The 144,179-nt window shown below is 37.0% G+C and overlaps 1 protein-coding gene across 1 annotated transcript; it reads left to right on the top strand.

The window, feature by feature from the left end:
* Positions 1-57,428: 57,428 nt before the first annotated feature.
* On the top strand, positions 57,429-143,617 carry A1CF (APOBEC1 complementation factor). The gene is made up of 12 exons (XM_004607505.2): positions 57,429-57,482; positions 80,616-80,759; positions 98,669-98,803; positions 100,382-100,512; positions 107,124-107,362; positions 114,093-114,257; positions 129,295-129,392; positions 132,044-132,317; positions 134,226-134,431; positions 137,205-137,341; positions 138,013-138,164; positions 143,466-143,617. Exons 2-12 carry the CDS (start codon positions 80,661-80,663, stop codon positions 143,615-143,617), a joined length of 1,788 nt encoding a protein of 595 aa, XP_004607562.1. The 5' UTR covers positions 57,429-57,482; positions 80,616-80,660.
* The last annotated feature ends 562 nt before the right edge of the window (positions 143,618-144,179 follow it).

The raw sequence follows: 144,179 nt of genomic DNA, 5'->3' as shown, positions 1-144,179 counted from the left end.
ATCACTAATAATTTTCTATGGAAGACTTGCAGCCATCCATTATAAGGAATTAAGTTAAAGTTAATGAAAAATAAGTGAGAGTCTTTGTTATTTGGTATGCAATGGCAATGCTTTCACAACTTGAAATCTAGTTTTACCAAAGGAGGGAAAAATGTGAAAAAGAAGACCACCACCTCAACAATTAATAACGGCTCTATCACTATACTACATACTTCAGAGTCATCTCCTAGGTACAAATTCCCACATGCTACTGCTTGTTATTGATTGCTATTGCAACTTCCCTTAGCAGTCTTTATAGTTGTGGGGTTACATAAAATTAAATAATTTGGGGACTACAGAATGGAATATCTTCCAATACTTTGAAGTAAAATTTTAACACGCAAAAAAAGGAATGACTTGGGGGCAGAGCAATAATACAGCCTAGCATGGAGCCAACCAAGTTCAATCCACAGCACCCCATGTAATCCGCTGAGCACTGCCAGGAGTGAGCCCTGAGCTCAGGGTCAGGAGTAAGCCCTGAGTACCACCAGCTGTGCTCCATCACCACCAACAACATAGACACAAAAAAGAGAGGGGAAACACTTAAAACAGTCTCAAATGTAGGAAGATATTTTGTAGCTTTAGGAATTATAAATCAAAGAAATTAGAGACCCAGAGCTAATAACTCTCCTTCTTTATTTAACTATAAGGTAAAGATATTGGCAGTCAGGCTAATTGGTTCAACACCATGTTCGCTATTGCTAAAATGAAAAAAAGAAAAGTGCTGTACATTTATCTGTCTTGGTCAAGATGAACTCCTGCTATTTGGTGGGTTATTGGACCTGTTCAGTGGAGGTGACATATTACTAGTCAAAACAACCAGAGACAATGCTGCCTAGAAGATGCTGTTAGTATCTACATGGTTTTAACATACACAGCCCAGTTATCTTGAAACACTAATTTCTGATTGAATTAAAACTAAACAAGCAAATGATGAAGATGTTACTTAAACTAAATTGGGATCTTTCCTGGTTCAAATTTCTTTGAACTTAAAACAGCATATCCAACATCATGGTGTACAACAGGTAAGGTGACCAAATTTCCCATATATCCAGCATGCAGGAAAACTTCCAGGACTGAAACCAAAACAATCCCAGATGAGCCAAGAGTTCACACTAACTGCTTACCATTTGTTGTGGAAAAAATTCACAGTAGTGTGGTACAAAGGTCTGCTTCCTGGGAAGCCTAATCCTCTAAGCATGGTCCAATGGCAAAGAACAGGTCAGGAAAAACCCACAGTTAAAATCTAGGAGGACAGACAGAGAGAAAACTACTTAAGTTCCTGATGATTAACCTGATTTCTGATTTCTGTGACACATAGGACGAGATGTAATGCTAAATTTTGTTATATAAATATAACTGTGTAACCATTTCCCTTTCTTTCATTTTAGTTTTAATTGTGGCAGGTTGGTTCCAGTTACTCAGAACTAAAATAGCCTTGATTAATAGAATATTGATCACCAGTAAGATCAGAATACTTTTAAAAATTTAAATCTCATGCCCTACTATTGGTGGCTCAGTAGTATTGTATTTGAATGCCAGAGGGAGAATTATTAATAGTTTCTGGAGCAGGAGCAAAGTTTATCCATTAATGTTTCAGAAAGCAAAGCACTAATGGAAAAGAGCCACCTGGTTTCCAATTTTCTTTGTTAATGAGCACATATCATTCTCAGGCCAACACTGATGAGTTCAGATCCCCCAAGATGCCAGGAAAGTTCTAATATAAGAACTATCTTGCTCTGCTTTGAAATAAAAATGAAGATAAAGTTTTAGCTGACAGGACTGAAAAAGAATCGGAAACAAAAAGAGCATGAAAGCATATATTTTTATAGAGCTATTTCCTATTTCCAAGTCAGGAGATAGTTAAAAGAAGTCAATTTATAAAAATATTCATCTGTCTGAGCTCTGAATTACTTCATGCCCACAAAAGATGAGAACATTCTCATTCTAGTTCTTATTCCCTGACTTGGACTGGTTGGTCACCTGCTTCTGACACTTCTATAGAGTATGAAATGAAAGAAACAAGGTGGGGTGGAGGGGGGGTGGGCAGGATGGAGAGAGGGAGGGAGATGTGCCTTCCCTAGAATAATACAATAATAAAAGCACAAAGTTGCTTGTATTTTGGGGTCGGATTCAGGACTTCCTCCTGGTTCTATGCTTAGGGATCCTTCTTGCAGTTGTGCAGACCATGTGAAGTGTTAGTGATTGAACCCAGCTCAGCGCATGAACAGCACTATCTCTCTGGCACAACACTTTATAGATAATAATAAACTATGACTCTCACCACTTTTCAATACCATCTATTTCATACCACCATCACCTCTCAATTTTATAGCAATTATCCTTATCCAGTCCCACTACTTTTTTTTTGTTTGTTTCTCTAAAGGCAAATGTCCATAAAACAGCTGTACTGTGATCTTTAAACCCATAAATCACGTTGTGCCACTCCCATGGTTAAGAAGTTCTTGATTTTTCATCATAATAAGAACAAAATCCAAATAAAATCCAATTTGTGTTTACAAATTTCTCTGTCCTTTGGCTCTGCCCTCTTTCCCACCTTCTAACACTTCCCCTTCATTCACTCTAAACTCATTATTCGTTTAGGGTTTTGCATGAGTTTTTCCTTTTGCCTGATATGTCCTATCCCAAAAGTTGAATGTGATCTCAGCTCAGCTGTCACCTCCTCAATGCAAACATTTCTGCCATCACATATAAAATAGCTTCTGTGTTTTCCCTTTCTATGATATAAAGGGTTTTTTTCTCATTAACAACTGTATCCCCAGTTCCTGGCACATAGTAAACAAGTGAATAAGTGGATAGAAGGATAAATGAAGAAATAAAATAGACCTAAATGTGAGTTCCAACTCTCCCACCCCCAGATTATAATACCTGGGACAAGTAAACCCATTTTTTGGATCCTAATTTTGTTGATCCAAAATGAGTATATCATTAGAAGGATTAACATTTTTTTAAGAAAAAGAGCACATCCTACCCAAAGCGTTATACATACTCGATAAAAAAATCAATCTCAATGACATTATCCGAGAATATAGAAGAAAGGTTACTGAAATTTACTAGAAGCCACAAAGTTCCCAGTTAGCCATAGAAGTTTTGAGACAAAGGAGAACGGAAGTACTGTGCTTCTCTACTTCATTCAGTGCTACAAAGCTACAGAAATCTGAACAGTATGGTACTAGGATTCAATTCAGATATAGACAAATGGAATTGACTTAAGAGTCAAGAATTAAATTCTGACATAGATGGAAGTGATTTTATGATACAGAAGCCAAAAGCAAAAAATGGAGGAAGAAAATTTGCTTCAATAAATGGTATCAAGAAAACTGAATATCCACATGCAAAAGAATGAGAATGGATCATTCTCTTAGATATTGTTCAAAACTTAATTTTGAATGGTTTAAACTCCTGGATTAGAGACATTTTACTTACATTTTACAAAAACAAAATACAATGAAGAAAACAAAAAGAACTCCATTATATTGGCTCCCAAGATATTTGGGGATTTAACTCAAACACCCAGGGAAATAAAGGCAAAAGTGAACCCAACAAGTTTGCATCAAACAACAATGCTTTTGCACAGCAAAGGAAGCATTCATTAGAACAAAAAGATCTTGATGGATGGGAGAAAATATTTGAACACCATACATTTGACAAACGCCTACTATGCACTATGTTAAAATGGAAACTCCCAAATTTTCACAAGAAAACGAACTGAATAAAAAAAAATTATGGCTGGAGTGATATCATGGTGGGTAGGGCATTTGCCTTACACACAACTGACCCGGATATGATTCCCAGCATCCCATATGGTCCCCTGAGCACCGCTAGGAGTAATTCCTGAGTGCAGAGCCACGAGTAATCCCTGTGCATCACCGGGAATGACCCCAAAAACAACCAAAAACATGTGTATAACAGCTGAGCTACTATGCGATGCATTCATTCATGAATCTACCCAAAAGATGAAATTTTACTATTTATTCAATTAGAGTTCTCTGTCCCTATGCATTTTTTTAAATACAAATAATACCAGAAGAAAATAGTGGTAAAGTCATCTTCATGATAACAAAAATACTATTTTTCAAATAAGTTTCCTGTATAAATACATGGCTTATATCAGACATATAGAAGGTACAAACTGAGGATGCCAACAAGCGGCTTCATAGAGATCTAGGGAGCGTGTTTAGTCCAAAATTATGGTCTAAAATCAGAGTCATGACTAAATTATAATAGATGAAGTAACAGGATCTTGAATAGAAATGACTAAAGAGACTTGCCTTAAGCGTGAACATCACTAAAGATTGACAAGTGTGTTGCTACTAGAGCAATGGGTAATCCTGGTGGAAAATTTCTTAGTGGGTGAGTCATAAACAAGTTATAAACTGTGCTACTGGCTAGAGAAATGGTTGTATTAAATTAAACTAGTTATAGTGATATGCTTATTCAGAAAGACCTTAAGACTTCTTAAGAACTTAGCTAATAAGATTGCTCACGATTAGGTTTCAGTCACATAATGTCCAACACCCATTCCTCCATCAGTGTACGTTTCCCACCACCAATGTTCCCAGTTTTCCTCCCCCATCTTCCCTCTCACCTCTATAGGAGGCACTTTTCTTCTCTCTCTCTCTCTCTCTCTCTCTGCCTCTCTCTCTCTCATGTAACTATGTTTCTCATTGTAATTCAATAGAAAATAAATAAATACATATACATTTTAAAAAGAATTTAGCTAACATAGCTCCAATCCTGCTGTGATTCAACTTGTCTTCTAAACCTCCCATTGTTATTTTACTCCTAGAAGTGAACAGAGGGGTGGGGGTGTCAGGGAAACACAATCAACTGCTCTTTTATTCTTTCCACCATCCCTTGCACAAGTGTACATGAAGGGTACTGAAGCAAGTTTATTTAAACTACTCATAACTCCATCATAGCTTTCTAAACTGGTCTGACCCTCTGATATTGGTATCCTCTCTTCTCTCATATTTTCATTGGCTCTAAAATATCTTACCGGTTCTGTCTTTGACCCTGTTTAGGAGCTTAAAATTTACTGGGCTCTTGTATGACAGAGAATTTAGAAGCAGGGAAAAGTCCCTGGCAACCTTCCAGAACCTTTCAGGGTGTGTAACTGTAGGGGATTTCAAAGACGATCCTTTTATTCATTTAATCTTCTTTAGTGACATGTTTCCTGTCCCCACTCCCATCGGGTACCCCAAACACAGAAAAGATTTTGAAGTTGAGAGCCATTTTGAAAGCAAAATTATATTATTTTATAAAATATACTCTTTTTATTGCTAAGATATATTTTAAAAGTCTGTCATATCTAAGAATATGCAATTGTCAACAGTGGGATAGATTCCTGAACAAATTGGATTACTTGAGATATTGTAGCTTTCTTGTATTCTCTTATGCAACTATTTGTGTAGTTTTGCACCTACATTTCTAAACTAAATAAATTTTGTTTCAATAAACAAATAAAACTGATATTTAGATAAGTATAACCTTCATTTTCAAAAGAAAGCAGTTTTTATTTTTGTACATGCATCCCTGAATTTCAGCCCAAATTGTCTTCTTTCTTTCAGAAATCTGTGCTGTTACTGTTTCTTAGATAAATAATTCTAAATCAGGGTGGAAGGCATGACCTAAAATCCACTCAGTGTCCTCAATTTTGTAGTAGTAATTTTAGAACCATAATTTTAGAACATGATATTCCACTGAAGAACTAATAATACTATTAAAACTTGTTGCTATCTTTTCTAAGCCTAGATCAAAGGTTTCATAAGAATTCCAATGTTTTTTAAAAATTAATGACTATGCAATTTATCGAATAATCAAGATTAATTTTTTGTTCCAAGTAGTTATCTAATCTTCCTGTATACTGTTAGGTGTCAGAGTATGCAGCAAAGTTTTGTTTAATAGAAACAACTTACTTCAATAATTTTTTTAAAGTACACTTTTTCCAAAATAAAGTCCTTGACCTGTGGCTTTTTAAACTTTGCTAACTATGAACAGGAGAAAATATGAGGGAATTCCTATAGTATCATATATTTTAAAATCTTCCAGAGAGCTCATAATGCAGCAATAGCTGTTATAAACCATCCGTCGCTTTCTCTATTTTTAGTTATGTATTTTGTGGGGAGGCTATACCTGGCTGTGATCAGTGTTTCTCCCAGCTCTGTTTAGGAATCACTCCTGGTGGTGCTCAGGGTACTATACGTGGAGCTGGATATTGAGCCAAGGTAAGAGGCATGTGAATCAAGTGATTTAAGCCCTGCACTAACTCTCTGGTACCATCAATTATTTTTTAAAACTATAAAGTGTTTTCTGTTACCTAGCACTTTGTTATCAATGAAGGATAAAAGTTGACCTCATGTCTACTTTTCTTTACTAAGAGAAAAGCTTAAGGTTTACTTATCCTGCTGATGTACCCCCAAGTAGAATGCCATCATTGTTTGCTTCTAGAATCCCTCAGCTTTCCCTTTCCATTTCAGAGACTTGCTCTGTCAGGTGTCTGCTCTAAAACATCACTTTAAAAAATAATTCACCTTTGCCAGAGAGATCACTCAACCAACCCAACAGAAGCACATGCTTTGAATGCAGGAAGTCCAAGTTCAATCTCTCAAGCAGGGTAGAGTTCCCTGAGCACCAAAGCACCGAACCTGAGGTGGTAATAGCAGAGCTAAGTTTGTCACCCAAACAAGCAAAATGCCCTCAGCTTTATGTAAATCAATTCTCAGCAAACTCCTTTCCCTCGCTTTGCTGTCACCCTCAAGTCACATTCTTAAATAGAATTCACTAAAAAGATCACCATTACAGACTATCTACTTACGTTGCCTCTCCAGAAGCAACACTTATAAGGAGGATGCTAGGAAAGTTTAATTAAAGGGATTGGAGAAATACTACATTAGGTAGGACAGTAAGATAGTAGACAGTAGTACACAGTACTACTTTGCACATTGTAGAACAGAATTTTATCCCAGCACCAGAGGAGTAATCCTTAAGCATTTATGATTTACACCAAAACTAAAAAAAAAAACTCCTGCAAAAGTTTATTTTAAGATATTTTGTCCATATGAAAAGTTACGGCTGCCTAATACATGACATGATATTCTTCGATTATATAGGAGCACTATTTAAATCTTGATATGTAAGTATACTTAGTATAAATATACTTTTTAGTTCCAACTTAGTGGTCTACAAAAACTTCTATTTTTACTATTCATAGGTATGAAAAGCTTCAAAAACATTACTCTAAACTGAAAGTTCTTTTTATGGCTGATATTCTTTGCCTGCCTTCCAGATTTTATTTCAACTTGTCCTCATCACACTCACTGTCATTTAGCCCGTTGAGCACAGAAAGTCATATATTTCTGCCTTAGAATTTCCTCGTTTGTGCTCTCTTACCTATAATGTTTGGGTTTTTTTTTCTTGACTCAAACATATTGAAACATTTAAACAATTTTATTCTAGGCACCATGATTTGTAATGTTGATAATGACAGAGTTTTATGCAACAACATTCCAACATAACACCCTCCACCAGTGTTAGACTCTCACTACCATGTCCCATTGTCCCCCTCCCGCTCTTCTATTCCCCCCCCATCCTCCAACAAGTAATTTATGTCCTATAGAGACCAGTCTGATAGACATCTGATAGACAAGTTCTCCCTCTTCGAGAACCTGGCAAGCTACCAAGAATTTACTGCCTACAAGGGGTAGAGCCTGGCAAGCTCCCTGTGGCATATTCATATGCTAATTACAGTAACAATGATGGGTCTCATTCCCCTGACCTTGAAGAGTCTCTAATGCAGTACCATTGGGAAGGATGAGTAAAGAGGCTGCTAAAATCTCAGGGGTAGGATGAATGGAGATGTTACTGGGCCTGCTTGAGCAAATCAATGATCAATGGGATGACAGTGATGACAGTGACAGACAGTGATAAAACCCCTAGTAATGAAGATTTAGGCTATGGTACACTTAGCTACATAATGTCTTACATTTCTTTTTACATTCCTTTTTTTTTTTTTTTTTTTTTTTTTTTTCTTTTTGGGTCACACCCGGCGATGCACAGGGGTCACTCCTGGCTCATGCACTCAGGAATCACCCCTGGCGGTGCTCAGGGGACCATATGGGATGCTGGGATTCGAACCCGGGTTGGCCGCGTGCAAGGCAAACGCCCTACCCGCTGTGCTATCACTCCAGCCCCTTTACATTCCTTTTGATATAAGTAGAAACAAATACAAATTAAGATAAATAAGAGCAGAGTTGCTTGTTCAAGGGTAGAAAGATTGAGTGGCCATTTTTCTTGAAGGGATAGAGGATGCTTCCAAGAAGTGTTCTGGAAATTCAAAGTTCTTTTCTGGTGATATTCGGCCAACCAGGTCAAACATTAAAGCTCAGGAGCCCTGGGGGCTATACCCAGCAGGGTTTGGAAATCTCGCTATCTATTTTTAATGGGAAGTTAGAATGATAAAGGGAATTGCTTTTTCTATTTCTCTACTTCTTTTTCATCCTTCCATTAATTTCTTATCTCTGGTCCTTTCTCGGCCCATCTTCCTCTCTCAACCAATTTCTAATCCACCTATAGATGGCTCAGAGTGGCCAACAGACTCTATGTTTCAACATTTAAGACTTACTACTCATCAACAACTAAGTATGTGTCTTCATTCCTTAACTGAAGTATGAAGGAGAGAAACAGGGAGAATATTTGTAAGTCAGATTCTGATTGCTCCAACTCCTATGTTCAAAACAGGAAAAACAGTTTTCTGGCTAATCCAAACATAGTCAAATATTGGGTCAGGTGTAGGAACTTATGCAAATTATGTGGACCTAGGAGGTATCAAGGCACCAAAGTATATATTACAGGTATAAAATCTTACTATGTCAGAATGCTCATAAAGCCTATAGATAAGTCAAAGGTATTGCTCTGCTAGAGTACATGCATTGCATGTGTGAAACATTTGATTCAATCTGCAGAACAGCAACAAAAAAATTAATAGGAATAGGTAATAAGTTGGAGCTATGTTCTTGGGTTCTACTTACAGATTCTTGTATGTATATTATGATTAGTCCTTCCTCTCCCTTTCCAATCGTTATATATTTTCTTGCTTCAAGTCCATTTAATATTTGTTTGCTTGCCTCCCACATCTTTTATTCTTCTTCATTTTAGGCTTTCAACCATCAGAACTTAGATAGTATTGAAACAAAAAGCAAAATCCACATGGATCCACATGATTGCCCACTTCAATAGCAATCATGGTAAGAGGGTGCTTAGACTCCATCTGCCATGGAACACTGTGAACATAACATTGAGTACTAGAGAGGCAAGTGGGCAAAGAGGATGGAATGTTCATAAATTCCCTTCACAATTGATCCAGAGAGGAAACAAGGGCCTCTACACACTCTTTTCAACTCTCAAGATTGGACTGGCCTTGCTTCATAGCAATGTAATTTGGTTTGTTTTCTATGTGTATTTGCTCTCTTTAAATTTATCTCCTTTTGTCTTTCTCCGACATTCCCTCCTCTCAATATTTTAGCTCTTGTCTTAAGTATTAGAAAACATTTCCAATAAATTGAAAATTTTACATTTGTACATAATATATAATCCAGGCACTATGCCATGAGCAATACAAAAATAATTTTCCCTGATATAAAACTCCTCTATGAAATGCCCTAACATTCTACAAATCCAAACACCCATGATTATATGACAAATCTCATGTAATGAGTACATACCAATTACATAGAAAATTTGGGAAAAAAACTAATAAATTTTAATGTATTTTGTTGCTTAGAAATAACATGTTCGATAAACAGATATTTAAATATGCAGGAGAGAAACAGGGAGAATTTATGTAAGTCAAATTCTGATTGTTTCAACTCATCTGTTCAAGACAAGAAAAAAAATTTCTGATGAATCTAAACAAATTTTCTGATGAATATTGGGTCAAGTGTTAGCACTTATCCCAATTATGTGGGCCTAGGAAGTATTAGGGTACCAGAGTATATACTGTTTATATATATACTGTTTATGTAGAATCTTAATATGTCAGAATGCTCATAAAGTCTATAGATAGGTCAATTATGTTCATTGATAGAGCAATAGAAAACATACAGCAAAAGGAAACATACAACTAACAGAAATATTCAACTCATTCCCTAACTCTACAGTTAGATCTAACATTGACTAATTATGACATTGGACAAATTATTTAAGTCCAATGGGACTTGATTGAGTCAAATGTTGAGTTCTGGTTTAAATGCAAGGCAACACATTTTATTTTCTTCTTCCCTGCTGGAAGAACTTACCTTGTGCTATAGAAACTAACATTGAGATTAACATTCTCACTTCTCTGTAAATTGAGGCTATGAGAGCATCACCATTCTTTTTTTTTTTTTAAATTTAAATTTTATTGAATCACCATGTGGAGGGTTACATAGTTCTCAGGATTATGTCAGTTATACAATACTCAAACACCCTTCCCTTCACCCGTGCCCATATTCCATCACCAACCACCCCATTAAACCTCCCGCCCCCTCCCGCCCCCCCAGTCCCCGCCCTTGTAAGTGATAAGTTTCACTTCGTTTACGCTTTATCTTGGTTACAATCCATGTTTCAACACATAACTCACTATTGTTGTTAGGGTTTCCCCCAAAAAAGAAAAGACAGTCCCACTGTCAAGGAAGCATTTGATGGCTCTCCATTGCTGAGAATGTAGAGATATTAAGTCCCGCTGTTTGTTACATAACTTTTCTATTTTTTTCCCCCCTCGTCCCGCGCCACCGAGATCACGCCTGTTTAGTAATCACCACGCTGCCTAACAAAGGGAAAACAAACCAAAAAAGATGGTTATTTCCCGTCATCAGCCGGCGTGGGGCTCTGGCTTAGTTGATAGCCTGGTAGAATGTCTGCAAGCAGTTTCTGGAATCAAAGGTAATACACTGGTATCGGCCCCGGCTCGAGATTCCACCAGCGTCCCGCTGTTCCAAGTACATAATAATTTATTCCCTTGTATCCCATTCCCACGCCACCAGGTCCGTGTCAGCTTATACAATACTCAAACACCCTTCCCTTATACATAACCATAGACATCATACTATGGTTAACGCCACGCCGCGTTTCTTCCCGAGAAAGAAGGATATTTCTTCTCAGCCGGCGTGGGGATATGGCTTAGTTCAGTCTATAGAGATGGCTACCACTTTGGTAGCCTTCAATATTTCAGCAAAAGACTTACTATTCTTGTTAGGATTTCCCACCAAAGTCCGACCCGTTAAGAAGGAACCATTTCATATTGGTGATGATTAAATGACAATAGGTTGCGCGCCCATGGCAGCGGCCTCACGGCTTTGAATTTCTGTAGAAAGTCCAGGGAAAGTACAGCCAGAAATTACACGTCGCTACAAACTTTAACCCTATCATGGTCCCCCCAAAGTCCAACCCATTTCAAAGGAACCATTTCACATTGCTGATGATTAGATGACATTAGGCTGCCGAGGCCGCGCGGTTTTGGGTTTCTATATAAAGTCCAGGGAAAATTCTGCCTAAAATTCTATCGTTACAATCTTTTACCTTTCAACAAAAAACTCAGTACTATTGTTTGGAGTTTCCCCCCACGGTAAGCCCTGCCAAAAAGGAACATTTACACATTGCTGACAATCAAGAGATATTAGGTTTTGGATTTCTATATGAAGTCCAGGGAAAATTCTTTTGGTAATTGCATCACTCGCTGGCAGCGCCTGGGCCAGAAGCTCCGAGCACACAGTTTGGAGGCATTTTGGGGGCGCCACTCGTGTCCAAAGTGGTTCAGTTGCCTCCGGGGTCGATCTCGCGCGGGGCCGGAAAGCGAGAGCATCACCATTCTTGTCCAATTGAAATTTGTCACTCTGCTTGGAATTTGGGGAAAATTTTTCTTCACTATTAAAAATAAATTTAACTTTTACACACCTTGGAAGCTTCTCTGCCTGAAACTATGGTAAGAATCATGAATTCAAGACATAGAAGAGAGGACCCAGAGTGACAGTATAGGGGGCTTAGACACTTGTCTTGAGCTTACTCTACTTCTCTCCCCAAAACCATAACCGGTGTGTTGGGCACTTCCAGGGATCATATCCATGTATCACCTAGTAAGGAAATAATAAGTGTCCAATGGCAGCAGAAACAGAACTGGTCTTTAGTAGGAATCTTACCATGGAGTTGGAGTTGGAGTTTGGAAATAGAATGGAGAGGGGGTCACTGGGAGAATGGGGATGTAAGAAAGCATTCTGGTTGAGAGTGTGGTGCTGGTGCATGAAATCCTACCATTAATTGTATCGAAAATTGTGGTGCCTAAAATATAACTAATTTTTTTAAAGGAGGGGTAGTACTTTACTACTACACATACAAGGAGCTCCTACTGGATAGAAGATAGATATTGTCACTTTTGTCTGAGTCATCTTATTAAATTTCCTTTACATTTCAGTAGCAATCTATAAGTCTTGGACACTACAAACTGTGGGTCATATTCTTGTTGCTGCTGTAATAAATAAATATAAACCAATTATTTCGAAATAACACAAATTTATTCTTAGAGTTTGGGTCTAGAAAGACAAAAGTAGTCTTAAATCAAAGTATTGGAGCAAGTTTGTTTATTCTAGAGGCCGTAGGGAAGAACACGCTCCCTTGCTCAACCTAGATCCTGGAACCTTTCATTCTTTTGTTCATTGCTCTGCATCAAAAGTGCCTTTCTCCCTCTATTTTCATCAATCCATTCTCTTCTTTACCACTCATGAGTTTTCCTGAGTCCCTTGTGCTAAAATCAGGTCCATTCAAATAATCCACAACATTCTCCACATATAATTTCTAATTTATTCATATTTATAAAATCTATTTTGGAACTCAACACAGACAAGTTAAAGATCAGTAAGCAGTGATCATGTGAATGGCATTACTCTGTTTACCATAAACTGGTTGCGTCAGACATTCCTGGGTAATGAGTCATCCAATTTATAATACTGTACTAGTGCTAACTCCTCCATTTTATAACTATATTTGTAGTATTATGCAAGTCATTAACATTGGAGAAGTCAGATGAAGGGTTTATTCAAACTCTATGTTGCTAAAATTGATCTAAGTCTAATATTAATGAAAACATGAGCTGGAGAGATAGTACAGTGGGGAGGGCACTTGCCTTGAACTGAGGTTTTATCCCCAGAATACCATATGCTATCCCAAGATCTGCCAAAAATGATTCCTGAGCATAGAGTCAAGAGCAAGATCTAAGCAATATTAGTTATGTCCCCAAAAAACAAAAGTAAAAAACAAAGCCCACTATTATACATAAAATTAATGAAAACATAAGAATATGAATAAGAATCACTGTATCACTGTATCACTGTCGTCCCATTGATCATTGATTTGCTCGAGCGGGCTCCAGTAATGTTTCCATTTGTCCTAGCCCTGAGATTTTAGCAACCTCTTTTTACTCGTTCTTCCCAGTGGTGCTACATTGGAGGCTCTTTCAGGGTAAGGGGAATGAGACCCATCATTGTTACTGTATTTGGGGTATAAAATACACGATGGGAAGCTTGCCAGGCTCTGCTGTGCGGGCAGGATGTTCTCAGTACCTTGCCAGTTTCTCCGAGAGGGAGAACTAGGCTATCGGAGGTTGTGTGGCCACAAATGCATGAATAAGAACATAAACAACAACAACAAAAAATATTTATACTTCTTTCCCAAAATGCAAAATCAAGTGCTCCAAAGACAGAGCCTAACAATCTAAAATTTAGACCAACTCATGATCATATTTCAAAGCCCAATTTGAAACCTGCTAACTTGAGAATCTTCAACACTATTCACACTATAGTCTACTATCAGCAACATTACCTGAGGCCCCACAGAAAAGTGAATTCTAAGTCCCACTCAGACCTCTCTTGGGGATAAGGCCCCAAGAATGTGCTTTAACACAATCTCTGGATAACAATTTTTGGTAGGGATTGTACTGAACACTTAAACCATGGAATGCAATGATTAGCTTCTCAAATTACTTCTAGCCTTGAGATAACTGAAAGTCAGTTAAATGAGATACTCAAGGAAAGTAAGCTTTACAAAATACCACATTCAATGGAATTTTTCATTAAATTGTTACTTAATTCTAGTTTTTTTTTTTTTTGTGGTGAGCATACCTGGTGATGCTCAGGGGTCACTTCTGGGCTCTGCACTCAGGAATCATTCCTGGCAGTACTCAGGGGACCATATATGATAACAGGGATTAAACCCAGGTTGACCACATGCAAGGCAAATGCCGCACCCACTGCATATCCCTCCAGCCTGTCATTTCTTTTTTTTCTTTAATTTTATTATATTGAATCACCGTGGAGAAAGAAAAAAAATACAAAGCTTTCAGGTTTAAGTCTCAGTTATACAATGATTGAACCCTCATCCCTTCACCAGTGCACATGTTCCACCACCAAGAACCCCAATATACCCCCTCCCACCCAGCCCCCACCTAAGTAGCTAATGATCTTCATTTTATTCTCTATACTTTGAATACATTCAATATTTCAATAGAGAACTCACTATTATTGTTCGGAATTTCCCCCCAACAATCAGGCCTGCTGAAAAGGCATCATTTAATAATTTCTTTTTATTGCTGAGAATGAAGATTCTATGAGCTCGCACAGCCGTGACAGTGGCTGCGTGGTTTTGGATTTCTGATATTTTAGTTCAGTTCACAGTCTAGATGCATGTCTGTAAGAAGCCGCTCTGGGTGCCAAAATGGGTTAGAAGACCTCTTGGATCATAGTCTGTACGAGCAGCGGGTCTGTTTCTCGAGCAGCAGCTCAGGATCTTATCTGGGCCGAGGGCATGCCGGTACCGCCCCCATCCCCTCATCGCCTATAAGCCAAAGCATTGCAAAGTTCCTACCTCTGAGTGCAAGTCTTAGGGGGTGGCTCTTGCCACGTGGATGATGCCGCCGCCTCCATTTTCCAAGCAGAAAAAAAAGGGTGGAGAGGGAAAATCCCTTCCCGGGCCAGCCTGTCATTTCATTTGAACTTTTCCTTTAAAATTTTTAACATTAAAGATTTTTCCGGGCTGGACCGATAGCACAGCAGTAGGGCATTTGCCTTTCACGCGGCTGACCCATGTTTGATTCCTCCGCCCCTCTCAAAGAGCCCAGCAAGCTACTGAGAGTATCGCGCCCAAATGGCAGAGCCTGGCAAGCTACCCGTGGCGTATTGGATTTGCCAAGGACAGTAACAATAAGTCTCACAATGAGAGACGTTACTAGTGCCTGCTTGAACAAACGATGAGCAACAGGATGACAGTGACAGTGAAAGATTTTCCCAGAATGAAAATATGTTCGTCTGCATGAGTAAATCATTAATATAAGCAAGTTATGTTCATCTGTTAAACTTAAATGAGATATAGGGGTTAGAGAGATGCTACAGAGATAGTGTATTTTCCTTGCATGTGGCCAACCTGAGTTAAACTCCTGGCTCCCCCAAAATGATCCAGGAGTGCAGAGCCAGGAGTAAGCCCTGAGCATCACAGGGCACAGCACAGAAAACCAAAAAAGCAAACACAAAACAAAACTTGAATATGGTAAGTTGTTCTTATCAAGGTCTTGAAGGAATAAGATTTAGAAGAGTCTGATTCATTATAAAAGAATATTCTTATATCATTGCTTCAGTTATATTGCTCCAACTATATATTCAAAATTTCCAAATCAAGTAGTGCTTTCTTCAATGCCTGTGTAAGTATGCTCATAATCCTCAGATACAACTTTGCAATATGACCCAAAAATATGATTATCTTATTTATGAAGGAATAGCCAAGAGGCAAGTTGAAATGTGCTGGGAGAGAGCCTATTTCCATTCCATACCCACAGCTAGAGCGATAGCACAGTGGGTAGGCAGTTTGCCTTGCACACGACTGACCCAGGTTCGATTCCTCCGTCCCTCTTGGAGAGCCCAGCAAGCTACTGAGAGTTTCCCACCCGCAAGGCAGAGCCTGGCAAGCTGCTCGTGGCATATTCAATATGCCAAAAACAGTATTGGACGACAGTGCTACAGTGCTACCCACAGCTGGCATAATGGGACCCAGCACATTAAAAACCACAGAAGAATAAAGGGCATTTGATACTGTAACTCAAAACAAAGTTACAGAGTTTATTCCTGTATTCCTGTATTATTCCAAAGAATATTCCTCCAAATAAAAGTACTCAAGCATATGACAATCAGAACACAACAGAAGGGCTGATCATCCTGTCCATTGTATTTACAGAGTCTGAACGCCTTCAGTCCCACCTCTACCTAAGTCCATCTTAGGTGGAAGAAATGGACGTGATGAACAGCCAAACACAAGTAAAGAGCAGAGGTCCAGGGAGTCAGAGAAGGCCAAACCGAAAAACATTCAAAGAAAAAAAGAACTTAACCCCCACAGTCCACCTCTATTTCCCTCCCTGCCCCTCCCCATATCCTCTCTCCTCACCCCCACCACCCCCACGTAACCTTGAGACATCTGCTGAAAGGGCTGTGTAACCAAGTGGCCACACTCAGAGAGCGTTGGAGGACAAGACAAGAGAACAGTAAGCCTCCTCCCACGTACCACACTGGGGTCATAAATAGAGCCGGAGTTGTGTCTTCCTAGACACTCCTGTGTTTGTGCAGCTCATATAGGGGCATTTCCCCCCGCCTTTGGTGTTATTGTTGCCAGTGTCTGGGGGCTGGCACTCAGGGATCACAATGGCAGTGACACGGATCATGTTACAAAACGTGATCAGAGGCAGTGCGAGGACTTTGGCATGCACTGCAGGTACTCTGCCACTGAGCTACATCCCTGGCTCAGGGGAGCATGCTTAGGAATTCCCTGAGCCCCCACTCGTATCAGCAGGCAAAACTCAAACTGTGAGTGTGCAAGAGGGAAGGGAGTACAGTGAAGGCCTATGGGAGGTTTGATAAGAGGAAAAATTCCACTTCACCTAATCCTAGCAGTGCTAGTGGGAGAGCCCTAACCCTGCTCTTCTCCAATCTCCAAAACTTGACTCTGAGTGTTGTGGGATAACGGTCTCCTTCCCACGCCACGTCTAAATGCTAGGAGCCCTTCGAAGGCATGCTTATTTTAGATCTCCATTTCTCCAACCCATAAAACCTTACTTTGAGAAAACTAATTTATTTTTAAGGGGCAAAAGGAAGGGAAATAAGTCCTAGAAATGACTGTGGACCCTGTTTCATGCTAGTTTGGCAACTTCCATCATAATCACCCACAGCCTGATTTGAATTCATTTTTAAGTGCTTTGTAAACCACTCAAGTGCTTAGCAGCTCTAGCTGAGGAATGGAAGCTAAAAGCCTCCAAGCAGATTGGTTGGGAGGGAGAAGCGCGCTGTATCTGCTATCTGAGCTGTCCTCATTGCTGGCTGCCGTCCAGACTACTTGATTAAATCAAGACCTAAATTTGTCACTGACCTGCTTTTCCATCTCTGGTATAAGCAGTTCACGTAAGTCCAGTGCTGTGGAATTATTTTTGTATTTTTGTATAAGATTTGGTTTAGCTAATTCTTGTTTTTTTGTCTCTGAACTTGGCAAACAGTAGCATGTATTACTGGCCATTGTCAGTGGTGGATAATGAACTTATAGCATGTGGGGAAAAGGGAGCTCTCGAGAGATCCAAAGGAGCTCTGGAGAGATCAAGAGAGAAACCAAGATGCACCCCCTGAAGAACCCAATACACATGCTATTATTCCTGCTAAGGACACAAGACTTTGGGAGATCAGAAAATTAGACAACTTACAAAACATCTTTTAGTTTCCAAAAACCACAATTCTGGGGCTGGAGCGATAGCACAGTGGGTAGGGCATTTGCCTTACATGTGGCTGACACGGTTCGATTCCCAGCATCGCATATGGTCCCCTGAGCACCACCAGGAGTAATTCCTGAGTGCATGAAACAGGAGTAACCCCTGGGCATCACTGGGTGTGACCCCAAAAGCAAAAACAAACAAACAAAAAATTCTGCACTGATATTGATACTGAGACTCAAATTCACCCCAAAGTGAGAAACTTTTTGGACAGGTGTTCAATGACTAGAATTCTGAAAGGAGGATATAGGCATAATTTTTCGCCAAGAAGAATGCATTTCTAGTGGGAAAAAGACATGTAAACATATTTTCAAGACATTTTGGTAAGTGCTGTGATGGATGAAGTCATTATTGGAACAGGAGAAAGTGAAGAATGTCAGGAGAGAAGAGAAGAAAGGAAAGGAAAGGAAAGAAGTTCTAAATTAATACTGCAATATTTTCAAATATCTATGGGCAAATAGTCATTAAGGAACTCTGTTCAAATGTAGTTTCCCAAGGCATTTCTCCTTATTCAGCCTATTTTATTGTTTAAAGGAGCCTAGGTGGAGCCCAGGAATAAGTTTTTTTCAGAAGCATTTCTAGACAATTTTATTTCAAGTGGTCTCAGACCCCATTTTGACAATACTTTACAAATTCTACTCTAATCACAACACCCTGGTGTGTGCTCTCCCTCAGACAGCATCGCAAAGTCTTAAAGCCAACTATGACTGATTCTATTTTTTTCCCCCCAATTCTATAGCTATGATCCACCCAAATGGGACTCTCCTATTCACTTCTATCTCTCCCCTGTGGAAATATGTTCTTGGAAAGAACAGCCTTTGCATATCACTTTAAAGTGAATACTTAAGACTAACATGAATGTGCATTTGAATTTGACCTTTGAAGACAAAGACATTCTTTGTCTTCAAGTAAAGAAACATGAAATATTTCTTAAGGAGGCAGGATGATTTGTAAGATATGCAAGGGAACTGTTTTCAGTGACTAGTTACCAAAAGTGATCTTTTTTCCTTTTCAGGGAAGAGGTACCTAAAGCTCTAGATTCTGCATATTCTCTGGCCTGCTCATTCTAGGAACACTTCCTTTTTTTCACCAGCAGATACACAATGAACAAACCTTCCCTTTTGTGTATTCCAATGCATTTTATGCTTCACTCATGTTTTCAGAATGTAAGATCTATCATATCCACTAAAAGTGCCCCCTGTTTCTCACAAAAGGCAGGGAAAGTCCTTTCCTGAGGCTTCAACCAGAGAAAGGAGGAAACATTGAAGAATTAATGACAGAGGAATGTCCTTAAGTGAACAGCTTTATAAGACACTTTGCACACATCACCAAACACAAAAGGAAAAGCACTTAAAACATAAAATTGGGTACTACTTTTCTTAAATAATCAATTCCTCAATTTCCTGTGGTCCTTTTTTCTGTTTCTCCTCTCCATACCTACCACAGTCCCTGATTCTATGGCATCCTTCTCAATTTCTCTCCCACTCCCAACTTTTGCCTTGGCTCAAACTTGCCAAACACTGTCTAGATCTTCTGTCTCCCCTGTTGGTCCCCAGGAACATTTTCAGAATTCTTCAACTGGCTCTAACTCATCCCACCTGATCTATAATATAAGCACTGATTCTCTGTAGACTAGAATCAACTGAGTCCTCTGTTCAGTGGCTCTCTAAAAGCTACTGCAAAAGTGCTTTTCCAACTATTGAGACCAAATTAATTCTGTGCAACAGCCTCTCTATGAAGGCTGATCTCCATGGTGATCTCTAAAGTGTTTCCATTCAAGGCCTGATTCAAATGTTCTTTATATTGGTTGTTGCTGCTGATTTTTTACTTCAAGAATGTTAGAAAAGCACATGCTAAATATTCAAAGGGTATGAAGTAAACACGCATGTCTCTTTCACCACTGTCCACCCTGTATCCTTTCCCAGAAAGGACTATGCTACTGGTTCAGAGTCACTCACATCTATAATCTTATCTTCTGGTATACATTTGTTCTGCCTTTGAAATTGAATAGTGGTACACTATGCATATTGTCCGGCACTTGGTTTTCTCTCATCTAGATATGTTCTAAAGAATGTTTTTATCAATATAATTATGCACTGTTTGACAATCTTTGGGGGAATTACAAGCCATATATCCAGTGGTTCCAACAAGGCTTTATAAGGTGTAGAGTAATCGTATAAGTTTTCATGGTAATAGTCTAAGACATTTGCATAATGACACATTTTCTATAACTACATAGTCATTATGAGGAGAGGAGTAGTAGACTATCTGGCCCTGGCAGAAAGCTATTGATCAAGCTGCTTAACAGCCATGAACCCAGAGACACACAAGCGAATCTCAGAAACCAGCTGTTTTTGGCAGAAATGTCTCCAGACTTCACATTAGGTTACTGGCGCCTGGCAACCCTAGGTGGGAAAGGGTGTCGTCTCTCCACCTATTCCCTCAGGTAATTCTGAAAGCTTCAAACATGTTGAATTTATCTCTCAAGTTTTTTGTCTTGTCTGTCACTTAGGACAGGGACTTCTACAGTAGATATTTAAAATATTTATTAAATATGCTTAAAACATTTTAGAAATCATGATTATGTATAATTTAATAACATTCTCATTGACTATACAAATAAACCAATCAATTATGCATCACTTTAAATACAATTTGGTTTTGGGTTCCATCCCTGAGTTACAAACTCTTTCATCTTTGCATAATTAATGACCATGTTTCATTTTCATCATTAAAACTATTTAAAATGAGCATATAGTGGTGCCTAAAGTCACCCATAATTATCTACTATTACCTAGCATGCTCTTTTCCTCCTCTTTGATTTAAAATTAGTATAAAGCATTGATATTGCAGTCTCAGTATAACATTAGAAACAAATTTGATTGACAAATACAAAAGCAATCAAAACCTTACTAAAGCTAAAATATCTGCTAGCTATTGTTCTTTTCTTAAAAATATTTTTAATTGAATGCAGAAAAAAGTGGTAACTGTTGATACAATTCTAGGATTAAAATTGATGAGATAACAAAGTTGCAATATTAATTTCAATAGATCTAGAAAGTAAATTTATGTGAACAGTGTTATATCAGACTGCAGGGTTGGGAAGTTCTTGTCTAAGAATTAGGAGGTTGCTTCAGGAGGTGTCCTACAGGCATTTCCAGTCTATGTTCTGAGCCGAAGAGTCCACAGATGCAGGTGGTAGGGAGGACTTCTGGAGCTTCTGAAAATATGGGGGACAAACAACCCCAGCATTCTCTGTTTGGGCACTGGTACCTGAAATTATTCAGAGATTGGTGTCTCTACAGGAAATATCCACGAGGCAGTAGAGCTGCACCCTTGGTGTAGCTGTGGTGTGGATATGGGTGCTGCTGCCAGAGCCTTCTTTTGGCAGGTACTAGGCCCACCTGCCTCCCATGGGCACTCTGGGATTTACAGAAAGTGGGGCCAGCATTTCCATAAGGTTTAGCTGCTTGGCATGCATCTCCTGAGAGATTTAGTTGGGATTTGGTCTGTTCCTTCATTAGTTCAAATAAGGGTTATATGACTTTGCCTTCAGGAAAAGTTGTTTTCTTTACAAAACAGCACTAGATACTAAACTACTCTCCAATTTGTTTGCTGTGTTTGCCAACTGTTCATAAGCATTAAGTTAAGGTGGCTAGAATAGGTATTATGTTATGTAATTTCTCGTTTTAAATAATTTATTAAGTTTAGCAAAGTTGGAATCAGTACGCAGAACATTAGTTTTCTCTGATCTATACAAACAAACATTGGAAGATCCCGAACTCTATTTAAGTCTTATTGTACATTGATCTTAGCTTTCGACTATCATAAGATATTCACTAGCTTCTGACTCAACGAGATCCTAAAATCTTTGATTTTTCTTCTTAAATTAGCCCAAGCGGTTCCCCAGCTTTTAATAACTGTATTACAGTCATCTGGGAAATGTATTAAAAATACAGATCCCTAAATCCTCCTGGTAATGTCTGACTCGATGCACAGAGGCATTTCGACAAGACCCGCTCTCAGGGTGGCTTACAGTACAGTCTCAACATCACCTATGGTCTGTGAAAAATTCCGAACCTTAGCCCCTATGCCAGATCTAGCTTTAAAGAATTAAAATCTTCACTTGTTAACAGGTTCCTAAGAGATTCGATGTAATTTAAGGTCACAGAAGCACTGAGCTTATACCTCTCTTTCTTTTTGTCTGTTTTAGTTTTTTCTCTTAAACTCCATTCTCCTTGTCTATTTAAAGACATTATTCCTTAAATTATCTCCTTAATTTCTTATACCCCTACTGTCCAATATATCAAAGTACATTTCACTACAGTGAATGTGACAAAAAACAAACAAACAAAAAAAACCAGTTACTACCACCATGGAGTTAATGTTACTTTCAGGACAGACAATAAAAATACTAACAAATGAAATATGATGTTTAATGACTGGGTTCAAAAATACACAGAAAAGGATGAAAATGAAGCAAGTATTAACTATTTTTATTTTACAGATGAGGAATCTGAGGTTGGGCAAACAAAAAGAGATAAAGATTGGACAGCTAGTAAACAGCAGAAGTATCTTCAATCAAAAGTATAAGTTCAGAACTTACTGTCTTAACCAATTTGCAAATGTCTCATTAGAAGCCCTAGAACAACTAAAGAACAACTTTCTCTTAGTTCCTTATGAGGACTTTGCTCATATTATCTCAGGATCCCCAACTGCCTTGCTCAGCTAAATGTGAAAGCATGGTTTTAGTCTATAATCCTAGCAGAACTTTTGATGTATTTACATATCTTCTGTTTCTCACACTCTTTTGAACAACATCCAACTGACTATGTTAAAGCCAGAAGACCCAGTCCCCAGTCTAGATAAGGAAAATTAGTAGTACTGATGTTCTGGTCCATAATTTTAAAATTCCTTCAACTTATTTTATTTTGTTTTGCTTTGTTTTTAGTCCTGCTTCACAGAATCAAACTCATGAACTCAGAGCTCAGAACTCTATCAGGAAAGAAACTGAGGATCAAAGGGGAAATGGGTAAGAAGATATCATTATTTTAATGATGGTTGTGGTATAGCAGACTATACTTGGAAGAGGTATAAAATTAGTACCTCTTTTGTCATTCAAAATTCTACAAATGCATATTAAATTTGACACTGATTCATCAATCATGAAAATATAATTCCCCTTTGCCAACAAATGGCTTAGAAAACAAGGCTAATAATCAGCATTGCAGACCTTTTCCCCTCAGTTAGAGGTTAACTGAGAAAGGAGTCCTTGAAGAGCTTTTTGTCTACCAACGTTTTATTTTGTATGTGTATTTGAAGCCTGAAGCAGTCTAAGTAGGCAAGGTTTTTGCTACCCAAAGACACAGAGCTGAGATATTTGATCAAATTCATTTTATCAAACCCATTACACCATTATTTCCCTAAGAAGGGGAAAATATTTTTCCTGTGGCATATGCATTCCTAACATTTATTTAAGTTTCTTATTGAAATAGTCATTTTAGACTTTACGAACATAGATTTTTTATTCTCTCTCCTTTTATAAACAGAATGAATGGAAAATATGTTTAGAAATGTTACAATCAGTCTGGATCTCCAGAAATAAGGATTTCTGTACCTCCTCCTTCTCTGTGTCATTAAGTATTTTTCCCCTGAAAATGATCCACTACTATCTTTCCATTTCAATAAAACACATACTTCAAATGTTGACTTTTAGGTGGATATCAATGACAACCTCATACCCTTTGGCTAGACCATAGTTACTGTAAGATGTATTTTGACACATTTGGGTGTATGCAATGTGCACCTTAGAATTAATTGAAATACAGTATATGTGCCAATCGGTGTCCTTATTGCTGCAGTGGGCCTTAACCATTGACATGTGAACATAGCTATCATGGACTCATAGGGCCTCTTTAAAACTAATTCAAACTGAAGAGGTAAGAGCCCCCCCAAAAAAAGGTCTGAGAAAAAACATTTCCTAAGGCAACATTGATTTATTGCTTGAATGATGAATCATCAGCAAAACTTTATACACTATTAGAAATCAGTTCTTTAGTTTTGTATTGGCTGGTTTTGAGGTCATAGTGGGTTGTGTTTGGGGCCTACTCTCTGCTCTGTTCGTCAGAGTTATTCCCAGTCATGTCGTGGGTACTTTGCAGTGCCAGGAATAGAGAATCCAGAATTGAAAACAGTTCTCTTCCATTCACAGCACAAAATCAGAGCCCACTGAGCTCTCTCGCTGGCCTTAGAAATCAGTTCTTAAAGAGTATGTAAATTGGCTGGCAGTGAGTATTACAGCCACACTATAATTTATTGTTCAGCACATCTAACTTGACCAAATGCTGTTTGATGTTATTTCATAATGTAACAAGGGGCAGTATTACTAGTGTAGAAGAAGATACTGGGGCTAAGATGTTTCCATTGCACTTGGCTGACCCTGGTTCTATCCCTGGCGCTGCACTGTGATTCCTTGAGACCACTAGGAGTGATCCCTGAGCACAGAGCAGGCACAAACCCTGACTGCCCAGCAAGTGTGGACCACTTTCCCTAATAAATAATAAATAAGGAGGCAAAATTCTTAATTTAGAAGGAAAAAAAAGACAATGTCCTAAATAAGTTAATTAAGTGATAGTGTTTAGGGCCATTACAAACAGGATGGGAATATTTTTTCATAGAGTATGAAGGGTAGCAGAGTCTAGAACTTATCTTTTAAATTTAGAACATAGCATAAATATATGCAAGCTAACAATATTTTTAAATAAAAACAGTCTCATCTCAAAACCATTTCTAAATCAGTCAATAAAATTATTCTCAGTACATCTTCCTTTGTTTTATAACATCCCTGCATTAAAATGTACTTAAATAGTGGTTGTGGTATAGCCAGCAGGTCTACCTGTACCTACAGGGCAAGAGCATGGGCAGCCTGATGATCCCTTCAGGTTTTCTGATACCCCCAAATTTCCACTGTGGCTCTGGCTGAACCCCAACAAATCAAGACCAAGTTTCCCAAGAAATTAAAAGGCCAAAAGTTAGGTATGTGGGAGCCATGCCCACAAGCCACCTCCGGCTCAGCTATATAAGCTCATTTATTGGCCCTGCTTCAGAGACCCATAAATAAATCTTGAAAGAGATAAAAAGATGCAGCTAATCTCAGACCTGTGCAAGGCTGAACAGACCACAGTATATTGGAAGTGATGCATGTCAGCCTGGGCCTGCCCAAGCAGAGCCCCTGGCAGCCTCTTGCTTCCACAATCCAAAATCACTGCCATGCCCCTGGCTGGAATTCACCATCTTGGGATAGACCTCACCGAGATATAATCTGATGAAAATTTGGACATTTAGGTTTTGTGACTGAAATCTCCAAGCTTTCTCAGGGTCAGGACAGGCTACTTCTTTCCATCTCCCTGTACTTCTGGAAGTCATGTCCACACCCATAGCTCCCACCCAGTTGAAAAAGCTACTCCAGCCTTACCTTACAGATAAAAATACTGAATGCTTTGGACAAACACAATGACATCTAGTATTTTCATTGCAAACCATAATGCACAAAAGGAGAGAGAGAAAAAGGAGAAAAGTGCCTGTCATAGAGGCAGGCTGGGGGCTAGGTGGTGATGGGAGGACAACTGGAAACATTGGTGGTGGGAAATGTACACTGGTGGTAGGATGGGTGTTGGATGGCTTAAACTCAATCATGAACAGCTTTGTAATGGTCTGCATCGTGGATACTCATAAAACTGTTTTTTTTTGTTTGGTTTTTTTTTTTTTTGGTTTTTGGGTCACACCCGACGATGCACAGGGGTTATTCCTGGCTCTTCACACAGGAATTACCCCTGGTGGTGCTCAGGGGACCATATGGGATGCTGGGATTAGAACCCGGGTTGGCCGCGTGCAAGGCAAACACCCTACCCGCTGTGCTATCGCTCTAGCCCCAAAACTGTTTTTTTTTAATTTTAGAAAGATACCTAAATCCTCAAATAATTTACTCTCCAAAGATAATAATAAAACAATAATGAAAATAAAATTATAGCCATCATGCATTGTATTTCCTGCTATATGACAGGCATTTTATTATGTACTTTTTATTCAAAACCACATTTATTTTCACCATTATTTAATATCATCATTATTGAGTAAACACTGAGACATGGAAATAGAAGCCAACTTGCATGAGGCTCCCAGCTATAAAATGCTAGCACCAAGAATCAACTTCCCTTTGCCTGTGCCCAAATTTAGTCTCTTTTATAACTCACTGCCATGCACAGATCGACAATTTCTAATAAAATAAAATCAGGGGATACTTCTGAATCTTTACATGTCAAAAGGATGCTTTATCCAATTTTCATCAATATTCTAGATTAATTTACACTGATTTAAATGAAGAACTTAATCAAATTCTAAGATTTATCCTGCAAACAAGAATAAGTGAGCAATGTTCAGAACTGCATTGTTTATATATTGAGAAATTAACTGAAAACATAAATATTTCTTGAAATTTATGCAGACATTTTGTTCCATTTTAACAATAGTAAATGGTTATGTGTGAGTAAAGATAGACAATGAGAAGAACAATGACATAGTGATGAGGGACAGATGGACTAGACCTTATAATACTTTTAAAGACTTCACATATTTTTTAAAATTTTATTTTATTGAATCACTGTGAGATAGTTACAAGCTTTCATGTTTGAGTTACAACCATACAATGATCAAACATCCATCCTACCACCAGTGCACATTCCCCACCACTAATCTCCCCAGTATAGCTCCCTATCCCACCCTTCCCCTGCCTCCATGGTAGGCAATTTCCCACATACTCTCTCTCTACTTTTGGGCATTACAGTTTGCAAAACAGATACCGAGAGGCCATCACTTTGGGTCCTTTATCTACTTTCGGCACATATCTCTCATCTAGACCGATCCCTCTAACATCATTTTCTTAGTGATGCCTTCTCTATTCAAGCTTCCTTCTCCCCCCACTCATGAGGCAGGCTTCAAACTATGGAGCAATCTTCCTGGCCCTTGTGTCTACCGTCCTTGGGTGACAGTCTAATGTTATGTTATTTTATACTCCACAAATGAGTGCAATTCTTCTTTGTCCCTCTCTTTCTGACTCATTTCACTTAGCATGATACTCTCCATAGCTATCCACTTATAAACAAATTTCATTCACATATCTTTTGACACATACAAGTAGTCTCAGCTGCCTGTGTCTGTAATACCAGAGACTCTGACTTATTCTTGCTTATTGACTGTGTGATCTTGATTACATCACTTGATTCCTCTGAATTTAATTATTCCATTAAAAATAGGAAGTAACAATGCCTTCCTTTCAGAATTTCTATAAAGTTCATGTTAGTATATATACACATATGCAAATATATATGTATGTATGTATATATAAACATCACATGCCTTACAATGTTTGATACTCTCTTTTCCATTCATTTATGAATTGAGTCACCCAATACATTCCAGGTAAACTTTTAAGTCTTTAGGACACAGTGGTAAACAGACAAAATAAGACACATATCCTGCCCTCATAAAATTTATAATTTAGTGAGGAAAAGTGACAAGTACATGTAAAGAATTAGAAATTCAACAAATACATGTACAGTTACAGCTCTGCAAAATATACCTACACAAGATTGTCTGGAATAAAACCATAAATAATAGTTCTTATAGTCACCTAACTAAGATCTGAAAGATGTTTTTAGATGCTATTAATGGATTTATGTTCTCATAGTCTAGATTAGTTATCCTTTTAACTTTAAAAATAACTGTACCACCATTCCACATCACCAGTATAACTGAAAACCCAGACCCAACAACACCGAAAACATGAGATCTAAGCTGCAACCACTTGTCGAGTCTGTCAAGGTGGCAGTATGGTTGGACGAGAGGCGAATGGAGTGTGAGAACACTAAAGGAGGGAAATTAAGTACTGGTGATGGGATTAGTGGTGAAATAGTGTATGTCTAAAGCTCAACAGTCAATAACTTTGTAAATCATGGGTCTTTACATAAAATCATTTAAAAATAACTCTAGATAGTGTTTCATTACTAGTTTTTATCACGTTTGACTATAACTAAGAATCTCAGTAGCTGTGTGTCTTTTTTCACCCATCATCAGTTATGTAAAGGCTTTTAGGATTAGGAGTCTGTTTTCAAACAATTTTTGTCTTTAATGAGCTAGGTCATTCATCTTAAAAAGCTTTTCCAATATAAGCAATACTAAACTAATACTGTTCGATTCAGACTGCTATTCTCTTTTCATATTTATTCATACTAAGGTCAAAATCAAAGCTTCTTTTGGTATAATATTATCTTTTTACTTTGCTTCATTTAATTTGTTTACACTTTGTTTTAGTCTTTTCTGATTTTATTTAAATATATGAAATTTGGCAAGATATACTTGAAAGCAAACAAGAAATCCAATATAAATTTTATCAAAAACACAAAGCTAATTTAGTGACTATTTTGTAATTATTTAAGATGTTATTTTTATAACATGTTATATATAATATAAGATGTTATATTTTTTATTGTTTAAGCAAGTTTATTAAGCAACTTTTTAATTTTTGATAATAGGCTCCATGTGAACTATGGAGAAAATCTTAACTAAGTCACAAAGTAATTTTTTTGTTTTCCCAAATACCTACTCTTTGTCCCATTGAGTTTAGAGATGTAGGAGACAATGAAACAATGAGACTCTATAAGTAGTTACATATACTTTATAAGTATATAAAGAAAATGAAAAGATTAAGTTGAACTGAGTTCTGAAATAAGGTACTTATTTCACATAGGACTTACAAAATGATGAGACTTTTCTGGCTTATTTGAGATACAAAAGTGTGCCAGTGATACAGGGCTCAAGTACACTTTAAATGAGGAAGAACATTAACAAGCAACTAATTTCCAGGAATATTTTGTTTGAGCAGGACTAGAGGATTAGTATCAATAGAACTTTGAAAACAAATTGGAAGAGTTAAAATTTAACATGTTCATAGGTATTGTGTTTTTATATAATTTTATTCTAATTTAGAATAAAATTTATTTTTGTATATTTTCATTATTTCATACAATTTTACTAGAGTAAAATTTATTTTTTATATTTTATTAAGTAAATTATTATTGCTCAGTAACAAACCAGTATTTGTGTAATATTTATTATTAGTAACATTATTATTATTGTTGGGCTGGAGCAATAGCACAGTAGGTAAGGCGTTTGCCTTGAGAATGACTGACCTGGGTTCGATTTCTCCGTTCCTCTCAGAGAGCCTGGCAAGCTCTCTGAGAGTATCCCGCCCGCAGGGCAGAGCCTGGAAAGCTACCCATGGTGTATTCAATGTCCCAAAAACAGTAATAACAAGTCTCACAATGGAGACACTACTGGTGCCTGCTCGAGCAAATCAATGAACAAAGGACGACAGTGCTATAGCTGCTAACTTCAAGGTTCCCCAAACTAGAATGATTTGAGCAAGAAAAGTAGTTTGGGATTATAAATCAAAACACAGAATAAATATCCATTGGCTATATTAATTTAAATAATAAAAATGAAGGTCCAAATAAATGGACATTTTCTTACCTGTATAAATGAATGAGGAGAGGAGATTTCCCTTTGGAGACCCGCCCAACGTGGAGAAGCCCTCCCCTCACCCCCTGCCCCTGGTCTGGGGCTTCCTCGGAAGCCCCCCACCCTGCCTGCCACGTCTGAGCCATCTCGCCCACCGGCCCTGACCCCTCCCTCTTCCCCAGGTTAGGGGCGTATCCTCATGTCAGGAGGCGTGGTCTCAAAAGTGGGCGTGGCCTCTTTCTGGAGCAGCAGCCGCTTATGCGGCCCCAGTTATTTCTCCCATTCCAGGCATGGTGCTTTGGCCACAATCGATATAATCTATTCCTTTGAAGAATACCCTGGTCATCTTAGTCACTATATGTTAATAGTCAACTAGCCTAGCCTAGCCTAGCCTAATTTCACAAAAACTGTCAGTGAACACATCAAGCTGCACATAAAGTCCTTTGTGAAAAGATCATAGCCCCATGTCTTCAGTTAAGGCCCCTCTCAAGCTAAGGAGAGCGCCTGATAGTAAAACCCATAACAACATGAAGAAACAGCGAAAATCCCCACCACCAGGAGAGATGGAAGGGAGGATCTCAGTAACCTCAGCAGCGACTTCCCAGAAATACAACATCCTTTCGGATAAAGAATTCAGAGAGGAAATCATCAAGATGGTTGATGAACTCAAAGCAACTATGGAACGAACATCCAATAAATTAAGGGAGGATATGGATGCAGCATTGGGATGGTCCACCAAGATTATCCAGGAAGAAATGAGAGCAGAGATTTCAAAGCTACGAACAGAAGTGACACAATTAAAAGAATCAGTGGATGAAATAAAAAAAATCGGTAGGAGCCCTCAAAAGTAGAATGACTACAGCTGAAGACAGAATCAGTGAGCTTGAAGACAACCTGCAGAAAGCATATAGACAACAACAAATAATGGCAAAGGACCTCAAAATGGCTCTGGAGCGAATTAGAGTCCTAGGGGATGACCTCAGGAGAAACAACATAAGAATCATTGGAGTACCAGAAGCACAGGGAACCAATCCCAATGAAAAAAACACAATTAAAGACATCATTGCTAAGAAATTCCCAGAACTAGAGAATGTGGACATCCAGATCCAAGGAGTCTGAAGGGTGCCAGCTACAAGGGACCCAAATAAAAAATCGTCGAGGCATATCATAGTCAGAATGCTGAATGCTGTGGATAGAGACACAATACTGCAAGAAGCAAGATCAAAGAAGGAAATCACATACAAAGGAGCACCCCTTAGATTCACAGCAGACCTATCAGAAGAAATCTTCCAAGCCCGAAGACAATAGTGGGATACAGTGAAAAAACTTAATGAAATGAACGCCTCAACAAGAATACTTTACCCGGCTAAACTCTCATTTAAACTTGAAGGAACCATACACTATTTCATGGAGAAGAAACAGCTCAGGAACTTCATAGACTCAAGACCAAATTTAAAAGACGGACTCAAAGAGCTACTATAAGACAAGGAAAAAACCTACAAGAACAATAAACCCTACAGAAAAATGGCACAAAATCGAATGACAATAATTTCTCTTAATGTTAATGGTCTCAATACACCAATCAAGAGGCACAGAGTGGCAACATGGATTCGGAAACTAAACCCAACTTTCTGCTGCCTGCAAGAAACACATCTGAATAGTCAGAACAAACACAGACTCAAAATCAAAGGATGGAAAACAATCCTGCAAGCCAACAGCTCCCTCAAAAAAGTGGGGTTGGCCATACTAGTATCTGACAACATAAATTTCAGGCTGAAAAAGATCAGAAGGGGCAGCAAAGGTCATTTTCTATTCATCAAGGGATATGTACAGCAGGAAGAAATCACACTATTAAACGTATACACACCTAATGAACGACCAGCTAAATACTTAAAAGAACTCCTAACAGAATTTAAGGAGGACATAACTAGCACCACGATAGTAGTTAGAGACTTCAACACTGCCTTATCACCTCTAGATAGATCGGCAAGAACAACACTCAGCAAGGAAACAATGGCTCTGAAAGAAGAAATGGAGGAGACAGGGCTAATAGACCTATACAGGGCTATATACCCCCAAAAGAAAGAAAACACATTCTTTTCCAGCGCACACGGAACGTTTTCCAAAATAGACCACATTCTGGGTCACAAATTATACCTTAATGGAATCGGGAAGATAGAAATTGTATCAAAGATTTTTTCAGACAATGATGCACTGAAGATGGAAGTTAATCACACACAGATGCGGAGAACCAAATCAAACACTTGGAAATTAAACAACTCACTATTGAACAATGAGTGGGTCACGAAGGAAATCAAGGAAGAGATCAAAAAATACCTTGAAACAAATGAGAATGAAGACACAAGCTACCAGAACCTATGGGACGCAGCTAAAGCTGTGTTAAGGGGAAAATTTATAGCTCTGCAAGCCTTCCTCAGAAAGGAAGAAAGGGCCTATATAGATAGCTTGACTTTGCAGTTCAAGATCTTAGAAGAGGACCAGCAAAAGGAATCCAAACCAGATCGAAGGAAAGAAATAATAAAACTTAGAGCAAAAATTAATGATATGGAAACCCGAAAAATTATCCAAAAGATCAATGAAACAAAGAGCTGGTTCTTCGAGAAAATAAATAAGATTGATAAACCACTAGCAAGACTCACAAAGAAAGAGAGAGAGAAAACCCTAATAAACCGAATCAGAAATGAAAAGGGGGACATCACAACAGAAACCAAGGAGATTCAAAAGATCATCAGAGACTACTTTGAAAGTCTGTATGCCACAAAACAAGAGAACCTAAAAGAAATGGACGAATTCCTTGATTCCTACAATCTTCCAAGACTGAACCAAGAAGACTTGAAATACCTGAATAGGCCCATAAATATTAAAGAAATCGAAACTGTAATCAAAAGTCTTCCCAAAAACAAAAGCCCAGGCCCAGATGGATTCACTGGTGAATTCTTCCAAACATTTAAAGAAGACTTGTTGCCAGTTCATCCTCAAGCTTTTCCAGGAAATTGAAAAGAGAGGATCCCTCCCGAACAATTTCTATGAGGCACATATCTCCATAATACCAAAAGCAAACAAAGACACCACTCACAAAGAAAACTATAGACCAATATCCTTGATGAACACCAATGCGAAGATCCTCAACAAAATATTAGCAAATAGAATCCAACAACTCATCAAAAAGATCATACACCGTGACCAAGTGGAATTCATCCCGGGGATGCAAGGATGGTTTAACATTTGGAAATCAATCAACATAATCCATCATATCAACAAAAATAAAGATAAAAACCATATGATCATATCAATAGATGCAGAGAAAACATTTGACAAGATCCAACATCTATAAAATTAAAAAAAAAGTGAAAAAAAAAAGATCCAACATCTGTTCATGATAAAAACTCTCACCAAAATGGGTTTTGGAGGAACTTTCCTCAAGATAGTCAAAGCCATCTACCACGAACCTATGGCAAGCATTATCATCAATGGGGAAAATCTAAGGGTCTTTCCTCTAAGATCGGGGACAAGACAAGGATGCCCACTCTCGGGAGACTAACACCCAAGAACTGTAGAAATAAGTACCAGGAGGTTGACTCCATGGCTTCGAGGCTGGCCTCACGTTCCGGGGAAAGGTCAACTCAGAGAAGCGATCACCAACTACATTGTAGTAGAAGGCCATGTGGGGGAAGGGAGTTGCGGGCTGAATGAGGGCTAGAGACTGAGCACAGCGGCCACTCAACACCTTTATTGCAAACCACAACAGCTAATTAGAGAGAGAAAACAGAAGGGAATGCCTTGCCACAGTGGCAGGGTGGGGTGGGGGGGAGATGGGATTGGGGAGGGTGGGAGGGACACTGGGTTTACGGGTGGTGGAGAATGGGCACTGGTGAAGGGATGGGTTCCCGAACTTTGTATGAGGGAAGTATAAGCACAAAAGTGTATAAATATGTAACTGTACCCTCACGGTGATTCTCTAATTAAAAATAAATAAATTAAAAAAAAAAGGATGCCCACTCTCACCACTTCTCTTTAATATAGTACTGGAAGTACTTGCGATAGCTATTAGACAAGAAAAAGATATTAAGGGCATTCAGATAGGAAAGGAAGAAATCAAGCTCTCACTATTCACAGACGATATGATACTATATCTAGAGAAGCCTAAAAGCTCTAGTAAGAAACTCTTAGAAAGAATTAACCTGTACAGTAAAGTTGCAGGCTATAAAATCAATACCCAAAAATCCATGGCCTTCCTATATGCAAACAATGAGACAGAGGAAAGGGACATGAAAAAAGCAATCCCATTCACAATTGTGTCCCAGAAAATCAAATACCTTGGAATCAGCTTAACTAAAGAAGTAACGGACCTCTACAAAGAAAACTATAAAATGCTATTCCATGAAATAAAAGAGGACATGAGGAAATGGAAACATATCCCCTCTCTGGATAGGGAGAATCAACATTGTCAAAATGGCAATACTTCCCAAAGTATTTTACAGATTTGACGAGATCCATATAAGGACACCCATGACATTCTTCAAAGAAATGGATCAAGCAATCCTGAAATTCATATGGAACAATAAACGCCCACGGATAACTAAAACAATTCTTGGGAAAAAGATGATGGGAGGCATCACCCTCCCCAACCTTAAACTTTACTACAAAGTGGGAAAATTAAAACAGCATGGTACTGGAACAAAGGCAGAGCCGCAGACCAACAGAACAGGGTGGAATATCCCTACACACAACCCCAAATGTATGATCATCTAATCTTTGATAAGGGGGTAAGAAATATGAAGTGGAGCAAGGAAAGTCTCTTCAACAAATGGTGCTGGCATAACTGGACAACTACATGCAAAAGAATGGACTTAGACCTTGACCTGACACCATGCACAAAAGTCAGATCAAAATGGATTAAAGACCTCAACATCAGACCACAATCCATAAGGTACCTCGAAGACAAGGTCGGCAAAACCCTTCATGATATTGAAGCTAAAGGTATCTTCAAAGATGACACGGAACTAAGCAATCAAGTAGAATCAGAGATAAACAAATGGGACTATATTAAACTAAAAAGCTTCTGAACCACAAAAGACACAGTGACCAGAATACAAAGGCAATCTACAGAATGGGAAAGGATATTCACCCAATCCCATCTGATAAAGGGTTCATAACAAGGGTATATAAAGCACTGGTTGAACTCTACAGGAAGAAAGCATCCAACCCCATCAGAAAATGGGGCAAAGAAATGAACAGAAACTTTTCCAAGGAAGAGATATGAGTGGCCAAAAGGCACATGAAAAAATGCTCTACATCACTAATCATCAGGGAGGTGCAAATCAAAACAACCATGAGATACCACCTCACACCACAGATAATGGCACACATCCAAAAGAACAAAAGCAACCGCTGTTGGAGAGGATGTGGGGAGAAGGGGGCCCTTCTCCACTGCTGGTGGGAATGCTGACTGGTCCAGCCCCTTTGGAAAACAATATGGACAATTCTCCAAAAATTAGAAGTTGAGCTCCCATTTGATCCAGCAATACCACTTTTGGGAATATATCCTGGAGAAACAAAAAAGTATAGTCGAAATGACATCTGTACTTATATGTTCATCGCAGCACTGTTTACAATAGCCAGAATCTGTAAAAAACCAGAGTGCCCGGAACAGATGACTGGTTAAAGAAACTTTGGTACATCTATACAATGGAATACTATGAAGCTGTTAGAAAGGATGAAGTCATGAACTTTGCATATAAGTGGATCAACATGGAAAGTATCATGCTAAGTGAAATGAGCCAGAAAGAGAGGGACAGACATAGAAAGATTGCACTCATCTGTGGAATATAGAACAACAGAGTAGGAGACTAATGCCAAAGAATAGTAGTATATAATACCAGGAGGATGGCTCCATAGTTTGGAAGCTGGCCTCACACGCTGGGGGAAAGACATCCCAGATAGAGAGGGGAACACCAAGTAATATGTGATTGGAGATCCTGTGCGGGAAGGGAGATGCGTGTTGAAAGTAGACTAGAGACTGAACAGAATGACCACTCAATACCCTTATTTGGAACCACAACACCCAAAAGAAAAGAGAGTTATCAAATTGAAATGCCCTGCTACAGAGGCAGGGTGGGGTGGGGGTATGGGACTGGGGTGGGTGGGAGGGATACTGGGTTCATTGGTGGTGGAGAATGGACACTGGTGGAGGGATGGGCTCTTAAACATTGCATATGAGGGAAAAACAACCACGAAAATGTGTGAATCTGTAACTTTACCCTCACTGTGACTCACTAATTAAAAATAAATTTAAAGAAATAAATGAATGAGGAGAAAAAACAAATTCTCCCATACAGAATTTCAAATAAATTTTATAGATACAGCAGTCTAAAGGAAGAAAAATACGGCTCCCCTTTTATTCAGTGTAGCTCTGCATGGTGACTTTTTTTTTCAAATAATGCCATATGAAAAGGGGAAAATAAAAAGTATCTTTATGATATACAAATCTGACAAACATGATTTCAGTCAGGGGATCAAGACTAATATTGATGTCACAAGCCTTGTTACTAGTATATACTAAAGAAATTATATGGTTAAAAAATAGCACTGGTAGGTCTATAATCTTCCTGAAAGCCCTAAACCAGCCAGAGCAAATAAGCTGATAAAAACATCAGCTAAATTCCAGTTAGGGAACATTGTGCAAAATACCCAGTACTTCTCATTGTAGATGAAGAAACTAAAGGTCAAAGATTACAGGACCAGATCTGTCATTGGTTAGACTAAAACATTTCTGGCTTTAGGCTTTTGTTATAAGACTTGGAGTATCTCTCACTTTGTATGACACACAGAACAGAGTTCTAAGGAGATGAATTCTGTAAAGTCTTGTCTTAGCTAAAGTTTCATACGGTGTATGAAGTTTAACAATGGTGAAAATGTTAATTTCCTCTGGCTAAAAAATTTTTTTTAAGACTTCTCCTTCTAGGATAAAGTCAGCAGTCAGATGTTTGAATTCCAAGATATTTAGCAAAATAGAACTTTCTGAATGAAATGTGACTTTAATTGGTGCTTTGTTTAAATGTCTCCTTTGCAGCAATGGAATCCACAATAAGATGAAGCTCGTTTTCCAACTGAGTGACCATAATATGGTGAGGTTATAATGTTTCCTTGTTTTATTTTCAATGGTGCTATACTGTGTGAAGTTAATGGATTAGAATTAACTTGTGTGGACAGGCTAAACTATTTTCAGCAATAAAATCCAGAAATATTTTAGTTCAGCCCAAACAAACACAACCTGAGATGCATTTTATACTATTAGCCATCTTCCTCTCCAATTCCTTCACCCTGGGATTCAAGCAAAATAGTGTCACCCTGGGTTCCAAGAATGCATTTGAATTCTTATTTCAATATAAACTAACTGTATTGTGAGTCCTCAATTTTTTTAATATAACAGTCAAATAGTAATAGAAAGGGACTCTTCTCTTCCCTCTTTATTACCAATTCTTTCTGGAGAGTTAACAAAACAGATTATTGAAATTCATGTTTTACTTCAATAAACTGTAGTACTTGCACATAAAGTAGGCCAGAAAAATAAGCTAATTGCTTTTTAAATACACTACTGAAGGAATGCAGCTTAGTGGTAGAGCCCAAACCGCATGTATAAAGCCAGGGTTCAGTCTCAAGATCTCCTTACTCCCACCACCACCAAAAGAAAGAGAGAGAGAGAAAGAGTGTGGGAGAGAGAGAGAGAGTGAGCACTTTGGAGAGACTAAAATTAAGCATCAAAAACTTAAATCATCTCAACAAGATCTCTCAGCTCCCTTTTTTCCATATACTTTCTAACACTTGTATCTTGTATAATATTTATTCTATTGATATGAGGCAATATCATTTTTCTTTCAATCTACATTTCACAATTAAGTGGTGATAAATATCTTTTCACATACCTATTATCTTCCATCTGTATATATTCCTTGGAGAACTATCTATTCTGATCTGTGTATTTTAAAATTTATATTGTTTGGTGTTTTATTCTTGTATTTTATAAGTTTGAACATATTTTATATTACTCATTGCCAGGCGTATGATATCTTTTTTCATTCAATAAAACATTTTCTCATTTTGAGGCAAACTTTTTTCACTGTGCAGAAACTATGTCATTTGATAAAGTCAGTGTGTTCATTTTGCTTTTAGTTCCCTCACTGTTTTTTCCAGGGCTTAATATCCTCTTCTAAACAGAAAAATTTCCATCTCTGGGCATGTTCCTCTTTTCTGCTTTTACAGTTATAAAAAGAAACAAAGACTCTTCCAAATCTCATATTCTTTCCCCTGCCCCTTCCTATGGGGTGAAGTTTCTGGTTCAATGAACCATATGAAAGTTCACTGTGAATTTTTTGCTTGCATAGAGTCCAGCCAATAACCTTGGTCTTCAGGAGCTCATATTAAAAGAGAGTCACAAAATTTTACTGTGGGAAGGCAAGTTAATATCTAAAGAGTGCCAATATTCATCCATCTAGTGAAGAACAACACTGCCCTTCAAAACTGTGTAGTGTAATTATTCCCAGGAGGAGAACAAATTTAAAGCTTTCCAAGCTTTGACTCAACTTTATTCTAGCATATCAAGTTCCATTTTATTATCTGTCAATCAACTTCTTGGAAAAATTATTACCATTAGTAGTATGTATTTTTTTTTACTTTTAAAATATTAGTATGATTGGGGCCAGATTGAGAGTACAAAGTTCAAGTTTCTTTCCTTACATGCGACCAACCCAGGTTTGAGCTCTGACACTGCATATGGATACCCAAGAACCACCAGGAGTGATCCTTAAATCCCTGAGAACAGAGCCAGAAGTAAACCCTATGCACCACTGCATGCAACCCCCAAATCCCCAATTAAAAATATATAAGTGATTAATATAAATAATAAAATATTAGTATTATAAATAACACAAAAATTCTTATTGGCAGAATTAAAATAATACTGAAGTAACTTTGGTTGGCCAAGATTTTTATAGTCTTCTGTTCTTTTATGATTCTAATTAATACTTGCATGTTCTTAGCATAAGAAATAAATTTTAACAATGTGAGGCGTGAATGATAACTAAACTTACTATGGTGATCATTGATATGTATGCGAATAGCTAATCATTATACCACACACCTGAAACTACTTGTTACATATCAATTATATTTTAAAAGTGTCCCAGAGAAAGCAAATGCAAAATCTCTGGAGAAACTTACCTTCAATATAGTTAGCAAACTTAGTTGCTCCAAACCAAAGCATCTGTTGACTATGAAATTATGAAGTTTCACAATCTAAAATATTAAAAGTACAGGGACACAAATCTTTTAAAGACTATTCACAGAAACAACAGAGAATAATTACATTACTAATTATTTCACATACTGTAATTAGCGATAGCACAGTGGGTAGGCCGTTTGCCTTGCTCGAAACCTACCAGGGTTGGATTCTTCCATTCCTCTCAGAGAGCCCGGCAAGCTACCGAGAGTATCCCTCCCACATGGCAGAGCCTGGCAAGCTACCCGTGGCATATTCGATATGCCAAAAACAGTAACAATTCTCACAATGGAAACGTTACTCACAATGGTGCCCACTTGAGCAAATCAATGAATAACAGGACAACAGTGCTATGACAGTGCTACAGTGCTACTGTAATTATCAGATAAAAGCTAGGAAATAAATGTTAGTGATGAATTATAAAATAACAGATGGAATGAAAATAAAGAAAAATAATGAAACAGCAGAAACAATGTAGGTAATCTTGGGCCTTTTAGAGAGTGTATGTAGTGACTGCATAGAAAATTTCCTGTTATTAGGATTATAGAAAAAATGGAGTGAAAATTCATAACTTTTAAAGATTAATTAATAAAAATGTCATACGGGTAAATAAATACCAGGAGTCTGGGATTAGTATACTGCCAGATTTACCCACACTTAACACTTCCCAGCCTTTTGGTTAAGACCAACTCTATTGGGACTGGAGCACTAGTAAGGTGTGTAGGGCATTTGCCTTGCACGTGGCCAATCATCTGCTTCGCATGTGATACCCTGAGCACTGCCAGGAGTATTCCCTAAGTGCAGAGTCAGGAGTAACCCCTGAGCATTGCTGAGTGCAACCCCAAAACAAAAATAAATAAATAAATAAATAAGATCAAATCTATAATTAATCCACACCTGACCAGGCCTTTTCATCTCATGGAAACTCTATTATCATTATCCCCATTTCCATATAAAAAAATGAATGTCCCAAACATGAAAGCCTGTAACTATCTCACGGTGATTCAATAAAATTTTTAAAAAAAGGAAAAGAAAATGAATGCCAAGAAAGCTTTTTGGATTTGCCTAAATGGGGTCAGAGAGATAGTACAGCATGTAGGGTATTTACCTTGCACATAGATGATACAGATTCCATCTCAACACTTCCCGTGGTCCCTCAAGCCTGCTAGGCATGATCTCTAAACACAGAGCCATTAATAATCCCAGAGCACTTCCCCACAGTGACAAGAAAGGAAAGAAGAAAGGAAGGAAGGGAGAGCAGAAGGAAGGAAGGGGGGGCAGCCTGCAAGATTTGCCGGTTAGGTAGCTAGCCAGCAGTTAGTTGGAATTTTATCTCAAGCAATTAGACAGCAATTAACCAAGCAATTAGCATTGTTTAATACTTTAAAACATTATTTCCCAACAACTCCTAATACTAAACAACACCTAATACTCCCCCCAAAAAAATTCTGTTTTGGCGATTGCAAATCCACTTGAAAGCTAAGGTTCCATTTGTGTAAACCACAGCTGAACTATTATGAATTAGACTCATGGGGTCTGGAGAGGGCTCAGTGGTAGAGGGCCTGCCCTTGAGGCAAGAGACATCAAGTCCCTCAAGTGTTCCCACTATCCCAGGGTGCCCTGGGGCTAACACAGCAACAAAAAGTGTGATCTCCATTGAGCACTATAACGAAGAGTGTATGCACCATAATTCCCCAACCCCGCCCTCATCATAACAAGAAAACCTAGTAAACAAATGAAGCTGGTAAGCAGATGGGTGGAGGAAGTTTAGCAATGAATTTCACATGAATTTCATAAAGTTAAAAACAGATCAAATCTATCTGGACCCATTAAGGAACGATTCTTTAACTAAGAGAGCCCTCACAACAGACTCCAGGCAAAGCGATTTAGAAAGTCCCTACCTTTTAGAGAAGTGGAGCATCATCATCCCACACCCGTCTAGTCTGGGGGTGCAACTGTTTGCCTTATGAGATGCACTCCTTTAAAGGGAGTCACCTGCACTCCAACTTTTGCTATGGAATTCTTTTACTTTATAATATCTTTTCTCCCCCTCTGGACAAACTTATGTTCCCTCTGTACTCTGTTCTCTTCTCTTACTCTTCCCTCATATTCCCTATGTTAAATCCTCACTTCACTATTTCTCAACTCCTGAAGTTCCTTTCTGTGAGGCCGAAGGTGCCTGGGACATCTGGGTGATGTTCAGAACCTTACCAACTACACCAAGGAAGAGTTCCTGCCAGCTTTTGTAAATCCTGACTCCCCCAGACACCCAACCAAGGGAGTCAGTCCTGGATCAAGCAGGAGAGTGATTCTCTCTTTTCTCTCACTCTCCCTCTTTCCTTCTCCCTCACCTTCTCTCTCTCCTTCTCCCTTTCCCGTCCCGCCCCTTCTATCACCCCACTCCTGCACTTGGTGGCTCCCCAGGCACATATTTGTATCACTTGTCATCCCGTTGCTCATCGATTTGCTCGAGCGAATGCCAGTAAAGTCTTCATTCATCTTTGTCACATGCTAGTGTAGCCCAATGGAGTCTGCTTATTCCAGGAACATGAAAAGCATCAAATCATTTATTCAGGATCTTGACGAAGAAGTCCGACCATCTCGTAGGTGAGCAACCAGGTGTTCTTTTGAGGTCCCTTGGAATCCCATCAGTAACGGCTCTAGTACCAGTGGTTGTCTCCAATTCTCATTATGTGTCCGGCCCATCTGATTTTTGACACCCTGGCAAACAAGGCAGCATCCCTGATTCCCGATCTTTGACGGAGATCAGAACTCCAGATTCCTTTCTCACTTGAATGAAATGTGAAACTCCAAGCATAGCTCTTTTGATTTCTCTTTGGGAGACCTGAATAGCATTCTCATCCTGTTTTTGTAAGGCACAGGTCTCTGAGGCAATGTTAGTGCAGGAAGAACGGTGGAGTCAAAAAGATGTGCCCAGAGCCGGAGGTTCTTCGTCCACTTTGTTAAGAGACTTCTTCGATGCTTTTGAAGGTGTTCCACACCGCTCTCTTCCTCCTGTGCAGTTCTGGTGCCAAGTCGTTCATCACACTACCAACATAAACAAATAAAAAGTCTTCTGTTTAAAACATTTGCAATTTCCAGATTTTCCACGTTCAAGAAGGAAAACATTTTCAATATTTTGAAAACATTTTCAAAATTTATTTCAAATAAATTTAAAGGGAAATAGATATCTCACACCAGTGAGAATGGCACATATCAAACATAATGGGAACAATCTGTTTTGGTGGGGATGTAGTGAACATGAAACTCTCACCCACTGCTGGTGGGAATGTTGTCTGGTTCAGCTGTTATGGGAAACAGTATGGAGAGTCCTCAGTAAACTTAAAAATGAGTTACCTTATGATTCAGCAATTCTACTTTTGAGTATCTACCCCCAGGACAAACCCATTCATTCAAAAGGATATACACACCACTATTCATTGCAGCACTCAGTACAATAGCTAAGTTTTGGGACTAATTTAGACATCCAATAACAGATTAGTGGTATGCATATGCAATGGAATACTACACAGCTAAAGGAATGATGAAATCATGCAATTTATTGCACCATGTGTGGGGCCATTAGATATCATATTAAATGAAGTAAGCCAGAAGAAGGAAAAATACAAGATAATATCACTTATACGTACTATTTAGAGTAACTGGATGAGGAAACACAATGGTTTAAAGGTGCCTAGTCACTCTTGGACCCTGCAGTTAAGGAGAAGGAAAGAGAGTGAAGGGGAAAGGCAGAAAAGATAGATGAGAAGCAATGGGGGCAGGGTCAAGGGACTCAAATATATGGGTAGTGGTAAGGAACAATAGAGCTAAAAATACAGAGTCAACACTGAAATTGTGAGACTCAAATTTCAATAACCAGATTTATTTATTTTTTAAATTTTTTAAATTTTTTTTTCTTTTATTAGTTCACCATGTGGAAAGTTACAAAGCTTTCAGGTTTAAGTCTCAGTTATACAATGCTCAAACACCCGTCCCTTCACCAGTGCACATATTCCACCACCAAGAATCATAATATACCTCCCCCCTTCCCCCCACCTCCCCAGCCCCCCACCCCGCATGTGTAACTGGTAAATTTCACTTTACTTTCACTTTACTTTGATTACATTCAATATTTCAATAAAAAAATTCACTATCAATAACCAGATTTAAAAGGTGCCTGTCAAGATGGCAGGCTGGGACTGGGGCAGGAGTGGGTGGAGGGGTGGGGGGTATAAAAAAGAAAACATGGGGCTTTGATGGAGGGAAGTTGACACTGACGGCCATGGTATTGGTGATGGAACAGTATACGTTAAAAATTCAACTATGAATAACTTTATAATTCACAGTGCTTTAATAAAATTTTGAAAAATTTTAAAAATAAATTTAATGAGTAAGTTATCTGATTTTTTAAATGTATATTAGGATAGATTGGAGGTTAGAAATGGCAGAAAATTGAATAACTAACTTTTAATTAAATGTAGCTGTAGCACTGTGGTCCCGTTGTTCATCGATTCACTCAAGTGGGCACCAGTAACGTCCCCATTGTTAAGACCTGTTGTTACTGTTTTTGGCATATTGAATACGCCACAGGTAGCTTTAATTAAATGTATACATTAAATGTATAAATATATATTTTATATGACAAAACTTTAAATGGCAAAAGTATTCTTCTCTCCTAAAAGAGAAGACATTTAGATTGGAGAGAGTACAACAGGTAGGGTGCCTGCTTTGTGTGCAGCTGACCTGGGTTTGGTCTCTAGAAACCCCTATAGTCCTCAAAGCCCCGTCAGAAGTGATTTCTGAGTGCATTAAGGAGTGGTGCAGAGTGATCCCAGAGAGACAGACAGAGACAACAACAGGTAGAAAGAGAGATAAGGTCCTGATTTGATTTCAGGTTATATGATAGTGGGCAAATCTAGTTTTATAAGAAAAAAAATTTCAAAATTCTAGACATTGTAAGATTGTTACCTAAAAATTTCTCATTTTAAACTCAATAATGAAAAAAAATATCTATTAGGGAGCTGGTGGTATAATACAGTATTTAAGGTACATGTCCTGCATCCCCCCTATTCAGTTCAATCCCCAGCATCACATACAGTCCCCTGAATTCTTCCAGCAGTGATCACTGAGCAGAGAGCCAGAGTAAGCCCTGAGCACAACTGGCTGTGACTCCAAAACAAAACAAATATATTCATGAATCATGGGGGAGTGGTAAAATTGTATGTAAAACATTATGCTAATATAAGTGTTTGCTATGTATATGCATGTGTATGTCTTAACTTTGATTCCTCCTACCATTGTCAACAGTGTAAAAAGAAAACAAATAAATAATGGAAATAGGCAAGATCGTTAAAAGAGATTATCTAATAACACTAAAAAAGTTACCTAAAAGAAGAAACATTTATCTATGTTGATATTTTTTAAAAAGGGAGCATTAAACTGTAGCTCTGGTTTATTTACTAGAATCCTTGGAGAATGTACTAAAATACAAGATATGGTATGTTATTGTAATGATACATACTTAAGCCTTAGATTTTTTCTCATTATTTGAGTATTTTATTGTGTATTTCTCCTGCCCCCACACTAGGCAGTCTTCACTGAGGGCCTCTTGGAGGGAAGTGGGTTGAGTTTCCCTCCCCGCCCCAAGCAGAGCCCCGGCAACCAAAAACCTTCAGAACTCAGTCATAGACAAGCTCAAGGCCACTCTCCACATGCCCAGATGAGCCTTATATATGAAGGCACTGGCAGAGGAACCCAGGTATGTGGGACCTGTGGCTGAGATCTCCAAGCCTGCTCGGATCAGGACTGGGCCTCTTCTACCCAGATCTACAGTTGTCCAGTAGCTTGGCAGTCATGCCTACAAACTGCCCCTGGCGCAATGTAATATCATCAATGGCCAAGATCCAGAGACTCTAAAGTAAAGCTCCTGGAAGAGAGCAATGCAGAATCTTGCACAGCAGAGCATGGCAAACTACCCGTGGCATATTCGATATGCCAAAAACAGTCGCAATAATGGGCCTCATTCCCCTGACCCTGAACGCAACAGGGACAAATGGAGACGTTACTGGCATCTGCTCAAGCAAATGCATGAGCAACGGGACGACATGACAGTGACAGTAATACACACACATTAGGGCTGGAGAAGTAATTCAGGGGATTTGGGGTTTGATCCCCAGCACTACAGGAATGATCCCAGAGCACAGAGCCAGAGGTAAGTCCTGTGTGGCTGTGTGTGGCCATCACCAAAGAAATAATTTGCACATTCTCTGCTGCTTGCATCACAACCTGTGATGTAACTGGATTTTTCTGTTACTCCCTCACACTCACTACCACAGAAGTAAGATTCCCCCACCATTGTCTATAAATTTCTTCTCTTTCATCCTCAGTTGGTGAGCTCAGTTTTGTTGAGAGACTTTCAGGGGTTGTTTTTAATTGGTCATTGTCTATTCTCTATTTTTAATGCTCCACATATAAATGAGAGCATCCCAGATTTGTATTACTCTGACTCACTTTTCTTAACATTATACCCTCCAGTTTCATCCAAGTTAGAGTGAACTGCAAGATTTTATTTTTTCTTATAGCCAAGCAGCATTCCATTGTGTATATTTTATACTATTATTGAATATCTGTATTCAATATATTATATAAAATTGTTATGTAGAGGTTCTATTTTAAATTTTCAGAGATGATACTATACTGTCCTTCGTACAGCTGAGGGAGATTACATCCTCATCAACAGTGAATGAGGGTTCTTTTTCACCACATCCCCACTAGCACTAGTTGTTTCCAGTTCTGATATCATATACATCTCATTGTTATTTTAAATTGAATTTCCCTGGTAATCAGAGATGATAAACACTTTTTTCATATGCATATTGGCCTTCTGTTTGTCTTCTCTACAGAATTGTCTGGTAGACTCCAATCCCAAATTTCCAGTGAGGTTGATTTATTGTTTTTTATTTTGTTTTTGTATTGTTTGTTTTTTGGCCCACATCCAGTGGTTCCCACTCCTGGTTCTGGTCTCCGGATTCACTCCTGGAGGTGTTTGGAGAACCAATTGGGGTACCAAGTAATGAAACTGGATCAGCTGTGTGGAAGATAAGTGTCCTGCCCACTGTACTATCTCTCAAGCCTGTGTTGTTGAGTTTTATAAGTACCTTATATAGTTTGAATATTAATCTTTTGTCAGATAAATGTTATGTAAATATGTTATCCCATTTATTTTTTAAAAAAATTTTGTTATAGCTTCTTTCATAGGGCAGAAAATTTTTAGTTTTATGTTTCTATTTGCTTTTACTTTCTCTGCTGATGGAATTGAATCATTGAAGATAGCTCTGAAGTCAATGTCAAGGAATGCTCTGACATGTTTTTCTCAATGAACTTATGGCTTCAGATTTAACAATGAGGACTTTAATTCACTTTGAAATTTTATATATGGTATGAAAAAATTCTTCCGTTTAATTCTTTGCATGTTTTCTACCACTATTTTCCCAAACATGGTAAGCAGTTTTCACAGTACCATTTATTGAAAGACTTCCTTCCACTGCTATATATTCTTGCACCTACATATAAATTAACTGTACATATATATGAGGGTTTACTTCTGGAGTCCATTGTCTGAAAGTCTGCTTTATACCACTGATTGGAAATCCTTTTTTATTTAACTTGTTTTAAAGTCTATTTTAGGTTTAAAAACATTTTTTCAAAGGTATCACACTGTTTTGCTAATAGCTGTATAGTGTAGAGTTTCACTATATCTGTAGAGTGAATGTTAGGAAATATAATTAGTTCCATATTTCTTCATAATTGCTTTGACTATTAGGGTATTTTTATGGTTCTTAACAATTGTTAGTAATATGTTTTAGAGAGTTTGCCTTGCATGCAGCTGACCCAGGTTCGATTCCTCCATCCTTTCAGATAGCCTGATAAGCTACCAAGTGTATCCCAACTGCATGGCAGAGCCTGGCAAGCTACCCGTGGCGTATTAGATATGCCAAAATCCGTAACAAGAAGTCTCACAATGGAGACGTTACTGATGCCCACTTGAGCAAATTGATGAACAACAGGATGACAGTGCTACAGTGCTACAGTTCTATGACCTTAAAGAATACAATAGAAATTTTGATAGGGGTTCTTCAAATCTGTATATTTATTTGGGTAGGATGGCCATTCTAAGATTATTGATTTTTCCATTTCCAAAAAACATGGAATATTTTTCCATTTACCTATATATTCTTCTGTTTTTTTAATAGTGATTTATGGTTTACTAAGTGGGTCTTCCACAACTATTTTGATTTCTAGGTACTTGTTTTTCTTTACATAATTATAAAAGTGATTTAAAATTTTTCTTTATTTTCTACATCACTCATAGAAGCTGTAACAAAGTTTTGAACGTTTATTTTTCATACTCTGACATGAAGAACATTAATTAAACACAGGCTTTGTCATGAAAAGTCATAGGAATTTGAAATATTTGACCCATGCTTAAATAACAGTGTCAGAATAGCAACAAACTATATTGTAGGTTTTAGATATGATCTAGATTTTAGATACATTCTTAAAAACTCATTTAATTCTATAACAATGTTCCACTAAAATATCATTCAAGAGAACCAGAGAAATTTCTTAGAATAAAGTTGTGTGTGTGTATGTATGTATGTATGTGTGTATTAATCTGTTCAACACTAGATGGCTCTACTTACAAAACCAATACTTTTTCAAAGGTATTGCAAGGATATTACATTATGAAGAACATTAATTCTAATGCAAAGAGTCAAATTTTGCCAACATGTTATAGGCATTTAGAATAACATCAGGTTTTAGATTTGAAATGTTATGAATCCCTAAAGGAGCAGATGTGAATCCTGAAGTCATTATTTCATAGATTAAAACAAAATTTACCCTAATAAAGGAACAAGGATTTTGATATGATCTTCTCTGTAGCTACAGTTCCCACGATGTAATTTTGTACTGCCCCATTATTTTCAAAAAGTTCACTTTACTCTAGACAATAAGTGATGGAGATAAAGGAAGTTGGATGTTTTCCTCATTATAAGTGAGAATACACGTTCCACAGAAGGATAGAAACTTGCTCAAGGCTTCCTAGCTCATAAATGATGTGATTAGTATTAAATTCCCCAAGTATCGGCTCCTGGTTCATTGCTTTTTATATAAAATAGGCAAGAAAATGAAAATGAATGAAAAATTTAAATGTTAAATCAGAAATCATAAAGTGCATAGAACACATAAGCAGTAAGTCCTTTAAGATCATTGTGAATTTGGCTCAAACAAGGGAAGCAAACACAAAATTAAACAAATGGGATTACGTCAAACTAAAACATCTTTTTAGAGAAAGAAACCATTATCTAAACAAAAAGTAAGGGGCCAAGTAGATAGCTCAAAGGAATAGATCATATGTGGGAATCTTGGGTTCAATCCCCAGTAGCACATGACCCCGAGCACAGAGCCAGATAGGTCCCTGTACCACACAGACTCTGATCCCCTTGCCGCTGAAAAGGGGGTCTCAAAATGGCTTATCATAATCCATAAGAGATTAATGTCTGAAATACAGTAAGTACTCACACAACTCAATAATAAAAAAAAGCTCCATTTTAATGTGGGTAAAGGACATGAATATTAGTGAATAGATATTTCACCAATAAAAGAAAACAGATGACCAATAGGTACATGTAGAGATGTTTATAATTTATTATTTGAAAAATTAAAACCAAAAATACAATAAGCTATCATTTTAAACATGCTAAAATGACTGGATTATTCAAGAGATAATGTTCAGAAAGGATGTGATAAGCAGAGAACCATCATACACCATTTGTGGCAATGTAAACTGAGACAGTTACTATAGAAAACAATATGCGGATTTCTCAATATAATAAAATGGAAATACCCTGTAATATTAATGCTTCACTTCTAGATATTCTAAATGACACATAGGTATTTACAACATTCACTGCAGCATTATTTACAATCCAACACACAGAAACAACATAACCATTTACAAATGAAAGGATAAAGGTTGCTATATATACACAATGGAATACTACTCGGTTAATAAAAAAATGTATATTTTTTTGCAACAACATGAATGGACCTTGAAAAGATTATGCTAAATGAAATGAGTCAGGACAAGATTTAAAAGCATGTATTTTAACTTATATATAAAAATAAATGTAACAAATGGATGAAACCAACACAAACTCTTTGATATAGAGTATAGCAGAGGGGAAAAGATTTGTAGTTGAGTCAAACAGACAAAGAAAATCAATTGTGTGTTGACAAAAGAAGACTAGAATTTTGAGGATGATCACAGAAAAGAATATTGACATGTCAAATAATAATGCAACATACCGGGGCTGGAGCGATAGCACAGCGGGTAGGGCGTTTGCCTTGCTCGAGGCCGACCCGGGTTCGATCCCCGGCATCCCATATGATCCCCCAAGCACCGCCAGGAGTAATTCCTGAGCGCAAAGCCAGGAGTAACCCCTGAGCATCGCCGGGTGTAACCCAAAAAGAAAAAAAAATAATGCAACATACCAGAAAATATGTCATATTATAAATCAATGTCATCTCAATAAAGGGCAAAAAAAAAGATGCACACAGGGTCACGGAGATAGCTTAAATGGTAGAGTACATGCCTAACATGTGTAATTAATAGCTCTACAGCACTTCCGAGTGTAATCCTGTTATACCCCAAGCTGAGATTCCAGGATATCAAGCATGGCTGAGCCTAGGACCATCTCTGAAAGCCGACTTCCCTTCAAGTTCATTCTGGTACAGTCAGCCTACATGCCCAAGCTTTGCTTAACATTTCAAATATAGTATGACATCATTTATAGCAGGTAACGAAAAACAATATCAAATATTGAATATGCCAAGGGTAGCTTGCCAGGCTCTGCCATGCAGGTGGGATGCTCTCCGTAGCTTGCCGGGCTCTCCAAGAGGGACAGAGGAATTAAACCCGGATCAGCCACGTGCAAGGCAAATGCCCTACCCACTGTGCTATCGCTCCAGCCCAACACTAATATATGTATACAAAATATATCAAGATGTTAACTGCATAATTATGTATAGAAGCATAAAAGTATATGGGAAAAATATATGACCATCAACAGAGGAAAGCAAATATATGCTAAATTTATTAAAAATGAAGGTGCACAGACAATCCACAGAGAAACGGCAGGCATTCTGGTGAGCAACGCGGCCCGGACAATGCTCCGGACCCGAATCGGGTCCAGCAACACCGGGGGGCCGGAAGGAGGAGGTGCCGCCAGCACACCTTCTCCAGATGGAACCCTGGCGACACTGAGCAGCAACTAACACGGCTCCAGGATTCGGGACTGGGACACATCCGGCCGCGCAACCTTTTCTAAAACCTGAAAACATACAATCTTTTAATGGAAAACTAATTATCAAATGCCTCCTTATTAGGGTTATCTTGTTTGGGGATATAACTCCCACAACAATAGTGAGTTTTGTGTTGAAATATGGAATGTAATCAAGGTGAAGAGAAAATAAAGTGAAATTCATCAGTTATACAGTTGGGGTGGGGGGCGGGGGGTATACCGGGGATTTTGGTGGTGGAATATGGGCACTGGTGAAGGGATGGTGTTTGAATACGGTATAACTGAGACATAAACCTGAGAACTCTGTAACTTTCCACATGGTGATAAAATTTAAAAAAAAATAAAAATTAAAAAAATAAATTAAAAAAAAATGAAGGTGCACAGATATGGTATAGCCTTAAAATGGCTTTAATACTGTATCATATTATTAATTGAGAAAAAAAAGCAACAGTTAAAAAATAGTTGTCTTATTTTCACTCTTTTGTAATTTTCCCTGTGATTTTATGAATATTTATGAGCTGAATAAATATAAAAACTGAAAAAAATTCTTTCCCATGGTAAATAAAAACAATTAATGACCATGATATGCTCATTCACTAAACATTATATGCCCAAAACAAGAAAAAACAGGAATAACTTAAAACAAAACCAAACAAACCAAAATTCTAAATGCATTAGTAGAACAGAATGGTAGACTGGAAGAGAGTGTATTAGGTATCTCAAAAATACAAACTTTCTGGGGCTGCAGTGATAGCACAGCAGGTAGGGCATTTGCCTTGCACGTGTCCAACCTGAGTTCAATTCCCAGCATGCCATATGGTCCTCTGAGCACCTCCAGGAGTGATTCCTGAGTGCAGAGCCAGGAGTAACCCCTGTGCATCACTGGGTATGACCAAAACATTAAAAAAAAAATACAAACTTTCAGTTATAAAATAAACAGTGGGATATAATGTACAGTATAGTGACTTGTAAATAACACTGCAATGCACATTTGAAAGTTTCTGAGACTAGGTCTTAAAAGTTGTCATTATAAGGTCAGAGCAATAGTACAACAGGTAGGGAGCTTGCCTTGCATGCAGCCAACCCAGGTTTAATTTGCCAGCACTCATTCCTTATGGTTTCTCAAGCATCACAAAGAGTAATTCCTGAGAATAGAGACAAGAGTAACCCCTGAGTACCACCAGTCTGGCCTCAAACCAAACCAAAACAATAAAGTTATCATGACAAAAGTAAAAAGCTATAACTGAAGCTGGAGTGATAGCATAGAGGGTAGGTGTTTGCCTTGCACGAGCCCGACTTGGGTTAGATTCCCAGCATCCCATATGGTCCCCCGAGCAACGCAGGAGTAATTCCTGAGTGCATGAGCCAGGAGCAACCTCTGTGCATCGCCAGGTGTGATTCAAAAAGAAAAAAAGCAAAAAAAAAACCCCAAAAAACTAAACTAAAAACAAGCTATAACTATATTAAGAATGTTTACTAGACTTACTATAGAGATCACTTTGCATTATACGCAAACATATCTAGTAACTATAGTTCATTCTTTTGTTTGCCAATCTTTATTATTTCCATAAGATGCCTAAAAAGACTAAAAAGATCGTTTTTTTCTATCTTTATCTCCACTTCTTTTTTATTTCTTTTCCTTTCTGTCTTTTTATCATCTCCACTTCTTTATTTATCTCCACTTCTTACCATGCAAGTACCTATTAAAAAACAACAAAGGATTAGGTCTTAAACAAAGGTTAAGGCATACAAGGTCTTAACCCCTAGTTCAATCCTTATATGCCTTAACTTTGCCTTAACTTCTAGTTTGATCCCTGGTAAGGGATGTGTTTCCATTGAACATTGCCACGGGTCAATCCGGAACAGGAACTAAGACTAGCATCTGGGCACTTCTGGGCGTGGCCCCTAAAACAAAAACAAAGGAAATCCTCTCCAGACTAATAATCTCACAAAATCAGCAATTCCCAGGGCAAACTCAATAATTCCCCACACTTAGGAACCTTACAAACACAGACGGAATTTTATCAAGAAAGCCAATAAAATTGCTTGGGGGAGAGAGGGAGGCTGTAAAGTTAGCAAATCTGTCCTTTACACAGCTAAACATGAGACATGGTTTAGGTCACATCCCATGGGAACAATCATAGGTTGAAATCATTGCTCTTGGGGTATTTTTATAGAAACTTGCCATGCATTGTATTGAGAAAAACTGAGGTAAATGAAGATTTTTCTGTATAACAGAACTGAAACTATTGGCAGAACTAACAATCCAATTGGGTAATTTCCCCTCTTGATTTTATATTAGCAGATGTGCTTATTTAATTTTTTTCTCTAAGTGTATATTATAAAAAGATTGCTTATCCTATGGTTTCCATAGACAATGCCACTATTAAAAGTTGTGAAAAAAAACAAACCAAAAACATAGTATGAGACTAATACAAAAAAAAAAAAAAACGATAGAAATAAGGGCCAAAAGGACTGGTCCATGGTTGGAAGCCTGTCTCGAGTGCTAAGAGAGGAGGCAGTTGAAATACAGAAGGGATCACTATGACAATGATAGTTGAAAATGATCACTCTGGATAAGAACTGCATGCTTAAAAGAGGTAAAGAAATAAACATGATGACCTCTTTATTGCACCTGTAGTGCAAATCATAATGCCCAAAAGGAGAGAGGAAGAAAAAGGTAAAGTGACTGTCAGAGAGGTAAATTGGAGAGGGGTGTGGGAGAGAGGGGAGGGAAACTGGGGATACTGGTGGTGGGAAATGTACACTGGTGGAGGGATGGATGTTGGAACATTGTGTAACTGAAACCCAACCATGAACAGCTTTGTAACTGCGCATCTCACAGTGATTCAATTTAACAAATAATTATAAAATTGCTTCTTCCAGGAAAATTTGATTCCTCTTACTAGAACTGAAGCCAAGTGAGTGTGTCCTCCAATTCTAGTCATAGGTCTGAGGCTTTTAAGCCCTTAACATTTACTTTACCCCATGAATAGCTAAAGCAAACCTTGGGGAAAAAGAAGCTGGGAGGTATCACCTTTCCCAGCTTTAAACTGTATTACAAAGTGGTAGGAATTAAAACAACATGGTATTGGAATAAAGATAGACCCACAGATCAATGGAACAGAGTTGAATATCCTGACACAGACCCTCAAATATATGATCATTGAATCTTTGACAAAGGAGCGAGAAATATGAAGTACAGAAAGGAAATCCTCTTAGAGGAAAAGCCCTTAGTTTTTCTCCATTGATGATAATGCTTGCCCTAGGTTCATGGTAGATGGCTTTGACTATCTTGAGAAAAGTTCCTCCAAAACCCATTTTGGTGAGAGTTTTTATCATGAATGGGTGTTGGATCTTGTCAAATGCTTTCTCTGCATCTATTGATATGATCATATGGTTTTTATCTTTACTCTTGTTGATGTGATGGATTATGTTGATTGATTTCCGAATGTTAAACCATCCTTGCATCCCCGGGATGAATCCCACTTGGTCATGGTGTATGATCTCTTTGATGAGTTGTTGGATTCTATTTGCTAGTATTTTGTGGAGGATCTTCGCATCGGTGTTCATCAAGGATATTGGTCTATAGTTTTCTTTGTTAGTGGTGTCTTTGTTTGCTTTTGGTATTAGGGAGATATGTGCCTCGTAGAAACTGTTCGGAAGGGTTCCTGTCTTTTCAGTTTCCTGAAAAAGCTTGAGGAGAACTGGCACCAAGTCTTCTTTAAATGTTTGGAAGAATTCGCCAGTGAATCCGTCTGGACCTGGGCTTTTTGTTTTTGCACCACAGAGACTGGCACACATCCAGACGACCAAGAATAACTTCAGGGAGAAAAGGACCCTCATTCATTGCTGGTGGAAGTGTCGACTGGTCCAGTTTTTTGAAAAACAATATGGGCATTCCTCAAAAAGCTAGAAATTGAACTTCCATATAACCCAAGTATACCACTTCTGGGAATATACCCTGGAGAAAATTATTCATGACTTCTACTCAGATCTCTTTGACAGCCATGTCCACCTGCCCACATACCAAATTCCGCAGGATGGATATGTCGTTCCCAACGTTCTCCCTTCTGAAATCCAACACGCCATTTCACTGATAAAGACGCGTACAGCACCTGATCCGGACAAGGTCAGACCCGAACACCTGAAGAATCTGCCTCCAGTACTCATCAATACACTGGTCCGACTCTTCACACACTACCTGTCTGAATGCAAGGTTCTGTCCCAGAGGAAAACCTGTAGGACCGTTCTGTTGTACAAGAAGGGAGATATCCACGACATTGCCAACTATTGCCCAATCTGCCTGCTGTCTGTCGTCTACAAGTTGTTCGCTCATGTCATCCTGAATAGAATAGGCAGAACACTAGATAAAGGACAACCATGCGAGCAAGCCAGATTCCGAAGGGGATTCAGCATGATAGACGATATCCACACAGTGACCAAAGTCACTGAAGTTTCTCAAGAGTTCAAGATGTCGCTCTGTCTAACGTTCATTGACTTAAAGAAGGCCTTCGATTCTGTTGAGACTGAGGTGGTCATCGAAGCCCTGGCCAAACAGGGCATCCAAACTCAGCATATCAGAATCCTCTGCGAGCTGTATTGTGGATTCACCACCAGGATCTCACCATTCTACAAGGAAGTGATCATTGATGTAAAGAGAAGGGTGTGGCAGGGTGATACCATTTCACCGAAACTCTTCAGTGCCGTCCTGGAGAACATCATGCGACGGCTGGAATGGGAAGGAATGAGAGTGAAGATAGACGATTGGCAATTACATCACCTCCGCTTTGCTGATGACATTGTTCTCATAACACCAAACATTAGCCAAGTGGCACAAATGCTGGCCGACTTCGACCACAAGTGTGGAAAGGTCAGATTGCAGCTGACTCTCAACAAGACGATGTTCATGAAAAATGAACTTGTCCCTGACGCTCCATTTGCTCTCAATAAAATGAGCATCTCTGAATGCAGCAGCTATGTGTACCAGGGTCGAGAAATCAACATGAGGAATGACTTGGTGCCAGAACTGCGCAGGAGGAAGAGAGCAGCGTGGAATACATTCAAGAGCATCAAAGAGAGGGTTAAGAGGACGAAGAACCTCCAACTCTGGGCACATCTTTTTGATTCCACCATTCTTCCTGCACTAACATATGCCTCAGAGACCTGGGCCCTACGCAAACGGGATGAGAATGCTATTAGGGTATCCCAAAGACGAATCGAAAGAGCTATGCTGGGAATATCATGTCTCACTCAAGTGAGAGAAGGAATTTGGAGTTCTGACCTCTGTCGACAGTCAAAAATTAGGGATGCTGTCTCGTTTGCCAAGGCATCAAAAATCAGATGGGCCGGTCATGCAATGCAATTCAGAGACGACCACTGGACTAGAGCTGTTACCGACTGGATTTCACGGGATGTCAGAAGACCTTGTGGCTGCCCACCAACTTGATGGTCAGATTTCTTTGTCAAATCCCTGAATTAAGATTTGTTCCTGGATCAAGCAGATATCATTGGGCTGCACTAGCACTCGACAGGGACAAATGAAGACGTTACTGGAGCCTGCTTGAGCAAATCAAAGATCATTGGGACTGCAAGTGATACAAGTGAATATGGGCATTCCTCAAAAAGCTAGAAATTGAACTTCCATATAACCCAAGTATACCACTTCTGGGAATATACCCTGGGGCTCCCAAGACACACAGCAGAAATACCATCTGCACTTCTATGTTCATTGAAGCACTATTCACAATAGCCAGAATATGGAAAAAACCGAGTGCCCAAGAAAAGATGAATGGATAAAGAAATTATGGTACATCTACACAGCTGTTAGGAACAATGAGGTCATAAAATTTGCCTATAAATTGATGGACTTAGTCTCATGCTGAGCGAAATAAGCCAGAAATAAAGGGACAGATATAAAATGACTGCATTTATTTGTGGGATATAAAAAGAAATAAAGAAGATTTGATATGGCAGCAGGCTGGGGGGTGGTGATGCGAGGTAAACTGGGAACATTGTGATGGGAAATGTATGCTGGTGAAGAGATGGGTGTTGGGACATTGTATGACTGAACCCAATTATGAACAACTTTGTAACTGTATGTCATGGTGATTCAATTAAAAAATAAACAAAAAACATTTACTTGAAACTAGGAGGAATTTTCGAGCCTGAGAGAAGGTACAGGGAAAGGCTCTTGCCTTGCATGTCTTCATCCAGGTTTGATCCCCAATGCTGCTATATGGTTTCCTCCATATCACCTGGAGTGACCCCTGAGCACAGAGCCAGGAGTAAACCTTCAGCACTATCGTTGTGATCCAAACCTACCCCCACACCTTCCAAATTAGGAAGGTTTTTCCTGTTTTGGTCTTTTTCTTTTGGTGCCACATCCAGCAGTGCTCAGGGCTTTCTTCTGGCTGTGTGCTCAAGGATTACTCCTGGCAGTGCTCAAGGGACCATATGGAATGTCAGGAATAGAACCCAGATTGACTGCATGCAAGGCAAGCTCCTGTCCTAGCTCTCCAGCCCAGAGGAGAATTTTTTTAATGGCTTTTATTGCCTTTGGGAATATTGTTTTGTAACTTAAACTCTTAGCAGTGAATTTCAGAATGCAAATTTTGTACCTTAAAAAATGACATTTCTCTTCTTTGAAAAACACAGACCCCACTGAAATTTCAAGCGTTTTATAATGACCTGAGCTCTCAAAACTCCAGAATGTAGTTGATTATTACGCTTTCACAATAATAGTTCCCTCTTAAAATGTGAATGAGCCGCTTGTGAATAAAAAAGAAAGGAAAAAGTAGCACACTTCTTCAACCTGCACTGACCTTATTCACTTGGTTATATAAACACTTCATGTATTTTATTTCTCTACTCCAGCTTTTAACTACATACTTGACCTAAAACTTGATACTTTACTCCATGCAATGCCATAATAATATGAAGAGTATTAAAAAAATATTCTCCCAAATTGCCATAAGTTTGAATCATGTAGTATGGCAAGGGGACAGAAAAAGTTCAAATAAAAGACAGAGTTTTACTTTTTAAATATATGTCCCCAAAATGATTTTAAAATAATATTCATATCAATCATTTTCAAGGCAAAACTCATTTTAACTTTGTAAACAAAGCAACAGTAGTTTTGTAGAATCTGTTTGGGCTGTAGTGACCCAATTATCTGGTCAAAGGGCTGCATGGATGCAAGAGACAGGACGAGTTAAAGTTTAACTCCCAGGAATTGTAAACCAAACCTAAAAGCCACTGAACCTTTGGAGTTTGATATGATGATTAGAACATAACCAGAGTGACACGTTGAATTCGCCATAATCAAGAAAACCTTTTCCGGGTGGGGATCTCTGAAATCACTCAGGTATAGTCCATGTGTTTTGCTTTTTCTATTTTGACTCTGTGAAAATGTGCAATATGGATCAATGGGAGTGCGATGAAAGTAGCTTTTTTCCTATTCTGTTATAGAATCAGATTCAAGGAATTTTCCGGTTTGTTCTTCTACGAATGAAGCAAACTGAAAATAATAGAATATATTCTGGATATCATATAATCTCATAATGAGATGGCAACCATCTTTCAACCATTGGTTTAATTCATTTCTGATTTTTAAATTTTAGTTTCAAAAGTAGGACTAATGTTTCAGAGAGATTTATTTAGCAATAGCCAGAAAGCGGGGAGCCGGCATTGCTGACTGCTTGGCTTGATCCTAGGACCATAGAAAACACTTTTTGTGTGATTAATAAGTATTAATATAATGTTTTTTTTAGCATTTGGTATTCTGAGTTCTTATACTTTAGTCCTTATATTTTCAGTTATATCCTTTCATCTCATTTAATCTGCACAGTGATAACACATGCAATCATCTTGTTGTATTCTTGCTATTTCCTCTCATTATCCTACTAACTGAAGGAATGCTCTAAGCTATTTGCTTTCCATTGTAGGAAATGAGAAAACAGAAATTTTTATAGAAAATGATTGGCTTTTTATGTTAAATCTCAACCTTAGGATGGCTAATTATTAGATTTTTTTCCTTTATGGATGGTTTAGGCAACTATGCTGCAGTGGATTTATTTTCACCTGATTATTTTGTTCATTCCATCAAGATTATTTCCAACTAAAATGTGATAATATTTTATCTAAAATTATAAACCAGTCAACACTCTTACTGGGAATATACCACTGTCATCAGAAATCTCTTAAATTCTCTAACTGAAATACTTTTTTCCCCCATGAGTATCAAAGTCAAGATTAGATATCAAGTTAAACAATTTTATTAACACTAGGACTATTGTTAATAAAATTATATAATATATCATATATAATAGTATATAATAAAATATAATTAACAATAGGAATATTGATAAAGAACACAATATATTATTTATGCATCATAGAAAATTTGTGCTTTGTAAAACATATTGGCAAACTCTAACTATACTTTAGAAGCATCAAAGATGTATTGGTCTATTCTGAAACATACATGGAAATATGTCAGGGAACTTAACATAAGCATACAGGTCTGAGAATAAAAGTAAAATTACTTACTTCTCAAAGTTCTGAGGCCTCTTACTTCTAAAATAAAGAAAAATAGATGATTTACAGCATCACTTTTAAAGGGTTACATTTTCTAGATAATACTGGCACTGCCCATTTTAGATAATCTCACATTTTACCTCTCCAATTTATTATTTATCAGGTGTAAGAAAAGAGGAAAGACTGTCAAAAAAAAAAGAAAAAGAAATTAGTTAGTATGAGTAAGTATCACTCATGATATCACAGATATAGAACACTGAATGTTTAGTTATTATTCCAATAAGGTTTTGTGTTGAAATAATACAAAAGCAAATTGCATTTTGTATTATTTTAAAAATCAAAATTTCCTAGATTCTTTTCAAATAAGTTGACTCAGTAGTGATTATATAAGTTAAAGCAGATCTTGTTACTACATGAGTGTTTTGATTACACTACATAAGTGTTGTTAATAATAATAACAAACACAATTGTAGTTCTCAGTACGCTCCATATATTTATCTCATGTTATTCTTAGAATATCCATGTAAGATAAATAATACTTTTATTGACAAATAAGAAAATTTGTACACATAAAAGTCACCTAAATTTAGTGTCACTCAGTTAGCACGCTGCATCAGATTATTCTAAAAATTGTCTGACTCAACAATTCACACATATAACCATCATTGTGAGCCTGTATTCATCAAGTCTGGAGAAGTGCTTCCTGTAATGATATGCTCATTCATTATGGATATCTAAGAGGTTGGGCAGTGCTTTATTTCCTAAGTTACATTTATGACAGAACATCTTCTTTTAGGAATATCTATTAACATCTCTCAGAAATGGTATTTCTCAGAACACAGATTAAGAAAAAATAAATCATTTTTATAGTCCATGACTACCATTCAAAAAACAGAATTGACTGAGACCATCACTATTGAAATAATCATGACTCAACACATCGAAGAGACTTTATAGTTTAGCTGTTTCACATCAAACTAGACCACACACATTTAAGGGCTATTCTAATTTAAATACAGGAAGAACACTGGGCTTCACTCTTGACAGAGATAAATTGGAATCCTTATTTCAAAACTTCCTAGACTTCTGATATAGGGAATACTACTCAACTTCTATGACTCTTAGATTTCTCAGATATAAAAGGAGGGTAAAATCTGTTTCAGAGAATTAAGTTAAGATTAAATGAAATGATATAGTAAAATGCTCCAATCCCAGAATACAATAGGAATTCAGCAAAATTTAAGTTTTTTTTTTTTCCTTCCCATGTCACTATCTGTAACAGGCTCAAGGACAGTTTTCTACATCATTCCAAACTAACTCATTAGTTCTTCTCTGTCAAAATTCTAATAATAAGGTTTAAGTATTTTAAATGTAAATTAATAATGACATTTTCATTAGTAAGAAACAGTAATACTATCTATTTAATCAGAGAAGGGGAACAACAACCTATAATTTTCTTTTAATTCTAAGCACACACAGTGTATACATTTATCTTAGAGGATGTTGCCCAAGAAAACTCGTAATTAAAAGCCAATGCCCTTTTGACTGAAATCCACAGGACACTCTGTCATGATATGTGCTCACTTCATCACACAGGCAGTTGATATTAAAAATTTGTTCTAATAACTATCTTTTAAAATAGTGCCATCTCTCAGAAACGTTGGTTTTGCTTTGGGTACTATTGCACAATGACTTTCATTACCTTATGTGTTTCTAAATGACTCAATAAGTTCAAACAAGACAGTATTGATCCACAGAGGATAAACATCATTTTATCTTATTCATGGAAACAGTAACCAGGCTTCTCTAAAGTGCAGTTCTAACAATCCCACCCCCTTATACCCACCTGGGAAGCATCTGGAACTAGAGCAGCACTGTTCCAGTGCACTTTATATTAGAAATCTAAGTACCTCTGCTGCTTGACCAAAACCTACAAAATCCAGGCAATTAGCATTAACAAATATTGGATTAAGTAAGCAACTATATCACTTCAGTACCATCAATTCTATGCTTACTAGCTTTAAAAATTATTTCCAATTATTTTCATAGTTTCATGCTGAATATATTTTACTAATGCAGACACATTATAAAAATATTAACTAGACTGAAATATTCCAGGACTTTGAACTCTCTAGTTTGAAAAGATTTTTAAGATATTTAAACTAAGCTTCTCTTGTATGGACATACATGGAAAGTTGTATGTAAATAGTGATAATCATATGGAAAATATGTAAGCTTTGCTTATCTTCTGTTAATATTAAGAAGGAAGTAATAATAAGAATTAAGGAAACTCCCTCGAATTTGCAAAGTTATTATAGTATTCTATTCAGCCAAGAATATAGTTCTGAAGAATGAACATGACAATTCATCTAAATGGAAGAACTGAATGAACAGATCAGTTTGCAGTTTATAAAATCCCATCGTTAATAATTTAATTTCTTCCCTTCCTCTGGAACTTAAAAAAATAACTATTTTTTGGATGACCAGTTGAAAGAACAGCAAAATTGCTACTATAACTCCTTAATCTCACAGTATAGTCTAGTTAGAAAAAGTTTTGCACAGACTTGAAATTTTTAATGCCAAATTCCTTCATATTTTATTTACTTCACCTAATTTTTTTAAGAAAATGGAGTGATTATTCATCATTCTAGTTGTTCAAAACAAGTTTGTTGAAAAATGCTCTCACCTAGAATTTAATTTTAGCTCCTTTTATATATCATAGAGCCGATTATTTAGTAAGCCACCAGCTACAAAACTTGTCATTAACTAATTTATAGAGTAATTAAAAGGTTAGCTTCAACTGAACTGACAACATAGTAATCCACATAGAAGGTAAAAGAAAAAATAATTCCAGGGAGGTCCTAGGAGAAAAAACAGCCCTAAAAAAATGAAATCTAGTACAAATGCTGCAACTAGCAAAAAAAAAAAAAAAAAAGGGAAAAAAAGGTAAAAGAATGGAGTATTTTTGGGTTTTTAATTTTGGTTTGGTTTGAGTTTTGGTGTTTTAGACAATTCTCGGCTGTGTTCAGGCCCTACTCCTGACTCTATGCTCAGGATTACCGCTTGTGGAGCTTAGTGGACCATGTGGGATGCCAGGGTCTTAGGAATCTGTATGGAGTTCCAGGGATCCAACCAAGGCCAGCTGCGTGCAAGATGAACATCTTACCTCTTTAATCCCAGGAATGGAATCTCTTGGAAGGCTGGCAAAGTGTCTTATGTGAATGGGATTATTTTTCCTTTCTATTCACGGGCCCTTATTGTTCTTTATTCATTTCCCCATTAGAACTCCAGATGGAGCCTACCCTTTCAGGTAGAGTCTTATGCAGAAAATAAAATGAATTATTAAATGTGCTTAAACCCTAATTTCTGATCATTTTGCAGTGGAAGTCAGAAACTACAGTTTGATACCATAGAGAAACACATTATCAACATATCTGAGCATGCTGGCACAAAGAATATTCCCTTCACACTGGGTCCTATGTGACAATAGGACCCAGTGTGAAGGGAATGCCCAGACTCATAGATTGACGCAACCAAAGTTTCAATGAAAGGAGTCCTGTTATCAGACTTTGAGAGCCTATTCTGGCCAAATTCACCAAGGACATATATGCAAGTTTAGGCACCATGAAAATGGAGGTGGCATCTCCAAAAATATCTTTGCTCTGAATGACTTGACTTTACAACCGATTTTTGCTAATATCTGAATAGGGCACAACTGCTCCCGTAACTGCCACCTAGAGGACCACCCTGATCCCAAGGGAAAGAATAATTAGGCTGCTAGGACTGTGAATGCAAAGGGAGGCCCATATTTAAACTGACCTGATTTAAAGCTTCAAACTGGGACCCAGATTTTCCAAAATAGCAGCTATATCACCCTCAGTAGAGTCCCTTGTGAAAATACAAATTAGGGACCAGAGCAATAGCACAGTGGGGAAGGCATTTGCCTTGCACACAGCTGACCCAGGTTAAAACCCTTGCACCCCTTATGGTCCCCTGAATTTACCAGGAGTGATCCTTGAGCTCAGGAGTAAGCAAGCCCTAAGCATCACCGGGTGTGGTCCATAATCCCAAAACCAGCAAACAAAAACCAACAACAGCAACAAATTAATTGGGATACATCCTGTGAGTGATCAGAGAAAATTTGAGGTGTTAATATCCAGGAACACATAAACCCAAAATCACATAGCAGATTAACTGCACTGTGGCACTGTTGTCCCCGTCTCCCATTGTTCATCGATTTTCTCAGCAAATACCAGTAACGTCGCCATTGTGAGACCTGTTCTGGTTTTGGCATATTGAATACACCATGGGGAGCTTGCCAGGCTCTGCCGTGCAGGTAGAATACTCTCAGTAGCTTGCCAGGCTCTCTGAGAGGAACAGAAAGAATTGAATCCAGGTCGGCTGCATGCAAGGCAAATGCCCTACCAGCTGTGCTATTGCCATCCTGGTAGAATTCATGGAAATGGGACATGGACATATTAATGGTAAAGATGAGAGATATGGCTGATGGTGGGAATGTCATGTGCTACCACAGAACAGTGCAAGTATTTGAATGGCAAGTATTTGATCTTGGAGGAAAAAAATTACTTAGCAATAACTTTATTATTATTAAAGTCATCTGAGAGTCTCAGTTACCAAATAGTTAAATACAGAATCTCCCTCCTTATTATATAATAAATTCAGGTATCATTAAAAGCATGTATCATTAAAAGCATGAAATGCTAATGATATTAGATTACCTCACACACACATACCTTAGGAGTTGTAAGAAAAATAAAAATTCCTAATGTCTAGGAACTTTTTTTACTTGCCTTTCAAAATAAGCTATAGAGCCAAATAGTCCTCATAATAATAGTTTAGTATCTCAGGATTTTAAAGGATTTCCTAAAGCTCAATGATCTAACACTGTTTCCTGGTGTTAGCATAGTAAATAAATACCATTATAATGTTAAAGCAGAAGGATTTAGACCCAGATTAAAGCCTTAACTTAAATCCTAGCTCTACCACTGCAACCACTTCAACAATTTAACCTCACAGTGCCTCTTTCTTCGCAAATCAAGGTTATTTTGAGGGATAAATAAGAAATTCATATGTAGTACTTTGAGGATACCAAGGAAATATGCATGAATCTTAGTTATTGTATAATGATTCTGTTTTCTCTGTGTTGATTACACAATGCTTTTCTAGAAGAACATGGTTGTAGGAGAAAGACCAGAAGGTCAATGCACTGAAAATGGCTTTTAGATTAGAAGTCAGATGGGTTAGAAATTAACTATCCCACCACTGGCTTATGGGACAAATTGGGGGTATTTCTTTCTGAGTCTGTTGTAGTTTTACCAAGGCAAAGATGGTCCTATCACAAGCATGAATTTCTAATTAGTTCAGTACAGAATGATTTGAGAACTTGGGTAATTACTGAAGGAAACAAAATAGAAATCTGAGTCATTGCACCAGAGGACAAATCTCCCTTAGTCACAACAAAAAGTCCATATGTACTCAAAACCACTCACAAAGATACAGATTGTTAAACAATAAAATGGTCATAGTAAGACAAAATGCAAACAAACAAAAATGATATAACTTACCCCAAATCAGCCCTCTGCACAGGAATGACTAAAGAACCCTAAAAAGAAAATTATGGGAGGAAAATTTAAGTGGGGAATCATGATGGCTATGGAAAAAATATAGAATCAGTGTCCATATCAAAGGGAGAGGTTTGATGAAAGATCTGAGGAGGATAATAGTTTACCCTTTGGGAATTGATTATTGGCCCTTGATTGAATTTGGTATTAATCCAAGATGATGTTGTAGATGACAAGTTGTACTGTACCTTTGTACTTAAAATCAGTGACTCCCATAAAGTGTTCTATAGAGCTGCCACCGCAGGTGAGAGTCACTCCCTTCAAGATCTTTGTTATAAAAGAATACGATTTACTGCTTCAAATTTGGAGTTCCTAAAGGCTAATAAAATTATCTTATTTATTTTTTCTTACTGTTTTTAAATTCCCACACTTATCAGAATATTATACACATAGTGTTTGCATAATATTGTTTATTGAATATGAGACTCATCTGTGGAAGAGAAAGAAAAAGAAAATCATTGAGTAGGTAATAAAACTGAAAAATTCATGCTAACTGACAATTGGTAGAAACATGTGGCCATTAACATTTTTATTAAGAAACTGACATAATAAAATATACCTCAAATAGACTAATATAATAGTTTAGAGCTAAAAAGTTATGCAAATGTATTGAAATTATCAGTGGGAAGAAAGTGACATCATAAAACCAGAACAAGAATTAATGAAATATAACACACAGCTCAACACGGCTCTGTAATCTGAAACACAAATTAGTGATCCCCGAAGTATCAAATAAACAACTGCTTTTAATCGAAGGACTTCTACATTGATCCTGTGATTGCCGCTTTACTAATTTATAAGTCAACTATAAATTAAATATATATGCAAAGAATTTATACTCAAATTAAGCCAAGCCATTCTTGAGTCTTTAAACTTCCAAGCATAATGGGAAAAGTTGGGTAAAATGAATGAAGACATATTATTAGTTATCTGTAATCTAGAACAATGAACACCAAAATCATTTATATACTTATCAACCAGGGTTTTTCAGATAAACACAAGTAATATTCCTATTAAAATTCCAGTTTGGTAATAGGGGCAGTACATATAGTTTTGATATTGTCATTGTACTAGTTTATATGAGACAGAGGCAGAGAAATGACTTATAAAAATGAACTTCTATGTTTATGTAGTCTGAAGTATGTGAAGTTCTGAGCTCTGCAATTGGCAAGCTAAAGACCCACAAGACAAATGTGTAAATTCTAGTCTGAAAGCTGGAAAAACTCAAGAAAACTCAATGTTTCTGTTCAATCCTGAAGACAAAAACAAAACAAAACAAAAATTCCCTTTCACAGTTACATCACTATTTGGGGAGAAGGGATTGGAGGGCCACATGTAATAGTGCTTAGGGACAACTCCCTGTGTCAGTGCTTGGGAACTGCCCCAGAGGTAACATAGGACTGTGAAGATTGATCAGGCTTTCCTACATGTAAAGAATACACTATGGTCCTTTGGGTTATCTCCAAGGCCTCTTCAACAGAATAATAAGTGTAGCCATCCCATCTATTTGGTGGGTGGAATAAATTCAATCATTCCCCATTATCCCTTTCAGATTGATGTAAGCTCTACTAAGAAGTTTCAAACTAAGCTGAAAATTTTTTATCACCTGGGAAACTTTAAAACATACCCTTTCCAGAGTAAGCCAGATGATCCGGGCATCCTTATGCTCTGATATTGAACCTCTGGGCCAGTTGGTCCAGTACCCACTGGGAGTGGCCCTCAGGCACCCTGAGTACTGCTTGGGAGATCTAAAATGAAAGAAAAATCATGGTATTTTTCTGGGTTCATTCCAAACCAGTTGAACTATATTTCTTTTGGAGGTGGGGAAGGTAATGTCAGAGTACGGATGCTATAATGTGAGACCAGGCAGGGAATCTCTTCTTCCTTCACCACTCCTGCATCTCCTACCTATTGCCAGCTGGCACCTGAATAACCTAGTTGGATAATAATCTTTTAGTAGCAGTCTGAAAGTGGTTCAATATTTTAAAGATAGTACTCCACATAGAAAATTTTTGCTAGTAATGATTAAGGAACTCACCTGAATTGTTATCATTTTTAAGTGTAAATTATAGTAAGGGTGTTTTGTGAAATGTGATTAAAAATTGAAAAGGGGCCAGGAAATAGTACAACTGGCAGGGTATTTACCTTGTACATAAACAATCTGAATTTGATCCCTGGCAACCCAGAGGGTCCCTGAGCCTGCAAAGTGAAGGAGTAAGCCCTGAGCCCAAGCAGGGGTGGCCTCCAAACACAGAAAAATTAGATTAAAATATATAATAGAATTATTTTAACTTGCTAAAATTTAAGAGTGCTTACTCTAAAATATTAAAGTCCCATTTTGATAAGACCTGCAGAGGTTAATTCTCTTTTTTCTGTCTTTCCTTTTATAATATACAGTCTCAGGCTAAATTCCAGGGACTTAAAGTCTCCTTGTTGATATTTAAAGGTCAATTCAAGCAAACAAATGGTGAAATGTCTTTTGAAGCAGGTGAAATGTACCTTTATAATATCCACTTAATGAGAATATGCTAAAAAGCAGGAGATGTTTCAACTGGGCTATGAATTATGCAACTCTGAGCAAATTTTTTAAATGAAAATAAATGGTTCTGACTATTTGAAATTACTTTTGCTCAAACAAAACAAAAAGGATTTCTAGATGTCAGGATTGTTTTTGCAAGAAATATAATCAGAAGAATATGCTTAACTTTCCCAGGAGTTTGGATAACTTCCTATTTTCAATTGAGATTGTGTCTGATTCCTGATTTTGAATAAGTTAAAAAAAAGGTGCGTGTCTATAATGCCATGATTTGGTCCAGATGCTCTAAGTGCATACATGTGTGCATATCCATATATATATATATCCAAGAACATGTACAAAACATTAAATATATGTTTAGACTTCAGCCTGTTCTGTTTTCTCTGACAAATTGTCAGTATCTCTAATAGTATTTTTCTCTCTATATATTTTTATTGAAGTACAATTTCCCCTATATCTTAGGTTTTCTTATTTTAAATAACTTTATTTATGACTTAAAATTTCTCCAAATATGATGGCATATGTATTGAAACATTGAAAAAACATTAATCAAAGTATTAGCTTGGCCAAATACATCTTTCCAAAAGCAACTTTTTCAGAATATTGTGGCCTCAGCATTGCTTCTACAACACTTGATATCTTGTCTTAAAAGAAGCACTTCTATTCCAGTTGGAACCAAGAACTTCTTTAGACAGACATCAGACATGTCTCCAAGACAGCAGGTGAGAGTCAACAAAAAGATTAAGGAATAGGCGAGAAAAAGAGACAGGAGAAGGACAAAGAGAAATGTACGGACATTTTAAAGGAAAAGTATAGGGGGAAAGAGAGAACATCTTTCTACCAAAATAGTTGCATTTAGTTCATGTGTTCACTTATGTTTCTTGATTATCACTAAATCAGATATTTTGGTTCTAAGCTGACTTATTTTCTTCTATCTAAAAATTACAGAGTTAAAGATAAGTGAAAAGGAACAAATGCTTTAATTCAAACACAAATATAGATATTAACGTAAAGTAGAAGTAACAGGCTGTCCTAGAGGTCATTCATAAAATGACCTCTTAGTCATTCATAAAAGCTCTACTTTCTGGCGAGGAGAATTGTTTCCATGAGATATGACCTAGTATAGATAAGAGAGGTAGGGATGAAGAATAGTACAGTTGGTAGGTCACTTGCCTTGCACATGGTCAACCCAGGTTTGATTCCTGGTACTATATATGGTGTCCCAAGCTTCACAAGGGGTGATCCTTGAGCGCAGAGCTAGTCATAAACCCAGAGCACCATTAGGTGTGGCCAAAACAAAAACAAAACAAAACAAAAAAATCAACAACAATAAAACAAGAGAGAGAGAGCAAGAGAAAGAGAGAGAGAGAGAGAGAGAGAGAGAGAGAGAGAGAGAGAGAGAGGTAACAAGAAACATCAACAACAAAACAAACCAAAAAAAAACAGAGAGAGGTAACAAGTGTCATCTGTCCATTTTGGACCATGTCCAAAAGTTCCTTTTTATTCCAGTAAAGAGTCTAAATCATGTAGATGCCGTAGACAACTAACACAAATATCCCCACAGAGTAAAACATTGACACTATATCCTCATAAGCTTGATCACGGTGTTCCAGCAATATTTTAAGAGAAGCTACATAGATACAAGCATCTCTCCCCACTGCCTGACCTACCAGAACATTTTTTAAGGTAACCAAACTGTGAAGTCAAATTAGTAAATATGAATGCAGATTTGGGGCTTAGGCTACAGAGATTAAAATTATAGGTCTTCCCTTAATACATTAGAAACCTGGGCATAATACCCTCGGAAACATGGTTTATAACCTATGTTGTAATAATTTCAATTATACTTCCACTGAGTTTTTATGATTAAATGAATTACATTGCAAGTTTTTGGAACTCAGGGCCAGAACAATAGAACAGCAGAGAGGGCACTTGTCTTGCATGCAACTAACCCAAGTTTGATCCCCAGCATCCCATATGGTCCCTCAAACACTGTCAGGAGTTATTCCTGAGTTTAGAGCCAGGAATAACCCCTGAGCATCACTGGGTGTGGGACCCAAAGAGAAAATAAATAAATAAATAAATAAATAAATAAATAAAAGTTTTTGGAACATAGCTGATAATAATAGGTCCACTAAATGTTAGGCATTTTTGTTATTCATCTTATTTGAAATCATAAAAATTTTGCCAAATAGGAGCCAGAGTGATACTATAATGGATAGGTCACTTGCCTTGTGGTGTCTAATCCAGGTTCAATCCCTGGCATCCTACATGGTCCGCTGAGGTCGTCAGGAGTGATCCTGAGCTCAGAGCTTGAGCAACACAAGGTGTGGCCCCAAACCAAAAATTTTGTCAAATAGGCAAAACTAAGGCACATTCATATGCTGCATAAAAACATGTTGATCATCAGTGAATTGCATTATCTCATGGTAGTTGTTATATGTAGCTTACTCATGCCATTGCTGATACCATCTAGGTTTATGCAAGTACATTCGATGATGTTTGCACAGTGATGAAATCACCTAATGACGCATTTCTAAGAAAGTACCTTAATCATTAATACCCACATGACTTAATTTGCCTTTTCTAATAACTAAAGATGATGACCACATTTAAGTACATTTAAACCATCTTTCACTTTTTTCCTTGTGAATTAACTTTTCTTTCCTTTATTATTTGTCCACTAATATGCCTGTATTCGATTTTAAAGTACTGTTTATACATTAAGATAATTAATACTATTATAAATATCTATCACACAAACAGTTTTCTTTATTTATGGTTTCTTTTTAATTTTTTTGACATAATAGATGTTTGTAATTTTTATGTGGTCAAATTCATTAGTCTTTTCATTGATGACTCTTGATATTCATGATAATAATACATTCTACATCACAAGATCATAAAAATGTTCCATATACTCTCCTAATTACATAGTATTTTAAAGAGCATATCTTTAACCCACTTAAAATTATGATAAATATTGTGATGGTGTAAACCAGCTTCTTCTTTTTCCCAAATTGTTGGTGAGATCCCTATGACTTCAAATAGCACTAACTAGAAAACTTCAACGTAAAGAAAATGTCAGGTCCAAATTTTCTCCATTCTGTTATCTGCTTTTCTTTTACTGTTTTAACTTTTCATTAAGACACATGCAAATTATCCTACATTTTCAAAATATGAAATATTTGTTGCACTATTCCCACTGACAGATAAATTTCTGTACCAATTTAACTCGTTTTCTTTGGGGAGGGTGGGGAGAGCTACACCTGGCAGTAATCAGGATTTACTTCTGATTCTTTGCTCAGGGATCACCCCTGGATGGTTCAGGAGACTATATGGGGTGCTAGAGATTGAACCTTGGATGACCAATTGCAAAGCAAGCATGCTACCTGCTGTACTATTTCTCCAGTCTGTCCAATTTGTTAAACTTTAAAATAAATAATTTTATTGATATTTAAATTAGTATTACATCAAATAAAAAATTTGAAGAATTATTATTTTTATAGTAATAAGTCTTCCATTTATCCAACTTTTAAATCCTTCAGTAGAATTTTTTTCAAATCAGTAGTTTGGTATTAATCATTATGTTCCCACTTTACTTAAAAGCTTTGCTTATTCACTAAAAGTTCATATTAAACCAATAGAAGTATTAAATTTTATTTTGACACTTTCATGTTTACTGGGATGATAATTTATTTTTCTTCTTTGTGAATAAACAAATTAAGCAGAAGCCTTGGTGTTTAATAACCTTTGTATTCTTATATATGACCATCATGTTCACTGTGTTCTGAAACATTTCTATATATAGTTCATGTCTAAACTTATGTAAGATATGGCTATGGTTTTCAGTCTTATATTTGACTTTTTAATCAGATACATGAGTCTATAGATAATAATCATCCATTTCTATGCCCCCAAATCTTCATATAACAAGAGAATTTTTGTTCCTTAAGTGGCTACTAAATCAGCCTATAAAACTACCTGGACCAGGGTCAGCAATAGTACAGCGGGTAGGGCATTTGTCTTGCATGCCACACACTCAAATTCAAGTCTTCATTATGTTCCTCAACATCCAATATGTTCCCCTGAGTACTTCCAGGAGTAATTCCTGAGTGCAGACCAAAAGTAACCTCTGAGAATCTCCACGTGTGACCTAAAAACCCAAAAAATAAATAAACCTACCTGAACCATAACTTATTTGGGAGGAACAATTTTTTCAATATATTTTTTACTATTCATTCAAATTTTTAACTTGCCTGAGGTAAGTTTGGAAATATCACTTTTCTAGGCAATTGTTCATCATTCTTTATTTTTCAGTTTTGTTTGAAAGTATTGTTTAAAACAATCTCTCCATCTGTAGCTCTATCCATGCTTCCTTTGTTTTCAAATATATTCTCTTCTTTACTCCTTCTCAAGATTACCAAAGGTGTGTCATATATAATTTATTTAAATAAATCCTTATTTATTCATTATTTACATTTTCTGTTTTTTTTCTCTTATAATGTGTTCTTATTTCATTTAATGCATTTCTTCTTTCCCTGGCTTGTTTAGTTGAATACCTAATTATTTTCAGCCTTTTATGACATCTGCTTCCTCAGAATAGAATCTTGACCAGGTCACATGTTTCTGATACAATTTGCTTTTATTTCTACTCAACTAAAGTTAAATTTTAATTGTTCAGTAATTAGAAAAAAAGCTTTGCATATCACATAGAATGCTAAATAAGTTAACTTTTTAATTGTCCAATTATTAGAACAAGAGACTTGTATATAACATAAAATAGCCAAGTTAGCAATAATGATTTAAAAAATGGAATGTGTTAATCTATCATCCAATATAACCAGTTAATCTTTTAAAATCATTCTGAGTACATAATAAAGTCAGACCTTACATTTTCTTTTACAACCTGCCCATTCTACTTAATTTGAATTTTGTCTAAAGCCTTACTCTTTATACTAGAATATCAATATTATTAGAATCACCATCACTTCCTGCTTATTCAAACGCTTATTTGTTACTAGGTATTTGGGTTTATACAAATTTTGATAGCAACATTATGATTCCTATGAGTTCCTAATTTTAAGATTCTTAAGAATTTTTCCTGCTGGGAAATTAAGACAAACATAAATGAAAGAGGTCAAAATAGAGCATTCAAAACTACATTTCTGTTTGTGTTCAACAATTGCTAGAAAGGAGATAAGCCCTGCAAAACACCATAGATGATGGCTATGACAAGTCAACTAAAGCATAGAAATGGAATATCAAAAGGAACATGTCTGTGCATCTTCTGAATGCCAAACACTATCTATGTGCTCTGATAGTCACTGGCTGATTTATTTTGTTCCTTTTTAAAAAACACATACACACACAACACTTCAAGTTGGGTGTCAGTGTTCTTATTCTTATCTTCATATAAGAGTATATAGACCCTGGGGTCTCAAAAATTTATATCATGATTACTGAATTCATATTTAAATGTAAGTTCATTCATCCCTAATTTTGTGAAACTTACAATTAAAAATGATATTACCAATAGCTGCAAGGAATACATTATATCTACTATGAAAAACTTAAATTTTCTTTCCTTCTTTTGAGATTTGTCTAGATTCATATAGAACAAAATCGGATCAATGCATGATTCATCACTAATTCCTCATGGCATACATGGGAGTCAAATTAACTTGAAATATATTTTGTTAACATATGCTGCCTTTTAAAAAAAGATGCCACTTAAAGGATTTACATCCACAAATATGTATGCCTTAATAAAGAACTCTTTATCAACCACTTCAAGATAATGTGGGATTCCTTTGTTATGTAATGCTCAGAAGATACTAAAAGCCTGAATTTTATTTAAAAAAAAGAAAAACATTTTATTGACATAAAACTTATGTAAAACATTTATACAACTTACAAATTACCCAGGTGTCATATGAGGTGAGCATACAATAAAACAGAGGAGAAAGAGTAAATTTGGTTTGGAGCTGTCTAATGTTCACTGACACCATTATCAATTTTAATGCCCAATCACATTGCAAGCATAGGTCCCAAAGTTTTCCTTCTGATTTACAAAAAGTCACTTTGTCTTTACTTACCAAGTCATAAATAGTCTCTATTCCCATTAAGATTTCTTTTCTTTCTAAAGAACTTTTAGTTTGGGGCCACATCTGAGATGTTTCTGGGCTACTCTGTAATTAGGGCAATTCTTGTCAGTGCTTAGAAGGGGTGGGGTAAGGCTGAGAGGGTGTCCAGGCCATGCTAGGCCTCTTGTATGCAAAACTCACTGCCTACCCAATTTATCTACTTATAACTTGTCTCTCTAGCCCCATTTATTTTTTAATGCAAAAATCAGTGAAAATTTTTAAAGCTGTAATATTAACTACTCCATTTTGTAACTCAAAATTGCTTAGCAGACCATGGCTTGGAAGCTGGCCTCATATGCTGGGGGGAAAGGTAGCTCAGATAGAGAAGGGAACACCAAGTAAAGTGTGATTGGAGGACCCACTCAGGATGGGAGATGCGTGCTGAAAGTAGACTATGGATTGAACACGATGGCCACTCAATACCTTATTGCAAACCACAACACCCAAAAGGAGAGAGAGAACAAAATACCCTACCACGGGGGATGGGGGGAGTGGGGGGGAGATTAGAGTAAGGGTTGTGGGGGATATGGGGATATACTGTGATCATTGGTGGTGGAGAATGGGCATTGGGCATTGGTGGAGGGATGGGTACTCGAGCATTGTATGACTGAAACACAAGCACGAAAATATGTAAGTCTATAACTGTACCCTCACAGTGATTCACTAATAAAAAAAATTGATTAGCAGAATGTGCTAGAGCAGATATTTAATAACTGTTACCTATTTTGTTAATGTAGAGATAATGATTTCTTTTGCTGTACTAGCCAAGTAATATAATTCTAATTATCTTTGTTCTTCAGCTCTGTTTTTTTTTTCTTCCTGTTTTGGGGCCACACCCAGCAATAGTACTCAAGGCTTACAACTGACTCTATAGTCAGGGATCATTCCTAGTGGTAATCAGAGTAACATATGTGGTGCTGAGAATTGAAGCAGGGTCAGCCACAAGCAGAACTCGTGCCCTCCCTGCTATTACTCTGGCCCTCATTTTCTGACTTTTTCTATCAGTTATAATTACCATTTCTGGTTTCTTTTCCAACCTATTCTTTCTTTAGCTGTGATTTTACACCATATTATTAACTTACCTTTGTCTCATGTCTTCCTCAATTTATTTATTTGTAAAATTTGTTTGCCCACTTCTGTTATCCTTTATGTCAGAATAATCTAAATAATTAGTCCATTAAAGCAGGAAGATTTTTATATTTTTATATCATCCTGACTCTAGGTCAATCTAAATAACAAATATCACTAAAAATCCTCTGTGCTTTTCTTTCCACAAGTTGATTCTATATAGGGTAATTTTATGTATGAACCCATGTGTTTTCTCTCTTTTAAAACTCATGGTTATAATTGAAGAGCAGCATACAATATTCCTGTGTCAAGTCTAGATTTGGAAAAATTAGGATTTATCCTACTAGTTGGTTCTCTTCCAATTTCCTTCTTATCTCAATTTGTCTACCACCATCCTAGAATCTACTGGTAGCTGAGGTCATCAGGGTCAATGGTCAGCAGCAGCTGTTCTGACCCCATCAAAGAGAGAATTTTGGACATTTCCATTGCACAGTCTCAGTTTATGATGAGACAATATGTTCTTTCCAATCTACATTTAACTTTCAAGAAAATAGAAATTTGAACACTTATTAACTCCTAGGTCCTTCTTCTTCTGATCAAATTAGCATGGAAATTTCAAATCTAAAACCCAAAAGTTAATCCAAATGTCAGCTCTGTTTCAATTTTCACTCAAGATTTTACTCTTCTTTTCTCCCAAATACAATGACACCTTAATAAATATAGAAAAACTTTGTAAATCAATTTCTTCTATGAACAAATTTCATTCCAAAAGAAGACTTTCAAGAGGTGACTGAAACAAAAAGAACAAGTATTAGGATATTGGATTCAGATATATTTTACTTTAATCCAGTGAAAGTCAATGTATTTGAGAAAATGATGGCTGTTCAGTCCTTTCTTTGCTCCACAGTATTTTTTGAACACATAATGCCCAGATCAGCCTTCTGGGCAAAGAAAGATGAATATACAATGTAGTCGTTGCTATATTGTTTAGTGAGAAACAGAGTGGTGAAAGTAAATAATTATAGCACTGGTGCAACAATACAAGAAAGTGCAGTTTTTTTTAGAGCTTTGAAGAGTGGGAACCCAATGTTATTCAGGGAGGGTGCAAAGGAAGCATCACAGAGATGATATCATTGCAATCAAGTCTAGAAAAACCAACAGAGCCAAAGACAGGTAATGAGGATGTGAGAGAAGGGAAAATAGAAGGGCAATTCAAGCTGGGAATATAAGAAAATTTTAGTTCCCAATGGTAGAATTCTGAATGACATTGAAAGGGAAATCTGGGACTTTCTCCTGGAGATATCAAGTATTATGCTAAGAACTTGGGACTAAATTTAATTTCCTCACAAGTGGTTTTTAAATTTTACCCCTCAGAATTAGAAAATAATTGTAATAATAATAATTAATATCATACCTATCCTTATCAGATAGTTATTAACTTCCAGGGATTAAGAATTTTAAGTGTTTTGGTATTTGATCTTCAAAAAAATCCTATGATGTTGGAATTAATAGTATCTTAATTTAATATGTAAGAAAACCAAGGCTTAGACTTCCTGAATGAAATTCCATTTTTCTTATGTCTTCCAAAAGTTGGAATATCCCAGTGATCAACCCTTATATCATTTTTACACCCAGTTTCAAAACTATTTTAACTAATTCCAAAGTTTAAATAATCATCTCCAGGAGTCCAGAGAGGTAGTACAGCAGGCCAAGTGCCAGCCTTGCATGTGTCCAATCCGGGTATAATCCTCTCACTTCATATGGCCTTCAGAAGTGATACTTTAGCTTAGAACCAGGAGTCAGACCTGAGCACCACTAGGTGTGGCCTCCAAAATAAAATAAATAAGTGAATAAATAAAAACAGTATCTCTGCAAATAGTCTCCAATTCACCATTTTCCACTTAGAAGACTCCCATAAAATTCAGACTCCTAAATTGAACAGTCTGCTCTTCTCAGAGCTAAATAGTGGACATCAAAAATTCAACACACCTACAACTGACTTCCAATTTTTCTTAACAAACTTGCAACTTCCTATCTAAGTTAACTCAATTTTATTACTTCTGCTGTCTGGTTCTGAGCCACAAAACTGGATATTATCCTTCAGTCCTTGTCCTTTCTCTTACAACACAACTAATTGACCTGCAAAACATATCCAAGATTTTGCCATTTTCATCATCCCCACTATCATCATTGTAGTCTAACATACCATGGTCTATGGCCTAGATGTTGCTACGGTTTGGTTACTAAATGGTCTTTCTTGCTTCTCCCTTGAACTTTCTATCATAATGAGAGTAAGAAATTAGGCATTGCCAGGGCTGGAGCAATAGCACAGTGGGTAGGGCGTTTGCCTTGCTTGTGGCCAACCCAGGTTCAATTCCCAGCATCCCATATGGTCCCCCAAGCACAGCCAGGAGTAATTCCTGAGTGCATGAGCCAGGAGTAACCCCTGTGCATTGCTGTGTGTGACCCAAAAAGCAAATAAAACAAACAAACAAAGAAATTAGGTATTGCCTCAAAGGCAAAAATATAAGGGACATCGAAAAACCTAGTAATCTAGATATATAATACTTTAATGAAATACTTTTTTAAACTCTAAGTAATTCACATCCATAATTTAAGTTTTAGAGAGTCTTATATCAAACAAGATCTATGCATTGCTTATCTCCCTTGCCTCTTTTTAATCCCAGTCCTGCACTATCACACTCAATGTATTCTTCACTGTTCAGAGTAATCCTGTTAAAACATGTATAAATCCTGTCTCCCTTCAAGCTTCAGAAATGAACAGAACAGCTAATGTGAATATTACAATTTGGCCCACCATTATCTCTCTTATCCCAACTCCTATTTCTCTTTTTCATTTGCTCATTCTCCTGCCTCTCTAGTTGTATCAACAAGCTTCCATCTCAGCAAGCCCTCTGATTTAAAGGCTCTCCCTGAAGTGAAACCCTTGCTTTACTCATCTCTCTTCCCAAATTTATTATCAGGACCACATTGTCCAAAATTTCTACATGCACGCATATTCTTTCATTCTCATTTCATTCTTTAGTTTTTTTACTTGTCTCATCAGAAATGTTCCCCCATGCCCAGCCAGAAGAGCAGAGCCAGGAGTAACCCACTTAGCACCACCCGGAAAGCAAAAACAAAAGAAAAAATTGGTAACTTCAGTATTCTCAGAACAAAAGAGTTAACAGCATGATAGGCTAGAAAATATATTGCAAAATTTTTTTTCAAATTTACCAAATTTGGGGGCTGAACCGATAGCACAGCAGATAGGCTGTTTGCCTTGCACGCAGCTGACCCAGGTTCGATTCCTCTGTCCCTCTCAGAGACCCCATACAGAAAAGCCTGACAAGCTACCTGTGGTATTCGATATGCCAAAAACAGTAATAGCAAGTCTCACAATGGAGATGTTACTGGTGCCCGCTCAAGCAAATCAATGAACAATGGGACGGCAGTGCTACAGTGCTATAGTGCTACCAAATTTTTAAAGGTTTGACCTGATTTTAAAATTATTTGCTGAGTATTCAGGTTTATTCTTTAGATTAGTTCAACATTGGGAGGAGGGATATTTGGGGCAGGGAGGTGGTTTTCTTTTTTTGGTGGAGGCGCATCCAGTGCTACTCAGGGACTATTTCTGGCTCTACTCTCAGGGATCAATCCTGGTGGGCTTAGGGGATCAAATCCAGGTCAGTTATGGACAAGAAGTGCCCTATCAGCTATATTATCAATCTTTACAGCCCCTGGGAGAAAGGTACTTTTAAGAAATAAACTTTGGGGCTGGAGTGATAGCACAGCAGGTAGGGCATTTGCCTTGCAAGCGGCCGACCTGGGTTCGATTCCCAGCATCTCATATGGTCCCCTGAGCATTGCTAGGAGTAATTCCTGAGTGCAAAGCCAGAAGTAACCCCTGTGCATTGCCAGGTGTGACCCAAAGAGGAAAAATAAAAATAGATAAAATTTTTTAAAAAATAAACTTTGATGATAAAGTCTTATGTGGCAAATTCTGAATTATATTTTCACTTTCTAATTTCAAATGGCTTGATACCATATAAAAATATTATTTTTTTCAATAATTTTAGAAGGAAACTATGTAATCAAAAGACACTTTTATGTAAAAACATTTGAATCACCTTTGCTAATCACTAACCAAAACTAAAGGTAGATTTTACAAATAAAAGTTGTTATTCCTTTCATCATAAACTGTTTCCTTTTGCTGGAAAAAATGAAGTTAAACAAAGAACAAATCTACAATTTGGCCAAAAAATCAATACTCTATGACTTCAAACATTGGTAAAATGTATATGACTAAACTTGCAATACCATAGTCATAGTCTACTTCTGACTTTCCTGTTCCTAAAGATAAGATTCAGTATTGTGGGAGAATGTGAAGACCTTAACAGAAATATAATTTTATAGTAAGTTTTGGAAAGAGATTCTGTCATAAAGCTTAGTTTTCCTTGCAAATGTTCAACATGTGTTTTGTGTATCTACTTATCTATGGTTTCATGGGTCACACATAGTGGTAATGGTGGGGATTTGGGGGAAGTTATAAGAGGAACTACTTCTGTTTCTGTGCTTAAGAATTGCTCCTGGCAATGTTTTGGGGACCATTAAGTATAGGAGATTAAGCCCAGGCTTCCTCTATCCGTCCCTACATACTTATTTTATAAGATGAGTTACATTGCTTTGTAGATATTTCTATGATTGTATCACCGGTCAATTGGAATTATAAACTGAATATATTGTAACCTTTTGTAGTACTTTGTAATACTTTGTAGTATTCACAGAAAGTGTGTTTATACTATAAATACTTCCTTAGAGCTAAGGTGTTCCAGCCTAAATTGCTACATGTACATTGACTATCCACTACCAAAAGCTTTCTAGTTTGTCCTGCCACTTGTAAAATCAAACACAGAAACTGAGTTAGCCAACTGCCCATAAAACACAATGACTAAATACTTTGAAGGGGTGGATGCGACATCAGACACAACTAAATACTTCTTGAAGAAATTAATGAGGTAAACTGAATTGACCTGGGTCAGAAAGCAAGCAAAACTTATTAGAAAGGGTAAGAATGACCTTGCTTATAAACATGGCATGACATTATTCTGGTCCTAACTAGTACACATATATTCTTTCTCAGACATTTCCTATTTTACCCTTTGGCTTTATGTATCATATAGAAAATATTATTTCTACATAATTCTTGCATAGTAATTAGGGTGCTTTATTCTATTATTTAAATAACAGCACTTCTAAGTTGCATTGTGCTAAAATGATCGTCTCAGTTTCATTCTGTTTTGGATCACCCAATATTTGGCCCAGTTTCCTATATTATTGATTCACTCATTCTGAATCTTCAAATTACAAACAAAACCAGTACAAAAAAATCTCAATGCATAGGACAGAAAACATTTTAAAGGGCCAATAAGCAAACTGTGTTAAATTGCGTATCATTTAAACCATAATAAAACATGTTTCCTCTCTCTCTGTTGGCACAACATAGTTGAACAGAGGGAGCAGCACAGAACTTCCTTGAGCCATTTACACACACATCCAGTAGGTCAGTTATGTCTCTATTACCTGGGAGTCTAGCTGGAATCACACTATCCTAGCCTGGAACATTCCACATCATACAGTCCTGGTCCTGAGGTATGAGCAACCATGACATTTGGAATGCTGATTTTAATAATGTTCTCTAGAAACTGAAGATAACAAAACACTAAAACTCATATTCTTTTATAAATTCACATTTAACATGGACATTATAAAATTTCACTATTTCTTAGCTCTTCTGAAAGGATTTCATGTCTTCTGAAGAGTATGAGGTTCAGTGTTAAGTAGGCTCTCTCAGAAAGATCCACTGCTGAGCTGGAGATATAGTACAGTGAGTAAGGTGGTTGCCTTGATGGCAGCTGACCTGGTGTGACCCCCAACCCCACCTAAGATCCCCCAAGTTCCATCAGGAGTGATCCGCCAAGAAAGCCTTGGTACAACTGAGTGTGGCACAAAATCAAAGATCTGTTGTTCTTGTTTTGTCAAAATTCATGTGACATTTTTATTATCAAGTTTGCACAGTGATTTCTACATAAATAATAGCGTTCTGGAAATTTATCTTTGGAGAATTAGTAGCTAAATGTCTTTGATAATATATAGATTAATGAAATTAATTTGGGATTTTGTTGTTTTATCTTTGTTGGTTTAATTTAGTAACAACGCCCTCTTCATACATCTGTAAGCACCATTCTGCACATTCTTTTGAAAGAAATCTTTTTTTTTGCATACTTGTTGACATTGTGAGATAATTGGATGGAGAATTACAAATCTATATTCTAATTGGATGGAACAATTATTCATCTTTGATTTCCAAATTTCAACTGCAACTGAATTTTTTTAAAAATAGACTTTGTTTTCCCACTAAGAACATGAACAATCCTTATTTGTTGCTAGTTACTTTCACTTTAGTGATGCTTTTACAGAGAATGTTCCCTAAGGATATCCTTTATGAAAAGGACAAGTTTGGACTCGGCAAAAGTACTTTACCTAATTTATCTTAAATTTGATTTCAGTGAGCAACCCTAATTAACCTGATTTTTTGCTGATAATCACTCTCAATGGAATCAAATCAAAAATCCGGGGATGGATTGAGCGGCACCCAGAAGGAAGCAGCCCTCCGCGCACTGATTCAGCGCACAGGATATAGCTTGGTCCAGGTAGGCTCTTCTTGTGACATCTGCAGAAATCCACCACGCTTTTCACAGAGCACCGGGAATATTCATGGCCCAAGATGTAAAAAGCGAATGGCAACCACTTAACCCTTGAGATTAATGTTTCTTGCAGGGGGGAAAAGTCACACCATTTCAATTCTGTGGGTGCACTCATAGGTGATATTTTTTCTACTGTGGGACTATCAAATCAACCTTATCGCTTAAAAATCACTGTCCATAATCACAGCAATTCACTCGGAATTTAAAAAGCATTTTAGAATGGCCCAAACACCTGGAATTTACTACCTAAAGTGATCTGTGAACTATAAGCAAGCAAATGTTTCAAGAATCAGAATAGAACCATGGAGGAGTTGGTTCTGCTTTCCAGTGGGATATACACAGCTGCTTCCAAATATTAGTCATTTCTCTCACTACTCAGCATTTTTGAAAAGAATAAAACTAACCTGAATATCTTCATGTATAGTATGATTTATTGTATTTTTTTAAGATAACCTCTTTTAGAGAACTTGGAAGTATTAGGAATTCAGTGTTAGGTATTAAAAATCTAGTATTAAAGATATAAATTAATTATCTGATTTGAAGAAATAATATTGCTATTTTTAGAGTAAAACAAATTATTCTAATTCTAAACTATTTCCTTTCATGCACATAATTTTCCAACTTACCTATGTGTTATTATGAGCACAAATGTCAATATAGACAAATCATTGGAAAAATGAGTAAGGAGAGGCTGCTAAAATCTCTGGGCTGGGCAGAATGGAAACATTACTGGCCCATTTGAGTAAATCCATGAACAATAGGAGGACAGTGATACAGTGATCTTTTTATTGCATGTTTCTTTGTTAGGTTGTTGCCATCCTATATGGTTCCTCAAGCACTGCCAAATAGTGATTCCTGAGTACAGAGTCAGGAGTAATCCCTGAGCAGAGGCAGATGTGGTCCAAAACCAAACCCCTCTAAACTTACACTGCCTTCTACAATATAAAACGGTATTTTAAGATTTTTATTTTGGGGTCTCCTAACTAGTGCTTGGGGGACATTGGGAACATTCCTAGTGATATATGGTCAATTGAACCTATAGTTCAATGTACGATCTCAAGAGTGCAGAGCAGTTAGGGCTCTGTGGTACTGGGGGTCACCAGGCCACCCCAGAGAGGCCAGGAGGCCTCCAGGTCTGTACCTAGCAGTGCTTGGGGGAGCCACAAGGTACCAGTGATTAAACTGGGGTTGGCTATCAGGAATCTCTCAATCTCTAAAAGGATGCCTTTAAATGGTGTTGTATAGTAAATCACTGAGAAAATTCTAAAATTCTTTAATATTTGGTCTGTAAAACTAAGGTATACTTAAAATATTGATATGTTTTACAATTACTCTAGCAAATTAGGTTCTTCTTCCTTTTTACAATCTACACATCCATAAGTATTTTTAAAGCATTTTGAAATCAGGATTCTTAAAATCTTATTTATATCTGAAACATTCATGTAAAGACAGTGATAGTAGAAGGAAACATTTAAGCCCATTTGAGAAGTAATTTATCAGTATTGAATCTGATATTTTAATCAGTATTTAAGAGTATTCACCTTCTAGGAATTTAACTCTAATTATAACATATACATATATATATATACTCAATCTTAAGGTTTCAAATCACTGTCCATAATCATAGCACGATATAAATATTTCTTTTTATATTTATACATATACGTATGTGTATATGTAATTATAATATATACATATATATGTATTTGCACCAACTTGTCTAATGGGACTTTTATGTATACCAATACACAAAAATGTAGGGATTATTAAGGACATTATTAAACTGTGAATGTAAATTATCATATTCAACAAATAGAACTTTTTAAGAAATACCCTTAAAATAATATAAATAACCAACATTTTTGTTTTGTTTAATAATCTACTTTTTATTATAATTAATGTCAAATGGTTACAATAGTGTCAACATTTATAGTATTGATGTACAAAATGACTGCACTCCATCACCACCCAAATATCCACCAAACCTAATGTCTTTCATTTTATTATATTCTTATTTAATTGTGGCTTTGTGTGTTTTTTTTTAATGCTACACCTGGTGTGGGCTGGAGCGATAGCACAGTGGTAGGGTGTTCATCTTTCAGGCTGCTCACCCGTGTTCGATTCCTCCGCCCCTCTCCGAGAGCCCGGCAAGCTACCTAGAGTATTGAACCTGCATGGCAGAGCCTGACAAGCTACCTGTGGCATATTGGATATGCCAAACACAGTAACAACAAGTCTCACAATGAGAGACGTTACTTGTACCCCCTCAAACAAATCGATGAGCAATGGGATTACAGTGACAATGACGTGTCAACTGGTGTTGCTCAGCAATTAATCCTGGCTCTGTGTTCAGGAATTATTCCTGAGGGTCTCAGGAATCATATTGAGGGATCAAACACAGGAAATGACCCTGATTTTATTCTAGGCACTGATTGTTCCTTTTCCCCAGAAAAAAATTCAGAGCAAGTTTCATGACTTTTCTGGTAATTATCAAATAATAAAAAATTTTCCACTGAATAATTAATATATTCAGTCCATTATAATAAAAGTTAGTTTCATTCAAAGTTATAACTATAGCTATTCTCTCTTCCTCAGCACATCAAGGTAAAATTCTTTTTTTTCTATTTTCCATTTTCTGCTTTATTCTTACTGTACCAGTGTGCTAACTATAATTTCTGACTCAGAATTGAAGAAGGAAAAAAAGTCAGAGCGGAGACAGGGAGGTTTTAATTTTTATTGCTATGTATTTGGTCACTAGGCATGGCCCATATTTAAAGATTACAGGAAACTGTGTAAGATCATCAGAGATACATTAAATTGCAGAAATCTCTGGGGGCTGGAGCGATAGCACATCAGGTAGGGTGTTTGCCTTGCATGCGGCTGACCCAGGTTCAATTCCCAGCATCCCATATGGTCCCCTGAGCACCTCCAGGACTGATTCCTGAGTGTAAAGCCAGGAGTAACCCCTGAGCATTGCCAGTTGTGACCCAAAAAGCAAAAAAAAAAGAATTGCAGAAATCTCTCACCATTTACACTCTCCTCTTTCTGGCCACTTTCTTGAACCTCAGACTCCTTTGGATATTACAAGCTGATATTACAAGCTGCTGTCTCAAAGAGGGTGGATGAAAATACCTCATTATACATCTGAACATACTCGGGTTTTTTTTCTGAAAACAAGCATTCTAATCTGTAAATTCTAACATGCTTGGAATAAAAACAAATCTTACAAACACCAAAACAGCAGGTGAAGCATTTGCTCACCATTGAATATCTCAGAAGTGAGCTACTCCAACCAGCATAGGACGTTCCCAGATAAGAGAGTGCACAGCAAGCACTTGAGTAGCTTCAAAACTCCAATATGGGGATATAGAATAAGTATCTGGATTAAGAATATAGAACGTATAGAATATATGCAAACCTCCTCCTCCTACTTGGTCGTCTAGGACTTTCATATCCAGACCAGAGACCAAAAGAGTCTCATTCTATCTTCAAGTCCTATTATAAATGAAAGAGCAATTAGCCAGTAAGCAATCATTTAAAAAAAATTCTGCAGGACACAAAAGTACAATATATCATAACAGTATGTGCAAAGTTTAAAAAATAATATGTAATAGAAGCTCAAATATCAATACAGGTCATTTTACAAATCTAAAGCTGTGATTTAAATAAATGCTATGATTTCTTTTATAAAGAAGCAAACTGTCACTGTCACTGTCATCCCGTTGCTCATCGATTTGCTCAAGTGGGCACCAGTAATGTCTCCATTGTGAGACTTGTTACTGTTTTTGTATTCGATTTTGGCATATCGAATACACCACGGGTAGCTTGCCAGGCTCTGCCGTGTGGGCGAGGTACTCTCAGTAGCTTGCCAGGAATATGTATTTTGCCTCTATAGTTAGAAGCCTTTTCAAATAAAATTATATGTAAAAATATTATATGTAAAAATATATGGCCTTTCTTCATATAAGTTTGATCTTAGTATTAAATTATATTCTCAAAATTTTAAGAATAAGAATATCATAACAAAATAATAAGTAGTATTGGATATATATTTTTTAAATACCCCAAAAAAGTACTTGCTGTTTTGTGTGTACTGACTAAGCTGGATAGCAGCTATTATGATCATCTCTAATTTTCAGATAAAGAAAAGAGGTACAAGGAAGTTAGGTAACTTATCCAAAATACATAGGCTAGAATTACAGAGCGATTGAACAATTTTTTTTTAGGATTTAGAAAATTTGGAGTTGATATGATGTCATCTTTAAGACTATAATTTTAGAGATTAAATGCTAGGGTATGCAAAAAATATTTGGTAAGCTAAATTTTTGTAACATGATTGCCTTTAAGTATTAGTTATTAGCAGAATGATTGTTGGAATAAGTCTCCAGTAATAAAATAGAAACCTAAAATTCTAAGATCTAATTATTAAGCCCTTTAATGAGTATATAAAAATGAATATGACTCAATTCAATCATTTTGAATGCAATGAAAAATCCCTTCAGTTTCTGAATGCAAAGTAAGGAAAATCACCCCAGACCTAAATCATAGACTCTAAACTAGTCCCTATCATAGATCAATTATATAATCTGGAATCACTCCCTCTCTCTCTTTGTCTGGGAGATTTATTAGTTTTATTCCCTCACTGTGTCAGTCATAGTTTTAAGATTTTTTTACATATACTAATGTAATTATTGGCCAATAAAATGGTTAGAAGAAGAGATCAGCCTCGAATTCTTTGCAACTTGAAGAAAATCCTTCAGTCTTCTCAACACTTAATTCTACTTTCTCTGTATTAGAAGAAAATTTATACTTTTAAAAGGAAAATCAAGTTTTAACAAAAAAAATCTCTGCTTAAAACTGAAGATAAAGAGATAGCTTAGTATTATTCAATGCATACCCTTAAAATGATTATTTAAAACTTTATGGTACCTGTAAAGTTAGGGTTTGAACTCATTGCCTTCATTGCTCACAAATCTCTGACATTGAGTGCTGAATACTTGCAAAACAAGAATTTTAAAAAAACAGAGTGTGACCAATTTCTCCTCTCTTATCACTAGCAAGACAAATACAACTGACAAAAATAGAATCTTGCAGGTTACTTAATAACATGCTGCCAGTCTCTTATATAGGAACTGATGCAACAATATATACTTGTGAGGGTTTGAAAGCCTACTTTGTTATATCACTATTTATAATTGGTACATTATATATTTTATATTGTTTTTTGAAAATTTAATCAAATTACTTCAGAGAATAAAGTACCTTATTATTGCAACCGCATATGTAGTTATTCAATAGTATTACTGATAAAACCTGCGTAATAACACTCAGAAGTTAAAATCTCAACTTCACCTCAAAGTATTTCTATATAGAAGGAAGGAAGTTGCAATGTCAACTTATAGTGTTTGCTTCTAAATAATTCTAAATTATATATTGAGAAAAAGCTATTATTTCAAAGAAAAAATCTACAATTCAATGTTTATTTAAAATAATGAAAATTTATATATGAGAGCCTCCAAATATTTTAATAAATTAATTATATGTATACCAAAATATTTCAATATAATAAATAATATTCTCTAATTATGATAATTATTACTTAATGCTCTTATTTATCTAGATAATTAATTTGATTTTTTTTACTACAATGGCAGTCTCATAAAGTATTAAAAATTCGTCAGAAATATTCAGTTAGAAATAAACATTAAATAAACTTTATGGTGAGAACTTCATCACAGCTCAATAATAATGCTGGCCTTCATTAGGCTAGTCAATAAAATCTTTACATTGAAATTTCATATTAATATAGTCACCTTTTATTATGAACTTAGAAAACAACTCCCAGAGTTACGTAAGCTAAAGGACCGCAAACCTATGACTCAGACAGATATGAGTATAGTCCATTTTTATAGTGATTGAAGGCAATGGATGTTTTATATTTCTTTAAAGAGTTGGCTTTTAAAAAGCCTAAAATAGCCCCTATGTGGTCTTTTCCAAAATACATTTGTTAACTCCAACTCTATACCTTAATCTAGCACTGTATGTTAGAAGTAAATCTAAAGTTGTAAAAGCAAATACTTTTCTACAACATAGATGAGTGTTTAAAGTTCCTTAAATGAAAGGGAAAGGTAGTATTAGAGTACAGGGGGCTAAGGTGTTACATTTCATGTGTCTGACCCCAGGTTGATTCCTGGCACTGAGTGTCATTTCTCAAGAACCACTAGGTTCTGAGAACTGAGCTCCTATAAGCAGGCCTTCCAAACAACCAGGTTTGTCCCCTAATCCAAAAATGTAAAACAAATAAAGTTCCTTAACAGAAAAAAGAGCCAACTCATGCCCTGCATATTTAGTCACATTGATTCCACAATGAGAAGCATGCTATGCCTGCCTTCATAAGATTCATCTCATTTTAAGACAGAAAACAAACAAGAAAAAGTCAAAATCACAACAGCTCCAGTAAGCACTATGAATGTTAAAAAAATTAATAGGCAGTATGACAAAGAATGACCATAGACTTTCTTCTTAACAGAGAGTGTGGAATGGCTGAAGAGAGAGTAACTGGGTTATGGCACATTGGCTTGCATATTGCCAAGCCTGGATGAATCCTCAGAACCACAAGTTTCCCCAAAGCATTGCAACTGGGGTCCAATAACCCTGGAGGTCTTCAAGTACCACTGGTCTGGTTAGCTGATAATTACCAGAATAATTGCCTAGACCTTCTGATCACCACCAGAGAGTGAGAGAGAATGAGAGAGAGAGAAAGAGAGAGAGAGAGAGAGAGAGAGAGAGAGAGAGAGATTGTTGAAACCAAAACGGAGAGAATGAGATTAAATAAACTTTGCAAGTATCAAGGGTAAAGATCATTCTTTTTGAGCTTGATATAGCCATTTGATCAATATAAATATTTTAGCCAAAATATTTGTCAAATGAACAGTTTCTCTGAAGAAGGAAGGACATTACTGATCCTTAATTTTAAAAAGCCAGCATTATATCAGATAAATAAAAATAAATCTGTGATCCTCCTTTATCCTTTCTTCTATTAATCATTCATGAGATCAGTTTCCTAAGAACAATTCTCTCAAACTAAGATTCAAATATTCTCTTATTTGGATTCGTGAAGCTTTGCTTGTTATGAATGTCCTCTTATGTGGAATTTCAAAACATCCACATATTTTATTCTCATTTTCTCATTTCCTTAACTTAATGTGTAAAAATCAAGGTGCAAATCATGGTGTGAGAGCAACTTAATCAACTTCAATTTGATTAAGAGGGAATCTCTCTTCCAAGCATGCCCCAAGCTAATGCCTCCTTGCTGGCTTTACATAATGCACTTTTATAACTTTACTTGGATATTGCTTAATTTTCTTTTTTCTGTGATCAAAAATAATAATTTTGAAATGTCAGATTTTGTCATTTGGCTTCACCTAGGCCAAATGAAGCAGAGTTTGGTGAAAAGCAGAAAAAAAACACTGTAACACTGACAATTGTTTCCAATCACCACACAGAATCCTCAAGAAAGAATAGGAATTTTACTTCTTGGTAAAATATAATTCCTGGGTCCTACTTTTTCTTGTATTGCCTTGTCTTGTTCACAACACCTGCTCACATCTCTCCTATCCAAGGACATAGGTCATTTACCAAGGGCATGAATACTAATTCTTTAAATAGGTGGCACTAAGCTTGAGAACAAAATGAGACCAATAGCTCATCCCAGGCAGATGTTTTCCTAAGCTTATCATCCCAGCTATCCACAAGCCAACTTTATTTTAAATCTTACAAGCCTTCTTCCGCTAGCCAGAAATGCCATAGCATGGTGTGGAAGACTTAAATGAAGGGACAATTCAGTGAGTCTTTTATGGAGAGTGTGTGTGATGGTGACTTTAGCAATCTGAGAAACAGAAATGCATTCCAGAAGCTATTTTCAAACAGCAACGAATGTCTCCTCAAATAACCCGGTAGAGTTAGTTATATGAATGGTCTTCAACAAAAGTTTCAAAAATCTTTGCAAACAATATATTATAGAACATTACTTAAACAAGAAGCGCATAGGGTTTTGAAAAAATTTTATCACCAAAAAGCAGTAAGAGAAGCTGTAGAGAAACTATAGCAGGTAGTTGCACCAGCCAATGTGGCGCCCTGAGCACCTCCAAAATTGATCCTTAAGTAGAGACAGGAGTAAGCCCTGAGCACCACCAGGTGTGGCTTAAAAAGAAACCATAAAATCCGAATGAACTTCATGACTGAAAGATGTAGATGATTCAACAATTCTTTGAACTTTACCCCTTGCCCGCAGGCAACTTCAAGACTTTTGTTGTTGCTGCCTGTTTTGCTTTGTTTTTTAATTTTTTTATTAGTAAGTCACCAGGAGGTACAGTTACAAACTTAAGAACTTTCCTGTTTGCATTTCAGTCATGCAGTGATTGTTTACCCATCCCTCCACCAGTGCCCATTCTCCTCCACCAATGATCCCAGTATCCCTCTCACCACCCCCACGCCATCCACCACCACCCCACCCTGCCCCTGTGGCAGGGCATACCCTTTTTAATGGACTGAAGCCATAGTAAAGCGGATAGGGAAGTTGCCTTACACGCAGCTTACCCGGGTTTGATTCCTCCGCCTCTCTGGGAGAGCCCAGCAAGCTACCAAGAGTATCCCACCAGCACAGCAGAGCCTGGCAAAGCTACCCGTGGTGTATTCAGTATGCCGAAAATAGTAACAACAAATCTCACAATGGAGACGTTACTGGGGTCTGCTCCAGCAAATCGATGAACAAGGGAATGACAGTGCTATAGTGCAGTGCTACCTGTTTAATACCTGTTTAATGATAGGAGTGACTTTACATTCTCAGAACTAAATTCTTTACCATGATGAGATGGAAAGGCAGCTTTCTAACATACATAGGCTAACAGGAAGAAAAAATGTGAATTCACAGAGCTATGTAATGAAGAATTTGCATAGAACTTCAGCAGTGATTCTTTCTAGCGTTGTTCCAGAGGTGCAGAACAGAGCTCTGAAATTATGTCAAATGAATGGCACAATTACACAGCTTAAATAACTGTGAATTCGGTACTGAAAGAATTATCCACTTTCAGTTCTCTTTGAAGTTTTCTGATCAGAGAAAGTAAATTGGAGTTTTGTTGAACCTTCCCAACTCCACATAATCTCAGCAAGACCAGTGCTCAGAGTCTTATCTTGATCACGTTTCCCTTCTTTTGTAATTATTTTCCATTGGTTCAAAAAGATTTCAGTGTTCCATTTTCAAGTGCCATATTCGTTTTGTTTCTAGAGGTTTCTTTATTTTTAAAATATTTTTTATTGAATTTAAAAACTGATTTACAAAGTTATTGATAATTGAGTTTTAGGCAAAGAATATTTCAACACCAATCCCACCACCACTGTCAACCTCCCGCACCAATTTTCCAAACTTCCCCTCCCACAACCCCTCACTGACCCCCCAATACACTCTACACCCCAACCCTGTCTGCCACCTTTTACACAGAAATTCAGGTAAGATACTGAACCAATGCAGAGAATTTAGTAATTAACAAAATAGATTGTAAATAGACATATTCATTGGAGATGTGCGGCATTAAAATATCCCCACAAAAATAAATAAATAAATAAATAAAATATTCCTACTAACTTTTCATTAGGGATAAATTGACTAATTTACAAGATATCTAATGATCATTTTCTCACATTTAAATATAGTGACAAAATCAACTTCCCTTTTACAAGCAAATGCTATCATCACAAAAGCCTTACAATCACCCATCAACTGTAATATTCTACAAAGGAAGACATTTAAAGTCAGGAAAGATTAAATGACTTCCCAAATCCCTCTGCTTGACAGCAATTAAAATTCATCAGTATATAATATGGAGAATAATGAACATATAAAATGTTTCACTGCATAATTTTTTTTCTCACATAACATCAAGTGCATTAGATGAAATTCTCCTTGGCAACTCATAAAGGATAGAAGACCAATTACCCAAACCAATATATACATATATACATATATGAATAAATGACTTTATATGCAATTTGACAGCTTTCTATAATTCAATCAAATATTTAACAGCTATAATATTAGTTCAAAAGTCAAATTGGATCTGGAAGTAAATAAAAATTTTGATGCATCTACTGAATAGTTTATACATGCCAAAATGGTAAAAGTTCAAAATGAACAAAGGAATCACTAAAGCTTTCATCTTAATTCTTAGATGGAATCAAAAGATTTCTATGAATTGGAGCACAGTGTTAAGACATATGCCCAGAGCTAGAAGTGAACATATACATGGGAAATGCTATTCTATCATCATATTGATTTCGCTGCAAAATGTGAACAATCTTAGAAATTAGATGACATTCTCTACTTCCTTTGTAGAAACATGCAAAGAAAATGTTTTCTGATTTCCAACTTTGTGTAAAGATGTTCTTGAATTTGAATGAATAGTATAGTACAATGCACTATGAATATATAGTCCAGTGTATGAGCCAAGAAACAAATTGCAAAAAGTTTACAAAATAAAGTTATTTTAAAAGGTGTACTCACTTTTGAACTTCAGATTTTGAGATACTGAATTTATACTGACTAAATTGTCACCTATAACCAATAAACGTAATAGGGAAATGATTACATATATTAAATGTATCATTTGATAGTATAAATTATTTCTACCTCCATAATACAATAATAATTTGAGATTAGAAATATTTTCCTAAGCAATAGACTTCAATATTAGCCTTCAAAAATGTTTCTGGTATGTGATTCATAATTTGAAAATAATTTTTTATCAAAAAAACAAACAATGTCTTTATTACAGGGACCACCCCAGCAGAATTCTAAGGATCTAGGAGACACTCCCAATGATGTCCTACAGAACAGGCCTGACAGTTTCGTGCCTGGGATAGCCATGCAGTGGTACTCAAGGAAACATTGCTTAGAGTTCACCAAGGCTACCTTCCAGAACTCACCAGGGGTAGTGACAGGCTCCAACTCAGTGCCTTTTGCATGCTAAGCATGTGCTTTACCATTTGAGCTGTCTCCCAATCCCTCATCAAATATGATGGCCCAGTAAGAGTGAAAAACATATTTTGCCAAGAGCTAAAATCTATTTGCATCTTTCTTCTGAATTTTTGCCAGGGACACAAAACACCAATATTATTTATTTAGAGTCAATTAAAGCAAAAGCAATTTACTATTTCTAGTCAAGTTCATATTATAATAAATATTTTTACTTAGGTAAATGTAAAGCCACAGATTTTATGTGGCACTTATGGTATTCTAGCATAGACTCAAATAAATGTTAAAATGAAACACTGACTGATAAACTCATTGACCTATAATCTCATTAACTACATTTTGACAGTAAGCTTACAATACAAACTAACTTTACATTTGTATATTATATTCATCTCTAGATTTTCCCCATTTTAATTTTAGTTCTATATTTTACAAATTTCAACATCCCATTCAATCATTCTTTATATCACAATTATTATTACTCTTTTCACTTAAAAAATAACATCTTGCATTTATATGGATGTGTTTTACAAGAATTGTTTAAAAATAGTTGATATAGGCAATGCTAATTTCTACTATGTATGTTAAATAAATTATTTTTTAAAGTTCTACCTTAAAATGAATTTCACATATATGAACTTACTGATGTTACAGGATGTGAGATGACAAAACAAATAATTTTCTTTTATAGAAAATTAACAAATTTTATATATTTCTGCCTATTCATTCTAAAACAATTTTAGTGTTCAGGCAACAAAAGTAAAATCATATCTATAGTGAAGCTTCATATCCTGGAGGGCTGCCATGCAAATGCAATTATATTTGGATTTCTCCTGGTAAAAAAAGATCATATTTGGGCTAGAGGGAGCTCAATAGGTGGTGTACATACTTTGCAAGTAGGAGATCTGAATTTAATTTCCAATGCTATATGGGACTGGGCACTGCTAGGAGTGACCCCCCAGCACTAACAGCACTGCTTGGTGTGCACCAAAAAACAAAACAAAACTAGAATTACTTTCAGTAAGTTCTTTTGATTCACCTAACTTAAGGTCCCTTAGATTTTCTTTGAACCCTACCACACAATGAGATAGATGGTTTAAAGGCTAAAAGATGATAAATAAAAATGATGTCTAGACTTCATTCAACCTCACAAATGCAAAACTAGAAAAATACTATGTAAGTTCATAAACTGTACAACAGCCACAGACGACAGATACATTCTCAAAGCATTGTCTGGCATCCACTGTGAGAGCAGTTCTCACACACAGCTAGATATGCTGGGTAGGGCCCTAGAGATTGGAATATTGATTAAGATTAGAAATGCAATCAAGCACCTGAGAGAACAGGAGTGGAAACTAGTACAAATACAGTCCATTTTAAAATGGGTAAAAGAACATATGAAAGAAGTTTAGACAAGGAATGCACACAACTTCTTCCCACTTAGCAAGCAAAAGACAAAGGACCAAAGAGAAAGGACCACCATAAAATTATTACAGATTTAGAAAACATAAACTTTCCAAAGAACCATTAAAGAATAAAATTACTCAGGAATAAATACTAAATGATTATTTATTAATAAGTGTCCTTGTCCTACATGAATGGATCATTATATAGAGACAACAAAACAGTTGGTCTCTGCATCTGGTGAAACTGAACAAGAAAAAAAGATATAACAGATAGAATGCAAAACTGAGGCAGATAGAATACAAAACTGAGGTTGTTAAGCCTGAAAAGTCATCATGACTTTTAAACTATATATATGTCATGAAGCTCACCAGTTTATTTTTTTTTCAAGTAAGGACTGGAGCGATAGCACAGTGGGTAGGGCGTTTGCCTTGAATGAAGCCGACCCAGGTTTGATTCCTCCATCCTTCTCGGAGAGCCCCGCAAGCTATCAAGAGTATCCCGCCTGCACGGCAGAGCCTGGCAAGCTACGCACGCCATATTCGATATGCCAAAAACAGTAACAACCAGTCTGACAGTGGAGACGTTACTGGTGGCTGCAAATCAATGAACAATGGGTTACTTTCTTTCATTTTTTATTGAATCACTATGAGATAAAGTTACAAAGCTTTCATGTTTGAGTTTCAGTCAATGACCAAACACTCATCCCTCCACCAGTGCACATTTTCCACCATCAATGTTCCCAGTACCCCTCCTCCATCTCACCCTCCCCTGCTTTATGACAATTTCCCTTTGACTCTCTCTCTCTCTCTCTCTCTCTCTCTCTCTCTCTCTCTCTCTCTCTCTCTCTCTCTCTCTCTCTCAAGTTATGGGCACTATGGTTTGCAATACAGATACTGAGAGGCCGTCATGTTTGGTCTTTTATCTACTTTCAGCACACATCTCCCATCTCGAGCAATCCCTCCTACCATCATTGACTTAGTGACCCTTTCTCTATCCCAGCTGCCTTCTGCCCCAGCTCCTAAGGCTTCCAACCATGGGAAAGCTTACCAGTTTAAAGATCAGAAACCCTTGGTTTATTCTACGGCAAAATAAATATAACTCTAGCCAAGTCACCTAATATTTCTGGGTTCATTTATCTCACCTTAAAAAATAAGCTTATTGGACAATATAAAATTTAAAAAATGAGACAAAATCATGTCTGAAAACATACCCAGAATTCATTTCTTCTCTGTACTTACTACCCACACATATTTTGTGCTTTTATTCCTCATTTATAAAATGAAAATAAGAGTATAATCTTCTTATTCTGTTTGGACAGTGTGCTGAGATTAACAAATTTATACAATAATGCAGATACACAGAAGCACTAAGTGCTGTGCCTGTCTCAATTAAGTTAGATGCTATTTCAACTGTTGTTTGTTATTTGTTTATTCTTTGTCTGTTTTGGGATTTTTACTGTTGTTACATTTATATGCAAGTAACTAAAGTTGATATTGGTTGACTAAGTACTGAAATATTTTTTAGCATATGGAGTTTTTGGATTTGGAAAATTTTAAAATAAACTTTTACACATGAATCCCAAAACCACATTAAAAATTTTAAATAAAATATATGTTAGTACTATTGCAATTTCTGCACCAGAATTGACTTATTTTATTTTAACCATGGCTACCCCAGCTATAAAGGATGCTAGAAATGCAAGCTTCTGGAATTATTTTGAACATAGCTTTGTCCAAATTATGTATATGTAAATATATATAATTGGACATTATATGGTATATCCATATATATATATATATATTACAGAGAGCTGACCATAGTCCACACAACCTCCACAGTATTATATATTCCCTAAAATGATTTGTTGAAGTTGCACAGATTTACTCAAACTCAAGAAGATGGTATGTATAATAACTTAAAGTCTCAATAGACTGCTTAAAATATATGTCACAAAAGAAACTTAAAATATTCTTATAAATAATCAACTAGATAGGTTCAATATTCAATATTGAAATTAAAGTCATTACATAATTACAGCGATAATTGAGTCTTCAAATTTTAATTTACTGAATTGAAGATTTATACCTATTTATATGTGACTAAAGAGATTAGTAAATGAATTCCAAGTCTTTTTTTGGAAAAAAATGTAAGTTCACAGAGTTTAATTAACTTTCCCTAATGGAAAACCGAAGTCTATATTCCTTCTCACTAAACTATTAATATAGTTATTCTGCTTTGGGAGAATGCATCCAAAATGAACATCAGCCAAGAGGGGAAGGATCAGTTATAACTGTGCTTTATCTATTTTAAACTCCTCAACTATAAAAATCATGCCTAAAATACCAGCAATCCAGTTCCCAACTGTCCTGAGTAATGGACAGCTATTCTAACCCCATGACTAATGCCCAACGCCTGTCTTAAATTGCCCTGGACCTCCACCACTACATTCCAAGGCCAGTGGGTGGTTGACAGAGCAAATTTTCTCCATTGTGCGAACTTCATGAACTTTGTGGCATCTCTAAACCAATAGAACTCTTTGTGACCCTAAAACACTTAGAGGTTTTTTGTTTGTGTTTGTGTTTGTTTGTTTTTTTAAGAGCTTATAGGAACCACTGAAAGGAAACAGACTTTCCTGCACATCTTGGCTCACAGCTGAAGCTTTCTACACACATGACATGCGCAAAATAGTCTCTTGAGATTTTCAGCAATTTTATCAAGAAAGAATGCTACAAGAAAAATTTAAAGGATAACCTAATGATTGCCTATTTTCAAACTATTAGTCAAAGCTTATTAAAGCAAAAATCATGATAGAGACATTATATTGTTTTGGGATTAAAATCTAGTTTCTTCAAACTGATGGGTAAAAGTACTCAGTACTCTCAAACTTAATTAAATGCATTCCAAAAGAACATTAAATCATATATATGTAGCTGTCTAAGATAAACAAAAGTGGTAGCAGAGGGATCTTTGTTCAGCAAATGAAACAGTTGATCCAAAAGTTAGATTGCAATTCAACTATATAAATATGCCTCTCTGTAAGCATTAGACGTGAGATAAATGGACTAAGGAGATAGCTCAAATGGTTAGAGCACATGCCTGGCATGCAGGGGGCACCAGGTCAATCCCTGGCACCACCTGGTCTCCTAACACCACCAAGTTTATCCCTGGTAACCCTCAGTACTACTAGGAAGGCACCAAAACAAAATTAAAACAAACAAAAAAAGATATATGTTCTCCCCCCAAATTTTTACTATAAAATTATTAGGAAATGGAAATGTATTTTAAATGTAGAAAATGTATTTTAAATGTAGAATAGTTTGAAATTTAGTGTCATGGTAATCTTTTTCCACTGTAGTAGTTCAAATGTGTAGATCCATTATGTGATTATCTTTCCATTTAATAAGGCTACAAAATATAAGAATGAAGTGGACAAACTCTGAAACGAAATTGCCCGCATTCAAGTTCTGACTTCTCTATTTTCCAAGAATGTGATGTCAGAAAATAGGTCTTTCACAAAATGGGCAGAGTAATAGCACTAAACCCATGATGATGTTTAAGGATTAGAACAGTATTGATTTACCTAGTAAGTGCAGAAAAGAAACATTTCATATGTGTTGAAAATATTAAAATGTCTCAAATTTACACTTTAAAGAAAATTCTTAATATGTAATTAATTCCTAGGGTTCTTTTTTTTTCTATAGCACTTTGCATTCCTCAGATTTCTCAAAAATAATTTTGTAACTGACTAATCCCAGAGGACACATAAAGAAAGAAAAAATACAAAAAGATTTGAGACAAACATTTAAATATTTAGTAAGATTTTTGAAAATTATACAGATGTATGAGAAGAAGTAATCATAGCACGAATACCTATCTAGCACTATAATAAAAATCATTAGGATTAAGAAGTAATTATAGCACTGGCATTTAAGTGCTATGATCCAAAACCTCTTTGTGCTAATACCTAAAATAGTTGAGAAAGATTAGTTGATGCATGTAAAGATTAAGCAGTGAATTTAGAATGTTTTACTTTGATTTTGAACTATTTCTTAAAACAATGCATTTGACCATTACTGTTTGTCTGTTTAAGAAACATATCAAAAGATACTTAAAAGGACAGAGATAATATTTTAACAGTAGTTATGTCCATGTTTGAATAGGTTGTTATACAGAGTGAAATACAGAAGGATTTCTATTTTTATCTTACATATAACATATACATATACATATACGTGGTTCTGATAGCTCAAATCTTTATAAAAGTATCAGTCAGAGTCAGTAAAACATTTGGAAATCTGGTTCCTTATATTTTCTTTTCTCCAAAATCACAATAAAGTATAAAGACAATGTGCTTAGTCTATGCATAAGAGAAAAGCTACTTTACCTTTCCAAGCAAATGAACTAATTTCAGATCAATAGTGGTTCATTGGTTCCCATACTTCACTTTGGGCTTTTAAATCTATTTTTAGGTCTTGAACCTCAAGAAAAAACTCAGTGTGCATCTATGTCATTCCTCTTTAAAAGAGGTACTAACTTTACCAAAGATTTGTTAGAAAAAAGAGGAAAAATATAATCTAGTTCTATTTGGACTGGTAAATACCAATAGTATACCAACAACAATACAACATTATTTGGATCTAATACCTCTATCAAAAACCTCTCACTATCTTGCCTATTTTAGAAACATTTAAATCCCCCCTCCAAATTTGCCAGCCCACTCCTTAGCCAGCCCTGTCCTTACAATGTCAACTTTCATAAAGTTTCTATTTATGGACTAATATTGCCATATTTAACATATGAAACCACTAAATCTAGGGAGGCAAGAAAATAATTAATAACTATTGAATATGCATTACCTGCCAAGAACTATGTCATGCATATTTAATGCATTATCCCCATTAATCAAAATCGGATGCTATCCCACATGGCGTATGAGAAAGCTGAGATTGTGAGAAGCTAATTCATTTTTCCAAGACCCCACAGCTACTGAGTTTTATAGATAGCCAGCCCCAAATATCAGAACTCTTATGACAACACCATATTCAATGCGATATCAGAGACCTGAATTCAAATTATGGTCAGATCCCTTATAATCAGGTTTTGATAAATTTGAGTAACCATAGAAAATACAGTAATCCCTTATGCTTTTTGCAGCATTTAACATGATTTCACAGTGCATTTGTTGAACAAATTGCTGAAACACAAAGCATGTCATTAAAATCTACATAAAGAAAGAGTCTTTGAGTTTTTTGTTTTTTTTAAGAGTCTTTACGTTTTATCCTTTGTCTTGCTTGCTATCATGACTTGATGATAAATATGGTCCTTGTTGTGAAATGATTTCTAAAAATATCCAAAGTACTCAAACTAAATATTTGATTGTTTTCTTTTCTTTCTCATACAATTCGCCTTGGAATTTCAGGAAAATGGACAAAGAAAATATGGAGGCCCTCCACCTGGTTGGGATGCTGCACCCCCAGAAAGGGGCTGTGAAATTTTTATTGGAAAACTTCCCCGAGACCTTTTTGAGGATGAACTTATACCATTATGTGAAAAAGTAAGTCCAAATTTAATATAAATTTTATTCTTTCAAAGGATATGTACTCCACTTCACTTTCAGCCTCATGCTTCATGTGATGGTTTCTGTTCTATGGTTTGCCATTCCTCAGTCATGAACAAAGTTAAACACTGTTAACAACCTTGCTACTAACAAAGTCCCTTTATTATCACTATTCTCAACACAGATCTTTGTCAGTAACTGACATCTTGAACTACCATTGCTAATTACTGTATCTTGATTCCTGATCGACACTGTAAATTCACTTTCTATCAATAAAAGAAGATTACAAAAATTAATAAAATATTAGTTTATCCTCTCATTTTATGCCAGTGTGTAAATTAACTTTAGATTTAGAACTGCTTCTAATTTTCCATATGCAATGTTAATGGGAATGTGGACAAATTTTGATGAGTCTTATATACAGAACTTGAAGAAGCATCAAAGAAAATGTGAAACATGAAAGTGAAAAATACTTAAACTCTTTATTCATGAGCACCACAAAAAAATAGCATCCATTATTGAAATTTTTGAGGTTAAGTGGGATGAAATTGAGCCAAGTTTAACCTACCACTGAGGTAATTCCATAAATTTATTAGTGCCGGGGCTGGAGCATTAGCACGGCAGATAAGGCTTTTGCCTTGCAACCAGCCGACCTGGGTTCAATTCCCAGCATCCCATATGGTCCCCTGAGAACCACCAGGGATAATTCCTGAGTGCAGAGCCAGGATTAACCCCTGAGCATCACTGGGTGTGACCCAAAAAAGCAAAACAAAAAAATTTTAAAAAAAACACATAAATTTAATGGTGCCTCTTCTACCTACCCTACACCTTTTATCTATTTAAGCCATCCTTCTTAAAGAAGAAAACAATAAGAAATTGCTGATTCTGGATTGCAATACAACTTTTTTAAGTAACAGAAAGAAGTAATAGCAAAAGAATAGCCAGATAGATAGAGTGCCTTCCTAATAAAGAGACTCTGGCTGTAGATCAGCCATATTAAGACTGGCATTTGTCTTCAAGCCACAGAGTGAGAAAATAGCAGGGATCCCTAGGTCCAGTGCTGAAACCTATCTTCTATGCTCCTCTCTGTGTCATGGTGGGTGCGATGAACAGAAGAAGACAACTAAGAAGTTCAGCAAGGTACCAGATGCATGTTTCTGGTTCTTGTTCAAACATCAGTGATAAAGTACAATCAATAAAGATAAAACAATGCTGATTTCAAGGGGCACTCTAGAAGGTAAGAAAAAATCTACCAAGAAATTATGCTTCTGATGACAAATTTGTTTTCAGGTTCCCAAGATATTATATAAATAGCTAGGTAAAAGGTCATTTGTTCTATCAAAATATATTTTATTAACTCAGGCTGAAATGCCACTTAAACATATTTTCTTTATTTAATTTGACTTTGCCCATGAGTCACATTGTGGATCTGAACCTAGAATGAAAACATGAAAACCAGTTCTCATGCAATATAAGTATCAAACATGGTAGAGATAGACTTTATCAAGCACTGTGCATTTTTTATTTGGAAATATCAATGTATAAATATTTTTCTTCAATTTTTACTACTTGTAGATTGGTAAAATTTATGAAATGAGGATGATGATGGATTTCAATGGAAATAATAGAGGATATGCATTTGTAACATTCTCAAATAAGCAGGAAGCCAAGAATGCCATCAAGCAACTAAATAATTATGAAATTAGGTAAGATCCACCTTTTCTAGATTAATCAGAAAACCCAACTGTATCTATTCTATCAAATATTTCTATGACAGAATGTGCAAAACAATAGCCAAATGAGTAATAAAAAGTTGTTTCATTAGTGAAAGTTGTTAACAAAATAGTTATGTAATATCAGTACTATACCAGGTGCCAAACTAAGTACTATAACATTCACATTATCAAATTTTATGAATTGACACATTATATGAATATGGATGGAAAATGTTCAGAGTATTAGGAATATCAAAATATACTTTACTTTTATTTCCTCACAGTGAACAAACGGATATATCTACTATTTAAAATAGAAACCAGGAAATGGGATCAAGTTAGATGACAAGGTGACTACTCTGATTTGGGATATTTAGAAAAATTCTGTCCAGAAAAGTAAACATTGATCTGAGACTTGACTGAAAAAAATCAGCACAAGTGTCAATCTGGAGGAAAATCATTACAGGGAGAGACAAAGAGTAGCAAGTGCAAAGTTCCAAATTAAAAATCTTGCTGAGTTAGGAAACTTTTAAAAAATGTCTAAGCTAATGTGACTGGAACAAAGTAAAAATGATGGAAATGCCTTATACACTGTAACTAACATATTATATTTTATAATATATATGTTAATAAAACAAGAAAAGTCAAATAAGGGCTCTAATTAGATTCATACTTTGTAAAACATTACACGAGTTGTTGGGTGAAAAATAGACCCTAATAGGAAAAGAATGGAAGCAGAGAAGTCAGTCAGAAGGCTGCTGCTGCCTAGGTGGGAAATGTTTTCTTTTTGTCAAGAGTATTTGGATATTTACAACATTATATTCGATATAGGGGGAGGGCTCCACTCAGCAATGATTAGAGGTAACTCCTGACTCTGCACTCATGGATCACACCTGGAGATGCTCGAGGGACCATATGGGATGAAGAGAATCAAACCCTGTTGGCCATGGAAGACAAGCACCATACCCACTATACTATCTGCCCAGTTCCTATAACACCATTTTCAGGCCTTACAACATAGGTGGATAGGCACAGGCAGCTGAAGAGAAGCATGCATGTCTGTTGCATTAAGTACTATAGCCAGATCATAAGGCTTCAGACCAGACCCTACCGCTGGCCTAGATAAAGACGCAATATTTGTACTTAGGGGATTAAATGGTGGAAATGGTGGAAAGGAACATATTTGGAATATATTTGAGAGTTTGAATAGACAAGTTCATGATTAGAGGGTGGATTTATTTATAATCCAGGAGGAAAAATCTAGGATTTGGATCCAATATCTGTGGATGTGGTAGTGTCATTAAGATGTCAGAGACAGAGGATATAAGGAAACACAAAGAGCTCTGCTCAGTAAAATTTCAACATATGGAAGATAAAGAAGATGGAAATGACGATATTGGTATCAAGAGAGAGGTCATGGTTAAAATATACATTTTTAGATCAGTTATTTAAAGATATTATTGAAAACCATGGAACCAGCAAGAGCTCCAGAAAAAAATTAACACTTGTATAATAAATAACTGTATTTGTCTTCATAGAAGCTGGGATATCTCCGTGAAATTATCTGAATTCAAACTTCTTCACTTATAGAGAAAACTTTAATAGATTCTTTAATTCTTTTTTTCCTTATTTTTCATTTCCCTCAATTTTAATTCAGGCACTGAAATTTATAATGTTATCGATAGTAATTTTTCAACTGCAAAGCCATCACTAATGTCAGCATCCCTCTTCCAATAACTCAATAACTCAAAAGTTCCAACTCCCAACCCATCACCAATGTCAGCATCCCTTCACCAATAATCCAAGTTCCCTTCTCATCATCCCCCCCACCTCCTATGCAAACACATTTTTAAAATAAAATTGTTATAGTTTGGGTCACATGCTTATCACATGTTGGATCTTAGTGCACATAGTTACCTCACCTCTTAGATTCTTTTTTTCAAGGAAAACACCAAAAACTAAGGCAATGCAGCATTAAGAAGCCTTTGAGGTCAGAGAGGACTCACTTCAGTGTCAGCAAGCAACAAAAGCTTTCCTCTCTTCATTGTCTTCATCAACAAAGTGGATATAATGATACTTTACAGTTTTTATTGTGGGGTAAAGATTTTTGAAAATGCATCCCAGGTTTAGAATACACTAACAAGCCAATAATAAATTATAAAACTCATATTTGCATATTTTAATTATACTCGAATGAGCTTCTTCATGTTTATTTCCTTTCTATAAATGAGATATATCTATAAATCGGATTAATTATACTGTATCTTAAATTTGATGAGTATAGAGTCAGTTTCTCTATTTCTTATAGTTCCCAAATAAATTCCTTACCTTATAATTATATCAATCACTCAACTCCTGAGTCATTTTCCTTAAACACAAAAGATGAATTGAATTTGTCAGCAGTTGGTGGTCCAGTACAACAGTTCCAAGGCTGTATTCTGGAACACATCTTGAATGAAATATAAAGGAGGCTCCGGGCTAGAATGATGGCACAGCGGGTAGGGTGTTTGCCTTGCACGAGGCCGACACGGGTTTGATTCCCAGCATCCCATATGGTCCCCCGAGCACCGCCAGGAGTAATTCCTGAGTGCATGAGCCAGATGTGACCCCTGTGCATCACCGGGTGTGACCCCCCCAAAATAAATTAGGCTCCCCAACCCTCTCACACAGGTCTTCTTGGGTCCCAAAGAGCCCAGTCAGGTAAGTAGAGGATTGTTAGACATGAGAATCAAGAGAGCTGAAGTTTAACTCAAGTTCCTTTGGACAAATTCTCTGATCTCTTTCATCACCTATTTTATTCTTAGCTTCTGATCACACAGGAGTCTCAATCATATACAATAATAAAGTACCTTAGAAGGGTCACACAAAGCTTTATTTTAATAAAGCTACCTAATACTAGAGTTATATAGTATCAAGGACTGGGAGATTCTCCACTCTAGTATTTTGTGAACATTTTAAAAGCAAGGATTATCTGGAGAGATAATACAGTGACTAAGTCACTTGCCTTGCGAAGGCTGACCTGGGTTCCAACCCCAGCACCCCACAGAGTCCCCCAAGCCTGCCAAGATCACTAAGTGAAAAGCCAAGAGTAAGCCTTGAGTACCACTGGGTGTAGCTGTTTCACCCCCACAAAAAAAGCAAAGATTATTCCAAAAATGACTTTTAATTTGAAATAGGTATAGAATTAACTATATAGGAAATCAGTCTTTGCTCCATGTTTGCTTTTCTTTTGTTGCCTATTGGGCCTATTAAGTCTTTGAACATTGCGTGTTATGAATAATGAATACAGTTAACCATGATCACTGATAAATAACAGTATTTATCTCTGACTTCCAGTCTTTTCATCCATAAAAACAAAGATAATGATACACCATTCCCCTGAAGGGGTGGTAAAAAATAGGATAATGCACTCAAACTTAGTACCTAACACATGTGAGATGCTCTAGAAATACTTACTGATGGCTAAAAGTGATTGTGTTGTGGAGGAGGAGAAATAAGAGAGAATTATGACAAAACATTTGAGAAGAGAAACTTGTTGGTCAAAATTTCACTCAAGTTCAGAGTGGATGTCAAAAGCCTAGAGAAGGCACGAAGGTAAATAGCAGGATAGACACCTCAAACCTATTCTACCTTTTCCCAATCTCTTTTAGGCCTATCCTGTCAAAAGAATCCAGAATCACCTTGAATTTTTTTTAACTGCTCTCTTCTCAGGGGATAGATAAGGTCCTCCTCTGGAAAATACCCATATTTGTCATTCTATCCTCCTTCACATCAAATATTCACTGAGCACTGCTAAATGCCTGCTCTGAAGACATTAAAGCTGTGCCCTTAGCTTTTGAGAGGCGGTTCTTTGTCTGCAATGAGTTCTGGGAAAGGTGCCTGACAAACCACACAGATTTTAAAAGGATACAGACTCTCTCGACTCCCCCTCCTGATAACTGAAACCTATCCAAACCCATAGTTACAAAATATATATGTATGCATATACATATACTTTTAAAGAGATAAATTTCTAAAGAGATATACATAAATTTTTTTTTTATTTTTTGCTTTTTGGGTCACACCCAGCAATGCACAGAGGTTACCTCTTGGCTCTGTACTCAGGCGTTACTCCTGGCAGTGCTCAGGGGACCATATGGGATGCTGGGAATCGAACCCGGGTCGGCTGCGTGCAAGGCAAACGCCCTACCCGCTGTGCTATTGCTCCAGCCCCCTACATAAATTTTTAAAGAGACATATTGTAAAAGAGGAGCTTTAAACAAATTTCTTGTGCTATTGCCAGGAGCAATTCCTGAGTGCAAAGCCAGGAGTAACCCCTGAGCATCACTGGGTGTGAACCAAAAAACAAAAAACAAAACAAACAAACAAAAAATAACCCACCAAATTTCTTGTGCTAAAAGATCATTTTGTCAGCCTTTCCCTGAACCTCCCCACCCCCAAAGAAAAACTCAGTCAGTGTTTGAAAGACAGAGAGACACACCTGTCCATGTCTGATTTGTGGTCCTTGGTTCTTTAGAAAAGCATAGAAAAAAACTGTGAAGTGGCCCAGTGCTGTTCCGAGTGCCTGGATTCTCCTACCACAGCAAGGAACTGGTTCCAAGAAATTTGAGCTCTTTCCCACTTACCTAAGTGCTTCTTTTCATGAAGAGTTTCTGTTAAGAAAATGTCATCTTTTTTTTAACTGAGGAAACATGGTTTGCAATTATGCTAATATTTATGCAGGAGACGTGAATGTTACTGCACCATATCCACCAACAGAAGTGCCAAAAACTCTTCACCTGGTCCTTCCTCCCCCTTCCCTCTCCCCACACCAACTCCTAGGCCCCCTCAGCTGGTAAACTCAGTTCTATTGTCATTTTTAATCATTGTACTAATGCCAAACCATGCATTCTAATTCACAACACCTGAAAAATAGCAAATAACCACAAAAGAATAAAAGCTAAAACCTTTCCTCCAGAACAACTGCCTTAAGAAAACCACTTTTGATTTTCCACTCATGAGATTTTCTTAATAGAACTGTCTTCTCATCACTAATTCTTATCTCCACTAAAACCCAGCAGCATATTGTGAACTGTTTAAAAAAAAACAAAACACGATATCTTCTTCTACATTACTATTTTCATGATTGCAGAGCGTTCTATGGTATGAGAGCCCATCTTCTATTTTCCAGTGATTTTCAGAGAGATGCATTATCAGCTACTCCATGAGACATTTACAAAGGTCTGGAAGCATTTGGGGATGACCCAATGGGGTAGCCATTTACACTCAGTGGGCAGGATGACAATCTGCCTATAGTATAGAATGTGAAAATGACCAACCCCAAGGTTAGCATCACCTCAATTCAGGTACATTAAAGCCATGCTGTATAGTTTGCTCATTTTCCATTAGAGGCCATTTTAAATTATAGCAACAAATATTCTTTTACAAAAATGTTGTTGCTCTCTTTATTTCCTTAGGTAACTTTTTCAAAAATAATATCACTTGCCTAAGGAGTTTGCATACCTGTTTTAGGTAGGTTCTTGCTAGGTTCTGATAAAAGTACCCCGGAAAAAGTTTAATTATTTTACACTTTGCAAATGGGCACAACTCAAATTGCCTGTGAGCAACAAGGACTAAACTCAGGACCTAGAGACAGAATTCATTTCTTAAAATTGATGAAAATTTGAACAAGTGACTGGGAGTCTCAAATTCTAGCCATAAAATGGAAATAAAAACATAGTGGCCCATCTAATGATCACCTTATATAGATCAAATAATATAATATGAACACTTACCCATTATAAGAGACTATTTTTAGCAATCGTGCCACAATAGTTTGTATACTTGGGTGAAAGGAGCACCAAGGATTAGAAAGTTAAAAATGCCCTGAGGGGCAGGTGTCAGGTCTGGACTGTACTGGGGCATGGTAAGAATTAACAATAACCAGTGACTCCGTATCTTGTCTAAAGACAATAGTGGAAGTTATTGGGCTTCAAATAACTTCTATCTTAAAAAAAAATGAGCCTAGGGAATAACAAACGGTCAATGACAGCATATCCTGAAAGTTGGCTGACAGAACTGAGTTTCCCAAAAGAGTGATATGAGGCGGGAGGTGGCCTTAAAACACTGTGCAGGGCGCTGACACGGGTGGTGGCTGTGGTGTCGGAACACTGTATTCCTGGAACGCTATTATTAGCAGTTTTGCAAATCACAATGACTAAATTATAAAGGAGTTTTTATTTTGTTTTTGGGGTCATCTCCAGCAGTGCTCAGAGCTTACTCTTGACTTTGTAATGAGGAATCACTCCTAGTGGGCCTTGGCGGACCGTAAGAGGTGCTGGGGGTAAAGCCAGTGTGGGGTCAAGTGTAAGGAAAGTGCTTTAATCCTGTACTACCTCTCCAGTCCACAATAATTTAAATTTTTTTCATGTAGAGTCAATGTGGATAGATCTTCTAAATTCTCAAAAGCAACCACAACTGTACAAAATTACTATTTAAAAAAACAAGGAAAATCAAGCATGCCATATCTGGAGGTCATACTGGTGCAGAGATTTTCAGCCTCCGCCTTAATAAAATGTAATGAGACAAGATTCCCATCAATAAAGTTCCTGCTCTCTTTGCAGAAATGGGCGACTCTTGGGGGTGTGTGCCAGTGTGGACAACTGTCGATTGTTTGTCGGGGGAATTCCAAAGACCAAAAAAAGAGAGGAAATTTTATCAGAGATGAAAAAAGTCACTGAAGGAGTTGTTGATGTCATCGTCTACCCAAGTGCTGCAGATAAAACCAAAAACCGGGGCTTTGCCTTTGTGGAATATGAGAGTCATCGGGCAGCGGCCATGGCCAGAAGGAAACTTCTTCCAGGTTAGCACCCCCTCCTCACGCATAAGACTTCTAACTCCATCCTGCCTGTCACAGCTGCCTATGTTCCTTGCACCACCTGTTATTTTTAAAATTTCATTCTTATTTATACATGAAGTGCTAGTCAGAGTTTTCTGAAGCTTTAGACTAGTTCTGAAAAATAATTATCCTCTGCATTCTATTCATTCTGTTATTTCTAAATTGATAGGTTCTGAAGAAATCTGGAACTTTAAGCTCTAGTGCCTATTTTGAATCCTTACAGTACTTTTCTCAAGGTCAAGTATTGTTATTTTATGAAGCTTTCTAATCAGGCTTATTTAAAATGGGCTTTATTGTCCAGTATAGATGAATAAATAATTCTGCAAATGCTATATTATTCCAACGATAATTAGGTTGTATTATCTGTCCCAAATGTCTACTCATTTCTACCCAATTTTATGAACGAAAATAATAGCCCCTCACAGAAAAACAGCTTTATGAAGTTCTTTGGCCACAAGATAGGATTTATTTGAGTAACGCTCATAATCTCCACCAAGACATTTCTTCAGTCAGATCAATATAGGAAAAATTCTTGAAAGTCCCTCCTCATCACAAATTATTTGCTAAAGCTGAAACAAACTAAGATGTTAGAAGAATTTCAAAAATGATGGATTACATAGTTTGGAAGCAAGCTTTTCAAGAATGGTACTGGGAGAACTACAGGATTCAAAACAAAGCAAAATAACAAAAGCATCCAGAATGGTTTTGTACATGTTTAAAAATCAAGATAAATCAATATCAGGATTAAGCCTATAGAAATTTTTTAAATTAGGAAATGACTTCTGAGTTTGTAGAAGACATTTTCAACATTTTCATGATGTATCATAAAATGAAAACACATAAATATAGGTCTAAAATTTGCTGAATCTATTATAGAGCTAAATATTTTTAAAGGAGACACTGCTATTCACTATTTCCTTTCTGCTCAAATGGTCAGATTACCTGAGTGGGTGAATATATTCGCTCAAACTCCCCATAGGGCATAGTTTGTCTCTCAGTAACCTAGCCTTAAAATTCTCATTCTTCAACTCCTCTCTTATTCAGCAGGAGTAGTTCTGCCACTGAAAAGTTTCAGTTGATTCAGTTCTTGGGTGACCATTAATTATAGTGCACACATGTATACAGATGGTCCCAGACTTTTGGTGGTTTGATTTAACAATTTTTTCACTCTATAATTATGCAAAAATGCACACTCACTAAAAGCTGTACATTGAATTTTTAACTAGGGAATCCCTTCTTTCATTTTCAGTATCATAGTCAATAAATTATATGAGATAGTTGACATATGATTATAAAATAGACTTTGTGTTGCATCATGATATTTCCCAACTATGGCTAACATAAGTGTTCTAAGCATACTTGAGATGGACTAAGAAAATCTATGTTTAGTAGATTAACTACATTGTTATTTTGATTTAATAATGCTTTGACTTAAACTTTAAATTTTAGGTCCTATTTTAGGCCAAGAAAAATCTGTATTACAAATCTTAGACTAGTTTTCTTAAGATCTTATTTTTCTCGCAGCTCTTTTATTTCTTTAATGTAATAAATCCTTTGCCTATTAGATATTGGATATTTGTGTTCCCCAATTTATGCCATCCTTTCTTGAGAATTGAGAATTTCTAGTGATCTAATTCTTGATAATTAGATCACTATCTTCTAAGGAACTAAAAAGTTTCATTCACTCATCAAGTCATCAATACTATTCAACTCTTTGCTCTATAGGAGATAATCTCTGAGTCTGTCACTCAAGAATTTTCATTCATGGTCCAAGTCCTTTACAAATATATTTGTTTCCCTCTCCAAAACAAAAACAAAACTGCCCCCCTTTTTATCAGAAAAAATTTTAATATCCTTTTTAGTGCCATAGGCATTTCTGTCTACTTTATTCATAATTTTGTTAACCCCCAGTCACCCCCCATCCCCCACATACACACACTAGAATTATGGCTTTCTCCATCTCTGCTTATAGTATTATGATATACAAAGACCCAAATCAGTCATAACTTTCTTGAAAAACTTGCTACCACTTTTTCAGGTCACCTTAATCACTTTAATTTCTGTTAAAACAGTCATTTGAGGGGCTGGAGTAATAGTACAGCAGGTAGGGCTTTTGCCTTGCACATGGCCAACCCGGGGTTCGACTCTCAGCATCCCACATGGTCCCCCGAGCACCTTCGGGAGTAATTCCTGAGTGCATGAGCCAGGAGTAACCCCTGTGCATCTCTGAGTGTGACCCAAAAAGCAAACAAACAAACAAACAAAAACAATAAACAGTCATTTGAAGAGAAGTTTAATAACAGAAGAGGGTTCTGAATGAGAGGAAGATTATTTTCAGGCTCCAATTAATCAGTAATCCTGAGGAATGTGAACACCCCATCATCTTATCCTCTCTTCAAGGACAAAAACATGTTATCCCACAGAAAGTGTTTCTGTTTTTTCTTTGAATTTAGCAGACCAGGCAGGGCTAAATCCTCAGGATTCAGAAACTCTGAAGCAGTGTTTGATGTTTCCACCTCCAAATCCCAACTTGTCCCTACAAATTACTCTTTGCTTCTATAGTAGGCTGCATTGCTCTCTTCATTCACTGTCCTTCACCACATCCAAGGCATCCCTCCTTGCTCATGGCTGTTTGAGTGGCGTCAAGCAAGTAGAATAATTTTCAAGTTAGATTTTATTCAAACCACTTTATCAACATATTAACAATACAAAAAGCAATACGAAACAGCAAGAACAAATGATTTGATTTCTACTGAGAAAGTAAAATCTGAGTCACTTGGACACTCTCCCTATTACTTCACCATAGATTCCACAGCAACAAAACAACAAAATGGATTTTTCTAACTGGAATCCTGTTGAGAGCCTAATTTTAAAGAATGGGGAGATCTTTGAGGAACACAAGGAACAAGAAGCTTTCCTTCTTAATTGATTTAGACTGGAAACAGAGAAAATAAGACAGAAAATTTCTCAAGAGATATCTTGGCTCCTCAGCTACTCTGTTAAGAGCAGAAGCTGTCTCTACAAAAAATATATATTTATATATATATATATGTATATGCATTTTGTTGAGTTGCTTGCAGAACAGAACTATTAAATTCTCCTATAAAACCATCAAAGCATTTTCAGGATGTGCTGGACAACTGCTAGCTTGTGCTGCAGTCACTTGGAGGGCTTGTTTAAGCACAGATTTCTGAGTCACCACCCCTACCCCAAGTTACTGATTCAGCAGGTCTGGTGTGAAACCTGATAATTTGCATCTATGTCAGACACTCAGGATGCTACTGCTCCTAGACTTGGTAGTATTGAGAACTATTGATTTAAATCAATGAGTGTCTATTATGAGCTGTGTAAATATGAATCATCTGAGGAGGTATTTAAACATGATCAATTGAATTGTACCTTAAAAATCATGGGGGTGGGGGGTTGGGCCGGAGCGTTTGCCTTGCATGCGGCAGACCCGGGTTCGATCCCCGGCATCCCATATGGTCCCCCAAGCACCGCCAGGAGTAATTCCTGAGTGCAAAGCCAGGAGTAACCCCTGAGCATCGCTGGGTGTGACCCAAAAAGCAAAAAAAAAAAATCATGGGGGGGGCAAAGAAATAGTACAGTGGGTAGTATGCTTGCCTTGCACATGGCTGACCAGGGCTTAGTCCTAGCACTGCTTATGGTTCCCCAAGCATCTACAGAAGAACCCCTGAGTACAGTCAGGAATAAACCCCATTCACAGTCAGGTGTGGTCCTAAAACACAAACAAACAAATAAAATTTCTCTTCCCTCCTTTGAGGGAAGTTGACTGAAATTAAAATTAATGGGATCTATTTCTCTAGGATGTAGAGTTTTTAAAAAACTAATTTAAGTTTCCCAGATGATGTTATTTTTTTCCAGCTGATGTTATTAATCAACCATTGCTCTACCTTTTAGATAATGATATTGAGCATTCAGCTGCAGGGATGAGCAATTGGAATGCCATGGGAACCATTCAGTATAAAAATATCTATTGCCATCAACAACATATAGCCCTCTCCTCTAAAACAGAGGTTCTCACGCTTGCCTTACTAAAATTCCTAAGGTCTTTATAATATAATAATGTAGCTGAGGACCAGATCAAAACCATGACAATTATCAGAATAATCTCTGAAGGTAGAATCCAGATTTCAGTTTTTTTGAGTCTATTTAGATCATTTAAATATGTTATCAACTGAGATTGCTCTAAAAGACATGAAAAGGAAAAAAAAACCCTAATGGTTTCTCTGAGTGTATATTTTGAGGACAGTAAACATACAAGAAAAGAGACCGAAAGCAAAATTTGAGAGTTCATTATTGAATCACTGTTAAAAAATTATAAACTAAAAACCTTAGATGCTTCATCTTCTTTTTACTTTACAACACCCTAAAAAGTAGGTAATTTTATTATCCTTGCTTACAAGCAAACAAAACAATGATGTTGTTTCTTAGCCAGAATCATTGTTCTAATGTATGAACTTTTCTGACTTCAAACCTTTATTCCCAAATTATTCGAATTTCTACAGAGACATCTGTGGAAATACCTATACCTTGTAGAAATTTCTATACTTTGCTGTGCCAATGAAGAAAAAAGAAAAAGAGAATACTCTAGTATAGTAATTCTCACCTTGATCATAGATGAGGATTAACTGAAGTGCTTTTTGGAATCTTGAGGAATTAGAAGAGGCCAAGAGATAGTGATGAACTAATAACTTTTTAATAGCAAATTCCCAGATGAAAACCCAAAGCTCTGAGTTTTAGTAGCACTAATACTCATATTGTGGATGGTTTCAAATGACCAGGATCAACATCACCACTCACAAAATGTTGCAAATTTAACTGTTTCTTTTTGTAAGTAGATAGGAGATGGGTGTATTTTATCTTGAGAAAACCTCAGGTTTTAGTTGTTTGTAAAGTGCCAGTGTGGAGCTAACGATGAAAATCACTAAACCACAAAAGCCAGGGTTACCTGGGAGTTTTAGGGGTCTGCACTGAAGCACTGTCATCCCGTTGTTCGTCGATTTGCTCGAGTGGGCATCAGTAACGTCTCCATTACTGAGTAACTCCATTACTCCATTACAGTAACAACGTGAGACTTGTTGTTACTGTTTTTGGCATATCTAATGTGCCACGGGTAGCTTGCCAGGTTCTGCCATGCGGGAGGGATAGGTAGCTTGCCGGGCTCTTCAAGAGGGACGGAGGAATCGAACCCAGTTGGCTGCGTGCAAGGCAAACACCCTACCTGCTGTGCTATGCTCCAGTCCTTTAGGGGTCTAGCCATATGAAAAACAGCAAAATCTACCTGATACACCGAGTAAAAATGGAAATAAAGCAAACTGAGTGGAAGGAAAAAAGAGAAAGAAAGGGGAGAACAGATGAGAAAAATGAAGGAAACTATCCTCTGAAATGCAAACAAGGTAGCCAGCTGGGATAGCAAGAACCAACTTCTTAGGGTTGGTTCTTTGTTCTGGCTTCAAAATGTCAATGCTACAGAAGCTTTTAGGGACTGACTTTCAAAGGATACAAAGATAATTTGTGATTGGAAAATAACTGCCTCCCAGGTATGATACATAAACAATAAAACCTTCACCAATACTGAGACATTGTGATTTTGTTCTCTCAGACTTTTCATTGCTTCCAGAAGAGAGCTTATTCTGGAACAAGTGATAAAAATCCAGCAAGATTTCCCATCAGATTTAGAAACTGAGTTGGCCTTCACTCTCCTCTCATCACTTCAGCGTTGTTCTGCAATGTCTAAGGACATAGGCATTTAGAAACCAAAAACACAAGAGAGAGAAAGAGGGGCAGAAAAGTCTAACAGACCTACACAAGTAATCCTAAATTCATTTCCTCTTCTGCAGAAATGAGAATGTCCCTCCCATCCCCAGTGAGTCACTATCAGAGGCATGGAGACATCTGGTAAACATAGTGTTAGTGCAAGACACTCAATAAATTGCAACATAAGAATGAAAAAGCTATGTAGTTAGGGGTAACAAATCCTCTTCTAAAGTACTTTAATCCCTCACCAGTTTCTTCCATTACTCTTTTTCTCTTGTTAATTAGTACTAAGGGAAAAAAAATCTATGGATTGCCAGTTTTCCATTTCCTGATAGAAAGTCAAGTGCAGGACTGATCAAGCATTGATAAAGTTTAAAAGAAAAATAAGAAATTAGGGAAGTCTCAGTCAGACTCACCCATGCTCATACACCATTTTTTGTATAGTTCAGGGATGGTGCCTGGTCCCCAGAAACTGCAGCAGCATCACATACTTTCTAGGGGCCTACTTAATGCTTCATGAAACCTACTCTGTCTCTGGGTCCTAAATCTATAAATAGATTTATTTATAAATCTAAATAGAATATTTTCTATTTCTCTTTGTCACCTTTAAAAACTACCTTCAGCCTAAAAAAACTATCCTCAGATCCAAATATGTCCATGGCTGCCTCATTTATGGTCCATTTCAATGACATCCTAATTCTCTTTATAATCAATTATTAAAATAAGCCACTTGTCATACAGAATTGCTGAATAAGCAGTTCTTAAGCAATGCTCCTGAAAATCAGTAATCATTCCTTTTAATTTTGGTCGGCTTGCTCAGTCAAGACTTCAAAGACTTCTTCTTAAAGAAGAAGTCTGAACAGAGGTGTTATCTGATTTCTCTATTAATCTTCCTTGTGATCCTTTTCAACAGGAAGAATTCAGTTATGGGGTCATCCAATTGCAGTAGACTGGGCAGAACCAGAAGTAGAAGTTGATGAAGACACAATGTCATCAGTGAAAATACTATATGTGAGAAACCTAATGCTATCCACCTCTGAAGAGATGATTGAGAAAGAATTCAACAATATTAAGCCAGGTAGGAAAACACACATTACTTTTTCAAAAAGTGTATTAAAAACAAAAATAATTTGAGAGGACTTCTCATAGCCATAAAGGAGGCAGATGTCATTTATATAATTTTTATAATTTCATGAAAACTACTAACCCTGGCTGGAGGAATTAGTCGGGATGGGAAATGTGTGCTGAAAGTAGATAATGGACCAAACATGATGGCCTCTCAGTGTCTGTGTTGCAAACCATAATACGTAAAAGTATCTCTACTCTCTTGAGAGCATGGGGAATATTGTCTGCCATGGAGGCAGGGGGAGGTTGGGAAAGGGGACATACCGGGGATATCAGTGGTGGAGAATGTGCACTGGTGGAGGGATGGGTGTTTGATTATTGTGTGATTGTAACCCAAACATGAAAGCTTGTAACTATCTCACAGTGATTCAATAAATTTTTTTAAAAAAGAAAAGAAAACTACTAACCTGTATTCATACATTTGTTTTCTAAAAAGAGATTCTTGTTCTTATGTAGTTATCAACATAATAATTTATCTAAATGATTATTTAATACTGATTTTCTTTACTAAACTACAAATTCCATCCATTTTCTTTTTGCTCCCAGATCCTCCCCATCTGTCTCTATGATTGTGCATAGTAGATGTTCAATAAATATTTGCTATAATATTGAACAACTGGCCATAACTATATTGCTAGTTCAGAATAACTAAACTTCAGCATGATTAACATTTTATGCCAGATAATCTTGGTTATAGGGTTCTGTGTTCTACATTTAAGGATAGTTAAATGCATCCTATCCCAGGTTTCTATTCCCTAGATGCCTCCAGCATATAACCATCTAAAAAATAATTCCCCAAAATGTCTCTATTCAATGCCAAGGGTATTGGGATCAGTGGCAATATTGCCACCAATTATGAATCAGTAGTTAAGAAAAGTATGATTTTTATACTAGTTATTTAGCTAAGAATGTGATGACTAAATCTAAGAAACTAATTTTGGTTGAAGAAGAAAAAAAAGGAATAGAGGGAAGAGAGAGGGATCTTCTTGTCACTACTTTTACGCTCAGTTATATAAGCCATGAGGTAGACTCCCACATCCTTTTTTCTCAAATAGAAATTAACACACTGACACCGAAAAAGAATTTCCAGATGCAGTGTCTAAATAAGCATTTTCCAATATCTGTTCTGTATAACATTAGTTCTACAAACTATTAGATGGACTCTGTGCCAGGTTGTTTTCACTTGGGGTGCCCCAGAGTGGGGCGGGTGAGAACCCTCTCCACCCCAAGGGACCCAGTCCCGGCAACCGACCTCCACTACCCAACCGCTACCATGCTCCAGGTCACTTTCTGGACACATTATAAGATACTTCCTACTCATTTTCCATAGTTATCACACCATATTTGATGGAGTTCAGACAGTAGACAACAAATCATGGAGAGTAATACATACATATATACATATACATATATAATGTGATATATATACATACCTCTCAGAGAGCCCAGCAAGCTATCGAGAGTATCCCGCCTGCACAGGCAGAGCCTGGCAAGCTACCCGTGGTGTATTCGCTATGCCAAAAACAGTAACAGTAGGTCTCATTCCCTTGACCCTGAAAGAGCCTCCAATTGCTGGGAAAGACGAGTAAGGAGAGGCTGCTAAAATCTCAGGGCTGGAAGGAATAGAGATGTTACTGGTGCCCACTTGTGTAAATTGACAAACAATGGGATGACAGTGATACAGTGACAGTGATTAGATCTTATGAACTGATAATAGCAGTCCATATTCAAAGACTTTGTCAAAACCAGAATCAGAAAAGTGCACCAGATATCTTCACCGCAGGACTGATTAGAGTCCATAACCTTCTCATATGCTTGAAAAATTCTCCAAAGAAGACATACAGTATACTTCATTCTCAAACTATCTTATGTATATCTTATAGTATACCAACAGCATAATTCACTTATGAGTAGCAGTTTTGCTATAATACAAATTTCTCCATATCTAGGCAATAACACTTTAAGTTTTGAGTAATCCCAGTGTTTGATTTTATATAGTCATATTGCTTGTTTCAAATTCTGGGTACTGGGTCAGATGTAATATAATAAGTTAATGATTGGTTCTGAAGTAAATGAATAAGAATATTACTTTATTTTCAAAGATCCAGCAAAGATCTTTTATTCTCCAGTTGTTGGGAACTCTGCCTACCTAGCCATTTTAGTATAATGGAGTGGTTGCAGAACAGTTGTGAACCCATAACAACAAGAACTGCAAATGAAAGAATGACACTATGCGGGTATTGCAGGGGGCAGTCTCACATATTATTTTTTATCACATCAATTCTTTTTTTTTATTAGTTTATTTTTAATTAGAGAGTCATCGTGAGGGTACAGTTACAGATCCATACATCTTTGTGCTCATGTTTCCCCCATACAAAGTTCGATAACCCATCCCTTCACCAGTGCCCATTCTCCACCACCAGTAAACCCAATATCCCTACCCCCTCCCCAGTCCCGTCTCCCCCCACCCCACCCTGCCACTATGGCAGGGAATTCCCTTTTGTTCTCTCTCTCTGATTAGGTGTTGTGGTTTGCAATAAAGGTGTTGAGTGGCCATTGTGTTCAGTCTCTAGTCTGTATTCGGCCCGCATCACCCTTCCCCCACATGACCTCCAACCACATTTTACTTGGTGGTCCCTTCCCTGAGTTACTCAGGATGAGAGACCAGCCTCCAAGCCATGGAAACAATCTCCTGGTACTTATTTCTACTATTCTTGGGCGTTAGTCTTATAGTCTATTATTCTATATTCCACAGATGAGTGCAATCTTTCTATGTCTGTCTCTCTCTTTCTGACTCATTTCACTTAGCATGATACTTTCCATGTTGATCCACTTATATGCAAACGTCATGACCTCATTTTTTCTAACAGCTGCATAGTATTCCATTGTATAGATGTACCAAAGTTTCTTCAACCAGTCATCTGTTCTAGGGCACTTGGGTTTTTTCCAGATTCTGGCTATTGTAAACAGTGCTGCGGTGAACATATAAGTGCATATGTCACTTCGACTATACTTTTTGGCTTTTCTGGGATATATTCCCAGCAGTGGTATTGCTGGGTCAAATGGGAGCTCAACCTCTAGTTTTTTGAGAATCGTCCATACTGTTTTCCAAAAGGGCTGAACTAGCCGGCATTCCCACCAGCAGTGTAGAAGGGTCCCTTTCTCCCCACATCCTCTCCAACAGCGGTTGCTTTTGTTCTTTTGGATGTGTGCTAGTCTCTGTATCACAACAATTCTATACTGTGAGTTAATTTATTGCTTGCTTTATTTTCTAAAAAATAAAACCAAGTCCCAGATCAGTTAAAAAGGTTGACCAAAGTCAGTTAGCAATTGGAAAGTTCTGGTCTCTGGTCTTGAGAAAGTTCAGCTTGAGAGAGAAGAGAGAGAGAGAGAGAGAGAGAGAGAGAGAGAGAGAGAGAGAGAGAGAGAGAGAGAGAGAGAGAAGTAGAGTAGTTCAGCTCTGGTAAACAGCATGTTCTTAAGAACCCTATGACTTCCATGCCCTGTCCTATTCCTCTCATTAATAAACTGTCATTTCTTGAGTAATTCCTATTGTCAGGCACTGTGAGAAGAACTAACAGGTATGGTAGGTATGGAAGGTGCTTAAGAATTCCCAGAAAATGATAGCATGGACAACCTACCCAATGTGTGCTGAGAAGACTCATTCAGTACCATGTAAGCTAGGATATGGCTGTACTGTTGTTCATATAACTGATATATGCATGTACAAATATTGTTCCTCCAATAATATCCCCCTTTTGATTTTCAGTCCTCAGATTAATTTTAATATAAATTTTTAAATTAAAATACACTGATTTACAAAGTTGTTCATGATCAAGTTGTCTCAGGCATACAATATTTCAACACCAACCACCACCAGTATCCTCTTCCTTCCACCAATACCAATATCCCCAGGTTCTCTCTTACTCCCCAGCTTTCCTCTTGGCAGGTATACAACAAATTTATTTCCTATTACTTTCTCCAATTCTGATCATTCCACTTGTCATTCCAAAACTTAAAGGCAAAAGGGATTATCAAAAAATAAATAGAAGTCAATTTGTGATGATTGATTGCTAAGTGATTTAACCAATATAAATAATATTTTAATTCATAATGTTTAAAATGTTTAAAATGTTTAAAATCTCGTAGCAAGCTACCTTTCTTAACCTAGTAAAGAGCCATATCACCATCAGTGAATACCATACTCAAATGCCAGATCTAAAACAATATCCTTCTTTTACATGAGAATATTCTACCTGTCTATAGTGAATAATACTACTCATTCTTACCTAATTAAAGTATTGACTTAGGAGGGGAAGGGATACAATAAGAAACTACAAAAAGACAGCTACTTTCATTGTACTGGTTATCAGTTTTCCTGTCTACATACCTAAGAGATACAGACCTTATTAATTATAATGAAAATAATGAAGGCCCGATCTGTTTCTCTCTCACTTGCTCTATTTCTCTGTTTCTCTGTTTTCTCTTTCCTATCCCACTCCACCCTACCACCACCACCACACACATGCACACATACATACACCTCTGACAAACATTTTCCTTTGTGTGGACCCAAAATGTGTCCAGCTATTCCAGAGCATATTGTGATATATGGTAGTACAACTGACAGGGCTCATAACAATGCATGATTTCCTCTTTTTAGCCCCCTGTAAAAGAACATGAACTGCAAAGAGTGAACAACTACCTGACATTTGCTATTGTGGGAGGGAATATAAGAGCTAATGCTAATTTGTTCCCCCTCCCCCCAGTGGAAAAGATGTGTTCAGACTTATCTAGAATATTTTTTGTGTGAAAAAAACAGGAAAATGATTATTTAAAAATTCCATTTAAAGTTTGGATTCCTCAGAGGAACTTGAATATTCCTGGAAAATATTTGACTATATATTATTTTAACCCTGATTAACCTAAAATATTTTATTGCCACTCAGAGCAACAAATTGCAATCAGCAAAGCAGCGAGGGTCTGAAAATACATTTCTTTCTCAATGTAAGGGTATCTTGCTAAATGTTGAACTACAGTCATTCTACAGAATAAGATTCTCCAGAAACAGTTAGATGTGTCTGAATCACCTAAAGAGCTTGCTTTAAGAATGCTAGATACTGGGACTGGAGTAATAGCACAGCGGGTAGGACGTTTGCCTTGCACGCGGCTGACCCGGGTTCAATTCCCAGCATCCCATATGGTCCCCTGAGCACTGCCAGGGGTGATTCCTGAGTGCAGAGCCAGGAGTAACCCTGTGCATTGCCAGGTGTGACCCCCCCCCACCAAAAAAAACACTTTAAAAAAAAAAGAATGTTAGATATGGTCATATGCTACCTGAGCCCGTGGGATGCTTGTGACTATATGGCCGAGCACACGTGGCACCCTAGCACATGTGTCGCCCGCATCTCCCCTCTTGAGATGTGTACTTTTATGCTTTCATGTCTAATGCTGGGATGTTTATAGGGGCTCTATCCGCCCTTGGAAAAACTTGGGTTCTGTCTTGAGCACACGTTTTTCTCCAGTGTCTCACTCCCACTTTCTCTCCCTCCTTCTCTTCAAAACCTCCAAGTAGGGGCTGGATCATAGTACAGCAGGTAGGGCATTTGCCTTGCACACGGCCAATCCGGGTTCGACTCCCAGTATCCCATAAGGTTCCCCTGGGGCACCGACAGGAGTGATTCCTGAGTGCAAAGCCAGGAGTAACCCCTGAGCATTACTGGGTGTGACCCCCCAAAAAAGCCACAAAAATAAACCCTCCAAATAAAATCTGTTTTACTTCACTGCTTGTCTACCTCTGAAATTCTTTTCTGTGAGATGAGACAAGAACACAGTAACCCTGGGTCCCAGGTGACAGAGGAGGATCAGGAGAAAATGACTGTCTTTCTCTTCCTCACTTCACATAAGCCACCTGTGGGGCCCCCCAACATATCAGCATCTTACTCCATAATCAGTGGCACTATAGGACACCAGAGAAGTACTCACAGTGCTCTCAGCATCTTAGCCTTGGGTCAGCTGCATTGTCAGACAGTCAGGCATCACTCACACACATCCTCAAGAGCTTCATTCACACCCACCATGCTTAGAACGCAGCAGAGGAACACCACATGGCGGACCTGAGGCTTCCTACTACACGGTGGAACTTTGAAATAGGTCCTTCCCCTCCAAGGCCCTCTATGTCCACAGTTCCTGATATTAAGTTTAAAAACACAAACAAAACTATACTTAACAAATGGCTATGAACTGAGTTTATAATTTGATGAAAAGTAAATGGGGGTGGGAGGCAAGAACGCTACATCTACATTTACAGAAAAAAAATTTGTAAAGTTACAGTCTCCCCAAATATCTATTATTCAGAGCCTTTACAACTATAATTAATTTCCTACTAACTCACAGCAGAAACAGGATATCTTTCTCTGCATTTTTACAGGTTTACTACTAAATTACATATTTTATCAGTTCTGTAGATGACCTCATTTTGAGAAATGACAGGGGCTATTAGAGTGTAGAAACTACAAAGAACTTTCAGTACTTGTGTCTGCTAGGTGATTGAGTGAAAAATGAAAGAAATACTGTCTATACCATTGTCCACATTATGACCTTTTTTGTGTATATGTCACACCCAGTAAATCTCAGGGGTTACTCCTGGCTCTGCACTCAGGAATTACTCGTGGGGGTGCTGAGGGAGCCATATGTGATGCTGGGGATCTAACCCAGGTCTGCCGTGTGCAAGGCAAATGCCCTACCCATTGTACTATCGCTCCAACACCCATATTATGACCTTTATTACTACTGTTTTTCTGATTGCTCATGGAAAAGCGGTCACACTGACAGTTTAAACTCAGTACATAAGTGCTAACAAACTCTTAAATCAGCCAAGTCACCAGCATCTTTTGCCATCATCAGGGCAAATGGTGTCTTTGTTAGTTATTATTTTCTGCAAAACACAAAAAGAAATGTCCATCAGAAAATTTAACTTTCCTGATGCCTTGCCAGGACTATGATGGGCTTGAAAAACAAAAATTGGAACATTGTATCTAACTGTGGTATAGTGAATAATTTCCAGAGTGTTAAATACATAGTCCTGGAGTAGTGATCTCACTCCTCTCTAAGCTCGGAATAAAACACGTTAAGCCTGTGGCTCTTTGTTTCTTAATGTCTGATAAGTTCCTCACTCCTTGTCGTGTTATAGATTTCTAAACCCTGGTTTGCTTTCAGAAATAACTACAGATGTAATAAAGGTGCTATCTACATAACTTCAAATTGTACTATTTTTTGTCGACTTGATTGCAAAAGTCATGAAAGTAAACCTGAACTTAGTTGAAATATTTATTTCCAGAAGTTTTTTACCACCTCTTTATGTTCTACACATACCTTAACTTTTCTAGCTATTTTTGCTAATTATCTACTACTTACAGCTAGTTTCATTCCCTAAAAAGTCTTGATAGGAACAGTTAAATCCGTGACAAGAGATAATAAATTTAATTTTTTCTCTGATATATGCTGTCACTGTCACTGTCTTCCTGTAGCTCATTGATTTGCTCGAGCAGGCACCAGTAATGTCTCCACTGTGAGACTTGTTGTTACTGTTTTTGGCATATTGAATACGCCACAGGTAGCTTGCCAGGCTATGCCATTCGGGCAAGATACTCTCGGTAGCTTGCCAGGCTCTCCGAGAGGGTGGAAGAATCGAACCCGGGTTGGCCACGTGCAAGGCATATGCCCTATGGCTATGCTATCGCTCCAGCCCCTGATATATGCTAGCCAAAATAATAAAAACCCGTTCAAAGCATTGCAGCTAAATTTAATCCACATCAAGCAAGAAAACTCAACATTGCTATTCAGACTATATGTCATTAACAATTTACATTTTTATTCTCTCCCCAGTTATAGATGTGGCCCTGGTTATTTCTAATTTCAAATGCTTTGTGGGAATTTTCTTTGTTAGTTGCTGGATTTAACAAGATTCAATACCAATCTGTGATTAAAAAAATACTCTCAGTAATTTAGAATTGAAGGTACATACTGCAAGATAATAGAAAACATATGCATGATAAACCCTCAGCTAACACCATACTTAGCATTGTAAAATAACAGAAAGCTTGACCCCTAAGACTAAGACTAAAACAAGTAGGGGCGGGAGTGATAGCACAGCGGGTTGCCTTGCTCACCACCAACCCAGGTTCAATTCCCAGCATCCCATATGGTCCCTTGAGCACCACCGGAAGTAACCCCTGTGCATCACTGGGGAGAAATAGAAAAAAACCCAAACAGAAAAAAAAAAGACTAAAACAAGTATACCATTTTTACCATTACTATTCAACTTAGTATTGAAAGATCTAGTCTGAGCAATATAGCAAAGAGAAGATATTAAAGAAATCCAAATGAAAAAAAAATAAAATTGTTATTATTTAGTATAATATGCGTATAAAATGCATATTGAAATAAAAAGGCCATAATCACACAAAAAGCTAAAGTGATCACCAAAAAAAAGAAGAAAAATGCTGACATTATCTTGGCTTCAAACTGTACACAAAACAATAATCATCAAAACAATATGGTATATGAGCCAAAGCAACAAATGGTATAAAATAGAGTAGAAAATAAACTCTCATGCATAAACTGTTATTTTATTTATTTTTATTGGGGTAACACAGTTTTAAATTATATTGATATATATGTTTGAGGCATACAATATTAATGTACTCCCCCAATCCATCAGAGTACCCATATCCTTCCACTACTGTCCATAGATTCCTTCTCATTATTCCAACCTTAACGCCCCCCCCCTCCCGACACACCTTGGTAAACTCAGTTATGTTGGCAGTATTTTAAGGTTTGTTTTCATTGGACATTGTCTATTCCCTTAATTTGTTTCTTTATATTCTACAGTCCAGTCCTGTAATATAAAAAAACAAATTAAGGGAATAGACAATGTCCATTTGACTGGAGCGATAGCACAGAGGGTAGGGTGTTTGCCTTGCATGCAGACAACCCGGGTTTGATTCCTCCATCCCTCTCAGAGAGCCTGGCAAGCTACCAAGAGTATCCCACCTGCACGACAGAGCCTGGCAAGCTACCCGTGATGTACTCCATATGACAAAAACAGTAACAACAAATCACTACTGGTGCCCGCTCAAGCAAATCAATGAACATCAGGATGACAGTGACAGTGACAATGATACTCTACAGAGAAATGCTATTCCATTGTCTGTCTTTCTCTTTCTGACTTGCTTTACTTAACAGGACCCTTCCAGCTCCATCTCAATTGTAGTGAAACTCGAATTGCTTATTTTCTTAGAGCAGAGAAGCATTTCATTGTATATGTACATACCACAATGTCTTGCCAATTGTGTTATTGGGCACTTAAGTTTTGCTGGGCACTTAAGTTTTGTTGGACACTTAAGTTGTTTCCAGATCTTGGCTATTGTATATCTTTTTAAATTAATGATTCTGTGTTCTTGGGATACATGCATAGGAGTGGAATTACTAGGGTCATAAAGCTGGTCAATTTCCAATTTGGGGGTGAACCTTCATATTGCATATGCTGTGAGTCAAATTAAATCCCTAAAAGGAATGAGATTTTGTTCCCAATGAGGGTTTGTCTTGTGCCTGCCAATACTGATGGTTTCCAGTCTTTTTATGTAGAACATTCTCAATGGTGTGAGGTAATATGTCATTGTTGCATTTTCCTGATCATAAGTGATGATGAACACTTCTTAATGTGTTTGTTCGCTACTTGTATGTTTTCCTTGAGAAGTGTCTGTTCTGCTCTTCTCCCGATTTTTTGGATGAAATTGGTTTTTTTTTTAATTAACTTCTCTGAGTGATCTGTATAACTTTGTCAGATGCATGGTATATAAATATGTTCTTCCATTTAGAAGGATCTCTTTATTTTATCCATGGTTTATTTCACAGTGAATAACTTTATTTTTATGTTATCCCATTTGTTTCTTTTATTTCCTTCTGTCAAATCATTGAAGATAATTTTGAAGTCAAATCATGGAATGTTCTGCCTATTGTTTTCTTGGTACATTTTATGAATTCCAGTCTATTTGAGGTCTATAGTCCATTTTAAATATACTTTTTTGTATTCTTAATTTACTCTAATGATTTAGTTTAATCACTTTGCCTGTAGCTGACCAGTTTCCCCAACACTATTGGATAAAAATATTTTCCTTCTTCCATTTTATGTTCTTGGCTCCTCTGTAAGAACTAAATTTTCCATGTATTTTTGGACTTAGTTCCAGGCTTTTGGTTCTATCCCACTATTTTGTGAGTTAGTTTTTATTCCATTGCCAAGCTATTTTGATTATTATAATTTGGTGGTTCAGTATAAAATTAGGGTATGTAATGTCTCCCATATTCTTTTTGCTCAGAATTATTCTCAATACTTAAGGAATTGTATGGTTCCATACAAATTTTAGCAGTATTTTTATACATATATTTATAGCAGATATAAAGCAGAGGATAAAGCGCTTGCCTTGCATGCACCAAACCCCTATTCATTCCACAATACAATATATGAACCCTTGAGCACCATCTGGAGTACAGAATTAGGGGTAAACCCTGAGCACAGTCTAATGTGGCCCAAAAAAACTCCACCCAAAAATAGAAAGAAAGAAAGAAAGAAAGAAAGAAAGAAAGAAAGAAAGAAAGAAAGAAAGAAAGAAAGAAAGAAAGAAGGAAGGAAGGAAGGAAGGAAGGAAGGAAGGAAGGAAGGAAGGAAGGAAGGAAGGAAGGAAGGAAGGAAGGAAGGAGGAAGGAAGGAAGGGAGAAAGAGAGAAAGGAAGGAAGGAAGGAAGGAAGGAAGGAAGGAAGGAAGGAAGGAAGGAAGGAAGGAAGGAAGGAAGGAAGGAAGGAAGGAAGGGAGAAAGAGAGGAAGGAAGGAAGGAAGGAAGGAAGGAAGGAAGGAAGGAAGGAAGGAAGGAAGGAAGGAAGGAAGGAAGGAAGGAAGGAAGGAGTAATAAAAAAGCGATGTGGTGAATTCTATTATAGGAAAATTAGCTCTTATTACAAAACTCTCACTTTCCAATTTGTTTTATATGATAAATGAATGTTACTACTCAAATATGCAAGTCAATTTCAATATCCATAAGCAAAATCTGAGAACATATAAATCTATTATCATCTGAAATCTCATCTAGCTAACGTGGTGGCAGAAGTTAGAGCATGCACTGATTAGATTCGCTCATTCCAGTGTATTTATCAAACAGCCCTTCTGTAAAAGTCACTGAAACTGGGTGAAGACAATACAAGATACCTCCAAAGCAGACCCAGTTGTCAGGGAGCCTAGAGAAATGCAGAAGGAGGAAGGTACTAAAGAATGAATGGAGGGAAGACTGGGAAGTCTTCACTGTGCAGCCCCTTAACTCTCAATTACCAAGACAAGTCATGGGTAATCATGATAGTCAACCTACCTGACACTGAGGAAACCAACAGACCACATTAGAAGTTCATAAGCTCCATGCTTCATAATTTCTGATATTTACTTACTATCTCAACCTCGTCAGACAATTTTGTTTTGTACAATCTTTGTAAGTCAAGGGTTAAATGTTGAATAGAGTGAGAAGTAATTTTTTTAATTACCCTTACTTTATAGTTCTATCATCATTCCAAAGAAAGATACTTTATAGCCAATAAAACATATAGAAGAAATGCCAATTACCATTTTTTTATACCTAGAATCTAAGGAGACAGAGGATACAACTGAAATTTGATAGGAAGAAAAGAGACTTATTTCCACTTCAGATCTCCCCTGGCACAAGGTTGTCTCCTATGTCATTTCTGGAAACAAGGCTAGGTGTAAAGGTGTAAAGGATACATAGCTCAGGAAATATCCAAGTGAATGTAATAAATGAAGATTATTTACATGTTATTTTTTGTTTGTTGTTTTTTTTTGTGAGTCACACCCAGCAGTGCTTACTCCTGGCTCTGCCCTCAGGGACCACTCCTGGCAATGCTCAGAGGACCATATGGGCTATAAAAACCATATGGACTGAGCCAAAGTCAGTAGTGTTTAAGGCAAGTGCCCTACCCACTGTACTATCACTCCAGCCCCTACATGCTAAATTTTCTTTTCCTTTTCTTTTTTCAAATTTCATTGGATCATTGTGAGATAGTTACAAGCTTTCATGTTTAGGTTACAATCACACAATGATCAAACACCCATCCCTCCAGTGCACATTCCCCACCACCAATATCCCTGGTATAACCCCCCCTTTCCTACCCTCCCCCTGCCTCCATGGCAGACAGTATTCCCCATACTCTTTCTCTACTTTGGGGCATTATGGCTTGCAACACAGACACTGAGAGGTCATCATGTTTGGTCCATTATCTACTTTCGGCACACATCTCCCATCCGGACTGATTCCTCCAGCCATCATTTTCTTAGTGATCCCTTCTCTATTCCATCTGCCTTCTCCCCTATGCTCATGAAGCAGGCTTCCAGCTATGGGGCAATCCTCCTGGCCCTTGTATCCATCTACTGTCCTTGGGTGTCAGCCTCATGTGATGTTATTCTATTCTCCACAAAAGAGTACATGCTAAATTTTCACATGTTAAACAGCTTCCCATTTCAGCTATTATTCTAGAAAAATCTATTTTTGAGGGCTATTAAAGAAAGGCAAACTCCACGTGATTTTACTCACATGTGGCATATTAAAATAAATTTAAAAATTAAATTCAGAAAGTAAAAGCATACTTGACATTTTCAAATATAAAATATCTGGGGGAAAAGGCAGCTCAGACAGAGAAGGGAACACCAAGTAAAGTGTGGTTGGAGGACCCGCTTGGGATGGGAGATTCATGCTGAAATTAGACTATAGATTGAACACGATGACCACCCATACTTCTATTGCAAACCACAACACCTAAAAGGAGAGAGAGAGCAAAAGGGAATGCCCTGCCACAGAGGCAGGATGGGGTGGGGGGATGGAATATTGGGGTGGGAAAAGATACTGGGATCATTGGTGGAGAAGAATGGGCACTAGTGGAGGGATGGGTACTCAAGCATTGTATGACTGAAACACAAGCATGAAAATATGTAAATCTGTAACTGTGCCCTCACTGTCATTAATTTGTTTTTGCTTTTTTTTTGGGGGGGGGGTCATACCCAGTGATGCTCAAGGGTTCCTCCTGGCTCATGCACTCAGGAATTCCTCCTGGCGGTGCTCAGGGGACCATATGGGATGCTGGGAATCGAACCCAGATCGGCCGCATGCAAGGCAAACACCCTCCCCACTGTGCTATTGCTCCAGCTTCACTCATGGTCATTCATTAATAAACAAAATAATAAATTTAAAAAAATAATAAAATAAAAATATATTCTAAACTGAAAAATAAATAAATATATATAATATAAAGTTCTTAATATATAAAATACATAAATGTTTTATGTGAAATATTTATTTTAATATATTTTATTAAATTTTATTAAATATAGTTTATATCTTAAAACATATAAAGTTTAACCATATCAGTATAACTTTTAAAAATGTTTTTGCTTATTACCATCAATATATATATAGTACGGCCTAAGAAAGAGTACAGGGGATAAGGCACTTGCCTCCATACATGACTGACACAGATTTGATCCCCCAGAACTACATATGGTTCCCCTGAGCTCAGGAGTAAACCCTGAGCATTGACAGGTGGGGTCTAAAAACAAAAACAAACAAAACAAAACAAAAACAAAATGTAGAGCATGCAGAGCAGTTCATCAACATAAAAATGAGTTTGATTGATTTATCATTTACTTTTACTATGGAAATATTAAAAACATTTTACATTTTTATAAAACAGGAACAAATATAAATTAAACAGTTCTAAGGATGTATTTCAAGTCACTTTGTGTTGATTCATGACAGATCTTGCCCCTGTATTAAAACCACCTGAAAGAAAGAAAAGAAGAAAGAAAGGAAGGAAGGAAGGAAGGAAGGAAGGAAGGAAGGAAGGAAGGAAGGAAGAAAGAAAGAAAGAAAGAAAGAAAGAAAGAAAGAAAGAAAGAAAGAAAGAAAGAAAGAAAGAAAGAAAGAAAGAAAGAAAGAAAGAAAGAAGGAAGAGGGAGGGAGGGAGGGAGGGAGGAAGGAAGGAAGGAAGGAAGGAAGGAAGGAAGGAAGGAAGGAAGGAAGGAAGGAAGGAAGGAAGGAAGGAAGGAAGGAGGAATTATATATTTTTTATTTAAATGTACATCTTGATGAGTTCTGAAAATAGACTATAAACCGAATACAATAACCACTCTATTGCAAACCACAACACCCAAAATGAGAGAGAGAGCAAAAGGGTATGCCCTGCCACAGAAGCGGGGCTGGGTGGGGGTGATGAGGTGGGGAGGGACTCACTGGGAACATTGGTGGTAGAGAATGGGCACTGGTGGAGGGATGGGTGCTGAGCCTTGTATGGCTAATACATAACCACGAAAGTTTGTAAGTCTGTAACTGTATTTCACGGGGATCCATTACAAAAAATTTTAAAAAGATGAAAATTAATTAATTAATTAAGGAAAAGTAGATATTGAATCTTTAAATGCAACTATGCAAAGTTTTGTTTCCTTTAAACATTTCATGTTATTTGATATGAATATACCAAATTCAATCATGCTCATGAAAAGGGCATTTTATTTTAAAACATGAATAATGAAGTGAACTGGAAGTAGCACAGGGCAGGGAAAAGGTCTAGGGCATGGTGGTGGTGTTAAAGTGAGGTGACAATATATACTGAAACCATAACAGTCATTCAACAAATAATGAGGAGATGGGAGGGGAGAAAAATTGGATCAGAGGTGACAGAAAGACAGAGATGGAGAGTCATAGGCACTTTGTTCTAGTCACTTTGTGCATCATACTATAAACTTAAGCATGACTATAAGTTTATTAAATAAAACAATAAAAATTTTAAATTAAAAGAATTACTGACCCTCAAGGAAAAATTGAATATTTGTAAACTAAAAAATATATAACATTTTCAAATATACTTCACTCTATTTACAGGTGCTGTGGAGAGAGTAAAGAAAATCCGAGACTATGCATTTGTGCACTTTAGTAACCGAGAAGATGCAATTGAGGCTATGAAAGCTTTAAATGGAAAGGTAAGGTAGAACTAAGAAATATATGAAAAGATCAAAGTTAATATTAGAATTTTATTTAAAAGAACAAGTCTGTCTTGTCTATCTAGGCTGCAAGTCTACCTCGCCCAGGCTTTCTCCACCTCTTACCAAAGCATCAAAAGGTATAAATAAATAAGATATTCAAAGCACAGACACAACAATACTGAAACATGAGATCTAAGCTACAACCACTGAATTTTGCAATGTGCCTGTCTAGGTAGCGTGTGGGGTGAGGGGATGGAGGTGGGAACAATGGAGGATGAAGGGAAGTATGGTGGAATGAAGTCTAGTAGTAGGATTGGTGTTAAATATTATATGCCTAAAACTCAACTATCAAGAACTTATAAATCACTGATCAAATAGTTTAATTAAATAAAAAAATTATTTGGGCTAGAGCAATAGCACAGCGGTAGGGCATTCACCTTGCATGCCACTGACCCAGGTTCGATTCTTCCACCCCTCTCGGTAGAACCTGGCAAACTACCAAGAGTATCTCACCCGCATGGCAGAGCCTGGCTAGCTACCTGTGACATATTTGATATGCCAAAAACAGTAACAAGTCTCATAATGGAGATGTTACTGGTGCCTGCTCAAGCAAATCAATGAACAACGGGATGACAGTAACAGTAACAGTAAAAAAATATTTAGTATTCAAATTAATTTTTTTTTAATTTGAAGGTATAAGGAAACACAGATACCCAAAGATACCTGTGGAGGACAGTTTACTTAAAAGCCTGACAAATTCCCCTGTCTTGAGTAGAGAGAGCCTTATTGTTATTTTTGGTGGGGTGGTAGGCAGAGTTACTTTGATTAGGTTTTTGGTTCACACCCACTGATGCTCAACTCAGTGCTCAGAAATTATTCCCAGTGATGTTCAGGGGCCCTTAAAGTGCCAGGGTATTAACAGGATTATGGCATGCAAAGTTTATACTCCAGTCCCTTGACCTATTTTCTCAGTCCCCTGCCCCGAAGCTCCATTTTTAAGCCTCTCTTTACAGGTGAAAACTTTCCTATTGTGTAACTGCACTAAGAAACAAAGTATTTAAAGGATCACTAGGCTGCCCATGCCGAAGTGTGAATTATTGATAGCAATTGATAATGGTGGGTTTCCTTTCACCCTTCATGATTGATCATGAATAGTGATGATCAATAAATATATAGTATCAGAGAAATGCAGATCAAAACAACCATGAGATACCACCTCACACCACAGAGACTAGCACACATCCAAAAGAACAAAAGCAACCGCTGTTGGAGAGGATGTGGGGAGAAAGGGACCCTTCTTCACTGCTGGTGGGAATGCCGACTGGTTCAGCCCTTCTGGAAAACAATTTGGACGACTCTCAAAAAATTAGATATTGAATTCCCATTTGACCCAGCAATACCACTGCTGGGAATATATCCCAGAGAGGCAAAAAAGTACAATCGAAACAACATCTGCACATGTATGTTCATCGCAGCACTGTTTACAATAGCCAGAATCTGGAAAAAACCCGAATGCCCCAGAACGGATGACTGGTTGAGCAAACTTTGGTACATCTATACAATGGAATACTATGCAGCTGTTAGAAAAAAGGAGGTCAAGAATTTTGTAGTTAAGTGGATGGGCATGAAAAGTTTCATGCTGAGTGAAATGAGTCAGAAAGAGAGACAGACATAGAAAGATTGCACTCATCTATGGTATATAGAATAACAGAGTGGGAGACTAACACCCAAGAACTGTAGAAATAAGTACCAGGAGGTTGACTCCATGGCTTCGAGGCTGGCCTCACGTTCCGGGGAAAGGTCAACTCAGAGAAGCGATCACCAACTACATTGTAGTCGAAGGCCATGTGGGGGAAGGGAGTTGCGGGCTGAATGAGGGCTAGAGACTGAACACAGCGGCCACTCAACACCTTTATTGCAAACCACAACAACTAATTAGAGAGAGAGAACAGAAGGGAATGCCTTGCCACAGTGGCAGGGTGGGGTGGGGGTAGATGGGATTGGGGAGGGTGGGAGGGATGCTGGGTTTACGGGTGGTGGAGAATGGGCACTGGTGAAGGGATGGGTTCCCGAACTTTGTATGAGGGAAGTATAAGCACAAATAGTGTATAAATCTGTAACTGTACCCTCACGGTGATTCTCTAATTAAAAATAAATAAATTTTAAAAATAAATAAATTAAGAAAAAATAAATAAATAAAATATTTTTAAAAAGCGAAAAAAAAATAAATAAATAGATAGTAGATATTGTATTATAACCCATAATTGACCTAAGGTTTCTGAGAATCACATAAAAATGCTATTAAAAACAGAACAGACATGTGACATTAACAATAGGACATAGTTCTCCAGCTTAGTGACTTCTTTGGAAAATAAATTTATAAGCAAAACATTAATGGAGAGTAGATAATTTTTCACCGTCATGGAAGATTAGGTGCAATACGCCACAAAAATAACTCTGGAAAAATTTAATAAATGTAAACCTATAGAAATTTATATGTATATGTATACATATAAATATAATGCACAGAATTAAAACAAATCAATATTCATGGAGGCAAGTAAGAAAATACTAAGAAGGAGATATTGTCTTTATAGGTTGTCTTCACAATTTTCCATGATATTTTTTTCCCTTACTCTCTATAACAGGTGCTGGATGGTTCCCCCATTGAAGTGACCCTTGCCAAACCAGTGGATAAGGACAGTTATGTTAGGTATACCCGTGGCACAGGTGGAAGGGGTGCCATGCTGCAGGGAGAATACACCTATTCTTTGGGCCATGTCTATGACCCCACCACAGCCTACCTTGGAGCTCCTGTCTTCTATGCCCCGCAGCCCTATGCAGCAATTCCCAGCCTTCACTTCCCAGCCACCAAAGGACATCTTGGCAACAGGGCTATTATCCGAACCCCTTCTGTTCGAGGTAACACAGTCAGACCTTGCCTGACAATAGCAAAAATTTCAAATAATTTGTATTGCAATAGATTTAGGTAGACTGGAGGGTACACTGCGAGAAAAAAACCCTGAAAATTGTTCATTAAAAATCAAATATTTTATCAGTATTTTTCCTTCCATAGAAATATTTTTTCACATTACAACTGGTTATTGAAAAAAACTTGATCAGAACAGATAAAAAATGAATGTTGAATGCAAAAATTTGTCTGTGCTTGAGCTCAAAAAATTTGCAGAAAGTAAAACTTAGTTTTGCAATTGTTCACATTTCTCTTATCTTTGGACCACCATATTTCAGTCACCTGTGACTCATTATAAAACTTCCAAGGGAGAACAGCAAGGAATCTAATTATCTCAAGTAACAAGAACATTTCTAGGAACATGTGAATTTCAAGGTAATTTAATGCATCTTTATATATAAATCACAAATTATCTTAAATATATTATAACATATAAGAACTGTTCTCATCTGACATTCCTCAAGAAAAATGTGCTATGCCTCCTAAATAGCAATTCTATTAAGTCAATGAACCAATTTTTCCCAGAACATAGGGAATTAAATATAAAATTCAAATAGAAAAAAAATCTGATTGCCAAATAATAAATCTTTCCTGGTTGAAGGCTGTAAGAATTCCAAGTGTTCAAACATTTTTTCTAAATTCTGTTCATTCCAGAAATTTGAAAGATACAGAAAGTGCTTTCATTTCCAAGAAAATAATTTTTCTCTGCTATGGAATTCTCCAGACTAGTTATTCTAGAATGAGGCTAGTATCAACAGAATTCCAGTAAATCTTCACAATATGACACCAAATGGGAAACTGGACAACATACTATGTATGTAAATTCACTCCTTCATTTAGATTAGAAGCAAGGAACATGTTCAAATTATTACAGAAGCAATCATATTGCTGTTTTATTATTTTTCAGAACTGAACTGACAAACCTAGAAGTTATAGTCTTCAATGGCTTTGAAACTTCCATATTCATAATACAATCATTCAGTCAAAATTATAATGCAAAATATATCATAAGAATTTTATTCAGGATCTTTCTATTTTAAAAAATATTATATCATTAAATAAGTACAATTAAACAGCAAATCCTTAAATAATTCATACATTAAAAACAAGTTGTCAGCCAGTTGTAATGTCCAAAAAAAAAATTTACTGGGGTGGGGGAGGGAAATGTCTCTCATAAGAAAGGAATCAATAAGTGATAAAAGGTAATCAATTTAATTCTTTTATATTGTCATGCCTCCAATAGAAAATCAAAGGTGCAATATGACAAAATAAAAATCAAAAGGAATCTATTAATGAAACTCAATGGAAATTTAAGCTTCGTATTGACAGAACGCAGAGGAGAAACTGGTAAATCAAAATCACAAGCTTTCTCAGTGTTGGTTTTCCAGCAGATCTTCGAGGGATAAGATCACTAGGGCAGTTCAAATGCATTTATACTTTACTTAACCATGACAAAAATGCGTAAATTTTATTTTAATACATGTGGTCATATTAGGCTGGATGTTTTCATTGATACCTTCCCAACTTTGATTAGTCTACAGAGAAATGCCAGCAAAAGGCTGAATGAAACTAGGAATTGTAAAATTTTTCTCTGTGCTAAAGTTTTAGTGTTGCTTACATCTTTAATAGCTCTTATGATGTTGTTGTATCTTCCATTGATAGTTTTGGTTTTGATATTTTTTTTCAGTGACAGCCATAGTGAACCCTACCTTGCATTGAGTTTCATTACAGTAGAATCCTAGAGTTTTCTATCTTCAGGGCAACAATCAATGTGACTTGGGCTAACTTTTCCATTACAGTAAGATTCAGGGTGATTTTCTGGTGGTTTGATTCAGTTTAATGCCTTCTTACATTCCTAGAAATTTACATGAATGTACCTGTAGGGGCTGCGGGAGTGAGAGGACTGGGAGGCCGTGGCTATTTGGCATATACAGGCCTGGGTCGTGGATACCAGGTCAAAGGAGACAAGAGAGAAGACAAACTCTATGATCTTTTACCTGGAATGGAACTCACCCCAATGAACCCTATCACTTTAAAACCCCAAGGAATTAAACTTGCTCCTCAGGTAAGTAATGTTCCTTTGAAATCAGACCAAAGAACATCATTGATGCTTCATCAAATAATTTGACTTGATCCCTACTTGGGCACTTGTTTTGTTAACTAGACAAAGTGTCCAATCAATGTAGCATACAGTGAGAGAGTTCTGGACACTGAGTGCTATTGTTTCTTTAAAGACTCTTCCTTTGTTTTTAATTGTAAAGTTAAATTGAGACCTTAAATAATAATCCTCTAAAATGCAAAAACTCTGAGAGCTTTGAAGAATAATCCATTTGGGGGTAAGTCGCTTGCCTTTTTTGCTTCTACCTCTAGTTTGATAGGCACCTGCGTAGCAAATAATTCCCCAAACACTGTAGCACTGCAGTACTGTCCTCCCATTGTCCATCAATTTGCTTGAGCAGGCACCGGTAATATCTCCATTGTGAGACTTGTTGTTCCTTTCTTTGGCATATCAAATACTACCAGAAATAATCCCTGAGCATAGTTGAACATGGTCCAACATGACCCCCCAAAGAATAATTACCCATCTTTTTAAACAATCATCATCTATCAACTAACACCTGAAATAAAAGTAGCATGAAGCAAAGACTTAGCTCAAAATAAACACACCTGGTTGGTTACCAAATGAAGAATAGTCATGATGGGGAAAATTAGACCATTTATGGCAACTTCTCTTTAGAAACACTGTTTAAGAGAAAATGCAATATTATCTATGGCAGTATCATTTCTCATATTAACTATCAGTCATATAAAATTAAGTCTCCTCAAAGGATTACATTTGTGCAGTGATGTCATGATGACCTTTTATTGCTTTCATTCCACAATACTAAGTGTCCATGTTTCTGAGTGAAGTTGTGGTTTTTATTACTGGAAAGATAAAAGTTGTTCCAGTATGGAAACTAACAGGGTTAAAAATGAATCAAAACAGGATTGAGGTTGACCCTTACAGTGCTCTCAGTGAATATGCAGTGTTCTCAGAGACACTTTGGCTGTATAGTTGTATATATTTGTTCAGTTAGAGTCTGTGTATCTTAAAGACACATCCCTATTTCAATATCATATTTAAAGAGTCAGCTTATGATATCAAAACTGGGTTTCTCATTTTCACATATTAGTTCATCTAAGGGTTCAGTTAGCCCTAACCAGACAATTGAAAGATTCACTCACACTAGTAAACAGCAACCATTGTTTGGAACACCATGTATTGAGCATCTCTCTTTCACCAATATGCAGCCCAATGAGAAGATACCCATACACAAACAGAATTACAATAGGACTTCCTAAATTCCATTATGGAGCTTTGCTCTGAAAAATAAAACCACAGAGGCGTTCTACTCAAGATAGATTAATTTACTTAATCTATCTTGGGTAAAAATCCAAAACAAGGAACTTCAAGTATGAAAATATCTAAAAATCATTTAAGAAAGTAAAAATAATAATTATAAATTCTGCATTCCTTACAGTTCTGGAGCTGTAATACCATGAGTAATGATCTTTGCTTTTGATATAATCGCAGGTTAAAAATGGGTCATGATTTAGATTCCTATGCAAATAACTGTATCTATTATCTAATGATATTCCTTAATTTCCCTCTAGTTTTCTATAAGTATGGCATAGAAAGACAGAGACCATGCCATCTGCCTCAACATAGACTCTTAAAAGCTCCAGAGTAAAATTATGAACTTCCAACTACGTGCCAAGGGACAAGTACCACTCTATACAGTATATGGAGTCTATGCTCCTGCAGTATAAGTTTGCACAACAGGAATGATCAAATAAATAAAATATATATCTGTTAATTAGCATTTAGTACCTAAGCTACTGGTGCCCAGGAAACTCAGAGAATGCACTGTAGATGACAACATGTGATGAGCATTAAAAAATAACACACACACACTAACAGAACACAGAGAGAAGCAGCGTCTTCTCCTCTCTGTTTAAAAAATTCAAAATTATCAAAATTTAAAATTTCCAGTTTTAATAAACTGGAAAAATGCTCTGGTAGCTGGATTACTATTAGAGCAAATGAGGTAAGAAGCTCCATTGATTCATCCCTGGGGCATTTCTCTGTTCCACAGAGCTATTTTTTCAGACTTATGCCCTGTTTTGTGCAGTTTCCTAAGTCTATTGACTAATAGGATTATTAAAGCTTGTGGACCACCCAAAATGACTTTAGAATAAAGAAAATATGTGCCTGCAGCAAACATTCCACTTGGACTAGTAATTCAGGAAGATGCTAAAAATCAGATAATTGTAAAAATACCAGAAGTAGTATTTCACAAAATGAAGATATCATAACTATTATACCCATTTATGAGTGCTTGACAGTAAATATCATAAACTTTAATTTCTTTATAAAAATTGAAATTATAACGATGACAGATGACATAAAATAAGGATATACTCTTAGATTATCATCTGTAAACCATTTATAAACAGAAGATCTGGGAATAATAATGAATAATCCACTCACACTGCAGTAGGAAACCAAGTTTTAATAAGGATATCAAACAAGTCATAAAATTAAACTCTTGGTAAAAAGTTACATCTAATGGATTAAACCCAAAACATATTAGGGTAAATGATATGAAAATAATTTTTATGAACTAATGAACATAGCATTTTAAATGGAGTTCAAATGGAGTTCATCTTAAATGTTATGAATCACTAAACCATGAGGCATTTTATATCTTCGCAACTGAAGATGAGACTTAAAATGGCTGAAGAAATAATGAAAATGTGATATTTTAAGGAAAATTATTCTTTTTTAACTTTTATAGATATTAGAAGAAATTTGTCAAAAAAATAACTGGGGACAGCCAGTATATCAGCTACACTCTGCTATTGGACAAGACCAAAGACAGCTATTCTTATACAAAATAACTATTCCTGCTCTGGCCAGCCAGAATCCTGCAATGTACGTAATTTAATCCAAATTCTTAATCATTTTGATATATTTTATCACTATCTCAACAAGATAAATATTGAAGTCTACCACCAGGTCATTCTTCCTTAAGTGCAAATACTGATGTGTTGATGCTGGCATGTAAAAGCCCCTGAATTTCATATCAACAATGAGTATTCTGTACTATAATAAATAAATGGAAGCTGCAGGTATAAAATTAAGTAAAATTGGAAGAGAAATAAAAATAACAGTATATTATTTTCACCTCTATAGTAGTTTGAATTATATGAAGTTTCTACAGAAGACTGTGTCTATTAGGCAAATTTTGGATCAGATCTTTGTCCTTTCATTTAATTGATATAAGTCTCTGAACTTTGCTTCCACTTTGCAATTCTAGATATTATAAGAATCATTTTGATTATATGTACTTCAGAGAAGTCATACATAGAAATGAGTTACAGGAATGCTTCCAATTTCATAAAACAGGAATGTTCTAGGTGAATGCATAAATTTTCCTACCTACATATACCTACTGAAGCTTCAAGAACAAATATTACCCAAAGATGCACACACAAAATTCTATTATTTGATCATCATTACAAGCTAGAGGCAACTTAAGTTTTCAGGTATTTCTATAGCACAGGCTTAAAATCCTGTACTGACTGACTGACTGTGCTTTTCAGACATCCTTTCACACCTCCAAAACTAAGCGCCTATGTGGATGAAGCAAAGACATATGCAGCTGAGTACACTCTGCAGACCCTGGGCATCCCCACAGATGGGACTGAAGCTGCCACTGCAGCTGCTGCTGTCGCTTCTGCTACTGCTTTTCCAGGTATGGAAAATGTGTGCTCAAAATGGCACCCTGCAGAGAGTGTTTGGAAAACCCTCCTTGGTGCCATGGATTCATAGTTATTTGTGAACTCCACCTACAATAAATCTGATGTGCACCATCTGTAACCAAGAAGAATGTGCCAGATGAGTGAACCATTAAAGGATGAGGGAAGAGAACTCAACTAGGCAGCATAAGTTGAGGTCTGGTCTGCTCAGCCCTCAACAGCTGTGTGGACTTCAATGAATCCAATTTCCTGTCTCTGGTCTGTTTTCTTTTTGTCTTTACTTTTATAAGAGGTTTTGGAACTACCTATTCATAGCTGTTTACCTGAGCTGTTTGTACCAGGCACTTTCCTAGGTCACTTTCCTTTATGTCACTGAGGCTTGTGACACTACAGGTGACAGGTGCTATCATAGGTTCTTTTCGTTGTAAAAATGAAGAAACCAAGTATCAGAAAGGTTAGTTTGGTTAAGTCCAATAAGCTCTTAAGTAATAGTTAGGATCTATTGGCAATTCTAATCTCTGATTCTACTTTCATTACTCTCTGAAAGGATCAACTAGTTGACTTCTAGAATAAATGCAGAAAGCAGGAGACTGGAGAGATAGTAGGGCACTTGCCTTCCACACAGCCGACCTGGGTTTGATCCTTGGCATCCCATATAGTCCACCCCACACACACACCCCGAGCCCGAGCCCACCACTTCCTGATTGCAGAGCCAGGAGTGTTCCAAAAACAAAAGCATAAAAATTTAAAAAGTAAATGCATAAAGCTCGTTATTTGGAGGGGGCCACACCCAGCTGTGCTCAGACTTACTCCTGCCTCTGTACTCAGAGATCACTCCTGGAAATACTTGGAAGACCATATGCAGTATTGAGGACTGAACTTGGGTTGGGTTCATACAAGACAAATACTTTACCCACTGCAATATGTCTCCAGCTTTCTTAAATTATCTTACGTCAGATATTCTGTATGTGGGTGGGAAAAACAGAGGGAGATAGAGATCCTTCCAATATGTGTATAATCCAACTTCATTTCACCTATTCGACCGATTTTATTTTTAATCTGGGGGCCAAACCTAGGCTGACTCCTATTTCTGTGCTCAGGGGCCACTCCAACCAGTGCTCTGGGGACCATCTGGAGTGCCTGGGATCAAACCCAATTTGGCATGCACCTCACTACTGTAATATCTCTCTAGCCCCTAATCTATTCTATAATTTTGATTTGGTACCTGTGATGGTTGCTCAAAATAAAGCTATTCTGTTGCTCACACATGCCTTCAGGATCACATTTAAAAGACTTGCCAATGTATTATGTACTCAGGACAAATATAATTATTGAAAACATATTCTGTACTATGGGCTGGAACCATAGTACAGCAGGTAGGCTGCTTGCTTTGCATGGGGCCAACATGGGTTCCATCCTCAGCATCCCATATGGTTCCATGAGTACTACCAGGAGTGATTCTTGAGTACAAAGCCAAGAGTAGCCTAAGAGCACTGAAAGATTTGGCCAAATAACAACAAAAAGTATTCTCTAGAGCTAAAATGGTGCCAGACAAAAATAATTTTAGCATCAGAATAATTATATCCTTTTTTGCTAATAAAAGTTCCCTTATTTTATTCAAATTCTTAAAATTAGAGGTTAGGTGAAATGGTTATCATAGTGTTAACATTTTTGGTAGAAATGTACAAAATCACCACACACCACCAACACCGAAGTCACCACCACTGTCCTTAAGTCACCTCTGGTCAATCACTTCATCTGAAAAAAGTCAATCTGTCTTGAGTTAACATACTTTTCATAGCCCTAATCAGAACCTGCCTGAACCTAGAGACACATCATTCTCTCAATAGATTAATTCATACATTGGTCATGTTCCAGTGTGAAAACCATGTTCTTCATATTCATATATCTGGAGTTACTCTCATTTTCTTGCATTTCTCATTATTTACTAATACGTTCTCTGATCTGCCACTAGAGGCTGAACCTAATCATGCTCATGCGCAATGGACTGCAATTCAGCTCTGTTTCTCAGTGGAATGTTAAGAAGACAGTGTACCCCTGAGATTACCAAGAAAACCAACAGCTGCCATTGCAGAAGGCAAGGTGGCCTCTGGGCAATGCTGAGACTATTAAGTCTAGTGTTTACTTTCCATAAAGTAGGGTGTTAATGTGTTTGTCTACTGGGACTTGAGTCAGACCTCTCAGTTCTTGGAGAAAGCTGAGGCCATGTCTTGCACAAAATTGCACTTAAATAACAAATTATAAAAATACATAACTACTGTCGGGAGAATTTAAAGTTCACAGTCTTTTAAAACTGGAAAGAATTTATTCAAGAATATTTTATCTTCTACTTTGTCTTTGCTCCTGGAAGAAGTTAAAAATATTTAGGGCAGGAGAGTTGTTTGAAATGATTTTTCTCTAGAATTAAGCACAGAGTAATAGATTCCAAGGGACCAATCTATTTTAAAACACAAGTACCTTGCATTTGCATTTAAGAAATTACTCAAACTGAAAAAAATTCAAAATCCCTAAAAACACTATCTATACACACACAACACACAACACACACAAACACACACACACACACACACCTTATTTTAGGATCACAGTTGTGAAAACTGTGAAACTAATTGTTAACACAGTTCTCATATCTTTGGAAAATACACCAGACTTCACTAGCGCATTAGTCAGCATTACTGCCCAAAGTGAACAAGTCGGAATAGGATTTTTTTTTTTTTATAAAAACAGTCCAGCCAGCTTCCTGCCACTACTTTCTGAAAAACCACCAGAAAGAAATCAATGTGTCTGGGTTTAGGCAGACTTCCACAACACATAAACTAAATGAGCTTTTTTCAGTCAGGCCTTCATTTGTGTCCTAAGTATATTTTTCCCTCTTTCTTCATCTTTAGTTGCCATTTTGGAATCACTGCAGAAATATAGCATTTTAGGGTTCAAAATATTAATGAGAAATACTGCTTTTATATAATAGTTGTTATGCTCTCTTCAAAAGTGAAAATTAATAGACAAGAAGACATAATACTTCTGAGAAAACACATGGATAACTTCTTAGCCATTAAAACTCTGGGTAGTGATATGCTTCAAAATCTCCATCTACAACAAAAGCAACTTGATCTTGATCGTGGAATTCTCAGGTTTAAGTGGAAAGGCTAGGGATTTGCTGTTATGATATTATATTGAATGCCGAATCTTTAAATATGTCCCTTCATCTACCCAGTCCCTACACATCTCTCCTGGGGAAACTACTAGTTTTAACCATTGATCTGGGTGGAGTAAAAATTTTTAGCAGCATCAGCAATAACCCCCAGCCCCAGCTGAGCCTGAGTCAACTCCTCAGTTGCCCCCTCTCCTTTGGAATTTCTGACAGGCTCTGGAAAATTTCTAATTTCAAGCTTGAGTCAGTACAGCATCCTGTTATATTTGTCTCTTAAAACCTTTCTCCAGTATTTCTAATTCTCAGGTGAAGTGATTCAGACACAGAGGTTGATGTTACTTTGAGAAATACTTCTCTGGAATGTTTAAAATGTCATTTAAAAAATATATCACCAAGGGAAGGAGCAATAGTACAGTGGGTGGGGCACTTGCCTTGTACATGGCCAACCCAGGTTCTATCCCCAGCGTCCCATAAGGTTCCCCAAGCTCTAATTGCTGTGTGCTGAGCATACCAGGTATGGCCCCCCCCCCAAAAAAAAACAAAAAAAATCACTGAGCACTGGATCAGGGAGACAGTGCAGGGCTGAAGTTCTTTTTCTTGCTTTTTTTTTGGGGGGGTCACACCCGGTGATGCACAGGGCTTACTCTTGGCTCTGCACTCAGTAATTACTCCTGGCAGTGCTCGGGGGACCACATGGGATGCTGGGAATTGAATCTGGGTTGGCCACATAAAACAAACACCCTACTCACTGTGCTATCGCTCCATCCATAGGGGAGCTGAGGTTCTTGACTTGCCTTCTACTGACCCTGACTCGAATCCCCAGAACCATCATCATCACCACCTATGTTCTCCAAGCACTGCCAGGAGTTATTCCTAAGCATAATTATTCCTGAGTACTGCCAAGTATGAACCAAATCCCCACCCCATAGAAAGAATTACTAAGTCTAGATATGATTTTCCCAAGAACACTTTTTAAGATAGATATATTAACATTTGACTTTAAAAGACATGTTACTCACTAATCATCAGAGAGATGCAGATCAAAACAACCACGAGATACCACCTCACACCACAGAGACTAGCACACATCCAAAAGAACAAAAGCAACCACTGTTGGAGAGGATGTGGGGAGAAAGGGACCCTTCTACACTGCTGGTGGGAATGCCGACTGGTTCAGCCCTTCTGGAAAACAATATGGACGACTCTCAAAAAATTAGAAATTGAGCTCCCATTTGACCCAGCAATACCACTGCTGGGAATATATCCCAGAGAGGCAAAAAAGTATAATCGAAAATGGCATATGCACATGTATGTTCATCGCAGCACTATTTACAATAGCCAGAATCTGGAAAAAACCCGAATGCCCTAGAACGGATGACTGGTTGAGGAAACTTTGGTACATCTATAGAATGGAATACTATGCAGCTGTTAGAAAAAAGGAGGTCACAAATTTTTTATTTAAGTGGATCGGCATGTAAAGTTTCATGCTAAGTGAAATGAGTCAGAAAGAGAGAGACAGACATAGAATGATTGCACTTATCTATGACATATAGAATAACGGAGTGGGAGACTAACACCCAAGAATTGTAGAAACAACTACCAGGAGGTTGACTCCATGGCTAGGAGGCTGGCCTCACATTCTGGGGAAAGGGCAACTCAGAGAAGGGATCACCAGCTATAATGTAGTCGAAGGCCATGTGGGAGAAGGGAGTTGCGGGCTGAATGAGGGCTAGAGACTGAGCACAGTGGCCACTCAACACCTTTATTGCAAACCACAACAGCTAATTAGAGAGAGAGAACAGAAGGGAATACCCTGCCACAGTGGCAGGGCGGGGTAGGGGGAGATGGGATCGGGGAGGGTGGGAGGGATGCTGGGTTTACTGGTGGTGGAGAATGGGCACTGGTGAAGGGATGGGTTCCCGAACTTTGTATGAGGGAAGCATAAGCACAAAAGTGTATAAATCTGTAAATGTGCCCTCATGTTGATTCATTAATTAAAAATAAATTAATTAATTATAAAAAAAAATTAAAAAAATAAAAGACATGTTACCTGTTTATCTTCCATAAGGAAGACAATTAGAGAGCAAACAACTTCTTTTCACGTCTCCTCGTCTTTCTCTTCCAGGATACGCTGTCCCTAATGCCACTGCACCTGTGTCTGCAGCCCAGCTCAAGCAAGCAGTGAACCTTGGTCAAGACTTAACGGCATATACCACATATGAGGTCTACCCCACTTTCACGGTGACTGCCCGAGGGGACGGATATGGAGCCTTCTGAAGACACCTATCTATTCATTTAAGAATAAGATGCACAAAACTCTCTCTACAGAAGATATAAATCTTAAGTTTAGTTCCTTAATAATATAATTCCTAAAATAATGGCTTTTTCTGAAACCATAAAGTGTATACAAATTGTAGAATCCTGATATGAGGATGTTGCTCCTAATGAAATCACATATATTTAGGAGCCTCTCATCTAACAAAAATCTAGAGTCATTGTCCCCAAAAGCCATTCTTCAATGGTAAATGGGTACCCTACAGATTCTGTTTACAAAACCTGCCATAGTAGAAAGAGATTTTTAGCCAGGAAGACTTTAGAACTGAGCTGATCTGGGAAGTCATTAAAGACAAAGGGAACCAAGTAACCATCAGAGATTTGTACTCTGGCTAGCAAATACTTCTCTCTCTCTCTCTCTCTCTCTCTCTCTCTCTCTCTCTCTCTTCCTCTCTCTCTCTCTTTCTCACACACACACACACATACACACAAACACACACACACGGATGCTTTTTAAATCATGTTCACCATTGTCCACTGGAGTCAACCTCACTTAACTATGAAA

The sequence above is a fragment of the Sorex araneus genome, chromosome 11 (assembly GCF_027595985.1).
Source record: "Sorex araneus isolate mSorAra2 chromosome 11, mSorAra2.pri, whole genome shotgun sequence".
NCBI lineage: Eukaryota > Metazoa > Chordata > Mammalia > Eulipotyphla > Soricidae > Sorex > Sorex araneus.
This window is presented reverse-complemented; position numbering and strand designations above follow the sequence as displayed.

Coding starts and splice junctions, on each gene's coding strand:
- A1CF (XM_004607505.2), top strand. CDS start 80,661: ATGGAATCAAATCAAAAATCCGGGGATGGATTGAGCGGCACCCAGAAG. Junction 107,363..114,092: donor CAGAAGGAAACTTCTTCCAG/GTTAGCACCCCC, acceptor CCTTTTCAACAG/GAAGAATTCAGTTATGGGGT. Junction 114,258..129,294: donor ATTCAACAATATTAAGCCAG/GTAGGAAAACAC, acceptor CTCTATTTACAG/GTGCTGTGGAGAGAGTAAAG.